The 143315-nt window shown below is 43.2% G+C and overlaps 5 protein-coding genes across 20 annotated transcripts; 2 read left to right on the top strand and 3 right to left on the bottom strand.

Annotated features, from left to right (window-relative positions):
• Window positions 1-8156: 8156 nt before the first annotated feature.
• On the top strand, window positions 8157-13570 carry Rfxap (regulatory factor X associated protein). Of its 2 annotated transcripts, none has more exons than XM_052730688.1 (3): window positions 8157-8896; window positions 11193-11300; window positions 12081-13570. In XM_052730688.1, the coding sequence occupies exons 1-3, from the start codon at window positions 8465-8467 to the stop codon at window positions 12189-12191; spliced, it is 651 nt and encodes a 216-aa protein (XP_052586648.1). In that variant the 5' UTR covers window positions 8157-8464; the 3' UTR covers window positions 12192-13570. The 2 variants fall into 2 exon arrangements, with proteins under 2 accessions (XP_052586648.1, XP_052586649.1); XM_052730689.1 differs by having other exon boundaries at window positions 8164-8866.
• Window positions 13571-15961: 2391 nt separating this feature from the next.
• Window positions 15962-62816, bottom strand: Smad9 (SMAD family member 9). Of its 2 annotated transcripts, none has more exons than XM_052730686.1 (6): window positions 62614-62816; window positions 35088-35705; window positions 30615-30872; window positions 27740-27961; window positions 24695-24951; window positions 15962-19169 (listed from the first exon to the last, which is right to left on the bottom strand). In XM_052730686.1, the coding sequence occupies exons 2-6, from the start codon at window positions 35497-35499 to the stop codon at window positions 19026-19028; spliced, it is 1293 nt and encodes a 430-aa protein (XP_052586646.1). In that variant the 5' UTR covers window positions 35500-35705; window positions 62614-62816; the 3' UTR covers window positions 15962-19025. The 2 variants fall into 2 exon arrangements, with proteins under 2 accessions (XP_052586646.1, XP_052586647.1); XM_052730687.1 differs by lacking the exon at window positions 62614-62816 and adding an exon at window positions 61699-61965.
• Window positions 62817-68131: 5315 nt separating this feature from the next.
• Alg5 (ALG5 dolichyl-phosphate beta-glucosyltransferase) lies at window positions 68132-87343 on the bottom strand. 5 transcript variants are annotated; one of them, XM_052732262.1, is made up of 11 exons: window positions 86775-86885; window positions 86283-86377; window positions 83626-83797; window positions 83270-83316; window positions 81668-81736; window positions 80882-80974; window positions 77987-78100; window positions 77536-77595; window positions 72362-72513; window positions 70151-70236; window positions 68132-68446 (listed from the first exon to the last, which is right to left on the bottom strand). In XM_052732262.1, exons 3-11 carry the CDS (start codon window positions 83762-83764, stop codon window positions 68331-68333), a joined length of 876 nt encoding a protein of 291 aa, XP_052588222.1. In that variant the 5' UTR covers window positions 83765-83797; window positions 86283-86377; window positions 86775-86885; the 3' UTR covers window positions 68132-68330. The 5 variants fall into 5 exon arrangements, with proteins under 5 accessions (XP_052588222.1, XP_052588223.1, XP_052588221.1 ...); XM_052732263.1 differs by lacking the exons at window positions 86283-86377; window positions 86775-86885 and adding an exon at window positions 87228-87343; XM_052732261.1 differs by lacking the exon at window positions 86283-86377 and having other exon boundaries at window positions 86775-86912.
• On the top strand, window positions 87312-94766 carry Exosc8 (exosome component 8). 3 transcript variants are annotated; one of them, XM_052732268.1, is made up of 11 exons: window positions 87312-87455; window positions 88133-88169; window positions 88323-88386; window positions 88752-88825; window positions 90006-90051; window positions 91191-91296; window positions 91384-91429; window positions 92242-92338; window positions 93491-93611; window positions 94135-94241; window positions 94551-94766. In XM_052732268.1, the coding sequence occupies exons 1-11, from the start codon at window positions 87439-87441 to the stop codon at window positions 94664-94666; spliced, it is 831 nt and encodes a 276-aa protein (XP_052588228.1). In that variant the 5' UTR covers window positions 87312-87438; the 3' UTR covers window positions 94667-94766. The 3 variants fall into 3 exon arrangements, with proteins under 3 accessions (XP_052588228.1, XP_052588226.1, XP_052588227.1); XM_052732266.1 differs by lacking the exon at window positions 87312-87455 and adding an exon at window positions 87557-88012; XM_052732267.1 differs by lacking the exon at window positions 87312-87455 and having other exon boundaries at window positions 88019-88169.
• Window positions 94680-129654, bottom strand: Supt20h (SPT20 homolog, SAGA complex component). Of its 8 annotated transcripts, none has more exons than XM_052732255.1 (26): window positions 129363-129654; window positions 127453-127545; window positions 126248-126283; window positions 125818-125876; window positions 125106-125172; window positions 122682-122811; window positions 121101-121204; window positions 118539-118655; window positions 118375-118428; window positions 117006-117145; window positions 116254-116410; window positions 116110-116166; window positions 114754-114825; window positions 111613-111770; window positions 110590-110616; window positions 110055-110087; window positions 108464-108572; window positions 107980-108079; window positions 107562-107717; window positions 105608-105914; window positions 104873-105030; window positions 101968-102023; window positions 99700-99816; window positions 97517-97622; window positions 96002-96129; window positions 94680-95131 (listed from the first exon to the last, which is right to left on the bottom strand). In XM_052732255.1, exons 2-26 carry the CDS (start codon window positions 127453-127455, stop codon window positions 94994-94996), a joined length of 2589 nt encoding a protein of 862 aa, XP_052588215.1. In that variant the 5' UTR covers window positions 127456-127545; window positions 129363-129654; the 3' UTR covers window positions 94680-94993. The 8 variants fall into 8 exon arrangements, with proteins under 8 accessions (XP_052588215.1, XP_052588216.1, XP_052588213.1 ...); XM_052732256.1 differs by having other exon boundaries at window positions 122682-122808; XM_052732253.1 differs by having other exon boundaries at window positions 107980-108082; window positions 129363-129653.
• Between the last annotated feature and the right edge of the window lie 13661 nt (window positions 129655-143315).

The following is a 143315-nucleotide window of genomic DNA, read 5'->3' as shown; positions in this document are numbered from 1 at the left end:
GGAGCTTTTTACCTTTCTTCCTTCTGTATATCTTACTTGCACTGCTTCTCAGGTCTGGCTGGCAGCTTCCTGGCTGGCCCCGAGTGTGCCCCTCTCTTTCTCCTCATTCTCTTCTTCTCCCTCTCTTCTCGGGCCTAGATTCCTCGTCCTATTTATTCTCTCTACCTGCCAGCTCAGTCTCTCTCTCTCTCTCTCTCTCTCTCTCTCTCTCTCTCTCTCTCTCTCTCTCTCTCTCTCTTCTCCCTCTCCCTCTCCCTCTCCCTCTCCCTCTCCCTCTCCCTCTCCCTCTCCCTCTCCCTCTCCCTCTCCCTCTCCCTCTCCCTCTCCCTCTCTCTCTCCCTCTCCCCTCTCTCTCTGCCTAGCTATTGGTCATTCAGCTTTTTTTTTTTTTTTTTTTTTTTTTTTCGAGACAGGGTTTCTCTGTGTAGCTTTGCGCCTTTTCCTGGAACTCACTTGGTAGCCCAGGCTGGCCTCGAACTCACAGAGATCCGCCTGGCTCTGCCTCCCGAGTGCTGGGATTAAAGGCGGGCCATTCAGCTTTTTATTAGACCAATTAGTTGCCTTAGGCAGGCAATGTGAAACAAATGCAACACATCTTCACATAATTAAGCACACATCCTGACATGTTAAACAAATGCAGCACAAACAAATGTAACACATCTTTACACAGTTAAAGTAATATTCCACAACAAAGGGAGTCAATCAATTATATTACAGTAAAAGAAAGTTTCATGGCTTTATCAACAAATGTAATGTTTTAAAAGTAATTTTGTTACCCTATTTAGGCTGCTATAAGAGAATACTACCTTATAGATGGTTTATAAGTAAGTAATAACCATGTGTTCTTCACAGTTCTAGAGGCTGGAAAGTCTCAGATTAAGCTTGTCTAGTGAAAGCCTCTTCACTAGCACATAAAAGGCGAACTTCCTGTTAGATCCACACAAGAGAGAAGGAGCAAGGAATGTATCTGGAATCTCTCTCTCTCTCTCTCTCTCTCTCTCTCTCTCTCTCTCTCTCTCTCTCTCTCTCTGTGTGTGTGTGTGTGTGTGTGTGTGTGTGTGTGTGTCCCTACATGGTGTATGTGTGGGTGCATGGTAGCCAGGAGTCTCTCACTGAACCTGGAATTCATCCATTTAGTGAGGCTAGCTGGCCAATTGAACTCCAGGAATCCATCTGCCTCTCTGCCTCTGTACTCTGAGAACTGAGCTGACAGACACATGTCAAACCCAGCTCTTAACAGAAGTGCTGAGGATATGAGCTCTGCCCCTCATGTGAGTATTGCAAGCCCTTCATCAACTGGACCATCTCCCCAGGCCCTGGAAAATATTTTCTTCAGACATTACTAGTGGTCATGAGAACTCTGCCCTTATTACCTGATCATCACCCATACCTCTTAATACTGTCACTTTGGAGAGGAACACATTAAGACTGGTAACTATAGGGGAAAATGCTTCTTCACCGAGGACCTTCAGATTTTTCAGCTTTGTGACAGAATCTAGCTAGCATTTATAAGGATAGATAGAGCAAAACTGATGCAGAAACATACTGCCCCCATTTGGATGCTATGGTGAATATTTGACACTGACAGACTGAATGGTTTTAAACAAATGTGAGACATGCTTGCTAGCATTTTCAACAGAAGTTAAGGCTAAAAAAGTTAATTAATCTCAGAAAGAATTTTGAGGGTAAAGAAAAAATAATCAGTTCAATTAAGAAGATTTGAGATCCAGCTAAGCTTTTCCCATTCACTTGTTTGGAAAGGAGCTACACACCACCAGCATCTCCTGATACATATAGGTAAGAATGGTTTGGGTGTGTTACTGCCAAAGTCATGAACCTCTCCAATTACCAACATGGCTTTAAACTAACTTTAAAAGTCTTGGTAGCAGAATTTTAAATCACCATCATAAGAAACAGACATCTTACTGAACTTCAAGGAGCATTTATCCCAATTTATGTGTTATAGAAAACATATGTTATAAAATTTCTGTTGTAAAACTGTGTGGTTTTCGTGACTTATTCTTTTTATATTTAAACTATTCACAGTTTGCAGAGGTCTAACTAAATCACCCCATAGCCTCTTACCTATGTATTTCCCCCAAACTATTCATTCACAGTTACTTATCCAAAAGTAGTCTTCATGTGCTTTTAAGTTCTAGAAATACATATGAATCAATGAATTGTGGGATATTTTTAGGAGAATATGTAACTTGAGATATTCTTTTTTTGTTGTTCTTTAGGAGTTTTTTTTTTTTATATTTGTTTTGAGGCAGAGGCTCAGGATGGCCTTGAACTTACAACTAACTTTCTTGCCCCACCCCCATGCTAAGATCATAGGCACATACCACCTGGCCCAGCTCTAAGATCCTTTATCAGAATACTGTGTCATAATTAACCAAAATTTTTATCATTCTTTTAATTTTTTTCTCTTTTGCAAAGTTCATGGCTAGCACCTCTATAACAAAGCACAGAATAACAAATTTTATATACAGTAAGCTGTGCTTGACATAGGAAACATCAGAAATAAAGCTTCGAAGATCCAGGGGATAATATTTTCTTGAATGAAATTTCATTTGTGTCTCATCACAAATTTTAAAAACCTTAAGGCAAACCATGATGAGATTGAGCTAGTCTATTTATATTCAAACTTTAGGAAAAAGCTTAGAGGCAATTTATGCCAACTTCATCATTGCTGAGACACTAAAGCCCAGAATCCTAGTTCCTGCCTACTACATTGATTAAAAATGTCCACAAAAAGGCAACTCTCCAGAGACTGAAAATAGGATAGTGGCTTCCTGTGGATAGGAGTAGGAACAAGGATTGCTTCAGAAGAGGCAAGGAAGCCATACTATGTGGTGACAGAAATCTTTTAGGGTTAGGGACAGAACTCCAGTGGTAGAGCACTTGCTTAGCATTCACAAAGCCTAAACTGGATCTCCAGTATGGGAAACCAATGAACCAAAACGTTTTATAAGGTTTGCTGTGCACTTCTATAAATGTATTGATTCTTTACAATGTAAATTTACAATAAATGAGCTTCATGGCTGTGGAGATGAAACTTTAAAAACAACAGGTTTAAACAAAATTAACAACTAACACCGAGTTTAAAAAAATAGGACTTAAAATCAGAGATGAGAGAATCATTAGAAATGGCATCGCAGAATTATAAGGGATTATTGTAGAATATTATGAACAACTGTCAACAAACTGAAAATCTAAGAGATAACAAACGGACACATTTCTAAACATATACATCTTATAAAGATTGACTCATGAACAAATGGGAAACCTACAGAGCAATAAAAAGTGATGGGATTGATCAGCAACAATAACAACAAATAGTTGAAGAATGATGAATACCAATTATTCTTAAAAATTGAATGACATAAGACTAGAATTATCCTGATATCAAAGCCAGATGAAAATGTTGTGGGATATTCACCAGAGAAGACTGTTCAGACATGGGTAAAAGTTTTATTAACCAGCTGGCAAATACATTGGGTGTTTGGGATCCCAGGGTAGCACTGAGCCTTTCTCAGGGTGGGCTTTTAAGCATAAGAGCCATATTCTGGGTTCACATACTTCAGAAGTGGAACTACAGAAGCTAAAAAGCAAGGTTAGTATATTTAGAGACTTTCCCAGAACTATGTGGACTTGGAGGGATTAGGTTTTTGTTTTAGTTTTGGCAGGTGGAACTCACCCTGTAGCCCAGGCTGGCCTCGAATTCACAAAGATCCACCTGCCTCTGCCTCCCGAGTGCTGGGATTAAAGGCATACACCACCACCACCCGGCAGGTAACATTTTTTAATAATACTAGAATGAGTCTATTACCCAGAATGTAAACTAGGTGCACGGAGGCCAATACGATGGACAAAACATAGTCTTATCTTTGACAAAAGCAAAAATCGTTGACAAGAGGATGGAGAGGTAGTTTAGTTGGTCAAGAGCTTACTCTACAAGCAAGATGACCTGAATTTGATTCCCCAGACCTCACTTTAAAAAAAAAGCTGAGAAATGGGGCAATAATTTAGTGGGTAAAGTGCTGCCTTGCAAGAATGAGGACCATTTGGAAGCCAGGAATGGCCATTCATCCCTGTAACCCTAAGAATGCGGCAGGTTCAATGCTTGGATTTCCATACTTTGCCAAACAGTTTACCTAACTCATCAGTGAGCTCTGAGTCCAGTGAGAGACACTCTCAAAAATAAATAAATAAATAAATAAATAAATAATGAAAGACACCAGACTGACCCCTGGCCTCCACACCACACACACACACACACACACACACACACACACACACACACACACACACACATTTGTGGCTTAACAAAGCACTTGTATCCTAGTGCAGGGAAGGCAAATACAAGTAGACTCCTGGGGCTCATTGGCTATCTAGTCTAGGGTACTTGGCAAGTTCTAGCACAATGAGAAACCCTGTACTAGAACAAAAACAAACAAACAAACAAACAAATAAATAAATAAATAGTAGATGGCACCTGAGGAACACCAGTCCAGGTTGTTCTCTGGCTTCCACATCTTTGTGTACATACATGCATACACACTCGCACTCAGACATACATGCAAATGCACACATACAAACACACAAATAACAAAATATTAACAAACTGAATCTAGTAACACATTAGAAATATTAATTCAAAGTCAAGAGTAGTAGCATATGCCTATAATTCTAGCAGTCTAGAGGGAAAGGTAGGAGGATCAGAAGTTCAAGGCCAGTCCCAATTATATAGTTAATTCAAAGTCAGATTGAATTACATAAGCATCTGTCTAAAAAAAAATACTATGATTCACCTTAGGGATAGAAATATGGCTCAACATATGAAAATCAACAAATATGATACATCACCAGTCCAAATGAAGAATAAGTACAGAATATATCAATAGATGCAGAAGGGGTATTTGATAAAATTCAATATCCCTTCATAATAAAAACTCTAAAGCAATATATAACATGAAGAAACCTCAACATAATAAAGATCATGGCAAATAAGCAGCTAACATATTTAGTAGGGAGAAAGCCAAAGTCTGCTAAGATTTAAAACAAGATAAGGATGCCCACTTTCACAACTTGTGTGCAACACAGTACTGAAAATCCTAAACAGGGTAATCAAGAAAGAGAAAAAAATAAAGGGTATAAAATTGTAAAGAAGGAAGCCAAACAATCACTATTTGCAGATGGTGTGATCTGGTATAATCTTATATGTAGAAAATAGCCCCAAACTTTTAAAGATAATACACAAATTCAGCAAAGTTTCAGAATACAACATTCAAACTCAGTAGGGTTGTTATATACTACTAATAAAATATCTGAAAAATATATCAAGAAAAAAATTATAATAGGTATAAAACAAAATTTATGCAAAGCCATGAGAAATTTCTTCAATGAAAACTGTAAGTACACCTGAAATAAATTTAAGAGGGGACACAAACACACACAAATGGGAAGTCATCCCATATTCATGGATTGCAAACACCAGTATTATTTAAATGTTCACACTGCCCAAAATAAACTGTAGATTCAACACAGTCTTTATCAAAATACTAAAAACATTTGATGAATGAAAAAGAAAATCCTAAAATTAAATAACCTCACAAAAAAATCTAAATAACCAAAGCCATCATGACCTAAAGGAACAAAGCATAAAGCTGTAGCAATCAAAAGAACAAGTTATATCACCAGCTGTGATGGTTCATGCCTTTAATCTCATCACTCTGGAGGCAGAGGCAAGCAGATCTCTGTGAGTTCAAAGCCAGCCTGATCTACATAGAGAGTTCTAGGACAAGACAGGGCAACATAGAGACACCCTGGGAGCAGGAGGGATTAATGAATATATGATATTGGCATAAAAAGAGGCACATAGATGAGTGGAAGAGAATAGAGAACCTAGGAGTAAACCTATGAATTTACAGAGAACTAATCTTTAACAAAGGTGCTAAGAAGATACATTGGCAAAGGACACATTTCAATAAGAAGGCCTGGGAAAATGGATAGCTGCATGCAAAAGGTTTAAGCCAAATGCACATATTTTTATAATATAATCATACTTTTTACATTGTGTTCATTCTTAAGTAAAGTTCATTATTGGCTTGTCAATATTAAAAAGAAAGAAAAGACTTAAACTAAACCCCCCACTATTTACAAAAATCAACGCAAAAGGGATTAAAGGTTGAAATACAAGACCTAAAACTGTGAACCACTTGAAATAAAAATAGGGGTAGATGTTTCCAGCCATTGGAATGAGCAAAGATCTATTTCGTTAAGACACCCCCAAAGCATAAGAAGTGAAAAGAGGAAAAAAAAGACAAATGGATGGATGTCAAACTAAGAAGCTGCAGCTGAGATAAGGCAATCTCTAGAATGGGAGAAAATACTTGCAAACTACATCTGACGGTAATAACATTCAGAATATTTAAGGAATTCAAATAAATATAATGAAGATATAAGTAAAAATAAAAACAAAATACCTAATGATCCAGTTAAAATGGGCAATATAATTAGTTCATAAAGGGAAGCAAACGAAGGATCAATAGATGTGTGTAAAATATACATCACTTGAAAGAATCTTGAAGGAAGTGCAAATCAAAACCACAGTGTTATCTCATCCCATTGGGAACTGAGATTATCATCAGAGACAAGATAACAGGCAGAAGTTGGAAGCAGCATTGCAGCTGGGATGGAAAAAGATTCTGGCAATCAGGAGCCAAGAAATACCACAAGACACAGTAAGCACAGCAGCTTACAGCCCTGCTCCAGGGAAAGGTTTCCTCAAAGTAACAGCTCTGCTTGGGCAGGGGAGGGGTTCCTCCCCCTCCCACCCCCCCACACCCCCCCTACCCCCGGGGCGAAGTTGTTACAGTTCTGCTCCCATTTTCCGGAGTGTAACAACTCCGCCTTCACTGGGGGAAGGGGTTTCCTCAGTGAAAGTGTTACAGCTCTGCTCCATCTCTGCTGGGGGGTGGGGGTGGGGGTGTCACCCAAACCTCTTGAGGCGATTTATTGCGAGGGAAGAATCCAGGAGGGTGGCTGCCTCTGCCAGGGAAAAAGGCAGCAGCAGACTGAGCAGGCTCAGGGATTACATAGGGCTTCTTAGGGGCAGAGTTTTTCCAGTAGAAGATTTTCAGTGTGGGGATTGGTCAGATTTCAGTTCTTGAGCTCATATTGGCTAGATCTCGGGTGTTCAGGGATTGGCTGGTTTTCTGCTCAGGGATTGGTTCGTTTTCCTGCTAAGGGATTGGTTGGTTTTCTGCTTAGTTGGTCAGGGGCAGATTTGCCTCTGGTTTCAGGGTCAATGTGGGCTTCTTTCACTAGCTCTGGTTTCAGGGTCAGGGTGGGTTTCTTTCAACCAGCTCTGGTTTCAGGGCCAGGGTGGGTTTTCTTTGGCTGGCCCTTTTACCCTACCGTGGTGAGGATGTGGAGAAAAGGGACCCCTCGCCCACTGCTAGTGTGAACACCAATCTGTGTGCATCCACAACGGAAGTGAGCGTGGAACTTGTGGGGGGAAAAGAAACAGAACTGTCACATGATCCAGCAATGCCACTACTGGGAATGTGTCACAAAAGCAGGAGGGTCCGGACTAGATAGGAAAGCTGGCTGAACAGGAGCCTGGCAGGAAGCTTTCCTCCATGTTCCTGACTTGCTTCGAGGATGGGGCTGGACTGGGATGTGTGACCCAAATCATCTTCTCCTCCAGTTGTTTCTCAAACTCCTCCTCGGGTCTCTCCGGGACCTTCTTCCAGAGACGCTCTTGGAACCTTGGAGAGAAGTTCTTGGAACCCTTTAGCGAGGGTGGGTCCTGGCAGAAGGGGTCTCCTGGCGCCTCAGTCTCCCGCCTTCGGGAGCCGCACGTGCTCCATCCTGAGGGTCAGCACGGTCCCCCGAGCCCCTGGGGCCAGCTGTCTGCAGCTGCGCAGGCGCAGTCTTCCTAGGAGCCCGCCAGCTACTCAGTCCGCGGGCCGATCACTAGTTTACGATGGCTGCGCAGGCGCACTCGGTGCTTCTGGCATCCGCTCAGCCCCGCCTAGGAGCCTGCGGGTTCTCCTCTGCCAGAGCCTAGCGCCCTCTAGCGGACGGCCATTGCGCAGGCGCAGTCGGTGTCCACCAGGTCGCTTAGTCTAGCCGCTGGCGTCCTACGGCTCTTGAGAGGACGCCACCGCGCAGGCGCAGTCGGTGGGGGTCTTGCAGCTGCTCAGCCCCGCCCACGGAGCCCGGAAGCGCTGGTTTGCAGACCCTCGCCGCGCAGGCGCAGTGGGGTGCCGGCGACTTCGGCACCGGGGGTGTCTAGCAGGTGGGTTGGGAGGTACGTTTGTATTCCTCCGGTGCTGACGGGCCGCGGCGGCGGACCCGGGACTCTGGCGGCAGCACGGAGGCTCAGGCTGTGTCCGAGGGCTCGGGGCCCGGCGCCGCTTGTCCCGGGACGGCCCCTCCGGTGACAGTGCTAGTGATGCGGCAGGACGAGGCCGCAGCGGACCGCGCGCTAAGGCCGGGTCCGGCGGGGAGCGAGGCGGCGGCGGCGGCGGACCCCGAGGACGAGGCGGGGGATGACGACGCCGACCTGCTGGACACGTCGGACCCCGCGGGCGGCGGCGAGAGTGCGGCCAGCCCCGAGGAGCTGGAGGACGAGGGTGCCGAGGGCGGCGGCGCGGCGCGCAGGCGGGGCGCCAAGACCTGCACCTACGAGGGCTGCCGCGAGACCACCAGCCAGGTGGCCAAGCAGCGCAAGCCCTGGATGTGCAAGAAGCACCGCAACAAGATGTACAAGGACAAGTACAAGAAGAAGAAGAGCGACCAGGCCCAGGGCTCCGGAGGCGCCTCGGCGGCCAGCGCAGGCAACGTCAAGCTGGAGGTAGGCGCCTCGGGCCCCGGGCCAGGGCAGGTGGGTGCAGCCCCATTCTACACAAATGCGGGGGCTCCCCAACCTGCTCCCAACGCGGGGTGGGCTCATCTTCCACTGTGGTGGTAAGTGAGCAGACAGCGAGAACCTCCGCTGAGATTGGTACTTTGGAGGCGCCTGCCCCACTTGTCAGTCACCCCTTCCTAGGCTCTCCCCTGTGGCATCCTGCATGTTTACGTAGTCCGTTCTTGGTTGTCTGTAACTTTAGTGCCCGTCCTTTGCCTAGCCACCACGCCCCCCCCCAAAAAAAAGTTGGATTGTTAGTGGAGTGGTGAGTCACAGAGCACTTTGGGGTTGCTTGATCAGAATCTCATGGGAAGGTAAAAGCAAGTGTGCCCTACAAATGAGATTCTGTAGTTACCTCGCTCAAGTCACCTCGTTTAAGTTTTGGCTCCTTCATCTGTTGGCCTTAAAACAATGCCCAATCAGTGTTTCTTCAGATTTATTTTAGTTAGGTGAAAATTATAATTGGAGTGCATTTCAGCTCAAACTCAGCAAAATCCACCTCAATGTTTGAGCTGTTGAAAACAAAAAAAAAGAATCCACAAAAAGTAGGAAGACTCCTTACCATAAAAATTCCTTTTGAAAGGTGAATCCTAACATTTGTGGAAGTTTGGCCTAGATGACTCAAAATTACTTCTACTACAGGAATCTTTGATTTTGTGGTATTAACATCCTAAACCCACAAAATGCAGAGTCTGGGGTCAAGTCAGTTATAGTATTCCATGTTCCATGTACTGTGCACATGAACCAAACAGTCCTATAAATAAGAGTCACTCTGGGGAGAGTTAGAAGAAGAAATTATCTTTGCTTTCTGTAATATTAGAATCCTCTTCTATAGCTTTTAATGCTTGGACACCTAAAGCATGTATGTGTGGAAGATTTTTATAACTGAAGTTTGCTAAGTATCTCATAATGAAGAGGGAAGGGATATTTTAATAGACAACTCAGGAGTCAGTGGACCAAGGCAAAAACCAAAAAAAAAAAAAAAGAAAGATAATATCCAAAATAAAGATAACACTACTAAATTCATGTGATGCCTGGCCTCATGTAAAGCATTTTTGTTTAAGTACAGCAAGTTCTTTGCATGTGCAAGGCCCTAGATTCAACCATTAGTCATTCTCCCAGTTTTCATTGTCATATTGTGGTTTTATAGACAGCAGAACATTTCACTTAACTTCAGAAACATCCTTTTATGTGAGGAAAAGCTGAATATTTAGATCCTTTCATATTTGGGAATAAGCACTGCTAATCTTTTATGGGATTTGATGTCTCAGGGTAAGGTTGCTGTTGCAGAACTTGCCTGCTAGCTCTGCACTGGTGATTTCATACCTGTGATTTCTAGCCCCTTCCAGCCATTCTGCTCAGAAAGCTGCATTGTTTGCTTCTATACGCAGTATTTTACTGCCTCTCCCTTCGTGGGGGTATGAATCAGGTGTGAATCCAGTATCTCATTAGTGATAGATTGCCTCCAAATTCATTTATTTTGTCCAAAAGCAGGCAGACTATTTTTTGTCTTTTTTTTAATTAATTTTTTTTATTCATTTTACATACCAGTCAAAGATCCCCCTCTTTCCTCCTGCCACCCCTCCAGCCTCCCCCTCCCAGTCCACCCCCACATTCCCTCCTATAGGAAGGCAAGGCCTCCCATGGGGAGGTGCATTTAGTAGAGGCAGGTCCAAGCCCCTCCCCCTGCCTCAAGGCTGTTCGAGGTGTCCCATCATAGGTAGTGGGCTCCAAAAAGCCTGCTCATGCACCAGGATGGATTCTGATCCTACTGTCAGGGGGCCCCTTAAGCAGCTCAAGCTACACAACTATCTCGCTATGCAGAGGGCCTAGTCCTTGCAGGCTCCACAACTGTTGATCTAAAGTTCATGAGTTCCCACTAGTTTGGTTTGGTTGTCTCTGTAGGTTTCCCCATCATGATCTTGGTGCAGGCAGACTGTTTTGACTTAGATTGTTCTGTATGAAGAGAATTTGGTTTCACTTCGCATTCTTCTGTAATACTGAAAACAGCTGACAGGTAACTTCCCCTCTGCCCAATATCTTCAATTTAAGACCTTACAGGAGACTAAAGAACCCAGGTTGGAAAGCCTGCAGGGAGGAGTTTTACTTTGAATTAATTGCCAGCACTCTGCCTGTGACTTACCAAGAGGCTTTCCTAAAGTTTCTCAGAAACTGAACAAAAGGAAGAAAATCAAAGACATGTTCATTTTCACTGAAATGCCTGCTGTTGTGGATTACAGTACTATGTTAAATGTTCTTTCATTGATCCCAGGAAAGTACAGACAACATACTCTCCATTGTCAAACAAAGGACGGGATCTTTTGGGGATCGCCCTGCAAGGCCTACTCTTTTAGAACAAGTGTTAAATCAGAAAAGACTGGTAAGTGTTTTTTCGTAAAGTAGCCACTTGTTTGCAGTGGAACTATTTTCCCTTTGGAAGACTTTAAAAGCTGTTCACTGGCCATCAGAACTGAATAGTGCCTCGTCACTGGTCACACTGGAGATGCCCCTACTCCCCCAGGACTGCAACAGAAGGAACACCTTGAGCTCTGTTTCTTCACTGACTAACCTTTGAGCAAGATGAGATTTTAAAACAGACTCTAAATATATGGAATAGTACTGTAATGGTGTTGAGATATAATTACTAATATTTAATAAGAGTCTCTGATATAAAACTGATAGAAAAATGATCAGAAGTCAATCAGGAAAGGAGCGATTGATAAATATTGGAATATTTGTTAATAATTTGAAGGAAAGAAATAATTTAACTCATACTTACTATATATATTTTTGGTAGGCTACTAGAAATTTTTTTTAAAAATTAATTTGGATTTTTATCTCAAGATTTCACAATGAGGTTTTATAATATTGAAGAATCACGAAGAAAAGATTTAAACTTGACAATATAAAAATGTAGACAAAGACAATGCTAAAAATTAAACTACAAAGTGACATAGGAAAAAATAGGAGCAACAGATTATAAAAGACTGGTCAGTGTGTTTGATACTTTGTTATAGCATCCCAACACTTGAAAGACTCAGGCCAGGGTGTTGCCTTGAGTTCACAGCCATTATGGCTATAGTGTGAGACCTGACCTCAAACAAACAAACAAAAATATGATAATTCTATTAATAATCCTTTTCCCTCTTTTCTCTTTAAGTCATTATTAAGAAGTCCAGAAGTTGTCCAGTTTTTACAGAAACAGCAGCAGCTATTAAATCAACAAGTTTTGGAGCAAAGACAGCAGCAGTTTCCAGGAGCACCAGTGTGAGGGGCTCAGGAACTCTGTGTGTGATTTATCTTACCGTAATGGATGAACGGACTTTTATACTAAAGGTGATACCCTGATAGTCAGGCATTGGTGGAATCCCTGCACTTGGGAGACAGAGCCAACCTCCTGAGTTTAAGCCAGCCTGGGCTACACAGCAAGCTCCTTTCTCAAAAAACAAAAAAAAGCAGCAGAGAAAAGCTGTTGGAAAAAACATCTTCCTGTAAATGTGCGTGTGCATTTGGGGTAAATAAGTATTGCATTTTTGCATCTAATCCTTTCAGATCACTATGAGTTTGAAAAAAAAATCACCTTTATAGTTTTTAATGTTTTTCTTCAGTTGTACCAACTGAAGCTCGTGAGGCAGTTACTTTCTGTGGAAGTCATTGTTAATAGTAATCTCAGTTCATCTAGCACCATGACTCATCAGAGGCATGGAAAGGAGCGGTGTTTCGGGTTGTCCTAGAGACATTAAACATAGCTAGGCTGGAGTGAGGGGCCAGGAATACCGAATGTTCTTCAGTGTCTGTGATATTCCACAGCTAAATGTTACCTCGCCATTGATGCGCCTCAGCTGCTGTGAGAGCCTGAGGGCAGAGCACCAAGGCCAGGTTCTTGTAATAACCTTTCTTTAGGGCTAAGACTGGAGCTGTGAGAGCTAAGTATGTTTATACCTGCGGAGGAAGCAGTCGCTGATCTCATATAAACTAGAGAAGAACCCATTAAAGTGGGCACCTCCACTGCAGATCATCTCTACTGAATTTGTGAACAGTTTAGATATACTTAGCCCACCAAGGCCCGGGCAGGATTGTTTTTCTTATATTCATTCTTAATGTTCTTCATAAAGGAGATTCTGAAAATGGAGGAACACTCCACATTTTGTCAGTGGTTTTCAAAACTGAACTACTCTAACACTTATTCCTAACAACTGTTAAAGGAGTCATGGATTATCTGGGTGTTGGTTTTTTGTTGTTGTTGGTTTTTTTTTTTTTTTTTAACTTTCTCCTAAGAAAACTTTAAAAAGGCAAAAATACGTAAGATAAAGAATGAAATGTCAAGAGTATATCCAGGAGGAGGTTAATAAATGTGTCTCAAGATGAACTCTGCTGAAATGTGTTAGTTGCTTGATTCCTAAGTCCTGAAATGTATATGATGTTAAACTTAAAGCTATTCCAATAAGTACTCAAAGGGCTGGGGATGCAGCTTAGCCTTCGAGCACTTGCCTAGCATGTGCAAGGCCCTTGGTTCAATCCCCCGCATCACCACAACAACAAAAAAACATGGGGAAAAGGATGTTTTTCTTCATTCTGTGTTGTGTACTTGTATATCTGAAAAAGACCCTTTTGTCAAAATTATTCATTAAAGTCGAGTTGTTGACCTTTGATTTGTCTGTTGTACTTATTTCTTTAGTTGCTTCACACTGCCTATAGAGGAACTCATTTACTATTTGGTACCGTGCTTACAGTATTGAGAGCTTTATTGTTTCTCTAGACTTGCAGGTCTGTCCATTCTGCAGCCCATGGACCACACACACATCCCAGGAGAGCTATGAATCTGCCCAACACAGTTGTAGTGACAGTGTCATGTTGCCATATCAAAGGGTTGCGTATCCCTGTCAGAACTTGTTAACTTTTGTAGCAAAATAACCCAGCTTATACTTCTTCAATTCTAGAGTAAGTAGGAAAATGTGACATTAATAGAGATAAACGAAGGGATTAGATTCATGTTTTAAGAACTTGGAGATGGTTTAAATACTTGTCATCAAGGGCTCAGAGTCTTTCTCTAGGGAATTAAAAGTAGACTCTCATTCATGAATTTAGATAGGAATTAGGATAGTTTCCAATACAACTTAATTATTACCTGTCATATTGGAAATTTTTATCCAATGTGAGGATAAAGTAAGTTATCCTCAGTAAGGTTTTTGCTTTAGAGTAGATGTATTGCAGCTCATCCACAATCCTGCATTCTATACACCCATGAGTTTTGACATGTGACTATAGCTTCTTCCACCAACAGGTTTTTATTTACCTATTCCTTAATTCAGGATTAACTGGCATGAGACTTGTTTTGGCCAGTATAGAGCAGAAGAAATAATGACATGCTAGCCTCTAGACAACTTCTGAAGGTTTTGAATATTTGCATTTATATTTTTAGACTCCTACCCAGTTCCATGATAACAAGCCCTAGACTGCACAATAAATCTGAGATAAATCAAAGGTCTGATCTCTGTTGTACCATCTGATAGCCTGACATATGTCAGTGAGACAGACATAAGCTCTATCTCTATCCAGCCTAGGCCAGCTAAGCCTTGCTTAGATGTATGAAACCACCCTGTGGATCTGTCAATGGTAAGCAGTTACTGAAGGCTTAGGATTGAAGGCCAAAGCGTTCAGGGTGGTCTAGTCAATATTTATGTTAATGAGTAACTGGTACACTTAGTTGTTATTTTTCACTGGATGACAAATTTTAAAATTAGTGAACTCCAACAGTGAAGACTACATAGTAAGCTCTTACCCCGCAAGAAGTAGATGTGATGATGGATGGGAGCAGGATGCCGGAGGCCTCAAGAAAAGGGAAATGTACCCAGTCCCCATGATCTAGAAAAAGAAAATGTGTTTTCCTCTAGTGCTTCCAGAATCAGCCCTGCCAGCACCTTGACATTGGCACAGAGAGACTGATTTCAGACTTGTGGCTTTCAGAACTCTGAAATCATACTGTCTTGTGGTACTTTTTTTTTTTAACAGCAACAAGGAGGGAGGGCTCAACATATCAGGTGCAACCTGCCTAGAAATGCTTGGTGGTTCTCTGAGAGAACATTAGCTTGTATACCAAACCACTAAACCACGAGCAAAAATACTTTTAACTGTAAAAGTGTGGATTACTCAGTCTAAAAGGCATTCCCCAGTATTCTAAAACAGACAGTACTGAGTGTACACTGTGTAGCCTCTGCCCCTTACCAAGGCTTTCTGAACCCCAACCAGCTCGCAGTTGTAAAGCTTAGAATCAGTGGGACAACTTGGGCTAGGGGAAACAAGCATCTTGCAAGCTCTTCATAGTCAGTTGCAATGTCACAAGCTTCTCTTTGAAAGCATTTTAATTAATTAGGTATATTTCATGGCATATGAAAAATACATGATTTTTAGTGAAAGTTTTCCTTATATATCCAGATGTTTTAAGCATCACCTGTTAATGCTCTTAATATATACGTGTTCCTTGCCTAACATGCATGGTGCTGGGTTGCTCAGGTAGGATGCTCAACTGATGATGTGGGTTAAATTCATTTTTTACTTCGAATACTTCACCATACAAAGGGTTTATTTAGTTGTGGCCTGGCAGTAAGCTGGGGAGAAGTTGTCAACCACCTCTAAAATTTCTGCAAAGTATCCTTAAAAATAATGCTGATTTTTCCAAGATGTTAAAAAGTGCCACCAATGTGGCACTTTTTTTACAGCATGAAGAATTCTTAAAAATCCTATTTTTCAAGTAGGACAGCTTATGATTAAGCATCTTAAGGAGACATAGATTACACCCGTAGAATTGTTACCTAAAGCTTGAAAGAAAAATGAGCCCAAAGGTGTCTCTACAGCATTTTCTATCATAAACCACCAGATGATGGTGTATGGCATTTCAGGACACAAAGCTAGGCTGCTGGATCAAAGGCGTCTCTTGGTGGTCTGTTTAATATTCATTTGAACTTATCTTTAACATATGTGAGGGTTACCTACCCTTGTATAGTTCAGCTGTTGAATCCTAGTAGGTAAGACAATGTGGAATGCATGGTATATTTTGCTTTATTAAATATACACGGAATATCTGGAACACATTCAGAGTTAAGCAGGAGCTTGACATCCAGCAGCCAATGTTTACAAAATGCTTTTGCTATTGTTCTTTCTGTTGTCATTATGGGGGATAATGAAAAGAGGATTCTAAATGCTAGGGAGCTTGCCACTTTCGCTGACTATACAACAGAACACTCAAATGTGTATGCTAAAAGGTGGGGGCTTCTTAGTTCTGAAGCAGCTGTTAACATTAGCAACTAGCTGAAACAAACTAACATGTCTTATTTTCCTTAAGACTCCCTCAAATACCAACTTGAACATGGTGATAAACATCCAGCACCATGTGGGCAGGCCAAACCGGTGCAGTTCTCTATCACATGACCCTGCCTGGGGCAACCAGAGCCACGCTTGCAGTATGTAAAGACTTGGCCTGCCCACTTTCCTCTTCATCCTGTGAAACAACACTACACAGCATATTTTTGCTTGTCTGTTTCATGGAATGCATGCCAAATGGTCAAAGGAGTCTAAAGTCAAGTATTACATTATGATTCTTTTAGACCTTTTAGCAGCCAAAGGAAAAAACTGATTAAAATGAAACTGTGTTACAGGAGCAGAGGGCTAACATCTCTTTAATGCTAAATTCTCTGATACATATGAACCTATGTCAGGATTCCTTTCTCAGAGAAATCAGGCACACTTTGATATTTTGTCTGCTTTCTTAATGTTGCAAGGAAATCCAAGTAGCTTATTTTGTTTTTTAGTTTTGTTTCTAAGCTTCTACTTTGGTCTTGAAACAGAGTCTCTCTGTGTAGCCTTGACTGTTCGGGAACTCACTCTGTAGACCAGGCTGGCCTTAACTTCACAGAGATCCACCTGCCTCTGCCTCCTCAGTGCTGAGATTAAAGGTGGGCACCACCACATCTGGAAGCTTCTACCTCTGAACAATTCGATAAAGTTACATATTGCCAGAGGATGTTTGACCCTTTGTGAAGAGATCAAAAGGACTGTTAGAAATCTGGGACAAATCTGGATACTTTGTGTCCTTGAATGGGTACTCAGAGGAGATCTGCCGTTCGAATGATTTTTCCAAGGAAGAAGCTGGGAGAATTACCAGAGATATGGGGATGCAAGGAGGTGGGATGGCTAGGAATAAAGGTGGCACTTGCACAAAGATAAATTACCTAATTGTTCCGAAGAGACATAAAATTTCAATATAGTAAAAATTGAGAACTTGGTTACATTTTTTTTCAAGCGAAAGAAAATTCACATGTGTGGGTTTTAGAAGTTCTGAGACCTAGTGTCTGCAATGACTTACTGTTAGATTCGCAGCTCCATGGAGGTGGGGACTACCTCTAATGTACATTTGATTCCGCAGCACCTGACAATGTCCCTAGTACACACAAATCTGCAGGACAGGCTTAATGAGTCAACAAGCTTGGGCTTTTCTACACTCTTAAGTGGGCTCCCAGGCTTTAGTGCGAGACATAAACGAGTATCTTTTGATATGTGTATCATGTATATTCATGATAGATACATGATAGGTTTTATAGCTACAGTAGGCATTGTGAGTGTGACTTGTCACATCATATCTATCTTAAATACAATTGAATGGGGAACAACAAATGCATGTGTCTTGATGCTAGGTAGATTGGATTAAACGAAGGAAACTCGGCTTATGGGAGCTCCATCCTTTACAAGCACAAATGCCATCTTAAAGAATGTGCTTCCCAAAGGGCATGAAGTAAACTTATAAGCAATGTGGTGATCATTGAGAGGCACGTACCATGGAATCTGGAGGAAATTTCCCTTTATCATCCAAAGAAGGAAATGACAGGCTCTAATAACACATGCACACTAACATATGCATGTATATACATAAGATATTTCTAAAGATGATTATTATTCACTACCACTGTTTCCTCAAAAATGTAGGGCACATGAAACTTTCACACTTCACTTGGGAAGTTATGTCCAAGTATTTCATAGCTTTAGAAGAGGCTGCCAGATGTAACCAGCTAATAACTTAATCAACACAGGTACCAGGCTAAGTAATACATAAATATGATCCAAAGATGCCTCTAGATTGCCCCCAGGGCTTTGCTGTTGTTTTAATCATTATAACTAATTGATATTTGTCACCAAGAGGAAAGATGTGGTGAAGGGGTGCCCTGCCTTGGAGGCTTCCATATGAGCATGTTGGAAAGTGCAGGTTGCCACATGATGCTCCTCCCAACCTTTAGTAGACAGGTTCGTCTCTGCAAAGGGCTTGCACACAGTGTACACAGGCAGACACAGCCAACCACAAGGTCACCTGACAGGGCGAACTGGAAGGCTGGAACCTGACTTCCAGAGTGGGAGGGGGAGCCCCCTGTGCTCCTGGGACTGAATTCTGGACTAGTCCTGTCACTTAGGACTGTAGCTCATCTCGGGCTGCGTCTCCTTCTTCGCCTCTTTGACTGTTAAGCAGTGGCAACATGACTCTAAGCTTCCCAGTTTCTCCCTTTCCAATCACAGTTTCAATCTGCTCAAATGTACCGTTGACGTCAGCACAGTGCCCAGCTGTGCAAATTCCGACTTCAGGGATGACGTTTCTGAGGTTTACCTAACAGATCACTGAGCAGGTTTGATTTTCTTTCTTGCCATTCACATTGAACGTGAGATCTTTTAAACTATGTGGATTTGATTGGGTTTTACTCTAGTGCTCCTAAACCCTGGGTCTTTTCTTTTTTTCTTTTTCTTAATGTAAGCAGCTTTGTGTTTTCATTAGGGGGCACAACATTCTGCACAGTGACAAGCGGAAGTGGCCTCCGATTCTGCCAATGCCCTTCACATACTGTTTCCCCTCTAACTCTAGCACTGGCCTGGAAAACACTCTTCAACTACACAGTACTAGCCCCAGGTTAACTAGGTAGCACGAAACAAATGGTGATAAAAATGTGAATAATATACATTATATGTGTTTACATCTGCATCCAAAAACTTCCACTAGCTGCAGGTGGTCATGATAGAAGCCACTGCCTGCGTCTATTCTGTGGAAGCGTAGCTGACGACATGACTGTTAAGACACTGAGGAAATGGGGTTATGTGGGGAGCCCATCTGAGTTAGAACCTTGTCCAACCACTGCAGTGGTCCATGAAGATGAATCTCAATCCAGCAGGGGGTGCTTGTCACATCCTGGCGATGATACTCGGCTCCCCAACCCTGAAAAGCAAGAAAAGAGCCCAGACTGAATTGTGCCCCTTTGCCAGAGGCCACCAGGCAGAGCGCAGGGGATGCAGGGCCCACAGGCTTCCTGTGAGAAGTGGATGCCTCCATGGAGCAGATACCTCAGAGGGGCCCAGGTCAGTCAAGGTGTTCTCTGTTAGCTCACTTACAGCTAGACACCTATTTAGTGGTAGTCTGGGATCTACACATCACATGGGAGAGGCTGTCAAGCCATCTCCCCTTTACAAGGAAAGGAACTTAACATCATATTCCACTCTTCACGTGGAAGCCTGGGTCTGCACAAAACTGCTATTCACTGAAGATCAGAGATTGAATCTGAAAGTTGCAAAGATCAGTAACTCTTGATTTGGGGAATGGAATGTCAGAGCTTAGACCTTATTTCTCTTCTATCCCAGGCTCACTCAGAAACTTCCCATTTATCTCCATTAATAGGAGAGACAGTTACGAAAATGACAGATAGAAGATAGATAGATAGATAGATAGATAGAGAGAGAGAGAGAGAGAGAGAGAGAGAGAGAGAGAGAGAGAGAGAGAGAGAGATTATGGATATATAGATGGTAGGTGTTCATATTTATCTCTGCTATTCATCAATAGAAAGTTATTTAAGTATTGAGGGATTTCAGATTATTTTTGTTATTGACAACCATAATTCTCCAGAGTTGTTTAAAAACTTAAGCACAGGCGCTAGAGAGAGGTTCCAGTGGTTAAGAGTACTGGATTCTCTTGCAGAGAACCAGGACTTGGTTCCCAGTACCCACAAAGCAGTTCACAACCACTCATAACTCCAGTTCCAGGGGATCGAGCGCCCTCTTCTGGCTCAGAGGGCCCCGAGGCTCGGAGAACAGATATGCACGCAGGCAAAAAGACCATGCCTTTTTCTTATCAGTATTCAGCTTAACCACACAGCCTGGTCACTCATGATCACCACCCTCTGTGGACTTGTGGGACCACCCGGCAGTTGCCTCTTCCCTACATCTCCTTCCTTTCTGATTCTTCCATTTCTGATTTTCCCAGAAACCCTTTGACTTTCAACATGACCTTGTCACCAGCAAAGTTTACACTTGAGAACTGCACATTTGAACCACGGAAGTTCTCAGTGAAATCTTATAATATTTTAAGTAGCTCATACTCAAAGCTATCCCCAGCCTGCATACAGCCAAGAGGCTGTGGGTTAGACATGCCTGCATCCAACTCCTCTACCACCCACGATTTTTGTGGGGGAAAAAAATGAAACTATCAGAGACATAAAATTTCAACCATACCTGCTGTGGAGACCCACAGAGGTTTCCTAGTGAGCACTTACTCAGGGTCCGAGAATCTGAGCTTGATTTACCCAGCAGGGCTGCATAAAGGGATGATTTGACCATGGGCATGGTTACCAGGTGTTTGGAAGGGTCTACAACGTGGCTGTGTGGCGTGCTTTGATCTTGTAATGGGGAAGTCTTTTGCCCTGCCCCTTAGTATTGTTATAAAAAGCCCTTTTGAATAAATGAAGAGGCCGTTGGGTAGTGACCCAGGCCCTCCTGAAGCTATCCTGTGTTTCTGTCTTTCTTCTCGTTGGCTAGGTCTCTCTATCTGATAGTTTCTTATCCCTCTCTCCCATAAGAACCCTTCAAAAGGTGGGAGCTGGCCTCCCACAACCTGCATGCATTTTCACAGCAATAGATTAATTATCTGTCTTTCTAAATGTGTAGCATGTCCACTGGCACATCCACGGGCCTTTATACTGCCTGGCCTTTCTCAGGCTTGTTTGGTGGCTACTTCTCTCTTCCTTCACTCTAATATTGAGTCTGGGGCTCAGTTCTGGAATCCCAGTCCTCTGTGTTTAAATTCAAACCTGTGGTTCCATCCAAACACATGGAGTTAGATACCATGCAAATAAGGACGTTCCCAATTTACAACTCCAGCTCTGACTGCTCCCTCCAGACTCTGCAGTCTGTCTGTCACCTCAGCATCTTCTTGTGAATGTGACGGGCTGACATCAACAGTTGTGGTAACTGACACTAACACTCAGGCTTATTTGCACACCTTGCTCACCTGCGTCTTCTCCATCCTGGCGGAAGGCAACTCACCGCCTCTCTTCCCTCACCTCCACATCAAACTTGCCTTCTGAGTGGGAGTCCCCCACTTCCCACAACTCTGCTGATGCTCTTCTGGTAGAAGAAGTGACCCTCAACTCCCACCTGGGTTCTGCAATAGCCTCTTTAAAATACTTTTTAAACTTCTCTTGTTTTATTGTATGTATCTGGAGGTAGCTATGCACTATGTGTGTGCAATGCCTCTGGAAGCCAGAAGAGGGCGTCAGATCCCCTGGAACTGGAGCTGCAAAGGGCTGTAACCTGCCATGTGGGTGCTGGGAATTGAACCCAGGTCCTCTACAAGAGCAGCCAGTGCTCTGATCCCTGGTCAATCTCTCCAGGGCCCCACAATGGCCTCTTAGCAGCCCTTCCTCCCCACCTCACTGTGGCACGCCTTTTCTCCACCTAGCAGTCACCATGGCCCTTTAAAGACAGAACGGCTGGGTGCCGTGATTCATGCCTGCAACCCCAGCAGGGGAGGGAATGAATTGGGAAGCTGCAGAGTCCAAGGCCAGCTTGGGTTCCACAGGATGACTGTGTGCCCAAACAGACAAAATGACAAGTCAGACCATGAAGCCCTCTGTCCAAAGACTCAAAGTACCACAAAGGGCTAAACTCTGCTCAGCCCAGCCGGCAGGAAATGCTCCCATCTCATCTGCACCCCCTCACCTCTCTCCTGCGCACGGCTGCAGTCACCCAGCCCTGCTTCCCGCCCCTATCCAGGCTCGTAGTGACCATGGGCTTCTGAACTTGCTTTTCCCTAGGCCTCTATGGCTTTCCTTGCAGGACCTTCTGGCCTCTGCTGGCACACACTGCTTCCGGGATGCCTCCCAGCCTGTAACCTCTCTATCTCCCTTTATCTGATTCATTCCACTCACTTGGTGCTTGCTGCCTGTCTTTCTCTACCAGTACACTGGTCCCACAAGGCAGAGGCCTGTGAATAAGCAACAATGCATCACCCCAAGGCCCGGGGCAGCACCTGGCCCACCACTGGCAGCTGCTCAATGAATAGTTGTTGACTGGCTGCCTAAAGGAGAGCGATGGCCAGTAAAATCAGAGCTGAAAAAAAAAAAAAAACTTTAAAGACGGTCTGCTCCTTCACCTACAATGATCGCCCCCTGTGTCTAGTCACCTGTAAAATTTTAAACTAATCATTGACAGTTTTTATTTCGTTTAAGTCCTTGCAGGGCTAGTGATGAATCTCAGTGCTAAAGTGATTGCCTAGCCTGGGTTTTTTTCCCTCATCATTGCAGGGAGGAGGGAGGAGGAAGGGGGTTCGGGGCCGGGGGTGGGGTGCCCATAACAGCAGTAGCAGTGTGTTTCCTATGAATTAAATTTTGCAGCTCTATAAATTTGTTGCGTACCTAAGAAACGTTTAGTCGATGTTGGGAAATGATCACATTTCTATGCTTGTATTACGGTGATTAACTATGAGGTACCCACAGCTCATCCTCATTAAAAAACAGGGAAAAATAACTGTCCCATTCAAGGGCTAGTTCACTAATGGTGAGTTAATGCCCCCTGCTGGCTCCAAAGTGACAGTGTACTGGAAATTTTCCAGGGGTTTCTTTCCTGCTTTGGTGAATAAAGCTGGTTTGTCCTCATAAGAGGTTCCTTTAAAAAGACTTTTTTTTCCCCCTTTGGGTTTTCAAGACAAGCTTTCTCCGTATAACAGCTCTGGCTGTTCTGGAATTCGCTTTCTAGGCCAAGCTGGCCTCAAACTCACAGTCCAAGTGCTGGGACTAAAGGCATGCACCACCACCACCTGGCTATCAGTAACTAACTTTAAATGGATAATAAAACTCATTTTAAGGCTGGGACTGTAGCTCAGTAGAGTAGCCCTGGGTTCCATCCCCAGGACTGCTTTTAAAAGGCAAATGGGGCCTGGAGAGATGACTTAGTGGTTAAGAGCACTGGCTGCTCTTGCTGAGGACCTGGGTTCAATTCCCAGTGCCCACAAGACAGCTCACAACCACCTATAACTCCAGTTCAGGGGGGCGGGTCTGAGGCCCTCTTCTGGCCTTTTTGGGCACTGCATGCATGTGGTACACAGACGTTCATGCAAGTAAAACACCCAGACACATAAAATAAAAAAAAATTAAAAAGGCAGCCGAGCTTCTTCCTTAGATGGGGTATGTGCCACTGTGAAAACTACTATGTACACCACAGAGTCTGGTGAACAAGTCTAGGTTTTTAAATATCTGAAGGATTTCCTGAATTATTCATGCTGCCTTAATGTTTCTATCCCACTTGGTTCGTACTGACACCGAGCGCTGCTGTCTTAGAGTAGAGACAGTTCTCTTTGTAATTTATCTATAAAATTATCCCCTCCATCTGCCTGGCAGCTTTCCCAGCTGAGAGGAAGACCTTCCTCGTTGACTGGGTGATGGCAGTGCCCCGCAAGGAGGGATGGGAAAATCTCGGCAGCATTCAATCCTGCCCATCATTATCATCCTTGGATCTTCACATCCAAACCGTCACACTGCTACTTAAGTTGAGGTTTCTTCCTAAAGTGCAAATTTTTCAGATAATTGTTAAATAAGTCAGTATACTTCCACCTTCCTATGAACTGTTAATAACATTTCCCCGAAAGGGTCGTTATTGCTGGCTGTAGAATGCAGAGGAGGGTGGGTCTCTGAGTTTCTAGCTAACCTGGTCTATAAAGTGAGTTCCAGGGCAGTCAGAACTACCCTGGAATATTTTGTTTTGCCTGTATGTATGTATGTATGTATACATACCATGTGTGTACAGTGCCCATAGAGGCCAGAAGAGGGCGTCAGATTCTCTGGAACCAGTTCATTGCAGATGGTTGTGAGCTGTCTCTGCAGCCCTCAGAGTTGAATTTTTTAATGGATTTGTAAGAAAAGTCCAAGAAAACAAGTGGGTATTTGGGGCGTGATACAGAACTGCAATATATATATATATATATATATATATATATATATATATATATATATATATATATATATATATAAAATATTATATTATTATATTATATTAATATAAGAGAGAAAGATGAGAGATGAGAGACAGAGAAAAACAGAGACAGAGACGGAGCATGTGTGTCAATATTCTAGTATGGAGCAGGAAGGTTCATGAATCCCTCACTCATAACTGAAGACACTTGATGGCTTTTATGGAGAGTCAGTTATCTTTAAGGCTGAGGCCCCTGGTGGGTTGACCTCAACCACACTATTTCCTTTGGGTGGTTCCATACCCAGGAATATACGGGCAGCAGAAGTTGGACTAGATAATTTAAAAAAAAAAAAAAAAAAAAGAGGGCAAGAATCAATAAATTTTTTTAGAAGAAAAAACAAAGTTGTTATCCACCTAAGCTGGCTGAGCAAATGCCACGTCTGGCCAAGACCATTTTGAGCTTTCTTCCCACTTTCCACTTTATAATCCCAAGGCCGGCATCCTTACCTTCACAAAACTCATCCGAATCGTGCACATCTTCGTTAGCTCGTATACAACTTCGAAGCCGTGGTGCACGGACTGGGCGAGCAGCTGGGCGAAGAGCTGGTTGTTGAAGACCTTGAGGCTGCAGCCGCTGGGGATCTTGCAGACCGTGGCGGGGTGAAAGCCGTGCTGATAGTTGCAGTTCCGGCTCTGAACAAAGATGCTGCTGTCGCTCACACACTCGGCGTACACCTCGCCCCCGACGTAGTACAGATGCACGCCTGTGGACACAGAAACCACACTCTTTCCACTCTGCTCCCTTCCCAGTGACTCCTAGCACCCCCTGCAGTCAGGTGAACTCTTACATCATCACTGGTCATAGAAGAGAAAGTGTGGGCCCCAAACACCCACTTGTTTCCTTTGACTTTTCCTGCAAATCCGTTAGAAAGTTCAACTCTGAGGGCTGCAGAGACAGCTCACAACCATCTGCAATGAACTGGTTCTGGAGAATCTGACGCCCTCTTCTGGCCTCTATGGGCACTGCACACACATGGTATACATACATACATACATACATACATACATACATACATACATACAGGCAAAACACCCATACACATAAAATAAAGAAAAACACTTTTTAATTTACTTTTATTTGATGTTCATTGGTGTTTTGCCTGCATGTATGTCTGTGTGAGGGTGTCAGAGGCCCTGGAACTGGAGTTACAGACAAGTGTGAGCTGCCACGTGGGTGCTGGGAATTGAACTTAGGTCCTCTAGAAGATCAGTGAATGCTGCTATCCACTGAGCCATCTCTCCAGCCCCAAGAAAAAGAAGTTGAAGCCCAACCCACATAAACGGACGTTCTCAAAGATGAGTCCGTCGTCTCTCACTGATTACTGCTCCCACCACTCTTGTTCTCACTTACTTCAAAAAAGTGTCCGTGATCCTAGACACAAAAGAAACAACACATCATGCAAAACACAACCCCACAAAGTCCTTCACACCCACATATAAACAAAAGGCTATAACAGGAAGCCCAGCTAACATCATGCAAATGCTACTGAAATCCACACACTAAACCTACTCCAGAACTTGAATCCTACTAACAGTTATAAGTCTATGTCTTCGAAGCCCAGTGTGGCGGCACACCCCTTCAATCCCAGCAGCCGGGAAGCAGAGGCAGGTGAGTTTGAGACCAGCCTGGCCTACATAGTGTTCAGGCCAGCCAGGGCTGCACAGTGAGACCCTGACTCAAAACTAAATATTTCTGTGAGCAGAGGCTTCAGAGATGTACTTCAGCTCAGAGGCATGTCACTCAACCCTATAAACCACACCACGTGCTCCTGAGAACAGGAACATTCCGACCACACTTCCACACAATCACGTAAAAATACAAGCAACATGCAGCTTATCTCAATTTATCTAACATTCCTGGAGTTACATTTCAAAAGGGACATCCTCGATAAATAGAGTGCGGTACACACGTACAATGGAATTTTATTCAGCTATAAAGAAGCATGAGATTATAAAATGGGGGGAACTGGAGATGATTAGAAATAGGCCAGACTCAAACAAAATCCAACAACACCACCACCACCACCAGGAGCAGCACCACTACCACCAGCACCCATCCTCACCCCGCAACGCCCGTCCCTCGCCTGACACCCACAACGCAGGCACTGGTGACCCTGAGGAAGTGGAAGGGATGGCTCTGACCCGCTGAAACAGAGCCTGCCCCTGGACTTCCACCGAGCAAAGCTAGTGCTGCCTCCCTTGGCCACGCCTGTGCGCAACGGGGGTGGGTGTGGCCGACAGCGAGGGGACATTCCGGTGTACAGTTGAGCTCAAAGCAGTCTGTGCAGCCCTGTCCAGAGCTCCAGACACTCTTGACAATTAGCCAACCTTTAAAAGCTCTGCAGAAGAGAAGGCAATGGAGGCCAGGGGAAAGTCAAGTGCAAGCTCCCGGGGGAAGTGGGGCTGTGGCAATGGGTGAGGATTTACTTCACAGGGCAGTGGAGAGCCAGCAGGGGGCTCTGAGCTTCCGTGTCATCTTAGGCTCTGCCTTGTATGTGGCACTTCCCCGTGTGTCCCCTGTGCAATAGAGCAGTGGGATACACTACCCATCTCCGCCTGTTGACAGTTCCTCTTCAGTGTGTGCTATCTGCCACCGCAGAAGCGGGGTACAGAGGTCCACTTGCACCTTGACCCCACAGACCTGAAAGCTGGTGGTCACAGCCAGGTGTGTGTGTGTGGGGGGGGGACTGGCTACTGCAGGCTTAGTGGGTATTCTAACTAAATGACCTTCAAGCGTATAATCCTTCCGGAACCTATTGCATATGATAGCTAAGATTTTTGTCATCTGAGCCTGCTCTGTTTGTATTTAGGGGGTGGTTCTCATCCACGTAAAAGCCTTATCTGCAAACCCAGCACAAGTCAGCAGAGGAGAGAATGGGAAGGTGAGTCCCTCAAGGAAGAAGCCGAGCCCAAGGTTGAACACGTGAGCCTGCTCTGAATGTCACGTGAGGACAGAATCCTCAGCCAGGAGCAGGCTGGCCTCTGGCTAGAGACCGCAGCGTCTCCAGAAGGAGTCATGAACTCATGGGATTTCATGTGGCCCGTCATGGAGGCCAATATAGTAGCAGGCTTTGAAGCCTATGTCTGTGTCAAGATCACCTCAGGACAGATCTGTTCTCAAGGTTGAGCCTGCATAGGAGTCACTTGGTGGGGCCGAGGGCCTTTCAAACATACCGTTCACTCAGCCACAGCCTAATGAAGGGAGCATTTTATATTTCAGTAGGGATTAACCCCGGCCTACTGCTTCCCCTGGGGAGCCAGTGCTGGCATTACAGGCCTGTGTCAGCACATCTGGCCCTTTACTATGTCTTGTGCTCACAGCACTCTCCCATGCCACCCTGAAGATGGTCTACTGATTTTAGAGAGAACATGTCCCTCTCCCGTGGTGACACCGTGCCTGGGGATCTTCCCGGGCTACAGGGCCAACGCTGATTTCTAACCCAGCACTGGAGCTCAGAAGCAGGGATGGAGACTTGCTGCATTGGCTCTCACCCTTTCCAATGTGCCTCCTGGTGTTTTCTATGGTTGAGTTTCTGTTTACATTTGAAAGTAGCCCGAGACAGAACCTATTCCTGTTGTTGGAAGGGTCGGTGAAGCCATCAATGAGAACGCTCCGGGAGGACGCCTGGAAAGTCTCTCCAACCCGGTTGTTGAGTTCATAATAGGCAACAGAGCACCAGTGCTGGGGTTCCTCGTAGCAAACTGGCCGGAAGTCTGAAAGGAAACAAGAGAGAAGGTGTGGAGGAGCCCCAAAACAGTTTGACAACATAGCTGTCATGACAGGCTTAGGGGCCCAGGAACAGCTTCTGTGACAGGTTTACTGACAGGCAACACCCAGATCCAGGAAAAGCCATAAGCTGACACCATCCAGGGATCTACCCAGGGATGAGGAAGTATCTAACATCCCAAATATTCCAACCATTAGATAAGGTGGCCAGATGTCCCTGAGTCTAACACACACCTGTTTTTGTTTTACAGATACCCCTAAACAAATGTCAGCCAATCAAGGTCCTGAACCCTGGAAATCCCCTCACTCCAACCTCTGCTATGATAAAAATCCCACCCTGCCTGGGCTCAGGGCTCTCTGCTCTCATCACTGCGTTGGACAGACAGAGAAACCAAGCTCGGAACTTGAAAATAAAGGTTCTTTGCTTTTACATGCAGGATTCGGTCTCCATGGTGGTCTTTTGAGGGTCCCTGCAATATGCCTTTGGGCATAACAAAGGCACCATATCACTGTCACCTTTGGGCTCTCAAGCTCATGATTCCAACAGGAAGCAGAGATGAACGCTTTAAACCAGAAAGTTGGCTGTAGGACCAAGTACGCCTTCCTCTGTAATCCTTCAAACACGCATGTTTGACGGAAGCTGCTTGGACCCAGGTCATTAGTTTATTGTACCCAAGAGTCTAAGGCTGAGGTCCTTGTTAATTTTCCCCAAGTGTTTACAGATGTAGTATAATGAGGGGCCAGGGAAAAGACAGCATGGACAGACTGATATAAATTGTTGCCAGTCCCAGAGTAAACACAGCCAGGAGCTAGGTGGCAGGCCACCTCATCTTTGCCAGAGAAGAACAGTATCCTGTTGTTACAGAACTGAACCAAATCCCTATGCCAAAAGGTGTAATTCTACCATAATGATTTAAAAAAAAATGAATAGTTTGGATATGATAACAAACCAAATCAAAAGCACTGAATGAATTCTATTGAAGAAAAAAATCTATATAGACAGGCTCACATTCTCCTCTATGAAACACACAGATACCTATTTACATATGATATAAATATGATATATGTATTTTAAGGAGAGCTGGCTTCTCAGCTCTGCTAGAGTCTGTCCGTGGATGGGAGGAGGTCAAAGAGTAACTGGGCAAAGAAAAGAAAAGAAAAAAAAAAAGAAAAAGAAAAGGAAAAAGAAAAAAAAAAGGGTAACCGGGCAGAATGCAGTCAGTACAGGCAATCTTTTATAGCACGTGTGTGTGTGTGTGTTGGGCAAATATGTATCTTATAATTATCCTGTCCTTTAACCACTGGCCCTAATACTGTTTCAAACACATGCAGGGGAATTCTCTATGCAATAAGTAATGCATGAGCAGGCATTTGAGGCTCTCTGCTGGAGACAGAGGAGAGCAGTGATTTAATACAAGTGATATATGTGAACACAGGTGTGTAAGGATCTTGTTAAGGTAACGACACTTTGAAAGAAGATATCTCTTCTCATCTTACCACATCTTATATGGTCTTTGAGAGTAAAGATAATTTTTGTTAATCTCTTAATTCTTTCTTAACAACCTAGGGCAAGGCTTTATTATTTGTTTACTTAGTGAGACTTAATAAATACACATTAGGTAGGAGGACTTATGAACAAGAGTGAGGCAGATTGTAACTGTGGGTTCCAGCTGTATTTATGCAGATATTATCAGCCTCACACTTAAGAGGGTCCCATATATCTCTCCTTCATGTCTCTTTCTTTGACCAACTTCACAGCCGTCACAGCACACACATCATGGAGACGCACGAGGGTGTCCCCGACTCTTGCATACGCCTTTTCAATCCAGCATGAAGCTCCAGGGGGAGCATTCCCTTCTGTTGCTGTCTTGGCTTCAGAGGAGAATGTACCAGCTGGTGTTGGGGCCTAGTTCTGCATGCCACTGAGGTCACACACATGACGTTTGGAGCAAAAGACACCTGCCTTTTGGTTGTCCAAAGAGGCAAGCAAACAAAAGCCTAACCTTGGTCCCCTTATGCCTGCTCTCTGGCCAAATCTCATTTATTTATGTAGTTAGTTGGTTATTATTGTGTCTGCATGATACATGTTTGGAGGTCAGGGGACAACTTTGTAGAGTCCTTTGTCTCTTTCTCCCTGTCCAGAAGTTCTGGGGATGTGACGCAGGTTGGCAGGCTTATGTAGCAGTACCTTTACCTGCTCAGCTGTCTAGCCCGTCCTTGCTTTTAGTATTTAAATTTTTAATCTGTCATCCATCAATATGTCAGTCTTAAGTCTACATTCAGCAAAGTAGCATATGCCTATAACTCCAGCATTGGGGCAGCTGCAGCAGGAGAATGGTGGGTTTGGGACTAGCCTATGCTAAAAGCAGACCATGTTTCAAAACAAACAATAATCCTACATGATGTAAATTTCCAGGGATGGTGCTAAGTTCTATTTAGCTTCTGAAAGAGGACTGGATTCAAAAATATGTATCTCCAGTTCTACTCCAAAATGGGCCCGATCCTGGTCTTTCTGGACGGTGGTGGGTTAGATGGCCCAGGCCCACAGATGTCCCTGTAAACCTAAAGGCACCATAGACATGCTAGATGCAACAACCACATTATGATCATCCACCGGGGTCCCATTTCCCACAGACTGACCTGAGTGTTGAAATGGACTGTCTGACTCAGAAGGACTTCCTGGGGAGTGTGGGTAAGTGGTTGGGCATGGAGACTGCGAGAATCCGTGGCCTGGAGAAGAGGGTGGTGCAGGACAGAGAGGCTGCTGGAAAGAGTCTGGGTAGGTGGCGTTGTGCGGCATGAGGGGCTCACTGTGCAGGGAGGCACTTCGGAACTTGGCCAGGAGGCTGAGCTGGGGGTTGTACTCGCTGTGTCTTGGTACCAGCACCGGAGGCAGAACTGGGAACAAAGAGAAAGAGACAGGGCACCCTGAGCTTGGCCCATCAGGATGGGGTGGGGCAGCAAATGCTTTCCCTTGGCCATTTGTGATGTTTTCTTCCGCCAGCCATATCTCCACACATGGTGCTCATGGGAAACTCTGCATGGAGGTCCCATCTCTACCCAGGAGCATGTGAGCTGCGCTCAGTCACCAGCTCTCCTTCTTGCCACATGCGTCTGAAGCAGACCATCACAATTGGGGACCAAGTTCAGGAGGCTTCCAGGCATGCCCCCCTTGGTAATGGCCTCATGTTGGCTTTATGGAACCCATCTGCTTGTAGCCTTCTTCAACTCTGCCAATAAAGTCCTCTTTAAAAGAGACAAAGTTAGTTCCAAATGCTTGCAACCAAACCCCAGGTGAAGCCCAGAATATTTTCCATTAGAGACCACACTGAATTATTTAGATGACCAGCCTCAATTTGAGGCTCTGTGCTGCTGATGAAATATTCTATGTCTTTACCACAATGATCTCAAAGCAAATGACCAAAAGCTATCAAGTAAAATACAAGTGATAAGCAAAGAACAAAGTAAAAGATCAGAGGCAGCACGTAAGAAATCTATCAGTTAAATCTGCTTGGGTTAGTGGGTCCCTTCTGGCCTCCCTCCATCTCCCCAGTACTAGAGATGGAGTCCACAGGCAGCACACAGGCTAAGCAAGTACTCTACCACCGAGCCCTCTTTCGACTTTAAGATGGGGTCTCACTAATTTACCGTCTGGCCTTCAACCTAGTGTGTATCCTAGGCGGGCACTGAAGCTGCATCCTCTTGCCTTGGCCTCCAAGTAGGTGGGGTTACAGCCCTGTGCCAGCCTGGGTTCCACTCTTTAAAATGAACACGAGTGGCAGTCGCTTATGGAGTTGCCTGCCCTTCTGAATTCCTCAGAAAGGTGTAGCTTTTCTGTTTCCTTTCTGGACTCCAAGGGCATGGCTTCTCTCGCTTGCTTTTCTACCTCCCCCTCTGGGCAGCTGCCAAAACTGACGGACTACCGACTCTGCTGCTTGTCACTCAAACTTGGTCTAAGACAACTGGCCTTGAGATTTCTTCCAAGTCCCTTCCTAAATTATTTTATTAATTAGATTAGGAACCCCAAAGAAGGAACCTCAGTTTTCCCGGTAACATGTGAGAACCAGACAGGATCCTGAATATGCTGAGGGCGGAGTTCGGACCATAGCAACAACTTGAAGTTCTAGTGGGCTGTCCAAATAGCTTAGATACAAGTACCACCATCGTACCCTTGGAGCTAACATGGCAGCTGCTCATTGTCATGGTTCACAGCTTTGCTGCTGTGTAGAACCACTCTTCTCCCTTAGAAGCTTAATAGCACCTTCAGATACTGAGAACCAGCCCCCAGGAAGAGGCGTCCAGGCCAATTCCAGCTCAATTCCTATAAGGAAAATCACACTTCATTCTATTAAAAAGGTGTTAGGAGTGGAAATGAAAAAAACCCGTAACTTAAATATTATCTAAAATTAATGTTTTTATTAAGAGATTTTCTATTTATTTTTACACATCAACCACAGACCCCCCGTCCTCCCTCCTCCCACCCCCAGCCTTCCCCCCAACCCACCCCCCATTCCCACCTCCTCCAAGTAGACTATTTCAAATTAATATAATCTCGGCCCATCCTTTTAGAAATTTAAACCTAGGGGCTGGAGAGATGGCTCAGAGGTTAAGAGCACTGACTGCTCTTCCAGAGGTCCTGAGTTCAATTCCCAGCAACCACATGGTGGCTCATAACCATCTGTAAACGAGATCTGGTGCCCTCTTCTGGCCTGCAGGCACACATGCTGTATACATAATAAATAAATAAATCTTAAAAAAAAAAAAAGAAATTTAAACCTAAAACTAAGGACATAAAAACTATCTACATACATAAAATATTTAGATTGTCATTTTAAGAGAAACCTTTAGAAATGAAAAATGGGAACTCAAAAAAAAAATCTTAAAAATTGGTCTTTTGAGTATCTAAAAGGAAAACCGTCCCCTAGATCTGGAGTTACACTCAACATTGGTGCTGGGTACCAAGGGGTTCTCTGCAAGAGCAATATGTGCTCTTAACAGCTGAGCATATCTCCAGTCCCAGAAAGAATTTCTTTTTTTGGGGGGGAGGGGGTGGTTTGGAGACAAAGTTTCTCTGTGTAGCCCTGGTTGTCTTGGAACTCTCTCTGTAGACCAGGCTGGCCTCGAACTCACAGAGATCACCCTGCCTCTGCCTTCCAAGTGCTCAGATTAAAGGCGTGCGCCACCACCATGCGACCAAAAAGAATTTCTTAATGAACATTTTTCCATTTAGATATGTGTTTTGGAGGTCTAGCATAATCCAGATTTTCAAGCTACTTTTAAAATAATCTCAGATATTATTAATGGGGTTTTGTTTTGTTCAGAATCACGTTATGTGGCCTCAGCTGTCCTCGAGTGCTGGAATTCAAGCCATGTGACCTTCCAGATTCCCAATATGCAAAAAGAGTCCACTGCGGAAGGAAGAAGGCAAGGTAGCATTCAGAGCTAAGAGTACAGAACCTTCCAATCACCTTCCCAGACAGGCCCCCAATTCTTGTGAGCAAGCCCCACACACAGAGCGGTGATGTTCTTGACGGCAAGATGACAAGTTTGGGGAACTTAATGGGTGGTCTGCCAAGCGACCTCTGATGTGGGCTGGGTGTGAATACAACACCCCAAGAGAATACTTGGGCTTCTATCCAGACAGCACAGTGGGATGGGGTGACCCTTCCATGTTCCTGGAATTGGGCAGATAGCCAACCAAAGAGAGAAGGTGCCCATTAAAAACTATTTCACCCTGGAGGGCCACAGGAACACTCATCCCAAAGAGAACATTAGTAAAACTGCTACAGCCAGTGAGGAGAAAGAGTGACTTCTTCCAAAGTAGGGAGATATATGGAGGGACACACACACACACACACACACACACACACACACACACACACACGCACATACACACACATGCACATGTATTCAAGCTGGTGTGTGAAGAGTTTGGGAAAAGTAATGTTCTGTATTTAAAACATGAAATCTCCAGCATTTTTTAGGCTGGGAGTGGAGGGCAGGCCAGCGGCCGAGTGCTCCCGTGTGATATGCAAAGCCCTGGGTTCACACAGAGGAGGAAGGGGGCCCTGAGGTGGTGGTGAGTGAAAGAGCACTACCTAGCATGTATGAAGCTGTGGATGACATCCCAACAAAACCATATTTAAGAACAATGGCCCACCTTCCTCAACCCCTTATTTCAGTCCCAGGCTCCTTCAGCCATTCCCCCTGGCTGTCTCAGACCCAGATGGGATGCCTTCCATGTACCAGATTAGCAAAATGGAGCCCACACCCACTCTTCAGGTCACTCTAATAGTCACTGCTTTCAGTCTGCCTGGGGTGGGGGAAGGGAGGATGTTTAATATATCTATTTTTTTAAACAATTAACCATCATTAAGGCATTCAATGTCTTAAGAACTAAGAAGGATAGCTGGGCATGATGGCACACACCTTTAATCCAAGCATGTGGGAGGCAGAGGCCAATCTCTGTGAGTTTGAGTTCATGGCCAGCCTGGTCTACAGAGCAAGTTCCAGGACAGCCAGGGCTACACAGAGAAACCCTGTCTTGAAAAACTAAAACGAGGAGGAGGAGGAGGAGGAGGAGGAGGAGGAGGAGGAGGAGGAGGAGGAAGAGGAGGAGGAGGAGGAGGGGGAGGAGGGAGAGGAGGAGGAGGAAGAGAAGGAGGAGGAGAAGAAGAGAAAGAAAGAAAGGAAGGAAGGAAGAAGGAAGGAAAGAAAGAAAGAGAGAGAGAGAGAGAGAGAGAGAGAGAGAGAGAGAGAGAGAAAGAAAGAAAGAAAGAAAGAAAGAAAGAAAGAAAGAAAGAAAGAAAGAAAGAAAGAAAGAAAGAAAGAAAGAACTAGGAAGGGCTTGGATCTCCTAAGTCCACCCAAATAAAACTCCATTTTCCAAAATCCGACCAAGCTTACAAGCCTTTTAGTATAAGACTATCATAATTTTCCAATTGCAGGATTTTGGAGCCAGGATTTCTTCAGTCCCCCCCCCCCCCCCCGCCCCGCGCCACTGCCCACCAGATACAGAGGTCATTTCATTTTGTGTGGATGCTCCACTACCCAGAGAACCTGTCTGTGATGATTTGACCTCCGATGCATGCTGGGACTCACGAAAGCACCCACCTGGTGTCTCCACTCGGCGATAATGGTATGGGTTGATGCAGACCTCCTTCTGCTTGGAGCCGAAGGGGAACTCACAGCACTCCAGGGGCTTCAGCTCATGATGGGACTGCAGGTCTGGCCAGCGCCACACACGGCAGTAGATGACATGGGGCAGCCCCTTGCGGTGGGACACCTGTAGGCGTCCGTCCAGGGACCTGGGGATGGTGACGCACTTGCTAGGCTGGCCTGGGCAGCTCAGCGCCCTCTCCAGTTCGTCCATGGCTCCTTTCTTCTTCTTTAGCTTCTTCACCAAAGAGTCCACGGCCTTCTCTGCCCACTTCTCCTCTTCATCTCCCTGCTTCCAGCCCAGCAGCCGCTTCACTGCAGGGCTGGTGAAGGAGAAGAGGGAGCTGATGGGAGTGCTGGGGTGCATAGGAGGCAGACCTCCGGCTCCTGCACACGGAAAGAGGATGAGGCCTTTCAAGGCTCGCAGAACCCTGGGCAGGTCAGCACCAAGCACTTGTCCACGGGTGTCATAGGAACGAGCTTGCCTTTTCTTCTGGAAGCAGTGGGGACTGGTTTAAGTTGGGAGACCGGCTGACTTCTTCCAAAGCCCTTGGGTGGGTGAGCAGTCCGACTCTGAAAGACAGGACAAGCCTTTGTGAGGAAGGGCAGAAGGGACAAGTCACCCTCCCAACATTTTAATTTGAAAATTCCTCCAAGTTCTTGTTGACCCCCCTCTTCCCCTCCCAGCCAGATCTTGGCCACAGCCTTCCAAATCTCTACTGCAGTTTCTTGCTTCCTTTCCATTTTCCCCAGCACGGAGCACAGCCTGCCCCAGCCCCAGTGGCTGCAACCCCAATATGACTTCTCTCCCTCCCACTCTCTCCCACACTAATTTCTTTTCCTCCCAAACACAATTCCCATCAAGTCACTCTCCTGTGTAAGAAATGGAGTGGCTCCTTCAGCTACCAAATGTAGGCTCTGCCTGGGTTTCCAGGGTTCCCAGCCCCTCCCTCTGCATATGTGACCTTTCTTTATTTCCCAGTTGCACAAATAATCCACCCTCTGTGCAGGAAATGTGTGCAAACCAATGTAATCAAAAAGGAAGACACTGAGATCTCCAACAATCCCTGGTCAGACTTCACTGAACAGCGTTCGAGAACAGCTGTACTCAGAGTGTGTTCCCAGGAACCACTGCAGCTCCCTGAGACCCCTTCCAGGCTGTGAGGTCCTCTCTCTTCCAAATCCACATCTCTGTGAACTACATTCTCTTCGCACACATCAGCCAAAACATCAGATTGTAACAGGTTGTATGGGGAGGTGAAAATGAGAACATGGATACCATCCTTTAAACCAGCATTCAAGAGATTTGTATAGATATACAATGCCCTTTTTTGCCAATCTTTTAAACATAGTCTTTCATTTTAAAATGTTTGCTTTGAGGCTAGAGAGATGGCTCAGCAGTTAAGAGTACTTGCTGAAGACGTGAGCTCACAATCTTTTAACTGTGATCTGCTGCCCTCTTCTGGCCTCCTTGGGCACTACACACATGTGGTACACAGGCATACACACAAGGCAAAACACCCACACACACACAAGTAGAAAATGAAAAAAAGATTGTCTCCATAACAGATGTGCTTATATTAATAAATCAATAACTTTAAAATTACATTTACTTGTTTGTTAGGGGTGTGTGTGTGTGTGTGTGTGTGTGTGTGTGTGTGTGTGTGTGTGACCTACAGAGGTCAGAGAACAATTTTTGAGTCACATCTCTTCTTCCACCATGTGGGACCTGGGTTGAACTCAGGTCTTCAGACTTTGTGGTAAGCGACTTTTCCCACTGCACCACGTTGCTGGCCTGCAAATCAATAACTTTGTCAAAATTGTGTTTACTTTCCAAAATGGGAGAAAATTGACAGATGTAACCCACACAAAAACGCTAAGTTTCTCCATGATTTTTAAGTGGAAAGGCACCATGGACCAAAAAGTTTGAGAGCAGCTTTTCTATCAGTCACAGTGTCTGTCATACAGGTAACTGTGAACATCAAATGACACCAGTGTCACATTTGTTATTCTGTCCCCAAATCAACTACATCTCCCTGATGCTCTCACCCAAAGGATACGTTCATTCTGTGATCCTAAAAAGACATATTCAAATTTCCTACCCAGGCGATGGTGGCGCACGCCTTTAATCCCAGCACTCGGGAGGTAGAGGCAGGCGGATCTCTGTGAGTTCAAGGCCAGCCTGGGCTACAGAGTGAGTTCCAGGACAGGCTCCAAAGCTACATAGAGAAACCCTGTCTCTAAAAAACCAAAAAAAACAAACAAAAAAAAAAAAGAAAGAAAAAGAAAAGAAAAAAAAGAAAAAAAAAATTCCTGAGCTGCAGCTGCATTTGCTCTTAGAAACAGTGGGGGACTAAGCAAAACCTTCCCCCATATTTTAGAAAGCTGCTTCCTCATCCGTGTGTAGTGAAGCTACTGGTCACATCTCTGTGGAACAAACTGACTCATCTGAGTCTCTTACAATCAGCATAGCTCAAAAATCTCCTACAGTTGCTTGTTTAAGTGCCAACAGCACTCACTTTAAGTGCCATTTTCTCCTTGGCATCCCTGGGGGAAGGTACAGCTTTCTAGGTCTCCTTATATAAATGTTTTTATTTTGCAAGTGCAAGGCCGGTGCATGCTAGACCAGTATGCCACTACTGAGTGGCACTCTAAACCTTAAATTTCTTTGGAACAAAGGTGCTCTTTGATCCCCCTGCTCCCGTGGCCAGGATTAGTACCTCCAAAAAGCACAAAGGCAGCCTGGTTAGGCAAAGCTGATGACACCCAATGCATGGAACGCAGTGCTTACATGCTCCATTCCTCATGAGGACCTTATTTAGGATGGTCCCGGGCAAACTGTGCTGAAGAGGCCAGTGGGAGTCTCCAAAGCTGTTCTTTTTCACTCGGTAGTTTGACTTAGACTCCGTTTTCTTTGAAAGGTTGATTTTGTGGCTTAACAATTGTGAATTTATAAAGTATAGTTAAGTCATCATGCAGGAGTTATGTTTACTTGGTCTAGACAGGCTGCCTTGCAGCAAGGGTCGGCGTGGTCAGGGGTTTTCAGGAGGAGATGGAGCATGACGAAGAAGAACATGAGCCCAAGAGCTGTTAGTTTATGTGGGATTTGTTATTAGTAAGTTATGGCATAAATCTCTAAGTTCAGTGGTAAAGAAAAGCCTTTCATAAATATGTTCAGCAGAATTCAACTAAATACACTTAAAAAAGAGAGAGAGAAAAAAACTCTCTGCTTCAAGGAACAAACAGCAGTTCTCTTCAATGGGGTTTGTTTGCCTTTTTGTTTTTAAATTGTGGGTTCCTACCTAATGCAATCAATTTGTTGGAGCAAAGTAACTTGCAGGAAACCAAAAAAGAAAAGAAAACAGACTATTGTAAGGCAGCTAACATAGATAAATTAAGCTCCATAGTGTGAGTGATGATCAAAACCTTTTATTCTTAGGTTATGTGTCTGGGAGCTGGACACATTGACAATATAAACTTTGTATTTTTTATTATGCTTTACAATCAAAGAGCTTGTAAAGTATTACTTCTAAACCATATGTTTCCCCAGACTGTCTGAAGTGTACCTTGAATGACACTTGGGGACTGTCATCCTTCATTGATGAACTACAGGGCCGAAATGCCTTGACTCTTCAAGTCTGGCCTCGCTGTACATTTCTAAAATCCCAGAAGTGGCACAGGGCCCCCAAGGAAGATTTTAAGGCTGTAAGGCAGCTTCTATCCCAATAAGCAGAGACTCTTGTGTGAAGGGAGAGCCTGAAGTGTTAAATTTAGAATCTCACAGTGATAAATACCAGATTCACGACTGTGACCTTCTGAGAAAAAAAGAGGAAAAATGGAAATTGTCTGAAGCTGAAATTGTCAGACTGACTGGATGGTACACAGATGTTCAAACATTATCCTCTCTGCTTGTCTATATGCCTGATGTCTTGTTACTAAGAAATGTGTTAAAAATTAATCAAGCTTAGAATTTCTTGAACACAGATGTTCTTATCTATCAATAATTTGTATTTGCCCAGGAGGAGTCTGTTAAGTGACTCTATCCCCTTTCCTAAGGCATTTCAGACACAGGAGGAACAAAGGGACCCTTGCTTATCAGGAGCATCCACAGTGCATCACACAGGTGCCCCCGTGAGTTCAACAGTGCCAGCCTGACTCCCTATAGCTTTCCAATAATGGAGAATCTAAATGTCCACTGACCACGGCCTCCAACGCACATGACCTTCTGATGGCACCAATGCCCTGCCATACAACTGAACAGAGCATACCCTGGGGTCATGAAGAAACTGCAAAGGTCATTTATACAAATTATAACAGTAAGTAGAAGGGTAAGTAGTATTCTTGTAGTTACACCATCTTTACAAAGTGCAAAGAACACAGCAAACAAATGAAGCACCTTTTAGATTTGTTGCTGAAATCCTTCTAGAGTAAGCACTCCGACACCGATGAGGATGGAAAAGAGGAGATGTCACTGCTGGACCGGAGCCAAGGCAGCTCCTCAAAGGCCTCAGTCCCTGATCTCACTATGTGGTTCTGGCTGTCCTGGAACTTGCTACGTAGACCAGGCTGGCATCGAACTCACAGAGATCCGCCTGCCTCTGCTTCCTAAGTGCTGGGATTAAAGGCATGTGCCACCACACCTGGCCAATTACTGACTTTTATTTCCCCTAATCTGGCCACCTTGGAAGAGTCTGTCTTTTAACTCTGAAGAGATAAGATCTCAAAATCCTGAGACAGATCTGCCAGACTGCTGCTCCAGATCATTCCAAAGTACATTCCAATGTAAGTGGAACCCTTGAGAAACTCTTCCTCAAGGACACAGTCCACACAGACTGTCACTCCAGGGCATCAGTTTCATTTCAAAGGAAGTTTAAACACACCAGTTTTGATTCTCTACTCATGGCCCGGGCTGAGGATGTGCTAAGAACCGCTCTCAGAAACAGTTTACTCGCCACATTTAGAGCTTAAACACATTTGCTGAAAGAACTGTTTCCACAGCATCTCTTACACAGCACAAGTTAATACAGCAAAAAGAAGTACTTTTAGGCTGGCCGTGGTGGTGCATGTGAGTGGACAGGACAAGAACAAAGCAGGTGTGAGAAAGGCATAAGACAGCACGTGCGGAGCACTGTTGTGGGACCCAGGCTTTTGCTAGGCAACAGATTTGCGCTCCCTAAGGTGATGGGGTGGAAAGAACAAAGGGCATATCCAATGGGAAGCTGAGACAGAGGGCAGGAGACGGGCACCCAGGTCTGAGCCAGAGCTAGACTGAAACAGAAGATGAAGGAGAAAGGATCTGGCTGAAGGAAGGAAAAGCAGAAGCCCTCCAAAGGCTCGATGACTCCCTCAGTCACCATAAGCTGTGATTCTAAAGGGCACATGGGGCACAAGAGGGGACTGGGGGGAGTGGAGGGAGGGGAAACTGTGGACAGGATGTAATGCATGAGAGAAGAGAAATAAATAAATAAATAAATAAATAAATAAATAAATAAATAAATAAACAAACAGTGTGAATGAACGAATAAACAAATGAAGCAGTAACAAGCCAGAGATGCTGTTTGTCAACCCCCACTCAGTCCCTCATTTGTCCCAACATACCCTTTATACTCTGAAAGTCTACTGAATGCCCAGAAGACACAGCCCTTGGCCTTCTGGAGCTTAGACATTTGCTTGACTATTGGATGATGTTGTCCGACCATGGAGGACTGTGCAGGAAAGCCCAGTGGTGTTGAGAAAGGAGCCAGGAATCTGTGTGGCCCCGCTGATACACACTGACCGCAACCAAGCCAAAGGGATAAGCCCTGGAGGCTGGAGGGCCAAGGATGTGGCACAGGGGTGTGGGGACTTGGGCCACTTCGTAGATGAAGGAAAGCCTGAAGAGTGGGCAAGGGAGTGGCTGGAGACATCCCAGGCTGGAACGTGAAGGCAACTTGTAGAAAATCGGCTTACTCTAAGCATGAAGAACTGTTGAATGGGCCTAAAAAGCAAAGAAGATAAATGACCGGGCTTCAGTTTGAGTGGTCCCACTGGATGCTGGTGTGAAGACGGACAGGATGTGACAGAAGCAGAGAGTGACCAGCAGAGCTGCAGAGGAAGGCTTGGAGGGCTCAGCAGGGCGGCAGCAGCCAGCAGGATCCGTGCACAGTGCCTTGTTTTTCTTCAAGAAAGGGACTTTAATAGGACACCATCCGGACAGGCAGGAATAACAGCAGAGAGGAGTGCTTCATAAAACTAGCTGTGGTTTTATGTACTATCCGCCTCCAGTAGATGGAGGCAGGAGACTCGGGCATTCAAGGTCATTCTTGGGTCCATAGCAAGTTTGAGGCCAGCCTTAGCTATATGAGACCGTGTTCTCGAAAAACAAATGGAGTGATTCATTTTGCAAACTGCAGAGAGGAGGAGAGGGAGCAGAGGGGAGTTTTATGTAGACTTGAGACAAACCAGAGTCATCAGAGCAGGGAGCCTCAATTGAGAAAATGCCTCCGAAAGATCCAGCTGCAAGGTATTTTCTTAATGAGTGATTGATGGGAGAGGGCCCAGCTCATTGTGGGTGGTGCCTTCCCTGGGCAGGTGGTCCTGGGTTCTCTAAGAAAGCAGGCTGAGCAAGCCATGAGGAGCAAGTCAGTAAGTGGTATCAGCTCCTGCCTCCAGGTTCCTGCCCTGTGTGAGCTCCTGCCCTCACTGCTTTTGGTGATGAACTGTTTATATGGAACTGTGAGTGAAATAAACCCTTCCCTCCCCAAGCTGCTTCGGTCATGGTGCTTCATCCCAGCAGCAGTGACCCTGGCTAAGACAGCAGACTTACCCAGCTGGTCACTGGAAGACTCTAAGGTCTCAATGAGGTGAGTGAAACTGGGAGGGGACGGGTGAGAAATTTGAGAGAAATGGAAAAGGTCAGGGAAAATGGGAATAGTCAGAAGAGCAGAGCATATTCTGAAGGGAGACTCCTGCATGGGCCCCTCATCCATATAGATGAGGACACAAAAAAACACTGTGAGGTATATACTCCCCTACCCCCAGCCAAAAATCTTTACTGTCTGAGAAAAACAAGTTCTCTTAGTTTAGAATGCCTGGTCTCACATCCGGGCCCTGCAGGAGTGGCTCCTCCTCTTTATGGAATGACGTAGGGGGAGGCTGGAGAGGTTAGGGGCTTGGGGGTGGCTGGGGAGTTTGCGGGAACTGGGGGCTCAGAAGGCTGGGGAGGCTGGGGTCTGGGGAGACTGGGGAGTTGGGGCTTGGGGGGCTGGGGAGTTGGGGCTTGGGGAGGCTAGGGGTCTGGGACTATACAGAAGCACTACATTCAGGCTGGTACTCAGCACTTAGGAGTCTCACATCCCTGCAGTTGACTATCAAAATATAAACCAGCCACCTTTCCTCCTAAAGCAGGCAAGGCTCTCAATGGGGAAAGAAAAACACAACACTTGAATATTTTTTTGTGATGAGCCCACCACTCAGCATTTATACATTAAGCCCCCTGAAGAAGTCATAGGGCATCATGTTAATAGAACAGCTGGAGAGCGGGGCTGAGGACATACAGAAACCCAACTGCATCCTTAGCCTTGGGCAGGGGAAGGAAGGCTGGGGAAGAAGGGTGAAGACTTTACAGATGGAAGACTTTACAGCCTGCATTTTCTATTGGCTGGAATGTATCTCCCAGCTTGGAAAAAGGCCCGAAAGAAACTGGGGAAAGGTGGGGAGTGCTTTGCCCTTGGCTCTCAAAGTGCCAATTGAGCTTCCGAAGAAAATCCATCCCTGAACCTCTTCCTGAACAGGCTTTTTATTAATCAATGTTGATTCCTGTCCTGTCCCTCCATGCACTTCCTGAAGTGGTGGCATCTGATTAGACGCTCTGGGGTGCCCACGGATCTTAATCCAACTCTTGTTAAGACTACAGAGGAGAGGGAGGGCACAGCTCGGCAGAACAGGTAGGAGGACACTGGCTGAGCTTGGGGATGGCCCTAGATTTGATCCCCAGCATGGGTCAAGAGGAGTGGGGAGTGGAGACAGAGTTCAGTCAGAAAGTGCTTGCCTAGCAAGCATGAGAGCCTACCTCAGACCAATCCCCACTACCTATATAAAAGCTAGAAGGGTGGATTGACCCTGTGATCCCAATGCTAGGGGAGCAGAAACAGGAGGATACTTGGGGCCCACTGCCCAGTCTAGCCAGTCTGTGATGTCCAGGTTCACTGAGAAATCCTGTCTCTTTTTGTTTTGTTTTTGTTTTTCTAGACAAAGTTTCTCTGTGTAACAGTTCTAGCTGTCCTGGAACTTGCTTTGTAGACCAGGCTAGCTTCAAACTCACAGAAATCAGCCTGCCTCTGCCTTCCAAGTACTGGGATTATAGGCGTTCATCACCACTGCCCAGTGAAAAACCCTATCTCAAAAAAAACAATCAAGGAAGATATCTGATGTCCACCTGTAGCTTCCACAAACACACACACACACACACACACACACACACACACACACACACACACACACACACACTAAATTATTAGTGAAATAGCCCAAACTCAACAGAAGAATAATATAATGCCTTTAATTCATAGCAGAATCCAGACAGGTCCTCTAACTCAGACCCGACTCAAAAGTGCTTCTTGGTTTATAATAGAGTATGTTGATGGAACTTTCACATGCACATGGATTTATAGGTTCACATTCTTGACAATGCAGGTCTTTGTCTCCCCTGGCATATCCATAACTCTTAGCGTGTTTAGAAAACATCCCACATTCTCAAGGGCAGTAAGCAGTCAGGCCAAGTATTTCTACATGAATGATCGATGAATTGCAAATTTGAGGTCCTTAGAAATCTATTTTTACTGCATTGTTTATAAACTTGTGAATAACTATTGCCCTAGAAAAAATTCTGGACCTTAGCAACCCCAAAAAGAATAAACTAGATCTTATGCAACAGAAGGTGTCTTGACTCCAAGTAAATCTAACCCATGAAAATCTGGGCTTACCACAAATATAAACTCAGGAAAGATTATCTTACCAAGTGAGTCATAAGGAGTGTAAAAGTATGATTCCATCTCCCAAAACCTGCTTCACATTCAGCTTTTTGAGAGATAAATAGCCTTCTATTCAACAAATGTTTACCAAGGCCTTTCCAGACTGCCATCTGAGTTAGCAATAGACTTCATACAATTAACTACCAAAGGTGTATTAAATTCTTTGTTTGGTACCAATGCAGGCACGTTAGCAGAATTAAGAGATCTCATTTTACTTCCAAAGTATAATTCTAACCTTAAAAATACACAGTGTCTACCTTATCGCCTGGATATTGTTCTTGGGCCCTGAAGGACCGTTGTCAGCAGGCTGTAGAACAAATCAGTGTGGAGGACACTCTAGATTATAAACTCTTTGCCCATCAAAACACCACCAGCCTTCGACTCTGAGAACTGTACAACTGTTCCAGCTTTTGCGTGAGCAGGCAGTGTTGTTTTACTGCTGAAGTCAATGAGCCCCTTGTAAAGCATGTTGCTAGCATAGCCCTCAGGAACAGGACAAGCTCTATTAGTCTAAATATCAGATGATACCCATGTAGATTATCTTATCTCAGATGTGAAAACGGATATTTATCACTCTCTTTTAGTAGATATTAAGGCTGGTTTTACAGGCAACTCAACTTTCTCCTCACTGCGGGTCTGTCTAGACAGCTTGGATTCTGTTTTGCAACCTTGGTGAGTGTTTAGGAACGGCTGAGCTCCCCTCTAAGGCAAACAAGTCCGTTTATGTGTTTTCTCCCCACCTCCCGACTCCCCTTCTCACTGTGGTTCAGCTCAAACATGGATAGTGGTCCCACAAAAAAATAGAGAAAAGGATACAAAGAACAGAGATTTTAAAAAATAAAATAATAAAATAAAATAAACTTTTTTTAAAAATTCAGGATCTCTTTTTTCTCAAAACAGAAGTTATGTAAACATGTTAAAATTTTACTTTCTTCATTTTTCCCCCCACTTTGGTCTTCTGAGAAAATATAAGTACCTCAAAGAATGAGTGGCTGTTTTGCCTGGTATGGTACCATCAAATATGTTACTGAGATGGCTCAGCAGTTCAGAGCACTTGCTGTTCTTGCAGAGGACACAGTTTTAATTCCCAGCACCCACATGTCAGCTCACAACCATCTGTGATTCCAGTTCTATAGGATCTGATGCCCTCTTCTGGCCTCTGTGGGCACTGCAGCCATATGTTACACATACATGCATGTAGGTAAACACTCATACACATGTTCTTTAAAAGCAATATACGGGGCTGGAGAGATGGCTCAGTGGTTAAGAGCACTGGCTGCTCTTCCAAAGGTCCTGAGTTCAGCTCCCAGCAACCACATGGTGGCTCACACCATCTATATTGGGATCTGGTACCCTGTTCTGGCCTGCAGACATATATGCAGACAGAACACTATATACATAATAAATAAATATTTTTTTAAAAAGGCAATATACATATGCATACATATACTATTATTTATTAAAATCCCTTAAAATAATCTCTGAAGCCTTTTCAAGTAATTCCTAGCACTTCTTTCATTCTTTGATTCAGTCACAGAAACCCCATTGAGCACCAGGTGTCCTGTCTTCATCTCCTATACAGTAGAACTCCAAAGCCATTAACATTACATTAGAATGTAATCCCAGACATCAGGGGTCCACTTCTGGCCTTCTTAAGTGGTTTACTGGGGGAGAAGAGTTATGTTATTTGGCTTAACCTTTATTTTTTATTTGACATACAGGTAACAATGAAGAGAGTCTGAGATGACTAATCTTGATTCTCAACTTGAATGGACTGAGAAGTGCTTGGAATATTAGTATAGTGCATGTCTGGGCATGTCTGGGAGGGTGTTTCCAGAGCAGATTGGCAAAGCCAGAGATGCCCACACTGGGTGGGTGGCACCATTCCATGTTGTGGCACAGATAGAATTAAAGAAAAGAGGTGCTCTCTAGCTGAGGCCCTGTCTCCCTGGTTCCTGAGAGCCACAATGTGAGCAGTTGTGATGCACTACTCTCTTTCTGCCACCATGGACCAGAGCCCCAGCCATCACTAGCTCTTTCTGCCACCATGGACCAGAGCCCCAGCCATCACCAGCTCTTTCTGCCACCATGGACCAGAGCCCCAGCCATCACCAGCTCTTTCTGCCACCATGAACCAGAGCCCCAGCCATCACCAGCCTACTAACCATTCCTTCTCTATAGTTCTGTCAGGTGTTATATCACACTGAGGAGAATCTGACTAACTCCAGGTCTAGACCTCTGTGCCAGCTCAGTAGCAATGGCTTTTCCTCACTGTTCTCAGCCAGTGGAGACCCACGGTCTATCATTGGCACCCAAAGGACAGCTTTCCTGACTCCCCAGACCCGAGCTGGGATCCTGCAGTATGAAGATGAGTACCTCTAGACTGCAGGTTTCTCCAAGCAGATCTCTCTGGACACGGGGTAACAATGTGGCTAAGATGGCACCAACTGTCATCCTAACGCTTCTGCCTGCCAAGTTCATCCTTGCCTGCTCTTCCCTTCGCCCACCACATTCCTGCCACACAAACAACCTCTTCTTGACACTCTCTCCTGTGCTAAAGAATTCCAGAAATTGAAAAGCAAAACAAAACAAAATGAAGCAGAGAGTCTGTGCTGCAATAACTGTGTTCTGCACATCCTCAAGCCGGATGAGCACACCAAGGAGGACAGGGTGCAAGGCAGGCTGAAAATGGTTTTGTTGATGATGATGATGGCGGTATTGGGGTGTGTGTGTGTTTGTGTGTGGTGTGGGGGGGTGTTTTGTGGTGTGCGTGTGTATGTGGTATATATGTGTGTGTGTATATGTGGTATATGTGTGTATATGTGGTATATGTGTGTGTGTGTATGTGGTATATGTGTGTGTGTGTGTGTGTGTATATATGTGGTATATGTTTGTGTGGATGTGTGTGTATATGTGGTATATATATATGTGTGTGTGGATGTATAGATATATATCACATATAGCTAAGCAGACATTTGTGAGATAGGGTCCAACTTCTTCCTTTTGTATATGGCTACCTAGTTATCCCACCACTATTCACTGAGGACACTCTCCTTTCCTCCCTGCATGGTCTTGAAATTCTTATAAAACAACAGTTGAAAATAAAGATTGAGCTTAGAATTTGAACTTTCAATTGCATGTCTTTGATCTCTGTCAGTGCTTAGGCCAACAATGCATTATTTTGATGCCTGTAAATTCCCATGAAGTTTTAGAATTGGAATATTATGAATCTTCTATGTTAGTTTTCAAGATTATGTTATGTTCTTTTTTCTTCTTAAAAATAATTGTTTACTGTTTATTCCCACCGTGATACAAGCTCAGTTAGGACATGGATCTTGGACAGCTTTGCACCTTGGCATCTAGGTGTCTAACACTGGGTGTTTACCCTTTGTTGAATGAATGGGCTCTGGGAACATAATTCATCTACAGCTGAGACAAGGGCGAGGGAGAAACAGTAAGAGACATAGAAGAAAACACCCTGATGGAGCAAGTCCTGGCTGGGCGGGCGCTCTAGTGGCAGGAGGGCCCGGGAGTCAAGCTTTGGGCTCTAGTGCCAAGGAACACTTTCAAAATCACATGATAGAGGGAGAAAGCTACAGCTGCTGTTCCTGCAGGCAGCTAAGTCCTCAGTACCCCAACCTTACAGTTACCATGACGATCGAGTATGGTGCAACAGGGCTGGAAAGATGCTCAGCAATCAGCTTCCAGAGTTTGGCTCCCATCACCCACAATGGCTGGGTCACAACTGCCTGTAACTCCAGCTCCAAGGGATCTGACACATCTGGCCTCTTTGGGCACCTGCACTCACATGCCCATCCCTCCCCACACACATCTACACAAAAATAATAAAATAAAATAATACGGTGAAGCAGAATAAAGAACAGTTCATTGTTTTCTCTAAGCTGAGAAACTCCAGCTTGCTTCTAATCTTTGAGAGTGGTCACAGCTTTTAGTTTATAGAAATGTCCACGCCATCTGCGATCTGCTGGAACACATGAAGGGGCTGGTCCTGCAGACCAAAGCTGCAGGATCTCCACAACACAGGGCAACAGCAGGACAACCCAGAGGAGTTCCAGTGAGGGCCCAGCATCGATAGTGTAGCAGAAACCAGAGGCCTCAAACCAGACCAATGACTTTCTGCAATGAACACTTGCAAGTAAAGACATATGGACAAAAGGGTTCACTGCATGACTCACTGTGTCACACTGCAGCTTCCATGATGAGATTGATTTTTTCCTTCTCTTTTTTTTTTCCTCTTAAATTTTATTTTATTTGGGGGTGTTGCAAGGGCAGAGGGTGGCTACGAAAGGATGGGGAAATGATTGGGATGGAGATGCAAGAATAAATTTTTAAAAAGGAAAAAGAAATCCATTTGACAAGTGAATATGCTTGCACAGTCATATCAGAAAACACACAAGTACTATCATGACCTTTGGGGGAAAATTCTGAACAAAATCTTCAGTAAACACTTTCATCAGTTTTCATCGAATTAAATAACCAGTCAGTGACATCAGCCAGGCTGAACTTGTTGCTCAAAAGAACAGACTCCAGTTAGGAAAGTTGCTTGTGGTGCACTGTAATACATTCATTTGCAATTGTTATGCATGTATTTTTCAGGGCAGAGGATTTCAAATGTAAATAATTTTGGCAGTATGACATGCATCATTATTGTTCATATATTTTATGTAAACTGCCACTGAATAATTGCAGTTTTTTTTATAACAGCAAATATTGCTGCTATGACATTAAGCAATCTACTGCCACCCCACAAATTGAGCCATATGGTCCCATCTGTTTCTAGGTTCCATTACAACACAGCTACTTCAGGTCAATAAAGGAGCTGCTAACCAGAGGATGTAAATGTGCCTCTTACTGCACAACTTTCCAAATCAATAATGTGCTGTCAATATAAACAGACAGCAATCGGATGGTGATGGGAGTTTGCTCTGCACCTCACGACCGTGGTGATGATTTCAAACAATACGTGAAGTATACCAACAGTCTCTAAAATTGCATTGTTCTGAGATTACCAGGCCCTAATCACTCCACTCAAGCCTCAGGGAGATGTATAATTGCCCTATGTAACCACCTCGGCTTTAAGTTCAGCCGGAGACTCTGAGTCCCCTGTGCACAGAGCTTCCCTTCAAGTTTGATCTTCCTTTCAACAACTAAGTGTCAGTGAGTGTCTGCAAAACCCACTGCAAGCGACATCCTTCAAAGCTGACTCAGATATCACAAGCCTTTGTGGCATCCCCAAATGTTGTGTATCTTGTACACATTCTGATGTCACTTCTTTATGGAAAGGCAAAGCTTTTACGGGTGATGAGTCTCTTACTCACCTCTAGAGCATTCAACCAATGTGTATCATCAGGGATATGATGATAGTACCAACTCCGGTTATCAGGACACAACAGACGCTTACAAATATCAACTACTGGTTCCAGCAGATTCCTTACCCAGAAGCCCCCTGTTTTAATTTAACGCCTTTGCTGCCACCTGCTATGAGAAGCCAGCTCCTCTGACCACAAGTACCTGGGTTCCTAAGGAGGGAAGACAACAATTTTGTTTTTTGTTTTTGTTTTGTTTTGCCTCTGAGGGGACAGTAGGCAACATCTGAAGACATCTTAGTTGTCACAACTAGGGATGGAAGATGTCACTGGGACCTACTGGCTAGAAGCCAGGGATACCATTAAGTGTCCTATGACGCAGAGAACGCCCTTCAACAGGAGTGGTCTGGATCTAACAGGCAACAGAGTCGAGTCGAGGAAGTCCTCATGGAGACTTAGAATAAGTCTCAACAGCAGGTGGCTCAACCTTACTCCTACTACTCCCCCCATTTTAACCTATACTTTAAAAATCTTTATCTCTGCTAATGGTCCTATCTAATATGTCTGATATTTATTTTTGACTGTCTTTGGGTTTGGGGTGTTTTCAGTTGGACTTTCAGAAAAATTACCCAGTATATCAATACTTCAAAAGCAGAAACAAAACCAGGTTTTAAAATTTCTTTAAAATTTTAAATTTTAAAATTCTGCTTTAAAATACTTTAAGGTAATTTTAAACAAGAAGGGAAAAGATTTGGGGAAAAAGCAAGGACTCTGGAGAAGACAGTTGTCTGTCCTCACTAATAGAAGTTCCCATAACTATGAAAGCCAAATGGCCATCCCCATTGCCACCTAAAGAGCAGACACTACATTACCAGTGTTGAGCCACAGTGACCACCACCCATTATGTGGGGTACATGCCTTTTAACCTAGCCACAATCTGCCTAAAGACTGATCACAGTTAGAAGCAGGAAAAAATTTTAATAATTGAATTTTTCATTTACATGTCATTTGCTATTAAATTCTATAGAAGTAACACGCTTGAGTGAGGATATATATTAGACATATAATATATGTAATACATGAGTGGGGGAGATATGAAATGTGTTTAGAATGTACCAGATTCTACACAGTTCGTATATCTGTCATAGAATCACCATCAAGAATAAAGTCCTATAATTCAACAACAGCGAAACGATTACAAAGGGGAAAAACATCAGTTGTGTTACCTCCCTCCTATAACTCTGGTTTTGGGAGGATGAGACACACACTGGAGGTATCTGTTTTCCAGCCACAAGCAGAGAAAAGGCATCTTGTGCACAGTGGATGAACCTTAGAAACACTGCTGAGTTATGTAAAACAGACACAGAGGACAGATGATGAGGACTTGTCCTGTGCGGAATCTCTACGGGGCCATAAAGACAGTACATGGAATGGAGGTGACCTGAGGGGACAGAAAGAGGATGGGGACTACTGGTCAGAGGGCATCTAAGTTTAGTTTGAGAAGAAACGTCCTGAAGATGGGCAGTGGCTATGGGCTCACTGTATGAGCATGCACAATGCCATCAAGTTTAAATTCAAAAATGGTTAACGTATATTTTTTATCATGTAGGAGCAAGAGTCCATTACAAGTGTCAAATGATGTGCTCTGTTATCCTTCAAGGGCTTTTTTCTCCCGTTCTCTGCCAGAATTAGAAATGCTTTTAATCAATATTAATTCTTGTAAAATAATGTGTCATGGTTTCGTAGAAATCTGAATAGCTGATGAAGTAAAATGCTGAGGAGTCTTCTAGATAACCAGAAGGCTAATCCCTTTCAAAGCTGCTCTGTGAAGGACACCCCAGCAATGTGAGCCCTGGCTCTCTGCCTGCCCTTCAGATCCCTCCCTCCCACTAAATGCAGAATCATGTAAACATATCAATTTCCTCTGATGGCGGTGGTTTGGGGTTTAGAGCAAAGTACCATTTTAAAAATAACATTTGCTTCAACACCGAGGGAAGGAGGAATTACAGGCTAAACCCCAGAGAGATTAATTTTTTAATGAGATCTGCTTTCTACCTCAGAACCAACTGACAGCAACTTTATACAGCTTTAATCAATACTGCTCAGCTTTATTTTCTCTGGATCAGTTTGCCTTATGATGTAAACTCTAAAAGTTCTTCAACCAGGGTTGGAGAGATGGCTCTGGCAGAGGACTTAGGTTCAATTTCCCATAGGACTTAGGTTCAATTCCCAGCACCCACAAGACAGCTCAAACCATCCATAACTCCAGTTCCAGGGGAGCCAATGCCCTCTTCTGGCCTCCATAGGTACTGCATGCATGTGGTGCACAGACATACATGCAGGCAAATAGTCATGCACACACACAAAATAGATCTTTTAAAAACGTTCTCCAGCTGAAATAACATATTACGAAGATTCCCAAGACAACAACAAACTATAAGTATTTGGTGGGTAGTGGGGAGCAGAAATACACATTTCTTCTCAGGGAGTAACAGTCTGATGTTTACAGCTGCCAATATTTCAGAACCTCCAAGACATCATGGGAAGATCCACTCAGTCTGAACTATAAAACTGACTATGATCCCTCCTGAAATAGGAGTACAACAGGGCTGACCACCTGAAAATATTATGGGTTCAACCATTTTACATTATACAACACAATTAAGCACAAGAATATTTGAAGTTCATTTAAAAACACACTTAAGAGCCGGGCGGTGGTGGTGCATGCCTTTAATCCCAGCACTTGGGAGACAGAGCCAGGCGGATCTCTGTGAGTTCAAGGCCAGCCTGGTCTACAAAGCAAGATCCAGGACAGGCACCAAAACACCACAGAGAAACCTTGTCTCAAAAAAAGCAAAATAGGGGCTGGAGAGATGGCTCAGCGGTTAAGAGCACTGGCTGTTCTTCCAGAGGTCCTGAGTTCTATTCCCAGCAACCACATGGTGGCTCACAACCATCTGTGGTGAGATCTGGCGCCCTCTTCTGGCCTGCAGGCGTACACGCAGACAGAACATTGTATACATAATTAATAAATAAATCTTTTAAAAAAAAAGCTAAATAAATAAATTAAATAAATAAATAAAAAATATTAAAACACACTTAAAAATTTTATTTGTTTTTACTTATACAGAGATTGCGATTATTTTAATGCTCAGTTCTTTAATGACCTCTAAGCTTTCTGACCAGCAGACTAGGAGAGAAAGCGGTGATTCCTTGCAGGTACCAGGGCATGAAGTGTGCTGCTGCTGGAGCTTGGCCACCCTTTGCCAGCTGCTCAACTGGATTGTAGAGCCAGCTCGACTCCTGGTAACTCGTGTGCAAACCACATTGTCTTCTTTTCCTCAACCCCACATTCAGGAGGGCGCCAAATCCCGATGTCCCGTGCAACTGCTCCTGCATCCTCCTATTTGGATCCCTCAGCGGGTTCCACTAGTCCACAGCAGATCCAGCTACAGACCATGGGACACTTTGCTGTGACTTGTAACACAGTGGGATCACCATTGTTCCTGTAGGTTGGTATTAAAAGTACTGCATTGGCACGGATCGCCCCCCCCCCAATTTTTACTCTGAACTATCTAGTTTACATATTTTTTTTTTTTTAACAAACACAGTGAAGTGGAGCGTTCACTGATGTTTTTAGCTTCAAAAGCTCTTCTGGCCTACTAACCTGGATTTCCAGCCTCAAGACTCCCTCTGCTCCTCCTTCAGGAAGCCAACTTCCTGGAAACCCTCCCTAGTGGCCTCCAGGCAGCAGCAGGGAGCTTCTCTCCTGCCCACTGGGCTCCTACAGCATCAAACAGGTATCTTCATCCCTGTGTTTGTTTTAAAAAAAAAGGCTGAGAGTCTCCTCAAAGCCTGCACCATGCCTCCAGATGCAGGGCGCCATCAACAAATGTAGAGTGAGCAAAGGTCCAAGTCCAGCTTTATCAATGACAGAAACCATTGCTTTATTAAATCTCATGTGATCAGTCTAGCCTCCACCCTAAAACTCTTGACTTTGCTAGTGTCATACAATGAATTTCTTTAAAAGGCAGACTACACAATACATACAACTCCTTCTAGGCATTTAATAGTTTATCTGCTTCAAGTGGTGTTATATGGAATACTAACTTGAATGTGAATCCTTGTAAAGGCTTAAATGGCTATCGATAAGATCTTAATGTTTATAAACAGATGTGTATGTGTGTGTATTGAGGGTGCCTGAGTTTCCTGGATGCCCGAGGGGTGGAGGAATCACTAATAACTCATGTGGGATAGCATATGCCTATAACCCTAGCACTTGGAAGGCTGAGACAGGAAGACAGTGATTGCAAGGCCAGCCTGGCACCATAGTGACATGTTGAATCAAACAATTCACTAGGAAGCCATGTGACGGTGGCTATCGGGGGAAGCTCAGAAGTGATGGTGCATCAGTACCACAAGACCCGATCTGCTGGTGTCAATATGGCCATTAGACACCTGACACCCCTTCAAACTGTCTTCCTTGTCTCCCCTTTATGCAGCCCTCCTATTCCAACCCTCTGAAAGTTCTCGTTTGGCCACAGTTTCAAACTAAATAGTTCTTCCTTGTCTAAGGATTAGCCCTGACTCCCTGTACCCTTATCTTCTCTATGGTCCACAACCCCCACAAGCTACTGGGAAGAGGACGATGGGAGATGAAGGCAGAACCTGAACCTGGGCAATCGAGGATGGCCTGGGCCTGTGCTAGGGCTGAGTGGCTCAAGATGAGCAGCAATTCCTAATCTCTACGTCTGTCAGTCCTCCCAAGGAGGCCAACCAGGAGGCATCACTGGGCAGAGGCCAAAGGACTTTATTCAGCTGTCTGCAGGGATGCCTGGCCAGATGACTGGGGTGGTATGCTTTGAATTTCCTTGCAGGAGAGTCAAACTCACTCTGGAGACAGTGGAGGTCACTGGAACAAACAATAGTGACCTCCAGACAGGTACAGTAAACCACACCATCCCCCTGCCTCAGTATCCTGACATTCTCACAGGGATTTCTACAAAAATCTCTCTTCTTCTCAGACTTCTAGTTCACTCAAATTTTGTATCCTTGAACCTCGAGTGGTTGGGAACTCATATATAGAACATTGACGTTCTACCCAAGAACAATAGTCAGAAACCCAAGCAGACTGTAACTGGAGAGGGCAGTGAATAATCTCACTGCCTGGGATCATAAAAAATATTTATTTTTACTTTATGTGTATGAATGTTGGTCTGCTTGTATATCTGTGCACCACATGTATGCAGTGCCCACAGAGGCCACAAGGGGGCACTATATACCCTGGAACTGGAGTTACAGTTGTGAGCTGCCCTGGGGTTGCTGGGAATTGAACCCAGGTCCCCTGCAAGAGCAGCCAGAGCTCTTACCCACTGAGTCATCTCTCCAGCCCTGATACCATCTTTTAAGATTTTTTTCTTTATTCTTGAAAATTTCACACATGTAGACAAAGGAATATGATTAGATACACCCTTCATTTCCCCCTCCAACATGCCCATAACCTCCTCACATATCCCCTTTCAACTTCATGTCTCTTTTTTTCCTTAATAACCCACTAAATCCTACCAGTGCTGCCCACATGTTCAAGGGTGTGGGGCCATCCACCGAGCTTGGGAATCCTAGGAGTGGCCACATTCTCAAAAATGAATGATTCTCCTTCCCCCAGAACTATTCACTGCCCATAGCTCTTTAGTAAAGGATGGGACTCTCAGCTCCTCCACTCCATCTATGTTGGGATTTCAGCGGTCTTGACCTTGTGCACCCCAGAAACTGAACTCATGAGTCCAGTAGCCATGTCATGTCCAGAAAACAGGCTTTTCACAGCACTCTGCCCCATCCTGCTAGTTTACATTGTTTCCATGATGTTCTCTGAGCCTTGGTGGAGTAGGATGGGGGTTAACTACAGATGTACTGCTCAGAGCTGAGCCCTCAGCCTCTTATTCTCAGTGCTTTGATAACTCATGCATCTCTACATTGACGGCTGCCCACTACACACACACACACACACACACACACACACACACACACACACACACACACACACAATAGATAGATAGATAGATAGATAGATAGATAGATAGATAGATAGATAGATGATAGATAGAGATACAAAAATAGATATAGATAGATGGTAGATGATAGATACAAAGATAGATAGATTGATTGATTGATAGAGATAGAGAGATGGATGATGGATGGATGGATAGGTAGGTAGGTAGGTAGATAGATAGATAGATAGATAGATAGATAGATAGATAGATAGATAGATAGATAGATGATAGATAATAAAGCCTCTCTGATCAGGTCCTAGCTCAGGACTGGTCTCCACTCTGGGTCCACAGCTTCGCTGGGATACCATCTTGACATCTAGCTTTCTGTTCTCCTTCACTCGCTGTCAACTTGTCTGTAGAGTCCGGGATTTTATTTTTTATGTTGTTTCTATTTTGTGGCGTGTCCCCGTCCCCAGCCTGGATGGGGGGGGGTCTCATAAGCAATTCAGATATAGTAGTTATAGGGTAAATAAAGGTGAAAAGAATAAATATCATCCCCCATCCCAATACTTACATTCTGAAGCTGCATCTACAATATCCTCACATTTAAAAATCAACACATGAAAAACCAGAAACTGTTTATTTTAAAACAATATATTTTACCCATGGTTTAGATACAATCACAATAGAAAGCAAAGAGAAGGACATGTCTCTGAAACAACATCAATTCACCAGCTGTCACTGTTTACAAACAGCCAGCACCTAATGGCCAACCTGTGTAAACACAGAATTAGTCAATAAGCCATCCGGAAGCACGCATGTGCACAAAGCTTCTGATCCCACTCACACTCCTGAGAATGAAACTCAACTGTTGGCAGAAAACAGAGAAGGACAATTAAAAGGCAAAAAAACAAACAAACAAGCCAAACAAGCAAACACGTCAGGAGAAAGGCTCGTGGGACCTACAATCTTCTGCACACGGCGTATTTTCTCACTGTCTTGTTTACCACCACCGTCTTTGGCTTTGCAGTGTCCTGCCACTGTCAACCATCACTCCTGGAGGTCACCAGTCACTGGGGGTCTCGCTTTACAAGTGTGTTCTGTGACTCATTTCCCCACAGGCAAGATGGTTGCTGAGGTATTTCCTCGGCCAGTCTGCTAAGACCCTCTCGTGATTTGGGGACCTTGTACTCTGCTAATGCCAGGCCAAAAAGATGCTGCCTCCTGGGGACATCTGCCAATCCGCTTTCTGCGAGGCTTACCTCCCTATCATTTTAAGCCTCACTCACACTGTCCCAGCTGTACTAATGTCCTAGCTTTAAAATTACCTGCCCTTTCCCTGCTCCTCCCAAATGCCAACTCTCTCTGAGTCTCAAAAAACAAAAGGATGAGCTCATTAATATATAATGCAGTGTGGATGGGAGAGGTCAAACACCCTACCACAAAGCAGAAAATCCTTTCCTGGGTTGTCATTGTTTTCTGAAAGACAGTATTGCCAAGGCAGACAATATTAGCTCCAGCAGTTTAAAAACTAATACTTCGTGGTGGCGCACGTCTTTAATCCCAGTACTGGGGGGGGGGGGGGGCAGAGCCAGGCGGATCTCTGTGAGTTTGAGGCCAGCCTGGGCTACAGAGAGAGTTCCAGGAAAGGCGCAAAGCTACACAGAGAAACCCTGTCTCAAAAACCAAAAAAACCCAAACAAACAAACAACAACAACAAAAACCTAATACTTCAGTTGAACATTCATCACACACCAAGCATGCCTTAAGAAAGTCCTGCACATTTGCCCTGCACTTTCCATAGCACATGAAACACATACGCACACTCAGCCCCAACAGGCTTCGGAGGGATTGAAGTGAAAAGCACTAAGCCACATAGAAGGAGATAATCTACAGATTAAAGCTGGGTTTGAAGGCAAAAGATCCCCTCTATCTAGAAAGCCCTTTCTGAATCAGGGAGTTTAACCTCTGGTTCCCCAAGTGTTCCTGTGTCCAGCATCTCCAAACCCTCTGTAAGCAGTCACTCGGATTTACAGTCTTGTAAGTGGTCAGATATTAATCACATTTCAGCTGTACTTGGTGGTATATGACTGTAATCCCACACTTGAGAGGTTGAGGCAAGAGGATCACTGTGGTGATATTGTGTCCCCCAATATATTGTTCACCCTAATAAACTTATCTGGGGGTCAGAGAACAGAACAGCCACTAGGTAGACATAGAGGCCAGAAAATGGGGACACACACACCTTTAATCCTATCACTTAGGTGGCAGAGATCCACCTGGATCTCTGAGAATTCAAGGCCACACTGGAAACAGCCAGGCATGGTGACACACACCTTTAATCCCAGAAAGTGATGGCAGGAAGCAGAAAGGTATATAAGGTGTGAGGACCAGGAACTAGAGGCTTTTAAACTTTGAGGCTTTTTAGCAGCAGTACAGCTGAGATCCATTCGGGTGAGGACTCAGGAACTTTCAGTCTGAAGACTCATGTAAACAGGATCCAATGAGGAGTTATCGAGGTGAGGTTAGCTGTGGCTTGTTCTGCTTCTCTGATATTTCAGAATTCACCCCAATACCTAGCTCTCGAGTTTTATTATTATTATTATTATTATTATTACTATTATTATTATTATTATTATTAAGACCATTCAAGATTCGTGTTACAGATCACTGTAAATGTGAGGCCAGCCTGGGATACATAGCAAAACCCTACCTGAAAAAAATATCCAGCATGGAAAGGAGAGGTGAACATGAAATCCCACCCCTAGCTGAGGAGATATTGATTGACCATTGATACACAGCTTCAGGAGAGGGCCAGTTAGTTTTCCTTAAAGGTGTGGCCCTCCATAGGTCAATGCACTCCAGTGGAAGGCCACACATCCGAGAGAATATGGGCAGCACAAACTGATATGATGGGTTCAAAAAACAAAGAGGACAAAGTTGGGTGGCCAGAGAGGTCAGGGTGGACCCGAGGGGAGTTAGAGAAGGGATGAATATGATTAAATCACGTTTATGAAATTCTCGAATAGCTAAGGGAGAGCAGGGGAGGGAAGAACGGATGGGGGGGCACAGGGGGCAGAGAGACATAAACAAAGACAGAGAGACCCAGAAAAGAGAGAAAAGGAAGGCAGAAAGAGTGAGGCAGAGAAACAGGCAAAAAGAAAGAAAGACAGGGAACTGGATAGAGAGGGGAGCGGAGGCCAGCAGTGAGGCAGAGAGGGAGGATTTCACATTTAGCACTTTTGTATGGGCAACTCAAATGTTGATTAGAAAAAACAACAGAGCTATGTAAACCTCCTGGGCATTCATTTCGTGGGCTGTACTTGTTCCCTTTAAATTAAATATGGGCTTCAGAAGAAGAGCAAAGACGCACCCAGCCTCTGAAGGGCTGCAGTTCTTACCCTGTGCACATTTACAATCCACCTCTTAATATTCATGAACTTTGTTTCAAATTTTAAAATGCAGTCTCTTGGATTCTTGTGAAGTCGATGGGGAGTTAATTAGAGCTTTCCAATCAAAAACAGTACAATCAGATGTATCTTCTAGGCCTGACATTTATGACACACTGCCATGCATTAACTCTATTTGAGTTCGGTGAGCAGAACTTGGTGCATATTAAAGCATCTGACAAGAATACAAGGTAAAAGCTCAAATAAGGAGTTTGAACATACACACTAAAACATCATCAATTTTGATACGGCTTCGGAGGGAGGGGCCATCAGTAGATTGTGTTAGGAATTTTTTGTTAAAATCATATCAGAGTTTTAGTGTGGTGGCTGTATTATATTAAAACCTGGACTTTTCTAAAAATCTTCCATTGTATTTTTAGGGGATCTGATATGGAAAACTGATAATGCAAAAAGAGTTATCACAGAACTTTCCTGACTATAACACTCAGCTACAGTAGTCTGGTGTGTGTGTGTGGGGGGGGGAGCCTGTGGGGGTCCACCTGGGATGGGTTGAGCTCAGAATGCTTCCCGCTCTGGGCTGACCCTCACCATTTCTCCACAAGTCCTCAGCTCCCTTCAACACCTGCTTCCTGAAGATGGACTTTAAAGACCCAGTTTATGGGTGAAATGCTTTTATAGATTTTATTTCAAAAGGGGACCACGGGTTCAATAAAGAGAGTTTTTCATTTAATTATTATTTATTGACTGAATGTTGAGCTGAGCGCTGCAGTCAGCAGTGAAGGAATAAGGAGGGTAGATGAAACACAGGCCCCTCCTGAAGGGATCACCTCAGGGGAAGAAATAACTGAGCGCTCGGCCGACTTAATGCGAAGCAACACAAGAGATGCTAAGGGCTGAGAATAAGACATATCTGCCACCAAGGGGATCTGAGAAAATTCCTGAAGGCGGCACACGGGCAGAGTCTACAAAATCAGAAGTTGTGGTGGGATGTGAGGAGGGGGGCGCATCCTGGGCCTGAGCCTAAGTTCAAGAAAGCCTGGGGATGGATGGAAAGCTGAAACCCACCCTTGTATCTGCAGTGAGACACATGGGAAAACAAGTCTGGCAGAGGACAGCCCGTGTGAGGCAGACAAGGGGGCCTGAGGTCCAACTGCTGCCAGGGTGAAGAAGCACCAAGACGAGCACCCAGTTTTCACAGCCCTGATGACATCGGATGCCAGCAATTACCTGTAAATCCTAATGATTTTAGTTGGCACAGACATAATTTAGAGGAATATTTGCTTTAAGGGCTAGTTCACGGCCAGGGAATATTTGCTTATTTTTAACTATATCCCTATTCTTACACAAACATGCATCAGGTTAACACAGCACACCACTGCCTGCTCTAGCCATCAAAATAAGGATGTACTCGTGTGCCACCCTTGATTTAGGACAGTTTTCCAATTCACAACAACAGTGATAAAGGGGGTAAAAACCCAACAGTCCAGAGTTTACAACAACTTGAGGAGATTCATGCTTTCAACATACAGCCAGTTTACTGGTTTATTCTGGATACGCCCCTGTTTCTGAATTCCTAAGCGCTCACAAAAATAAACAGGAGTCTGCGCTAAGCATTGTTAAAAATGTTAGGATTCAATGTCATATGTTTCAAAAAATAAAAACCCAGAGCATTCATTGATCATAACCCTGACCTTCCCACTACTGGAGCACACCCCTGGAGAAGTATGATTTAGGGCATATTAAAGCAGACCATGATAAAATTGTTTTCTTGTAGTCGAGAGGGAAGGTCAGATATCATCAGCTGTCTTAATGATGCAGTGACCATCTCTCTCCAACTTGGCAAAGTGCATTGCACTCTCATTCACCAGAATTCAATTATTGGTAAAAAAACTGATACCGAGTTGTTTTATTTAGGTGAAATTTAGGTGAAAGAATAATTTCTTGGAATTTTTTTCTCCTCCAATTGGACCACATGATCAGAAAGGATACCCAAATTTAATATTCATTCAGTGCTTGTATATCTCTGGTGAAGTTTCCTACAAAATGGAATGGAAATGCCTCTTTTCTTTTCTACATCTTAGGTTATCAGAGACGCAGTAGCTGATACTGGTGAATATCTTCTGATTTGCTCATTAACTGGGGAATATGTAAAATAAGAGGAAAAAACATTTGATAAAGAAAACATCAAGTGTCTCATGCTTAAAAGACTTGACAAGTGCTTAAGGGGTTAACCTTAATTTGTCTTTGATTTTTAGAAAACACTGCTGGTAAGTGAGCTGGCTGGGTCCAGACTCTGTGGGCATTCTCCTAAGCTCAAACCTGGCGGGGGCAGGGAAGCACCCTGACAAAGCCAGCCACTCAACCATAAAAGGGGCTGGGGGTGGGGGGGAGCAGTGCACTCTGGCAGTGTCCGGACAGACCCAGGGCTTGCAGGAAGCTGACTTGCCATCAAGGAGCCTTACCTTCCACTAGAAATATTACTTGACGCTTTCTTTGTTCATCTTATCATACTTTAAATGTTCCTTGTTTATAAACTACCACACCGGTTTCTTATCTGTGATGTCCTTGGATTACCAACCACAGACTTGAAAGTGATCCAAAATCGTGTTCCCGACTTCCTATAAGCATTGAATCCTGGTCATTTGCTGCTGGAGAGTGTGTTTGGGCTGTATTTTTACTTCCCTTTTAAATATAGATGAGTAGTTTCTAAATGTAAACATCCGAGGGCATTCCCTCTCATTGACAGGCATGCTAGCACATTTCACAACCACAAATATTCCCAAGGAACTGCCTAGGAAGGGCCATCATTAGAGGGCCAAAGACCTTACCGTTATTCTCTGCTCTCCCTGCTAGCCACATTTTTACAGGAATCCAGCAAGCCACCGCGCGGTCACTGTAAACTGGATCCACTAAAAGTAATTCCTAGTGCTCCGTGGCCTGCGTTCAACCGAATTACATACAATTTGCTTCCAAAACGAGATCCACATCATTTGTAGGTTATTTCTCAAGATTACCGGTTCTAGCCAAGAAATACCCCAACGGGGGACCTCAAAACTATCATTTTCAATTGCCATGGTCGAGGGAGAGAGGGAGGAAAAGGAGTAAGAAGACGTGTGGCGATTAACCACCCATACGAAGGCTCCCCACGCTCCTCCTCCCCATCCCAAGGCCGGCGTCAGTCAGTCGCCTGCATCTGTCCCCACCTCGCCCCCTCCCGTCTGCGCAGCGCTGGCACCCAATGGTAGGCCTAGGAGAAGACAAACACAACCCAAGCGTTCGCTGCAGACACTTAACATTCCTAACTTTTTTTCTCTCTCTCTCTCTTACTGCGTGTGCCTCAAAGGTAAGCAGAGAAGAAAAGGAGTATGAAATAAGTCTTCGTGTCCAAATGCGTCCTCGAGTTTTAAAATCTCCCCCAAGACTACCTTGCACACACTCACACTCGCTCCTCTACTGTCCCCACTCCCCAGCAAAGGGCTACTTCCCCGAGCTGGGTTCCAGGGCGCCTGTCCCTGGGTGCAGGACAGTGTGCATCCCTCTGCACTCGGCCCACGCGCATCCCGCATCCTTGCCCACGCCCCGGGCTACGAGTCCCCCCGGGATGGGTCCCAGGTGCCAGGCTGCCTGCGGAGCCCTCTGCCCAGTACACACGCCACCCAGGCTCCACCGAGAGCCAAGCCCCCGCGCCCGAGGACCTCAGGGGCCTCCCCGAGTGCCCACGCTCGCGGCATGACAGCGCTTACCTGTCCGTGTGGTGCCACGCGTGCCCCCGCGCACTCGGGCTGCGCGGTAGCTGCAGGGCCCGGGCGGGCGGCGGCGGGACCGAGACAGCGGCTCCAGAGGCGTCAGTCAGGCTGGAGCCTCCTCCTCGGCCGCCCGCGTGAGTGCGCCGCGCTGGAAGGGCGCCAGGCGGCCGTGCGCGCAGCCCCAGCCAGGAGGGGCCGTGCGCCCTGGCCGCGCCGCGCCGAGCCGCGCTCCCCGCCCCGCCGAGCTGCGCGCCCGCCCGCCCGCCCGCCCTGGGCATCGCGCCTGCAGATGGCTTTCAGGACCAGCGGGGTCTCCAGGTCACCCCCAGAAGTGTCCTCCCCACCTGGACCCCAGGCGGCGGAGGGAGGGGGCCGTCCCCCGGAGAGGCAGACTGGACCACCAACCGTGTGTGTCTCCCGAGCGGCTGAGTCCTGGTCCCTGGAGGCTACACTTACTGGCTGGCGGTTCCTTATCTCTGTATCCGAGGCATGACTTGCCTGGCACCGGCCCAAGAAAATCTGACTGAGCTGAGTAGAGAGTGGAGTTTCAAAGTAGTCCTGTAATGGTGTGGGCTGTGATTTCTTACCCAGTGTATAATACATACTATCTAATCTATTTAAGATACATATCATGGGCACAAGGAACCTTCCCGCCCAGCGGCCTGGCTGTTGCCTAGGTTGCCTGCCTCTAAAATGCCACTTGGGAAGCCGCATTGGTGTGCTGCAGGCCTTTGATTCCCCCACCAAACCCTACAGGTTTTCAAATGGCAGAGGGTGGCACAGGGCTACCTCAGTTAGGCCCACTGCACACATCCTCCAAGAGGCCAAGGCGCCTTGGAAATGTAAACGAAAGCCTTTGGTTGAACTTCTTTTCTTAATCATAAAACCACCACTTTCTGGAACATGCTACTTTTGTATCATCATCCAAGGGTAGCCGAAGAGGGCTTTGCTTAAAATATATCTCAGAAGTTTAAATGCTACTTTAACCAGACTGAAAGCTGGCCCATACACCCTGCTGCAGGCCAGGTGTTGGGTTTGAGATTGCCCTGGGAGAGAAAGAAACCCCAGAAGAAATACTGTCCCGTGGTGGGGACCACTGAAAGTCATGGACTGAATGAGGGCTGTGTTTTGTGTGCACTTTGAGGCAAGTAAACTAATTAGGTTCTCTGAATTGATAACTTGTGGCTCAGCACCACCCTCCCCCCTTCCCCAGAAATGATATTAAAGAAAGAAATGATCCAATCAGGTTCCTCCTTCCGTGGGAGCACTGGCTCTTGTTTCTGCCATGGAGGTTGTGAATTCACAGAATTCTCTGGGGGTCGGGGGGTAGGACTGGGGCAGCCCTCTGAGTGTGTGTACTCTGCCTTTTCTGGACTTTACTCTCTAAAGGTTAGGGAGATAAAACAGTAAAATTTGATGGGGTTCAAGAAAGAGTGAACACCGACCCTGGAGAACACACTCATGCTGGCTGATTCTTTTAACTGCCCTAGTTATGAGAATTCTCATCTCTGATCTGTCTTCTGCCATTTTTTGGATCATTTAATAGAAACATAATTCTCTTCCACCAAAGCATTATGCCATGGAAATGCACAGGAGACCAGAATGTCAGCAATTGTGTGGCAATCCCCTTACAATTTTGTTTAGGGACCTGAAAACCACAGCTAAAATATCCCTTCTGTGGGAGAGTACAGCTATTGGGCAGACTGTGAGCTCCCTCAGCCGTCAGGCCCTCTGCCCACATCTGTCACATGCACAGTGCCAGAGCTGGGCTCTGAAGCATCCCCCAAGTCTATGTATGAAAAGCCTGGCCCCCAGTATGTAGCACTGTTGGGAAGCAGAGTGGCTTAGTTAGAGGAATTTATTGGCAGCATAAAACCAAAGAGGATATAGGTACTCTGGCTGTTTTTCCAGATGGTCATGAAGTGAACAGCTCTTCTTTGTCACATGCTCCGATCACAAGCCCAAACAAACGGGGCCAAACCCTCAGAAACCAGGAGCCAAAACAAGGCTATCCACTGCTTCAGTTGTCAGGGGTATTCTGTCACGGTAATGGAAATTACACTCAGCATGATCATCTGCAGATGCCCAGCCTCGGCGTTGTACATCTCTCACACCTTGTATCAGCTTTGGAGTGGTTCTGCTCACATCTGTAACTGTAGCCTGCCCACCCTTCCACCTCTCTGCATTACTTTTATACACTGTGACCAAAAGCCTAAAAGCAGTGACGTCTGGGAGGAAAGATTTATTTCCACTCCTGATCCGAGAGGGTGCTTGCAGTCCGTCGTGGTGGGAGAAGCTTGCAGCTGCTCAGCGGGAGCCGGAGGCGGCTGGTTTCACTGCCTTGGCAGGAAGATGAATGGCTAGAACGCTCAGCCCCTCTATGGTACATTCGACAACTACATCCTATTTTCCCCAAAATTTCAAAGCGTCCTGCTCTAGGTACTTTCTGCTGTTAAGATAAAACACAGACTCAAACCAAACCGGGGATGAAAGTGTTCAGTTCATCTCACAGCTTACAGTCCATCACGAAAGGCAGTCAGGGCAGGAACTAAAGCAGAGGCCTTGGAGGAATGCTGCCTACTGGCTCACCCCATAATTCGTATTGCTTACTTCCTGAGCACCCGATGTGGACACAGAGAGCTCCATCTGATGAGAGAAGCGCATCACCTTCAAGACCAGCACACAAGCACGGATGTCACAGTAGGGCAAGGACATGGGGTGGTGCCTGTGACAGAGATGGAAATTCCAGCCACCTTGAGAAGTGTGAAAGCCTACAACCCGGGCTACTGTCTCCACCCTGTCTCTTTGGGTGCTGCCCCATAGGGGCTGGCCTGGTGACAAAATGTCCCCCTTCCAAGGCATTGTGATACAGGTCATCAAGACAGCTCAGGATGCCTACCATGTGTAGAGCCCTCTGAGGTTTTGAGCAGCCTGCTATGTGTAGAACCTACTGAGGCTTTGAGCATAGAAACCTCAACCGTTAACCTAGCTGCATACATAAGAAAAAGAGTGCCACCCGAGAGCTGACTGCTAACAAAAGGGATGGAGGTGAGGGAAGGGCAGATGGTCTTCATTTAGCAGTGGCGGAGAGATGAGGGTTTACTGTGAAAGTTCCCTGGCACAGAATTTGGTGAGCGTGGCACAGACACTCTACTTCCACCCTCACATCTCACAAGGTGAGGTTATCGTTTCTGTTTTACAGCTGAAGCTCCTGGGACACAAAGTGGCTGGCACAATTCAAATGCCCGTCAGCCTAAGTGCAGAGCCCAGGCACCTCTCATGGCCCTTCCGGAGTTCACGTGGAAACAAAAGGTGGCACCAGAAGATGTTCCCACATCAGGCAGGGAGGCACACGTGTCCTCACTTGCTCATCTGCCACATGGGGGAGGTGTACACTCACATCCCTTCTACAGGGAGCAGGAGGTGACAGCCTCAGCCTGCTGTTGTCCTGGGACAACCGAGATAACATCTAGAAGTTTCTGGAAAGATGGCTCAGCTGGGAAAAGGCCTTGCTGCACAGAATGGATGCTCGAGTTTCATCCCTAGTTTCATCACACTGGAGCGCCGTCCTCCGACCTCTGGATGTGAGTTCTCAAACCCTCCATGTCACATATAGAGAGCCCCAGCCCTAATGGCCAGAGAGAAGGCTGCGGGTGCCACGTGTGACCGCGATGCGGCTGTGATCAGCGAGACACCCCTTCCAGGGCAAGGCCAGAGAAAACTGCTTACAGAACAAGACTTCCTGTTTTCCATCTTTGGAGGGTGGGGTGGGCTCACACGGGCAGTCTCAGGCGTGCCCTCACCTTTCCACCTTGTTTGAGGCAGGGTTATTACAGCCCATTATGTTAGCAGGTTCTGTATATCAAATTGCTCTTTTCTCACAGTACCACAGATGATATTCTATACTCTTAGCTTGGGTGATTCTGCATTTATAGAGGTAAATATGGAGACACACACACACACACACACACACACACACACACACTGCTCTCACTCTCCCCTTTAAGGATACAGCCCCAGTGCCCTAACTTGTTCTAAGTGCCACCTCCTAAACGTTCCATTCTTCCAAACAGTGAGATGCTGGGGACCAAGCCACCAATACACATGCATTCAGCATGCATTTCAAATGCAAACTATCACAGCTTTTATTATTCTTAGTTTCTCTATGATGTTAAAAATGATTTAATTTTGCTTTTTTTAGTGCTGTTGTTGGAGATTCCTTAAAAAAAAAAAAAAAACTGTACTAGCCTCTTCAGTATCTCAAATTCTGGCATTAAGTAAATATATTTATCATTATTTAAAAACTTTTTTGATGTGCCGGGTGGTGGTGGCTCACGCCTTTAATCCCAGCACTCAGGAGGCAGAGCCAGGTGGATCTCTGTGAGTTCGAGGCCAGCCTGGTCTACAAAGTGAGTTCCAGGAAAGGCGCAAAACTACACAGAGAAACCCTGTCTCGAAAACCCCCCAAAAAAAAAAAAAAACAAAAAAAAACAAAAAAAAAAAACTTTTTTGATAAAGGATTTCCAGGGGTTGAGATACAGCTTAGGATTGTCTGAATTGCCCAAGAATGTCTGAAGCCAGCAATGGAAAGCAAAGGACAGAAAGCCAACAGAATGTCCACATTACACAAATCCCAGAGGGGAGGGCTATCGGGGTGAGATGTCACAGCGCAATACAGGCGAGGTGAGGGCGATGAACAGAACAGAAAGGAAGTGGATAGCTTCAGCACGGAGACACAGTCACACCTGTTACAAATTCCTGCCATTCTTAGTGTTAAATAAAGTTACCGTTGAAAGACCCTAGCCCTTCAGGCTTACACCTCCAAGCCTCAGGAAGAGAGAAACTTCAAGCACCAGGAAATGAGAAACTAAAAATCTAGTTCCAAGGGCCACCTGATGCAGCCACTACTCAATCACCTCTGTAACAATATAACAATGTAAAAAGATTTCTGTTAAGAGATGTGCTCAACTGTGACTGGGATAGTTGCAGGTGTTCCAGGAAGGACCACCATGACCTGTGTGTAAACTCCACTCCCACCCTGATACCCCCCCTTGAGGTTTCAGGAAGAATGTGCATGCGGACGTGTCTGTACCCACTCTGTGATCAGGCCATGAAATTGTATGGGAATTGTAATCTTGTGGGTTTTGTGGGGGTTTTCCTTTAAAAGCCCTCATGGGGCTGCAGTAAGATGCGACTCTTGCTCTTGGGAGCAGAGGAGCCCTTCTGTACAGAAGCCAATAAAATCCTCGTGCTGTTGCATCAACTGGACTGGAGTCTGGGTTCTTGGGGCGCCCACTTGAGACCCTAAACTTTGGGGTCCAACACCGTGACACAGGTAAACCCGTATTTTAAACTTACAGCCAACCTCATCTTTCAATGACTGTTGCAGATTGAATCACGATTGTAAAAGCTGTGCAAGCCCCTCTAAGAAACTGCTTTGCTCTTCAGTCTCAAAGTGTCCATCTCAGAACCTTAGTGACAGGTGCCAAAACAAAGACTACTAAATACAAGAAAATCTAATTTATGACACAAATACATAAAAATTTATTTGTCCCAAAAGACATCTCATGGTTTCCTCGTGGCAGGTAATTCTTAAGGACATACAAAGGCAGATAGTGAGAATGGGCCCATCGCAGCTTTATTGAAAAATCCTGATTTCAAGTGAAATTGCATGACACTGGTCGGTAAAAATGTAGTCCAGCCCCGACAGCAAACTAACTCATTTTCCTTGTTCGTTCAAGCCTCCAGGCACCCGTCAGATACCGCAGTCGGATAAAAAGCAGGTCTCTGCCCATTTGTAGCCAGCTCCAAAATGGAACTAACTTAGAACCTGCAATAAAAAATAAATTAAATTAAATTGGGAGAAATATACAGCAATTTAAAATTGTATCCTAAAAGTGGCTGGGGCTGGGAGGTAGAGAGCAGTTTTCTACATGTGTGAATCCCTGGGAATGTATGTACACACACACACACACACACACACACACACACACACACACACACACACACCCCAGAAGTCAATGACCTTTGTGAGCATCTAAGCATCTTAATTTTATTTAAATCTTTTTTTTTTTTTAATTATAAAGCTGAAGTGACTTTCCTCTCAAACCTAAGTCTGTGAGTGCGAGGAAAATTGGGTGACTCTCAACTGTGAAAGTTTCAGATGCTAAGAAGAGAAGGGTCCATGCAGGGAGAGTACTGGGAATTGGGTGGCAACTCACGAAAAGTAATAATTCTGCAGAGTTCTATAAACATGCACACAGAAGGCTACAAATGAGCCTCTCTCTCTCTCTTTTTCCCAACAAAAGCTTAGCCAAAGTGAGCCTTGGACTCACTAGTAGTCCAACCTGGCTCTGAACTTGTGACCCATCCTTGCCTCAACCTCCTGAGGCCTGGGGTCACAGGTGTGCACCACCATACCCAGCAATGACCAGCCTCAACAGTGACAATGATGGCTGTTGTCCATAGCTCTGCCTCGGGCTACAAGGGAACAGCAGTCTAACTGAATGTCTGGTCCCCAGGTCACTGGTGTGGTACCTACCAGTCAGTGAACACCTACCAGTACTCATCACTTCTAACCAAACTCCATCATCAAAGCAGATCCGCCTTACTACCCTGCATACAGCTTTCTTCTGGAAACATGGCCAGTAGAGTATTTTGGAGACATTCTCTAGTGTTAATTGGGGACAAACTAGGAACTACCTTCACAACTACCTCTGAGATAAAAAGGAGCCAACGGCACACACCTGAGAATGAGGTTAGCCCCCAACCCCCTCCACTGTCCTCTTTGATTTAGAATAATGGTGTGGACTTGTGAAGTTTCTATAAACACGCTGCAGTTTGTGTAAGCCAGAGACACCTGATCAGGCATCACACACGCTACTGCATCAGGACTCCCAGAGAGGGGCCGCAGGCCAAGGGCACAGGGGAGGAGACTTTGCAAAGGTCTCCAGCTGGTCATGCAACCGCCCCACACAGTGAACTGTTTGGGTTTGTCCCAAGGTAACTGCAGGAGAAAGCAAGAGCTCACATTGCACATGGACAACGCTGTTGGAAAGGAGCCTGACACAGGTTTATATAGATTTCACAGAGCTGAAGATTTCAGAGGCCTTTACATTCGGGGATCTATGTGCAGATACAGCTAACCCTCTGGAGGCTGAGAAAGGGACTGCTTGAGTCTGTGAGTTCAAGACAAGTCTAGGCCATGCAACGAGACCACATGTCAAAAGCAAGGGCGTGGGGTTCTGGTTGGCGATCACACTGATGGTGTGTCCTTAGCTCTGCACAGCTACTAACACTTGAGCCCCAGGACTTTGTCTACCGGAAACCTGGGCCAGGAGGAAGCCCACCAAAGACTCAAAGAAGAGTCTGGAAAAACAGCAGGAAGAAATATGATGGATCACAGAGGCCTCTGTGGAGAGCTGGGGAGGCCCTGGTGAAGGAGAGAGGGGAATGGGAGCCAGCAGATTCTCTCAGACAACTGCATCGCCCGGCTAAGTACCAGCCGTAAAAAAAAAAAAACCAATACACTCACCCTCAATTTCAGTCCAGTTGACAGCAACTTCTGCTATTGGAATTTTAAGAAATTGTGCTATGTACAGCAGTTCTACGTCAAATGCCCTGAAACAGAAAATATATTGTTTATTTTAAAGAGGACAAGTGGGGTCATCAATCAGATGTCAACCAGGGCAGGTTTTAAAGCTCACAGGGCAGATGTGAAGCTTCTATGTAAAACTGAAGGCCAGACCCACAGAGGTCAAACAAGTGAACACTGAGTGGATCGGAAGTTTCATGGAGAACAAGCTATGTAACATTTAAATGAGAAGTGCTGAACCTCAGTCACTGCTCAGAAACCCTCAGAGGAAATCGGTCTTGTGTGCTCAGAGATACTCTAACCCCAGGAGTGTGCAAGACAGACGCTTTCAGTCTCAGCCTTACCCAGCTCACCACACAGAACTGCCAGGCTCCTGAAAGGGCCACTCCGGTCACCCACAGCCCGCAGCCACTTCTCTACTCTGTCCTCTCAGCCAGGGGCCCTGCCCTTCCCTGTGCTGTCTTGGATAGGGTGGGTCCTGGCAGCCATTGAAGCCTGGCAGCCATTGAAGCCTACCTAGCCTGGAAGGCTCTGGTGGTGACAGGCACATCCACAGGGGTTACTCTGTCTAAACACATGTTTATAGCCATGCTAGCTTGGATCCTTCCTTTCACACAGAACTAGATCTGCAGATACACTGTTTTCATCACGAAAATGAAACCAGGCAGCAAGAGCCCCAGCCAGGGGCAGGGGTTGGGAATGCTGGGTAAACCTTTGGGAACCAAGAATAATTAGCATAGGACGCTGACCACAGAACAAAAACAGACACCTGTACCCGAAGACCACCTACTTTACACTTCACCTGCTTTAATGGAGGAAGTTAAAGACTTTAAAAACCATATATATATATATATATATATATATATATATATATATATATGGTATTTTAAATTTTGATGCTACAGTTTAAGAGAACTTTGGGGAGTTTACCTGAAACCTATTTCTAGGGAAGATGACCAATCTTCAGAAACAGATACACAAAAGTGGTAGAGACATCAGACCTGGGCATATATTAGATAATTATGCAGATACCCATCAGGAACAAGTCACACAGAACTATGACTAACACTCAGCAAGGATCCTTTCAGTGGAATTTCTCCGGGCACTGACAATGTGCCAAGCACTCTTTGTAGTAGAGTAGATTAGTAAGTCAAGTCAGGAGGGATTCCTTCTCTTCCAGAGCTTTCTTCCTCCCCTGGAGCTGGAGATCAAGCCCAGGGCCTCGTGCATGCAAGCACTCTTTCAACTAAGGGACATTCCCAGCCCCTCAAGAGCCTATGCTTGGAGGACAGAAATCAGACTAAAGCAATGACCCCAGGGGAGAGAGAATGACAGGGGTGACGACTGTCACAGTGCATGGTAGGAAGAGGGGACACAGGCAGAGGGGGTGACGACTGTCACAGTGCATGGTAGGAAGAGGGGACACAGGCAGAGGGGGTGACGACTGTCACAGTGCATGGTGGGGAAGAGGGGACACAGGCAGGGGCAGCTTTGCAATAACCTCTAAAGGTCATGGGAAACCACTGCAGATTGGAAGCAGGAGTGTGAGTGTGATTACAAAGCTCCCTGGGGCTGCATGGTGGTGGAGACGCAGAGAAACCAACAGGCTGCAGCCACGGCTGGACACACACAGGGGCCGAGCCAATGTCAGGGCTGGTTCAGCAGGCTGCAATGACAAGCATGTGCCGTAGGAGGGACAGGATGGGGAAAGATGAAGGCAGCCACCACAGGGCTCCCTTTCCATAAAAGGCTGTGGCTGGAGCAAACAGGGCTGGAGCTGCAGGACACAGGCAGGGTCAACGGACAGGGTTGGAAGGAAGGTGAGCTAAGGAGGAAAGGGTGACCACACAAGAGAGAAGAAATGGAAAAGGCCAGCTTTCAAGTTGGCAGGAGAGAGAGCTCAGCGATCCAAGAGCCAGGCTGAGGAGAGACCCACCAACTGCAAAGGAGTGTGAGAGGGGAGGAGGGAGGCCTGAGGAGACAGGGTGCACTCTCGCCACACAGCTGACACTGCCTATGTTTAGGTGAACACAGAACACATGTGTCAATGTGGCTCCCTCTGGATGTGTGTCATGGGACAGCAGAGTCGTGTCCTATTATCTGGATGCCCGGCAGGAAGGCAGGCATGAGACATCCCAGTCAGAAACCTACCATCGTTCAATGTGCAGAGACGAGAAGGTCCGGGCCGCTGCTTCTCGGGTTAGTAATTTGAACCCGCACTGCGTGTCCCTGATTCCTTTGACACAAAGGAACCACACCAGGAAGTGGAACCCGTACATAAGAAGAGTACGGAAGTAGGAACGCTGAAACAAAGGCAAAGGAGAAATGATTTTTCCACTCCGGGAGACACTGAAAGCAGCTACCTGAAGACGGGCACTTAAACACGCTGCTGACGGGGTGCACCTCCAGTTCCGACAGCAGGGCGTGGAGGTATGGTGAGCAGGACGCTGCTTCAAGAGCAGAGCGTCATGGGAGAAGCCAGTGAGTCCTGGGGCCTGAGTCTGACAGCACAAGTTCAGGACCCAAGGGGGCCAGCACTGCACTGAACTGTTTGTTTTTTATTGTAAATCATCATCACACAGTGTGACAACAAATACAAAGGAAAGGTGTGATCTGAACAGACTGGAGTCCTGGCTCCCGCTGATAGCAAGCTGGCCTGGAGAGTTAGTAGGAGAGTAAAAGAGATTGCATCAAGGCTGTAAGCCCTGTGCTTGGCCAGAGGGTGACAGGAACTCGGGAACAGTTTTATGAAGAAGGCTGAGGGTTTTACTCTCACCACAGCTCCACTGTGATTGGGCGGGAAGGGACATCAGAGGCCGGTCCTTGAAGGATGTAAAGTCCTCCTCCTCTGTCACCTGTCACCACCAGTCAAGGTCTGATGCAGAGGGCTCTTACCTCTCTAAGCAGGTGGGGGTGGGGAAATCTCATCTCAAGACACTTTGGGAAGCTCACATCTGCCTGCTCAGTGTCTTCCACATAAAATACTTCCAATAAACACGGGAAGACTGACTAAACTCCCCAAAGAACAATTATGCTAAGGAAAGGGGCAACCAGGAACTGAAAGATACGAAAATGAAAATTAAAAGTGGAAAAGGCACATGAAAACTTCTGTTTGAACAGTTTTCGATGTGATTTGCATGAGCATGGGAAAATATTCACGGCTGCTTAGCTTGGCGGGAACAGAGCTTTGTCTTATTTTAGAATATAACTGTTTACTAAAAAGCAGAAGGTGAGGTATTCACAAGAATATTGCATTTCATTTTGTTTTTTGAGACAGGGTTTCTCTGTGTAGCCCTGGCTGTCCTGGATCTCATTCTGTAGACCAGGCTGGCTTCGAACTCGTAGAGATCTGCCTGGCTCTGCCTCCCGAGTGCTGGGATTAAAGGCATGAGCCAGCACCACCCAGCCTCATTTATCTGATTTCTAACACATATGAAAGCATAATAGGGGATAGAGAGAGGGTTCAGCAACTAAGAGCACGGGCTGCTCTTGCAGAAGACCCGGGTTCAGTTCCCAGCACCGCATGGTGGCTCACAACCATCTCTAACTCCAGTTCCAGGGCATCCTGATACACTCTTCTGGCCTAAAAAGTACTTCACACGTGTAGTGCATATACACACAGGAAAAACACACATACACATTAAATAAAAATAAAGGAAAAAAGTATAATACTCTAGATAAACTACAAAGAAAATCTTGCTTTAATTTTTGAAACTTAACTTAAAAATTAGAAGGTACCTAAAATAAATTTTGAGACAGACTTCAGTGGGTGAAGCTAATGAAGAAATAGAGTCTGTAAGCTTCTGAAATGGGTGTTTAAAATATTAGGAGAGACACTGTCTCAGAATTAGTTACAGTATCCCCATGGTCTATAAAGTGCAGGAAGTCAGGAGAAATATAAAGCTCACTGGTAATTTCATTTTGTTAAAAAACTACAGGCATCAAATAAATGGCAAAGGATTCCACTCCTGAACGCTACTAAATGATAAACTCCACAGCCATCAACAAAGAAACCAAAGTGTTCTACCTGTGCCTTGCCTGCCTTCAGGGAGAGCAGCAACACACAGAATGATGCTGAGGACACAGTAAACACAGAAAAGCTGCGTCCAGACACCATTCTGTAAGGCACTCAACCTGCTATTCGGCATCTTAATTCTTTGATGATCTGTCCACTGTCCTGGGACTGGTCCCCATGGCGTATGCTATGTGTAGTGAAGGAGGGAAACAGAAGGTTGTGCTGTCACTAGATGCCTCCGGTCTCCTGGAGACAGCTTTCTGTAAGGCAGGTGTAGCTCTCTAGTGATCCGGACAGCACTCCCACTGGGTGCCAGTTACAAGCAGCAAGGCAGCAGGCGACTCCTACCCGCCAGCGAAGGAATCAGGCCATCCTCTGCATGATGGGCCAGAAGCCCCGAATCAATCCCTAGGTTGAGAGGTGAAGACATGGATACGGAGCCAGACACATTATAAATATGTAGACCTGGGAGGGTGCTCATTGTGTCTCAGCCTCCAGAGTGCTGGGAGCCCCACCCCCCAGCTTCAAGTGATGGAAGTTCTAAGGAAAGAGAGTTTACATCCTTCAAAACAAAACCCAAGGGCTGAGGATGCAGCTCAGTGGTGAAGCACGGGCCTAGAGCACACGAGCCCCCGGCTTTGAGCCTCAGTACTGCAGGAAGACAAGGGTCAGCCCAAACACACAGCCCAGCAGCATGCAGAGGCCTCCCCTCTCCTTCATAGATGACTCCAGTAGCTCCTGATTCCTCCTGTCTCATTCTCTGTTTGCCTTCACCAAGCAGACTAGCCCTGCTCCACAGTGCTTCATATTTAAAAAAACAAAACAAAAAAACCCCAGATTTAATTGAAAGTGCATGAGTGCTTTGTCTGCATGTATGCCTGTTGTACCACACACATACAGTTCCAGAAAAATCTGCTGGATCCCCGGAACAGGAGTTGTAGATGTTGGATTGGAAACTGATTCCAGGTCCTCTGCAAGAGCAGCCAGTGCTCATAACCACTGAGCCATCTCTCTAGCCCCATGCTTCATAGTTTGAAAAGGGAAACAATTTACTCACAAATTCTTTATATTAATGTCAGCCTGTTCATTTGCAAAGCAAATTTGATAATTATACTGTGTTCAGAGCATCATGCTCATGTCATACAATGCAATACTTCACACACACCCTCATGACAGTCTGCATTATCAGTCTACTGGCTGGGATCAGTTTCCTGATGGGATATAATTAGATTTCCCACTGCTGAATTAAGCACCTGAGCAATGTGCTATCCCTCCTGGACACATACTTTTTCCTTTCTTTCTTCCACGTATAAACATGTCGGTCAAGTTGGACTTACCAATCTCTCAGCTTTCTTTGTTAAATATCTAGGATAGTGACATTCTCCATGCTTAACCGATTAATCTTTTCAAACACTACTGAGAACTGCATTGGACATAGAATACTAAGTAGATATTAAAATTGTTTACTTTGGAGCTGGAGAGATGGCTCAGTGGTTAAGAGCACTGGCTGTTTTAGCAGAGGTCACTGGTTTGGTTCCCAGAACCACACTGTGATGCACAGATATCTGCAACTCCAGCTCCAGGGATCTAGTGCCCTCTTTTGTAAGAGTCAGTCATGCATGCAATACATAGACATACATGCAGGCAGAAAGTTCATATACATAAAATAAAAATAAAAAATCTTATAAAAAGGCTTATTTCTAAAAAACGAGTGTCTAGGGAAACTCATGCTGGAGTCCCTTCCAGCTGCAAGAGCTGTCTCTCTGCTTCCCAGTGAAGTCTGCTGCCTTGCCCTTCAACAAAGGAGTCTGGTTTCCACTCTCATGAGGGTTTGCAACTTTGCTGTCCCTGTCTTGATAGAGTTTAAACTCTCGTCCTACCTCATTTCAGAATCATGGAGGGAGACGTTCAATTTTATTTTAATAATTGGAGAAGAAAAGTGCATAAAAGTGGCCTGTGGCCTGCTGCAAAGGCAGGCCCTTGTCACCCTAGAGTCTGACGCAGTGATGGACTGGCTGCAGTTACACACTATAAATCCCTCCCCAAGGAATTCAGCCACACACTGACCCTGGCTCTTCTCTGCTCTGGGTGAAGAACCACTGTGAACATGACGGTTACTGGACTTCACACTCAAGATCTCCATTTGAAAGAGAAAACCCTGACTGCGACTTCCAACACACACACACACACACACACACACACACACACACACACACACACACACACACACACTTCCTCACCGAAATGTTTTATCCTGTGAGTTGCTCTGGCTTTTTTAGCATGATCTACGGAAGAGCAGCCTCCACCTGCAGTCTTTGGTGACATGTGTCTTTGTAAAAGGAATTGTCATGAGCCTGACAATCTGCAGTTAAGTGGTTTCTTTAGAGACATGAAACGAGAAATATTTAATCTCTGAACAAAACTCAAAATACACTCTGAATAGAGCTTGTCATAAACGCTTGGGACTAGGAATATTTCAGAGTTTGTACTTTTTTCATAATTTAGAATATTTTATACATGCACACACACACACACACACACACACACACACACGAGACAGGGGAAAGGGAAAGACTAACTGTGAGATTCATGTTTCATTTCAACCTTAGGCAAATATACAGAAGGTTATTTTTAAAGTAATCTACATATAGAACACATTTCCCTTCATGGCATCATGTTGGCCTTCAAAATTTTGGATTTTGGATCAGGAGTGCTCAACACAGTGGTAACTGATATGTGCCAGTATAGGAAACCCTGAGGGCAATCAGGCAGGTTAAAAACAGACACAGAGCTAGAGGGATGATTCAGTGCTTAAAACATGCGTTGCTCTTCTGTAGGACCTGAGTTCAGATCCCAGCACCAACTTGGGCAGCTCACAACTGCCTGTAATTTCAGCTCCAGGGCATCTGACATTCTCTTCTAGCCTTTGTGGGTACCTACACACACACACACACACACACACACACACACACACACACACACACACACAGACAGAGAGACAGAGACAGAGACAGAGACAGAGAGAGAAAGAATCTTAAAAAAAAATCAAGTTTTCTTTAGAAAAGTCTGTCTTGATCAAATGATCATCTCTGTATCTTAGAAACAATTCTGAGAAAGCTTACATCGTAAGGTAAGGCCTCACTCGTCCTGTGTACACTTATGCTAATCTTCCATAAATTCAATGAAGTTGAAGGGAAGCTCATTTTTGAGAGAAAACACAGGAACCCGTATCTGACAAGATGTGCATGTGTACATAAAAGGGGTTAAAGGTTAACAAGCTACCGTTCATGACAGCTTGGGAAAGCCTCACCTGAGCAATCGATTCTTTCTCCAAATGAGCTCGAGACCCACAAGCGATGGCCATTTGATCCTGAGGAAAAAGCAACACCATTATTCTTTTTAATATTTAAGTATCACACATCAATACATCCATTTTCAATGTGAATGTCTCACCTTTAGAAACACTTTGAAAATAATAATATTTACAAATGTTACTATAGTATTTATTTGTAAAGTCCATTGAGGGGTTCAGAATACGCATAGCTTGCAGACAGCTAGTCATGCTTATTAAGAGGACACACCTTTAATCCCAGCACTTGGGAGGCAGAGGCAGGTGGATCTCTGTGGGTTCAAGGCCAGCCTGCCCTACATAGTGAGAACCTGTTTCTAAACAAATAGAAAGTTCAACTTTAGGTAAATTCTGACTTCACTTTTGAGCCCTGTGCTCCTGACTGTCCCGTGCAGTGAGTTCTTATACTCACAGGCCATGGCCGGAGATCACTCAGCCCCTTTTCTAGTTTCTCAACATCTGGAAACTTTGTGGCTCCATCAGCATCAGCCATGAGGATCTTCTCTCCTCGGGAACTGAATACACCCTGTATTCACAAATTCCAGGAGAAAGAGAGTTGCTTAGAACTAAGTTCAAACTCGATGGCACTTCAGTCCACTCTGTTCTAAGACACCCAAGAGTGAAGTATTAGGAATAATAGGGCAGAGGAGGCCAAAGTTCACAGCTAAGCAGATAGGAAGTCCCCACAAGAATCTACTGTCCATTCCATTGTTACAAATGTTTCAGACTCCTCCTCCTAATGGCCTGGAAAGTATCAAGTCTGAATACAGTCAACTAGGAGGAAGAAAGGAAGTCCTCAGCACTAACACAGAAAGCAGGACACACGTCACACCATCTAAGTGCCCCATGTTAGTGAGTCACAGTGCTCACGTGACTCAAGGCAACTTGAGCAGTACAGGAAAGAACCTGTCCCCAAACAGAAATAACATATGCTCTGGGTGTGGCTCTGCATCTGTAATCCCCACTTAGGAGACGGAAGCAGGAGGATTTCCAGTCTGAGGCCTCATATTCTTGAGGAGTGCACAGTGAAACATGAGTTTCCTTTATAATGGGGCCTTAAGTGTTTTAAATGAGTTGCTGAACAGGGCAAAGGTGGTGTTACTAACTTCAGGTCCAACACTGTCCATTACTGTCCTTTGGGGCAAATGACACTTGGTAAAATCAGTTTGATCCTTAGTACAACCCATAACTACACATGCATATATTTACCAGGACGTTAATTTCCGTGTGTGCCGGAGTGATCCAGCGGCTCTGTCAGCACTCAACACTGACTGCAGAAATGACTCATCCACGTCTGCACAGACTCTCATCATCGACCCTCAGCTAGGGCATCCTCAGGATGCCTCCATCTCCCTCAGACCCACCCGACTGCCTGTGGCATCTGCCCTGCATGCCCCCTTCTTGGTCTTCTCACCCCCACTGTGCAAACAAACTAAACCCCACACAACACTACCCTGGAGGAGGACTGATACCTTTACTCAAGTCTTACTCTGCGTTAAGTCTAAAGTCACCCAGGGAACAGTGTGAGGAGGACAAGAGGGGACAGTGGGGTGTGAAGGAGAGTGCTCTGCATCATCTCCATGTAAGAAAATGAAACACATTATACTCTACAACATATGCTCTTGATCGTCAAAAAGATTTAATTTTATTTTACCTGTTTGAGTGCTTTGCCTGCATGTACGTACATGTACCATGCATACACAGTACTTGCAGAGGCCAGAGAGGACACTACATCCCCTGGTGCTGGAGGTACAGATGGTTGTAAGTCATCAGGTGAGTGTTTAGGACCAGAGCTAGGTCCTCTGCAAGAAAAGTCAGTGCTCTTACCTGCTGGGTCATTTCTCCAGGTTTAATGCTTTATTTAAACAGCAAAAAGCAAGCAAGCAAGCTCGCTCCCTGGCCATTTCTCCAGGTGTAATATTTTATTTAAATAGAAAAATAAACAAACAAAAAAACAAATAAATACAGCAAGCAGGCATGCTCTCTGGCTCAAAGTTCATGATCTGAACTCCCAGGCCCTCTTAGTCCTCTGTGGCCGACCCTGCTCGTCACCTACAAGAACTTCACATCACACCTCAAGGCCTCCTCCTTTCAAAAAAACCCCCAATTTTAGGGCAAGAGAGATGGCTCAGAGGTTAAGAGCACTGGCTGCTCTTCCAGAGGTTCTGAGTTCAATTCCCAGCAACCACATGGTGGCTGAAAACCATCTGTAATGAGATCTGATGTCTTTTTCTGCTGGGCAGGGATACATGCAGGCGGAACACTGTATACATAATAAAGAAATCTTTAAAATCTTTAAAAAAAAAAAAGAAAGAAAACAAAAATTTTCTCAAGAATGAAAACGATAAAAGAAAAACAAAAATTCCCATCAGGCATGGTGACACAAACTTGTAATCTCAGCACTAGGGAGGCTGAGACAGAAGGATTGCTCTGAGTTCATGGCCAGCTAACAGTAAATCAGGAAAGAAAAAGAAAAACTGAAAATGAAGAAAACAGTCCTCGCTCTCTCTAGGAATTGGGAAGGCCTGTGGCACTTTCCTGGCCCTCAGATGTAACAAGTTATCGGGAAGAGGGTTTTGGAAAGTACTTTATAGGGGACAAAGTGCCAGCAGCACCTTTCCCCTTCTGTATGGGATGTGGAGGTGACAGAAATGCTCCCAGAGTCACTTTGTGTTCCTGAGGAAAAGGAAGTGAAAGGTGAGAGCCAGGGCCTCTGCTGACAACCAGGAGAGCTGAGGAGAGTCCGTACTGCTGGCTCGGGGACTCTTTTATAAACCATTAAGTCATCTTAGGGTGTTGTCTGGATTTCCTTCCACACGCACTGGATCTTTGTCCATTTTTCCGTTTAACTCGTTTTCTGCCTCACAGGCCTTGGCCCTGGGCTCGGGCCTTGTAGGTTCCTCCCAGGAGCCTCTCCTCGTCTGTCTACCCATCTCCACTCCACTGTGCAGAGGCCTGTCTTCCCTGCTGCACAGGGCTCCATGTCAGCAGACCCAGGAGTCACCTGACTTTACCAGGCTCTGCGGTGCCTCCGCAGGGAAAGCACAACACCCGAGAGCGTGCTGTCCTCTGTGAGCTGTCACTCTGGCCTCAGCAAAGCTGACAATGACACTCTACAAAAACACAACGTTCTCTGTGTGATCTAGTGTATTACAGACAGAGGATGAAGCTTACACTTTATCAAATCAAATATGTAATTATTAAAGTTGTTGATAACTTCCAACACTGCTATTGATACGAGGCATTATAGGCTGAAAAGGAGGTGATCAGAACACCTTATATTTTAAACAAAAATGAGAATTATTACCATCCTCACAGCGCCACCTTTCCCGCGATTCTGCTTCAGCGTTATCACTCGCACTTTGTCACTTCCGTATTTCTGGCAGTATTTTAAAGCGACCTGTTGATGACATAAAAGTCAGAATACAGTTAGCTTGGGGAACTGATGTCACGGATATGAGCTATCCCGATGTGATCAGAACATGTTACATGCATGTACTGAAATGCCACATTGTGCCCCATACACATGTACAATTACATCTGTCAGTCAGGATGCACATCATCAATATAAACAGAAAAGTACACATAATCACAATAAACAGAAAGGTGAGCAATAACACAGATTCCACAAGTCAAACAGACATCGGGCACAGATACCACCTCTGCAGCTCACCCTTCTTGTGATAGCTTGGTTTTGGCATTTCAATGGGGGATTGTGTTGAGTGATAACTGACATTGGAAGACACAGCCCACTGAGGGTGGTACCATTCTCTAGGCCTGAACACTGTACGACTGAAGGAAGTTAGCAAGCAGGCAGGCAGTGTGGGTGGACTTGTTTCTCTCTGCCCCCAACTGTGGATGTGATGTGACCAGCTGACTCACGCTCCTGCCTCTTTGACTTCCCTGCAGTGATGAACCCCTTCTCCCTGAAGTTGCTTCTTTGGTCAGGGCATTTTATTAACAACAGACGTGAAAATGGGACAGGAAGTAATGAGCACAGCTTTGGGTTCCTCCAGCAAGTGGAAATAGCCACATGTCCTAAACAACTCCAAGTTTCCTATCGACCAGCCGTTCTAAAAGCACACATATTTACCTTTGAAGTCTGGTCTCCACTGCCATCATCAACTACTATCACCTCGTAAGTGAACCTAGGGTCCTGTTCCTGCAAGAAGCAAAAGTAACAAATCAAAATTTGGAGAAATTATGATAGAGATTAGTAAAGACATAACAGTATTCTTAAATTGTCTTTAACATTTGTGTATGTATGTGTGTGTGGGGATGACTGTGGTGCACATATGCAGGTCAGAGGACAACTTGTGGGGGTCGGCTCTCTCCTACCATGTGACTCACAGGGATCAGACTCAGATGGTCAGGCTTGACAGCAGGGGTCTTTACCCAGTGAGCCACCTTGCCAGCCTGTAAAACTGTAATTTAAAAAACATTTTTCTTTCAAATTAATTTTAATATTGTATATGTGCATGTGTGTGTGCACACTCATACATGTGGGCTTGCACATGCATGGAGGTCAGAGCACAACTTGCAGGAGTTAGTTCTCTCCTTCCACTGTGGGGTCTCAGGAATTGAACACAGGTCACCAGACTTTATAGCAAGCACTTTAGCTGATAAGACATCGTCCCAGCCCTAACAAGGTTCTAATTTAAGCAACAGGTGTTCTAGTGTTGCTAGGGACAAATACAGACAGTAGTAACAAACCACATGAAATACAAAAGGCTCAGAAGGAACAGGACAGATGATGGGTAGACATTTGCCCTGTAACACACGAGTGGAGGCAGCATGTATCTGTGATGCTAAGGCAGACTGGGGAGGAGAGCCATGTATGAGAAAGAAGTTCCTGAGGTCTAGGGCAGAGGGAGATTCAACGTGTGCGCCAATCCTCCGCCTTACAGGAGGAGCCCAGTTCACCTCTGCTTTATCTCACACAAGTTCAAGTCTCTAATAGTCCTTTTCAGTCAAGAAATCTGTCTTAAAACCCAAAGCAAAGCAAAGTAATATAAGGAAAGTTCTAGACAGAGATAGAAAGAGATGAGGTATAAAGCTCACTCCATCTTTAACTGTCCCAAGATGACTCCAAAGAGAGATATGAATTACTGTGCTTCTGAATATAAAAAGTGCAAGCATTAAAAAATAGACAGCTTTTAGGGTTGGATATACAGCCCCTGTAGTATGCCTGCCTAGGATGTTTGAGTGCCTGCATGCATGTTTAGATGCAAATAAGCCCAATATTGGGATTGTTTCTGAGGGAAGGTTGTATTAAAATATTTTATTTTTGTGTGATTAGTTTATAATTAAAAAATTTAAGACTGTACCTTTGTATCACGTAATCAATGTGAATTCATTTGAGAAGCAAAGTTCTACAGACTATGTTATAAAGACTCCAATGGATCTCTGTACATGAATATATGCACACACACATACACCTCTTTTAAAGACATCACCGTAGTGAGCCTGCACACATTCACTGAAACACAATCTATAATATATCACCAGGCAAGAGAGAATTAGGAGGTGGGGGAGGGTACATCAGAGAAATGCCAGCTTCCTGGTTTGTCTGCCTCTGGAGGGAGCATGCTGCATGCTGGGCCTGCCTCCCACAGTGCTCCTAGCTCAGGGTCTACAATTGGTGACCTGCTTTAGTTTTAACTGGAGGTGTGACATTGAAAGGGAAGTGTGATACCTGTCTCTTTTCTAGGTAGTTCAGGGCTTCATCCATCATCACAGGCACTAAAGGGAAAAATATTTTAGAGATTGCTTTTGAATATGATTTAGCTAGTCCAGCATACTCCATTCACATAGGGAAGGTGTGCCTGTCACCTACCAAGACCCTCTGGGATGTCACTCAGGCCATTCTCACCCAGAACGTCTCTTGTTCTCATCCTAGGACTTCTCTAGAAAACCTCAATCCTGCCATCTCACTTTCCCTCTTCCCAACCCCAGCTGCCAACCACACACTCCTCTCAGTGAGTGTGCACACTGCATGATTCCTTTTCTTCCCTAAGGACCCATCAGGGAAGGGACTCAAGTAGAACTTACACCGTTTCTCTTCATTGTAGGAAGGCACCACAACAGACAGCTGTTTGGTGGGTGAGTCCCAGATGCTGGGTAAAGTTTCCTTCTGGCCTTTGGCATTGAGAAAGAATTTCTCTTCTTCATGTTGGTGACATGGTGGCATTTTTGTAGCAGTTATAAATGCAATGACAGAAACCTAAAGGTAGACATGAAAAGCAGGTTACTTTGATCTCTTTGAATATTTGTTGTGTTAAAACATCATTTGCACAATTTTTTTAATTTTGCTGTTTGGGAGAATATGTAGTCTCAGGTTTGACTCTTTAACAGTGTTCTGAAGGTGGTTATACTGTTACATGGCAGCAAGCCCCTAATCAGCCCCTTATGAACTGACGACTGTCCTTGACCCCAATAGTAATGTGTTAAATGTTTTAGGAGGTCTTGTTTCTACCTCTCATTCCTCAGGGCCTCTTCTATGCCAGATCCAAGAGTCAACACAGGACGTCCAGCCCACTCTTACAAACGGACAGAAAGGGGGCTGGAGAGATGGTTCAGCGGTTAAGAGCACTGGCTGTTCTTGCAGAGGACCTGAGTTCAATTCCCAGCACCCACATGGTGGCTCCCAACCATCTGTAATGAGACCTGGCACCCTCTCTGGCCTGCAGGCAGAACACTGTATACATAATAAATAAATCTTAAAAAAAAAAATGGACAGTAAGGTACCATTTCCTGCCTGGAGCATGTATGTGAGAGGACAAATCCATATGGCAGCTGTAACACGAAGGACCCAACTAATTCAGCCTGTGAAGGAAGGTTCCTTGGAGCCCCACAGCAGAGACCGTAACACTTAAGAATGTATTCAGATACTTATCCTTAATTTGAATTGAGAACACAGCATCTTCTGGAGTAAAGTATAAGACTTGTAGGCTCCTGGGGCTGAAGCAGTTAAGAGCACTGGCTGCTCTTGCAAGGAACCCAGGTTTGGTTCCCAGCACCCACACAGGCTGCTCACAACCATCCGTAACCTCAGTTCCAAGGGATCTGGCAGCCTTTTCTAGCATCTGACGACACCAGGCATGCACCCACTGCACATACATATATACCTTCATGCAAAGCACTCATACACGCAAAATAAAAATAAATATTACATACAAACTCATGAGTGCCTTTTACAAGCACTTTGGAGATGAGCCATAATTTGTATCACCGTTTTCATTGGAGAAGTTTGTTTGAAGAGAAGCTACACGTTTGTAATTCTACTTGGACGACTATCTCGAGTATCCCCGTATGTACTGACGAGTATGAGCACAGGTGCAGCAGCCACACTGATAACTAGGAGTCCTCCTCTGAGCCAGTGGTTGAGGGCACTGGCTGCTCTTGCAGGGGACCCGGTTCAGTTCCCAGCACCCATGTGGAGACTCGCAACTAACTGCTTGGAAGTACAGCTCTAGGGACCCACTGTCTCTGACTTCTGCACTCATGTGCAGGTACACACACACACACACACACACACACACACACACACACTTAAAAAAATAAGATCTTAAAAAAAAATGAAGAGTCTGGTTGTGCACACTATTGTCCAGGTTGTGACATCTGAATTCAGTTTTCCCAGAGAGCAATCAATGCTCCTAAGAGACAATTAACTCAGATCCGGGGTGGGAAGGTGTATGTTAACACAGCATGTCATACAGAAAGCAAAATCTATCTGTCATCACGAGGGCTTCAGGGAAAGGGACAGGTGGGTCACTTGAAGTGCTTCTCGGGCCTGTGAGGTAGGGATGGCAGCATCACATGAATAATCACTGCAGTGGCTGGAAACATGTAGGAAACCTGAAGTCTCCAATAATATAAGAATAAAAGCTGGCCACCGTTTTAAGACACCAGGGAAACATCTCAGGATCTTAAAGACTTGACCTTCCGGATATAAAAGGTGCTTCACTGGGAACCTGGGGACACCCCCACAGCCGTCAAAAGGACTCACATGTGCATATAATGAAATCTCCAGATCCTACAAGAAATTTGGAGGGCAGACCAAGTTAAAGATGCTTGGGGAGGCAATCTGTGACATCCACACTGGCAAACCCAGAGTATTTAAATTGACAGGGTTTTTAGAACCTCAGAAATACTAGTTAGGTTTTTAAAGACGGTTGGAATTACCTTATTGCAGTCACAGTTTTAAAAGAGGGTCCTGATAGAAGTGAATGCAGATGAGAGAGGGCTGAAATGTTATTTGGATTTGTTTTTAAATGATTTTAAGACGTGGGACACCGTGGAGAGAAAGGATGACAGCAAGTGGACGGACACTGTGTTTCAGGATGCAGCTCACTGCATGCCAAGTGCAGCATGCATGCAGTGAAATAAAGGGGACCGCTTCCACTCCCAGCCAGTGGCATCCAATACAGTCCACCAACCCCACCGTGCACCCAACCCACCTAAATCTGTGCAGCACATTCAGAGTAAGGCAGCCTCAACTCAGAACTGTGCCAACCAAATCCAGATCTGTTCCAAGCCTTTAAGGCAGGCATTTTAGGAAGAGGGCTCCTGGCTCACCCAGACACACAGCAACAAAGTCATCAGGCTATACCATTCCTAGACTGTGAGTATACATGCATGGCAAGGCGGCAAGGGCCTTCCTGGCCAACTGTCTAACACCAAGGAAGCTTTTCAGAATCTCCGTTTACCGAATGAGTGGCAGGTTATTTCAGTACTGTGTGGCTGCAGAGTTCGGTTGGCAAATCAGCCCTCTTCTACATACCAGCAAGGGTCTGCAACGTTTCTATAAGAATGGCAAAGGCAATGCTAAGGTGCTTGATTCTGGGACAAAACGACCCCTGGCCGAAAGGACAAGAACAAGGTCTGGGCCTGTCTCTTGCTCACCCACTGTCCCTAGTCCATTGGGTCCCCAGCTCTCTTCCTGGCTGCAGCACATGGCACACCAGGAGGGTCAGAACTGCAGTCTGGAGGCCCAGTAGGAAGGCTGGGGAATGAAGGTTAGGCGGGCGAGGGTCCACAGGCAGGGGGCCTGGGAAGCTGGGTGGAGACTGGTCACTTAGACAAGGTTCCGAAGGAGAAACAGGGTCAAGCATTGCAGGGGATCTGGGTGCCAGAGGCCCGAAAACGCGTGGGAAGCGCGGAGGGGAAGCCCGGAGCACGGGAATCCACCACGGTCTCACCAAAATGAGCCCGGCGGCCGCCAGCGCCACGCCGAGCCCCGCCAGCTGCAGCAGCAGCAGCAGCGAAGCCATCCCGCAGCTCCACATTCGCGGAAGCGGCGCGCCACGCCGCGCCCCGTTCCGCCCCGCCCCGCAGGAGAGGCCTTGCTGGCCCAAGGCCGCCGCCCACAGCGCCACCTCGCGGCCGCGCCGCGCCTCGCCACGGCAGGTACCCGACGCCACCCACAGCGCCCTCGCGCGGCTCCACAGAGGAGTGCACGGCCGGTCCCCGAGTGCAACGCGCAGGACATCTGCAAACTGAGGGCGCCACCAGCCTCACACCCATGCCGGGCCGTGCAGCCAGCTAAGGATGCCGGGAGCCGTGGACTGCTACAGTCTCTCCGTTTATTTCGCGCGTGTATGTGTGTGTGTGCACGTGCGCACAGGCCCGTGGGGGTTCTGAGCCGTACCGACCCGGCCGTCCCCAACAGGCCTGGTCCTAAGCAGGTGCTCGTGGGTCGCCGGAGCTGGAGTTCACGCCGCGTACCCCGGGAACACGGCAGCCTCCACGGAAGGAGGTGCTTCTCTCACCCAGGACTCCTCCAAGTCCCCCGGGCTGGAGACACGCCTGCAGAGGGAAGGGCGCAGGCGCGGCGGGCTGCGCAGGCGCGGCGCGGGCGGGAAGATGGCGGCCGGGTTCAAGTGAGTGGCGGCGCGCACAGAGGCGCGGGTGTGGCGCGTGGCGGCGGGCGGGGGACCCCGAGTCCTCGGGGGGGGGGGGGGGCCGCGGGAGGGCTCTGCCCACGGGAGGAGGCGCTGAGGGGACAGTGCGGCCAGGACGGCGCCGATCTCTTAACCGAGCGCCACGCCGGAAAGCAGAGTGCCGCCCTCGGAGGGGACCCTGAAACCTTTGGGGGCGCTCTGAGAACGCCCCGGGCTGCCCACGCGTGTAAACCGCAAACCCGTGTGTCTGCGAGGGCATGCACCCATACCTGCTGTGACTTTTGGCTGCGTGTAGTTGAAGAGGCCAAACGTACCTGCCGTACCTGTGAGAACACAGTCCTCCGTGGTCCTAAGTTACAGGGACTGCCAATGCCTCTCCCTGCGGGACTTCAGATACTGTGTTCCCTACTTCTTCAGAACTAGAGGCACATGACTGACACCCAAGCTCATCCTCTTCTGAGTGTGTCAAGGGCCGTGGACTCCAGTCCTCTTGACTGGGGCACAGTTAAGGTGCCCGATGGAGACTGCTTGCTGCTGTAAGGCCTGTTTATAAACATGGTTGAAACAGTGTGGAGATTGTTGTCTCGGCTCCACACTCTTAGGTTCATGCTCGAGGATGCACTGACTTACTTTAACATACTTTTCACATGTTTCAGAACTGTGGAGCCACTGGAGTATTACAGGAGATTTCTGGTGAGTAAAGGTGATTTTGTACGTTAGGGCTTTTGATAAAAAATGTCATGCATTAAGGCATAGTTTTTGAATTCATTTAATTAATAGAGCTTAATGTGTTTTCCCTTTCATACATGAAATACATGTGTAATCTATTTCCTTATAAACATTTAGAAAGAAAACTGCCGTCCTGATGGAAGAGAACTTGGTGAATTCAGAACCACAACTGTCAACATAGGTGAAGATAACTTTATTTCAGCTGGTGGGACCCTCCCCCCCATCCTGTGTGCCACTTTTTGTTTTAGCCAGTTCTACTATGCCTAAGGCATTTGATGATGTTAAGGTTTTTATCATTACACCACCCATGTAGTTGATCTAAATACGATTAATCAGCTCAAACTGTGAGACAGACGAAAAGAAAAATTAAGACATCAGTCATTCCATTTTCAAATCACTGACTTGAACCTGTCAAGTTACAGAGGCAACTTTAAAAGTCTAGCCAGATAACCATACAAACTAAAGCATTTATAAAATAACTTTGTGGTTATTTATTTTCCTTGCTTTTTTAAGGCTTTTGTATAAAAACCGTGTTTCCCTTTCCAGGTTCCATCAGTACGGCGGACGGTTCTGCTCTCGTGAAGCTGGGGAACACCACAGTCATTTGTGGAGTAAAAGCAGTAGGTTCACTGTATGTCTTTTGATGGCTGAATTCCAAATTAGCTTCATGCTTACAGGGTTGTAATTAATTACGGGTCAGGATTTAGAGTTGTAATCCACCCCCCAATATTTTTTTCAACCCGTGAGTGTAACCCTTTCCAGGGCGAATAACTGAATCTCAGCACTTCATACTTTAATTAAGATGTTGGCAATATCGTTTTGGGGATTAAGATTGTTCCTGGGATATCTTTTAGTCATTGATAGTTTTTAATTGTTACTCACAAAGGAACAGTAGCTATCTGCTGGCCGCTTGCTGTTGGAGCATCTTATTAGGCGCTTTCAGAATTACCAGTCTCCACCCCCTGCTCAGCCCATTGAAATTCAGTAGCTTTCCCAGGTGTGTAGGGCTCATAACAGAGTCTGATGACAAAGCCTGTGCTTTGTGATGCTACACTGAACGACTTTCCTCCTTTAGGTCTATGGGCAAGCTGAAGTGGTAATTATTGGAACACGGACCCCTTGCCAGGTTTATACTGGAAACTTAATGCCACTTTGGAACTTGGGAATAGCCCCTAGGAGTAGGCAGGTACTGTTCATCTGTCCCTGTGACAGAGAAACTTACAAGGTCAAATAACTTGCCCCTAGGAATTGTGGGTCTACAGCTGACCTTGGCCTGTTATTGTTAGTTACTATACATCTGACCAGTACTAGTTACTAAGTCTAGCCATGTTAAGTGTCACGTGATTAAATTCAGATTCTTGGCTTGTCATGTTGATGAACGGCAGTCTGATTACACTGCCCTTGTAAATATCCTGTGAACCATTGGGAAGTGCAGTGCCTGTATCCTTGGGACCCTGCCATAACTCCCCAAGCAGTATAGATGCTAAACATGGGATTATTGGCTAACGTGGTCTTTGGTACTGCCTCTGTAACTAATTGCTAGAATGTGTTCATAGTTTTTTTTTGGTTTTTCAAGACAGGGTTTCTCTGTGTAGCTTTGCGCCTTTCCTGGAACTCACTTGGTAGCCCAGGCTGGCCTCGAACTCACAGAGATCCACTTGGCTCTGCCTCCTGAGTGCTGGGATTAAAGGCGTGTGCCACCCTCACCCGGCTTTTTGTTTGTTTTTGTTTTTGTTTTTTTGGTCTTCATAGTTTTTTAGTGGCTTCAGTAGAACACATTGATTTGATTTGCTCTTGTAGGAATTTGCAGCGCCACCACTAGATGCCCCTGATAAAGGATATATTGGTGAGTTAAATCGTTGTTGGTTGTTTTTCTACTCTTTGGGCTTTTTTGAAGGGCCAGTCACCCAGCTCCTAAATAAATCATACAGGGAGGCTTATAGTTAATTGTAAATGCTCGGCCTTAGCTTGTCTTGTTTCTTGCCAGCTTTTCTTAACTTTTAATTATCTCATCTACGTTTTGCCTCTAGGCTTTTCCAGTTCTCTTACTTCTGTAAATCTTACTCTGTGGCTTGCTGTGCAGCTGGGTGCCTGGCCCCTGGAGTCCTCCTCCTTCTCTGGCTGCTGCTTTTGCCTCCCAAATTTCTCCTATTTCTCCTCTCTGCCTGACAGCCCTGCTTACCTCTCTCTCTCCTGCCTCACTATTGGCCTTTCAGTTCTATATTAGACCATCCGGTGTTTTAGACAAACACAGTAACATAGCTTCAGAGTTAAAAAAATGCAACATAAAAGTAACACACCTTAAAATAATATTCCCCAACATTAAATGCTCTTGTAATTTTAACAAATACTTGAGGGAGTTTAAAGTTAACTGTTGTAGTGAAGTGCTGATAATTGAGGTAGATAGTGATTCCCTATATTCAGAAATAGAACAATGCCTCCCTTATTCCGAAACTTTCTGCTTATTAGAAGATAACCAAGACAAGGTACATCCCATGAACTTAACTTTGCCAACCCCATATGGGTAGGTAATCTTTGTTTACACATTCAGTTGTACACATTCCTTATCCAAGGGTAGTTGTAGGTGAAGGCCATCACTGCAGACTGAAATTGGTCTGCACTCAATTTAGAGTGGGCAATATTTTTGGTCTTCAATTATCTTTTCTTTGAGGTAGGAACCAACATTTAAAACTTTAATAGTTGGGTGTGAGCCAAGGACTGTCCTGCTACAGATAGGTATTTGGGGGGGAAAGGCAGAAAAACTGTAAAGAACTATGATTGAAATGTAATAAACTTTTTAAGCCAAGTATAAATTTTCCTTTCTCTGAGCCTGGCAATCTGAGAAAAATGTAGTTCTAGCACTGCCATCTTTCCACCCGAAGCGTCTGTCCCTGGCTAGTCCCCTATGCTGTGCAGCAGTCCCTGTATTAGTGACCTCAGCTGTCAGGGGTGAAGTTTAGTTCACACCTGCAGTGTTTCTTTCAGTCCCTAACGTGGATCTGCCACCGCTGTGTTCATCGAGGTTTCGGACTGGACCTCCTGGAGAAGAGGCCCAGGTGACCAGCCAGTTCATTGCAGATGTCATTGAAAAGTAAGACTATTATGATAAAACTTTGCCATCATGCATTCTTAAGTGTTTTGCCTTCACATTTATTGTGTTCTTTATCATTAAATCAAGCTCACAGATAATTAAGAAAGAGGACTTATGCATTTCTCCAGGCAAGGTAAGAACAGACTGAGCTTTTATGAACTCTGAAGTGGCTGGGTGGTCTAATGTGGTAGTGGGAATGAATCAACAACCTTAAACCCTGAGATTCTAGAGTTTAGAAGGAATTCTGTAAAAGTTCATTTTATTCCATAATTCTCATAATTATGAACCATCGCTTCATAAATTCCTTCCATGTGGTTTTTTTTTATTTTGATGAGCTAGGCTCACTTTGTGTACCCAGGCTACTCTTTACCTGCTAGTCCTCCTACCCAGTCTCTCAAAAGCTGGGATTACAGGTTCGTGCCATTGTGTCCAGCTAACAAGTAATACATTACCCGTCTGGGAGCTAACTTTCACACTAAGGTTACACACACACCACCTTTCCTCTTAAAACAACAACAAAAACAGGTCTTTTATCCCTGAGATCAGGTTTTACTCGTGCTGATGTTTATGGTGAACCCATGTGTATCGTCCTACAGCGGCTTCCTTTGCTAATCATAGCGCTAACTAGCATGTAAAACCTCCATTGCACATTAGGAGAGCACAGATTATACCTGGCCTTTTATTTGCTAGCCTAGCAGCGAGAATAAAACTGCCTCTTTGCACCTGTAGCTCTGTTTAGGAGAAAGGGCCGTTCTCACTTGTTGGTTTGCTAGTCCAAGCCCAGCTTGTGTGACCTGACCACTTTGACTTCCGACTTTATGTTAGTGAAAAAAATTAGGCCTTCAAGTCTATCTTGTTTGTCTAATCAACACTCTATAATTCTTAGGCCTAAGGATACACAAATTCTGTTATGAGGTCTGATTTCTTTTGTGTGAACTGTTTTAGCTGGCTTGGGTTCTGTACTGTGACCTTATCTGCCTAGACTACGATGGAAATATTTTGGATGCCTGCACATTTGCTTTGTTAGCCGCTTTAAAAAATGGTAAGCAACCTTAATAAAACCATTTTCCTGCTAATATGCTCAGAGTCCAGCTGGCCAAAACCTCTTACAGGGTGTTTTTGAGACTGAGTTATCATTCACATGATTTTTGTTTTGTGAGACAGAGTATCTCTTAGCCCTGTCTGGCTTTGAACTCCTAATTCTTCTACCTCAGCCTCCCAGATGCTGGCAACATCATTTTAAGTATGAACTACCTAGCCCAGCTTGTGCTCCTAAGTTAGTTCACTTTACAGGGTTTTGTAAAAATGTCTGTAGCCTTTAGAATTGCTGTGACTGTCTCCATTTGTAGTCATTAGGGCAGCAGTCCTTCCTAGAATCCACTGGCTTGGATACAGGATTCTCACTGTAGTCCAGATGGTTCATGCAGACTGACCATTAAATACCACCTGATAGTGATGTTCCCTAGTAAGGGCCTGGGTAGCTCCAAGTCTTTCTTTCACTTGTGCATATTCCAGGTCGTTCTGCATTGCTGAATGGATAATAAAACTAAACCAGGCATGGTTGTCCATGCCTGTAATCTCAGAACACAGTGGGTGAGGATGGCAGTTGGAGGCCAGATCAGACTACAAAACAGGATCCTGTCTATAAAAAACATCCAACTTAGAGTGGAAGATAGTTAATAGTGGTGTTAGTGTAGTCCTAGTTAACCTGCATCCAGCCTGCTTGCTTCCTCTGTAATAAAATGGTACTGAAGAGCAGCACTTGCTTCTTTAGGAGGGTAGCTGACCAAATGAGTGTTATAAAATAGGTATTTCTAGTCCAGAGGAGGTAGCGACATTGGCAGAGGCACATGCCTTTAATCTCACCACTTGAGAGGAAAGGCAGGGGCATTTCTGAGTTTGAGGCCTGTCTTGGGGAAAATAAAAAACCAAAACAGCTTGGCTGGAACATAAGATGTTCTGAAAAGCAGTTTTCCTCTACCATATTTACCTCAACTGTTATGAGATATTTAAACAAAACTATACTGATACCAGGTGAGGAGCACACAACTCTTAGTCCCAGAGTGAGTTCCAAGCTAGATGGGCTACATAGTGAGATCTTGTCAAATCAGTAACTCTTCTGGATAAGCTAAACAGGGAAAAGTTAAGAAAGCATTGAAACACTCACTTTATATGTTTACTTGCCTTCTTCTAGTACAGTTGCCTGAAGTTACTATAAACGAAGAAACTGCTTTAGCAGAAGCTAATTTAAAGAAGAAAAGTTATTTGAATGTTAGAACAAACCCAGTTGCAACTTCCTTTGCTGTGTTTGATGAGTAAGTTAAGATAATGGCTTGTTACTTAGCTGTCTTTTTAAGGAATGTCCCCAGTTGACCACCAGCCCTACTCTGCCATGGACATCTTAGTCCTGCCCTGCATTTCCTTCAGTCAGAGCTGCCATCTGCAGGGCATCCTGATGTACAGGACCAATTCTGTGCTCCCTCACTTGCCCCTGCATTTCTTTACCCCTTTTGGTGACAGGGACTGTATGGGGCCTCTTCACACAAGCAAGTGCTTCATTGCTGAGCTATGCTCCAAGCTACTACTCTAGAATCCTCTGAAACTCTTCAGTATTTGCTGCAGAACCTAAGATGTTCCCAAGCTGAAGGGCAAGGAGTTCACAAATACTGGGCTGCAGGGTGCTGCCACTCTGGCTTCCTCCAGTTCTGGATTAGCTCTTCCATAGGCTGAAATCAAAGCAGGTCTTTCAGTACTGTTTGAAATCAGTCTCTTCCTAAAATTGGTACTACCTCCCACAATGCAAATTTTTTTAAACACTTTTTTTTTTTTAAAATGTAGCACTTTGCTGATAGTTGATCCTACTGGAGAGGAGGAACACCTATCAACAGGAACCTTAACGATAGTAATGGATGAGGAAGGCAAGCTGTGTTGTCTTCACAAGCCAGGTATGTTGTTTCCACAGCAGCTCTAAACTGTGGTGGGGAGCAGGTGGGGAGTAGTTGGGGTGTCGAGTAGAGTGTGGGATGTTTGACTGTTTTGCTAATTTAAGTTTATTGGGCATCTTTGCTGTCTCAGTGTTGTATATCATAAACTTCGGACATATTTGTCTTGTGGAGTCTTCCTAAACTACCCTGCAATCTTGAGACCATACCACTTGATTTAGATGATGTTTGACTTAAAGGCGGCAAACATTTGACATGATGTTCAATATTCATAAAATAATGGGAACACTGAAAATTGGCATAATTTTTCAGGTGGGAGTGGACTTACTGGAGCTAAACTTCAGGACTGCATGAGTCGAGCAGTTACGAGACACAAAGAAGTGAACAAGCTACTAGATGAAGTAATTCAGAGTATGAAACACAAATGAACAGCCACCACGATTGCAAAACAGCTGTAAAAACTGTATTTGTTACACTGTGCAGGTTTTTTATACTAAATAAATACCAACTACATTCCTTTGAAAGATATTTCTAGTGGTTCTTAGGTTATTTCTGTAGATGGTATATACAGGAAAACATTTAACCCATGTAAGAATCACAAGGTTGTGCTTTTGTATAAAGTATGCATATCTATCAATGTAAAATACTGACATCTTAGGGGAAAAAAATGAAGTAGAAATACAATTCTTTTTGTTCAATGGCCTTGTGTTTGTAAAAAAAAAAAAAAAAAAAGAGAAAAAAAGAAGAAATTTTGCTCAGAATTTTGGAGTGGTTGGCATGCCTCTCTTCACTTTACTCTTTGACTGACCACCTGTATGCCGGTGACGATGTAGCTGAGCTGTTTGTGCGGCTGCTGCTGCCATAGCCATCTGATGTTGCAAGAATCGCAACTGCTGCAAAAGGGAGGGAAAAAAAAAATCACGTTATGCTAAATGCACAGGTGTGCCAAGGTGCTTCCCCAACCAGGACAGTAGGACAGTGATGAAAACAAGCCGGAGAGGAGAAAGCATAGGGTAACAAAGGGTACTACCCCAGACAGACAGTGCAGGAGCTTGCTGAGGGCTTTAAATACGATTGCTGAAAGCATCACATCTATCTGTTACTTAGCCCTGGCAGTCATACTGCAGTAACGCAGCAACTTCAGTTACCATTTTGTTGTATAATGATAATTCATAGCAAAATAAACCAACTATCAAGAGTCGATCATAGTATGCTGACATCCTTTCCTAAAATAATATGTAACACTTTTCTAAACATGTATGACATTTACTAACAGGAACATCCCCACAGTACAGAATCATAAAGTTAATACTTGGCACTTAAAACTATTTCAAAATACAATGCACATTAAAGAGGTGTGGGGGAATGTATCACCAAGACCTTAAAAAGGATTTAAAGCATGCATTATTTATTTATTTATTTTTTTTGTTTTGTTTTGAGACAGAGTTTATCTGTGTAGCTTTGTGCCTTTCCTGGAACTCACTCTGTAGCCCAGGCTGGCCTCGAACTCACAGAGATCTGCCTGCCTCTGCTTCCGGAGTGCTGGGATTAAAGGCGTGCAACACTACCGCTCGGCTAAAGCATACATTGTTATAAAATACACTCAGTGCTCCAAGCTGCCTGGCATGTCAGACTTCTAAATAAACTAAGTTACTGACCAACTGCTTTAGCCTTAACAGACAGGAAAGTACCCCTCCTGCAAGGCAGTGTACAGTACTTTTGGAACTCAGGTCTTAATTAATCAAGTGAAGCTGCTGGATTACTTGAATCTGCTGCTGCTGCTGCTGCTGCTGCTGCTGCTGCTGCTGCTGCAAGGCAGAGGAGAGCTGGAGTCTCTGCTGAGGAAGGCTTTGCTCAGGTCTGTTCTCAGCAGAGCAGAGCTGAGACAACACTACAGGAGAGGGGAAAGCAGGCCAGTCAAAAAGTTTGAAGGCGACCAGGGTTAGAAAATGAGAACCTTAAGTATCAAATCATACATATTTCAGAATAAATTTAGTCTCCTGCTAATTGAGGGTATCATTGATTCCAGAACATTCTGGCCATACAGAGGGAAAGGAATACACAGACTAAGGTACTGCATTCCCTCCTCCTCGTTTTTCTTTTTTTGAGACAAGAGTCTTATCCCAGACTGGCTTTAGAACTCACTATGTAGATAGAAGGGGTTAACCCGGAACTCCTGATTCTCTTTTCTCCACCTGCAGAACGCTTTGGTTATAGGTTTGTGCCATTGTAAACAATGTTCTGCAGTACTGAAGCACTCTAGCACCTCAGCTACATCCTGCCTCCATGGCATCCTCTTTGCATCCCCATGGAACTTGATACTGGACCTTGGTCTGGAAGCCACCATGTTGTAAAATAGTACGATCTTTTAAAATACAACATCCAGTGAGCACGCAGAGGTGAACTAAGACTTGTAGCTGATGGGGCCATGCCAATCATTCAACATTCTCAAGTACTGGTGAAAAGGCTGATCTGGCCTAAGTGACTGCAGTTTGTTTGAAACTAGACAAATTCTCATGATCTGTCTACAATTCTTTTCACAAATTTACTATGGCTATTTTAGAAAAATTATAACTTGTGTAGTAAAGGTACATTAGTTACAAATCTGCATTTGGAAATTCACTAATTCTGAATTATAGCTCTATGGAAGAATTATTTTCCTCCTACTAAGGGACATCTAAATTTGAAAACTGGCAGTTACAGAAATCTAAAGGCACGGTCAGTGCACAGGGACAATTGACAGAATCCTCAAATTCTATTATTTTGTTAATTTATTTTTAAGAAAAATCTAGCATGTGGCTTATTCAAATGTGAAGTCAGAATTCAATAAATATTACCTTTTGTTTACTATTTCCTACTGAAAGTTGAACATTCAAGTTAGTTTCATTTTTACAAACAAGTAGCTCACAGAAGTTTTGCTAATTATGAAGATTTAATTCATACAACTACAAACTGAGAAAAATTATACTATCTAGGAAAACGTGGTCCCAGATAATTAAGAAAACAACCACTGGCAGTGCAAACACTAAAACTGCTTTGGTAAATGTGTAAAAGTTTGCCAGTTAACCACTGTAAAGAGAACACATTATGTGTATGAGTCAAAGCTTTCACAATCAACTGTCAAAGTAATTTTGAAAGGAAAAACTCTTGGCCAGCTGTTTGTTAATCTAATAGTTCACAGATAAAATGCTTCAGATTTTTCTGATTACTGCTTGCAAGGAAGAAAAGGGAAATAATTTACACAGTGAGGTCTCAATAGGAGTCAGGATGATACCTACCAGCTGCCGGTGACTGTGTAAAGCCACCTAATCCAGTAAGATTAACAACAGCAGCTTGTTGAGCAGTTAAGGCCTGTTCTTGAGCAGTTAAACCTTGTTCAGAACCCTGAATTTAAAAAAGAAAAAAAAATTAGCAAGTGACTTGTGCAAAAAGAGCAAAATAATTTCAGCCAGTGAAAAGACAGCTTTTATTTGATGTCTGAGGAAGAATAAACAGTAGCTTAGGTTTCATATAAATATAAACTATGAACACATAGAAGTAGCAAGAATGGAACCCAATCTTTGGAATGAACAAAAAAAGCAAACCCTAAAATAAAAACCTCCAGAACAGTGCTATTGTAAAACCAAAGAAAAACTCAAAAATGTAAAAAAATCAATTCATTGGATACAATTTGTTTCCTAAAATGACCCACAAATACTAAATATCACAAATAGAATGAGATATTTACCAACAAGCTAGAATAGTGACTAAAAACAATAAATAAAAAAATAATATCAACTAATAAAGCATCCAGGAAAAAATGAAACAGGAAAAGGTATACAATCTTAGTAATAATCAAAGGATGCAAAAAAAGATATACAGGGTCATTTACTAATTATAGAGGTCAACTGGATCATAATGATCCTAAATGTCTCCACCTAAAGATACAGCTTCAAACCTAACCTTCAAAGCTGGCTGTGCTGGTCCAATCAGCCAGGGAGACTCTCAACTCATTCTCACTTTGGATAGCTGCTACTCAAAACAAAACTGGCTTAAACAGGAAGTGCAGTGATAGAGTGCATGCCCAGCCTGCAAGAGGCACTGAGTTTGATCCCTACCACAAGAAACATGAAAATAAACAGAAAACCCAAGAGTAGAAGTTAACAAGCCATCAGCAAGGATTTGGACAGACTGACCCTTGTCCACAGTGCTGACCGGATTGTAAAACAATGCAGCACTACAGTACAAAACTGTGTTGTCTCAGGAAAGTAAGTATTCCTGTAAGACCCAATAAGTTCTTGACACATCCAAGTGAATGATCTGTCTGATGTGACAGTAAGAGACACAAAAGGACACATGGACCATGATTCCATCTCCCTGCATGAGGCACTGTGTTTTTCCATCAAAAACACAGCACAATGGTAGCTGCCAGTATTTGGACTGAGGAAGTTATCATCTGTTAATAAATTTCAATTTTGCAAGATGAAAAATGCTTTGTGCAATAGTGTGGATGTACTTAGTACTACTAAAAATGTACACTTAAATAGCAAACAGCTGGCACAGTTCCCCCTGTAATCCCAGCACTTGGGTGCTGGAGCAAAAGGAATGCTGAGTTCCCAGCTAGGCTGGAGTGAGAGTCTGCCTCAGAAACAGCAACAACAAAGCTCCAACAGTAAACTTCCGGTGAAGGCACTTTTCCCTAAGGTTGACCACAGAACCCAACAGTGGAAGGACAGAACCTACTCTACCAGTCCTCTGGCCTCATGTGCACCATCGCCCACACACAGACATAAGGAAAATAAAATTTGTTTTTAAAAAGTGAAAGAAACAAAATGAGAAATCTTATCAGTGAAGCAAAACTGTAATGTGCTAATATAGAAAAAGTTTTCAATGTGTCCTCTCTGAGAAACCTACTAGAAGATAAGTTTCATCCACTGAAGGCCTGAAGGAGTGATGTCCAAGAGGGCTGATGGGCAGTTTTAACATCAGCTGAGACACTCAAAAGTGGGACGCAGGAATAAGTATGCTGAGTTTCCCAAATGATTCTACAGAACAGCCGAAGTCCAGAAACACTTGTCCCTTTCTCTAAGACTTCAGTTTATCTGATTATACCCTGACTGGCAATGTGTAGTATCTGCTTCTGTCTGTGTTCCCACTGCCCAATACTACCAGACAACACAGACAGATCCACTGCAACAGCAATCAATTTCTACAAACAAGATGATAGGCTGGTCAGAAAAGACATAGTGAGGAGGGGTTACCTGCCACTGCCATTCACTGTCTGGCTATTTGATACTTGGCAAGATGGAGACCTCCATTCAGAGCAGTTATGATTAGAATAAATGGCAGCTACTGGTGTTGATAAAGAGAAACAACACAGGAACTATTTCTTCCAACAAATTAAAAGTGGAAACGTATGATAAACATGTCCTAAGTTCTACAGTGAAAATGCACATACACAAAAAGGCTAAAAATCCAATACCTGCTCCTCTGGCTGCTGGGGACTGGAAGCTGTAGGCTGCTGAGGTTGTACAAACTGAGGGGGCTGTGACTGCTGTTGTTGCTGCTGAGTGTTAAACATGAGTGAACCACCAGGAAGCTATTCAGAATTCAAACAAGAATTAGCTACCTTCCCATTGTTTTCATGTGAAATATTTATACTTCCTTACAAACATTCATGGAGAATTCGCTAGGAGTCAAGCACTCTTCTAGGCTCTGAGGAAACAGATGAAGACAGAGCAAGAGAAGGACTGCAGATGGAACTCAGTGGCTGCTGGGCCAGCTTCTAGCACCTCCACACACAACCACACAGAAGTAAAACTAAACAAGCTGCCTGCCCTTAATCAGGCTATACCCAGAAATTATTTTTAAGTCCTACTGCTTTTTGGTCCCCCCAATATTATTTTCAAATATAAATTTCCCGCTTCAAGTTAATAGTTAGCTATCCAAATTTACAGTTTTTAAACATTTGTCATTCTTATGCCATCAGTACAAAAGATCATTACATATGCTAAGAAACTGAACAAACTAACCGGGCATCATGACACACTGTAGTGCCTATATACCTAACACCTGGCAGGCAGAGACAAGAGAAGGGAGAGTTCAAAGCCAACCTGAGCTTCACAAGCTGTCCTTCTCAAAAATCAAAAGGGTATGATTCAGAAATGTGTGTAAGACAATCCATCCCCCAAATGTGTTCTAGTCTTTTGGCAACAATCCTAAAAGTTACCACTTTAATATAACAGGGTGAGGAATTCTAGGGCTGATAAAGTGCTTTACTGGGAAGACCATAAGTTGGTCTTATTCTGAATCCAAATTAAATTAAAAAGGCAATCCTTTGGTTGAGAAAACTAAACCCACTAAATCTGACATAGTCCAGGCTCAGTATTTCTTCTTCCCTAGTAGACAAGGTGGCTTTGTCCTCATTCCTTTTTATCTGTCATAAGACTTCTCAAGGCATATGTTAACATGAAGGAAAGTGATTCTAATTAAAGCAGTATGATCTCTAGCTGTGCCCACATTTACCAGTGCACAGCTCTGCAACTGGTCTGCATATACTGACAGCATATTTATACCATATACAGAAACAGTTTTAGTTCGATGCAGACTTTAGTTATGACTACATATGAGGTTGGCTGATTTGTCAGGTATTGCTATTTCCCAATAAACCACAGCTCTGCATTATCATCAGATCTCTACCTTTAAGTTCTCTGTAGACAACTATTTTCCAAATTACTAGCTTAACATATGACTGTTAAAGGACACTGGGGAAAAGAGTAAGCCAATTTGAGGGTAACAGCAGAAAAGCACAAAAGAAGTATCAAACATCCAATAGTATATAGAGTCTACATTTTAAAGTCCTGCTCCCACTGAAAGTAGAGGGGACACTATGTGGAGGAAGAAAGGGACCAGTGTGGAAGGAGTAGGGAAGGAAGATGGGTGAATACAAGTAAGGAAAAGAACACGTTAGAATGAAGCCCATTCACTCTTTATGTGCTAACTAAGAGAACTGCACATCAAGAAGGGGAAGTGAAACCAGAGGGAAATGGCATTAAGTAAGCAGGAGCAGACAGAGGGACCAGGAAGTAAAGAAGCGAGCATGGGACCCAGAGTGCTCTAGTCTTTAGTCCTCTCCTCCTCCCTCATGCATCGCTAGTCTTCAACCTAAGGCCTTCCTTGACCATCTGAAGCAGGTGTTCTAACACTCGGGCTCCATTTTCTATCTCTTTAGAGTACAGTGACATTATAATGGAAAAAAGGGAAGGCCTCGTCATTAGGTATATTTTAGACACACCTAACATTTACAGAATGTCTAGTAGTTATCTACCATTATATTAAGAAAGCATAATCTTCCTTGGGGAAAATAATGCATACCTAAGTTTTGAAACCTCCAAGCACAAAAACCCATGGTGAGCTAACAGCACATGTATGTCTGCAAGTGTTCCTACTGCCACTACTGCAGGCTGGTGCTTTTCCAGGACCTCCTCACTGGGGCAGCTAGCTCTTGATTAGACAGGGAGTAAAGCCAATGAAAGCTGCATCTACAGAACACTCATCTTTTTTTTTTTTTTTTTTTTTTTTTTTTTTTTTTTTTTTTTTTACACTTAACTACATACAGGTAGCAACACACATACCCTTAGAAGATTCCAGATAGACCTTAAGTTTTCATATGCTGACATGTACAAATATACATTGTTTTTTAAAAAACAAAATATAAAAATTTAAGTCAAAAATACTGTTTCATGTTTACCTGGAGTAGATTTAAAGGCCTGAAACTTGAAGTATTTTTTAAACCAAATGGGATACCTGTTAAATAAAAGTAATGGTTATAATGGAACTGAAAGTATTACAAATAAAAATTTATACTTCAACATGTGAAAATACATCATTGTCCTTTCTCCAAATGAGTTACACATAATTTAAAAACCTTTTTAACAACAAAAGATCCATTTCATTATTTACATCTTATTCAAAGATGTATAGTACTAGTACTAGATATAAACTATATTCCACATTTCAAAGACTTCTTTACTTCTCTTACTGTTGAAGAAAGTCATCTAGAATTACCTATACATCATGAAGGTAACAAAACTACTACCATTGTGCAAGCACATTTTTAACTGCCACCTGTTTACATTCCTCAGGTACATATAATAAATACTAAATTTTGCATTCCAAATACCAATCACCAAAATGTTAAATGAACACTGACTTTTGTAAAGATAAAAACCAAAGTTAGGATATAATGGCCTATTAATTCCACATTTAAAGAAAAACAAAACAAAATGAACTACTAGCAAGATGGCTCAGTGGGTAATAACACTTGCTGTGAAGCCCTGGTGACCTGAGTTCAACCCCAGGATCCACATGGTGAAAACCAGAACATGTACCTGCAGGTTGTCCTCAGACTCAGAACTTGAGCCACAGTGTGCTCACACATGCAGATAGAAGAAAACATTCTTGGCAGACTGTATAGCTACAGTTTTTTGACCTTGGCCTCAAAGTATGTGCAAATTAGCCAGCATGGTGGTGCATACCTTTCAATTTAGCACTCAGGAAGAAGAGGTAGAGGATCTCTGTGAGTTCAAAGCCAGCCTGAACTACATAGTGAGTTCTAAACCAGCCAGAGCTAGTAAGACCCTATCTCAAAAAACTTCCCCCCCAATAAAAGTATGTGCAAAGTTTGTTCACATCAATCTGAATATAGATTAAAAATTATTTAGTCTAGATACAGCGGTTTGTGCCTCTAATCCTAACATTTGGGAGGAAGAAGTGGGAAGATCTTAAAAATGTCTATAGAGTGAGTTCTAGGACAGGCTCCAAAGCTACAGAGAAAACCTGTCTCAACATCCCCCCCCCCCAAAAAAAAATTAACAAAAGACATATGTTGTCCTCTATCAGATATTATTTGCAGAAAGAGATGTAGAAAATTGGTATGCGATGTCATTGAAGGCTTGTACAAGAAATTGAGAAAGTCTCAGATGTGTCCCATTCAGGAAATAGTCCCTGAGGAGAAATGGCTTGAGCTATCACTGCCTGGCATCCCACTTAGTGCCTCACTGTGGCAGAGCATACAAAGGAACACCCCTGTATGCAGCTCTCCAGCTTATCAAAGGCACTGGTAGACTTCCTCTTTCTCCTAAGTCAAGTCAAGTCAGAATGCAGAGGACACTAAGACTGGAGAAAGAATGAAGCAGTTTCTCTCTAAGGACAGCACTGGAGCAATGTAAACCTAGTACCTTAGGAGTTCCATACACAACTAGAATTAGAAAACAACAACATATATTCTACTTTCTAGGCTTTTTCCATAACTGAAAAATCTTTTGGTCAGTTTATTTTTGAGCTGCCCACACACTCCCACCACTGGTAAGAAAAGGAATTGGTCCCAGGCATCACAACACAGCCATTAAAGGGCATCACAACCAGCACACTTGTTCCCACTGCTTTGGGCCACATGGTAACATAACTATCTAAGACCTGCTACTACTACAACGGATAGCAACGTGAATGTTCCTAATGGCACTGGTACAATGTAAATACTTTCTGACATGTATTTATTCTCTTATGAAACAAATTATTATTATTTCTATCACTACTTTATTTCTGGGTAAAATGATATAAAAAAGCAACTTCCCAAGATTACCCAAATAAGAATCTAGGCTTTCAGCTGTCACGCTGAAAATGGTAGAACACTTATTTTTATTGTTTTCTCTGGACCATTACTACTGACAAGAATAAATTGGTTACTAAAACCAATTTCATTATTTATTATGCAAACAGAAAGTATAATATGCACAGACTTATAGATTTAACAGGTTTCTTCCCAGAAGCTGTTTGCTAAGTGGAGATAATTCAGATATCAGAACTAAAAAAGGCTTTTCAACTATCTGAGAAATAAAACTATGAAAAAACATTTAATGCTTTTAAAATAACAGTTTTTAAGGCTGGGTATGGGAGCACACACCAGTTATCCTAGCTCTGGGAGGTGGAAGCAGGAAAATCAGTTGAAGGCTACCCTTAGCACATACCAAAGGGGAGGCCAGTTTTTGAGACCTTGTGTTTAAGATGTGTTACATTTGTTTAGGCTGTGAAATATTTGTTTAATAATGCAAAGATGTGTTGCATTCTTTTATGTTGTATTTGTTTAACTCTGTGAAGCTGTGCTATTCTACCTATCTAAAACACCTGATTAGTCTAATAAAGAGCTGAACAGTCAATAGCAAGCCAGGTGAAAGAATAGGTGGGGCTGGCAGGCAGAGAGAATAAATAGGAGGAGAAATCTGGGAGGAGGAGATCGATGAACAAAAACAGGAGGAAGATATCAGGGGCCAGCCACCCAGTTACACAGCAAACCACAGAGTAAGAAGTAAAGAAAGATACACAGAAACAGAGAAAGATAAAAGATGAGAGGCAAAAGGTAGACAGGATAATTTATGTTAAGAAAAGCTGGCTAGAAACAAGCCAAGCTAAGGCCAGGCATTTGTAAGTAAGAATAAGACTCTGTATGTTTATTTGGGAGCTGGGTAGCAGGCCCCCCAAAGACCAAAGAGTAAAAAAACCAACAAACACCCTGTCTTTAAAAAAAAAATTAAAAAAACAAAACACAAAAAACCCCCAATATAAATGAAAGACTTTCACATGTACTTTATTCTAACCTGACTGAGAAGTTGCCTGCATTGCACTGGGCAGTGCATTTGTTAAGAGACTTCCTGATGGAAGAAGGCTGCCACACAGGTTTTTTCCTGCAGGAGTTATGGTACCAGTGTCACAGCTCAGCATGGAGTTTGAGCCACTCTTCAGAGCCTGGGCTCCACTGCAGAGTAAGGGACAAAGCATTACACACTATGAAAGCAAAGACAGCACCACAATTCTTTAGATTAAAAGCTATAAAACAAGTTCTGTCTTAAAAGCTAATTAATTCCTGGGGCAAGTGAGATGGCTCAGCAGGCACTTGACACAAGAGCCTGCAGGTGCAGATGGTGGTGGAAAAACAACCAAAACCTGCAAGTCCTCTTCTGAGCTTTACATGGGCACTGTGGCACCCCCCTGCCAAATAAATGTAATACAAATTTTTAATTTTCATTTCTAGGCCCAGTTTCATTTTAGTGCTTAAGTGTGACAAGGCTGGCTTAGGTAATAAGCATATCCTTAGATATTTCAGAGTGAGGAGAAGCAAAGCCCTGCCCAAGTGATTCAAAGACAGCAGCAACAGGAAATGACAAAATCTGGGCAACTGTGAAATACATCTTTGTATAGGTAATAGGTTTGTTACTAAAATGATACCATTCAATTAAGCAGCTCCAAATTATATCAAAATACCATCTTTCAGCGTAATGTGCAACTTGTTCTTAATCTCACAAATAAAAACGTCTTTAACATTGTCAACTTACCCAGCAGAGCTCACTACACTGATGGAGTTAAGCCCAGCAGAGTCTGCCATGACCGGTGAGACCGTGCTTCCTGTTGTTATAGATGTTACCATGGTAGAAAGAGGAATGGTTGTCACAGGCATTGCCTGGCTCAGAGCCCTTTGCTGCTGAGCAAACTGAGTGAACAAAGTGGGCTGAGGGGTGAAGCCTGAATCTTGGGGAGATGGGGTGGCTGAAGGGGTACTAGGAGTTGAGTTCTGAGCATCAGGAGGGTGTGGGGCCGATGAAGGGGTTGGTGTAGGAGTAGATGGCTTAGGAGTTCCAGATCCTGCTCATTGAGAAAAATAAAAATTGCTAGTTTGTTATAAATGGCCGGTCCTTTTAAAATAAGGTTAATGGAATCTTACTTAGCACTGACAAATTTGTTCCAATTTTTTAAAAGCAGTGAACTGCAAGTGTTAACTCTCTACAAGATCCATGAGTGTTGCTACACTCAATTACAATTAAGGATGCAGTATATCACCTAAAAACCCCACTCCAGATGCTATCACAGTAACAGTGGAAATACACTTACACTCTACCACAACACCCACTGAAAAGTTAGTCTCCTACATGCTGTCTTTTGCCTACAAAGTTGAAACTGAATTTAAGTTAATTTTTGTTATTTATGATTTCAATAATTCAAGACTTCTTTTAAGAAATACTGCTTATTTAGTTTAACTGTCTGAGATAAAATGAACATTTTTAGTAAGCTACACAAAGTTATCAATTATATTTAGCACCAAGATATACCTATTTAATTCCCAACATATCAAGTTTACCCTGACAAACAAATTTAAACAATTTAAAGCAAGTACTTTATAGATAATACTGCATCTTTAACAGTAACTGTGTACTTCTGTTTAAATGTAGAATGTATAGAAAATCTGTTGTGAATGAAGTATGCACAGTTTATCAACTTTAAAAAAATAAAAACAAAAAATGAAACCAAAAAAATAAAGCAAAAGCTCTTGAGGTGTTTCCTTTTTAGCTTTCATGTCCTGCAGAAAGAAAGGAGAGAGATGTGAATGTCCAGAAGCTGTCACTCCACCCTGACTTAACACAACTGTGTGCAGCAGATCACCACAATCCATACCCACAACATGAGAAGTAGGAATAAGACTTTCAGAAAATGTATTTATTTTTCTTTGTGCAAAACAAGAAGGCAGAAAAATTACACCTTTTGAGCTATCGGGATGCAGATGTTAATATCTAGGACCATCCTAGCACTGTGCAGTACACTGACAGCACACATTAGCAACCAAGCAAAAACAAAAACAAAAACAAAAAGCTAAAAAACTGGAATCCCCCAAATTAGTACCTAATATATTCAGATAGTCATTTGAAGAAATTCTCCCCAAATTAAACCTAGCATTCCTATACTGCCTCTACTTGCTGTTAAAAAGAGTATCCCAAAATGAGAATTCTATTTTCCTTTGTTCAGATGATCACGTTTTAGTGACAGTTTACAGAAGTGTAGACGTGCATGCTTTCAAATACTACTTTTCACTTTACTGCATGTAACCTTGGAATCAGCTGGTGTCTTACACATACAAAGGTAGTACCTCCAATAACTCACTCTCACATTTTCTTTTTAGTATCAGCCACAGTTTATATACTAAAAAAAAAGATCTTACGGTGCACTGAAAATAATACTCTGCAACCTTACTGCCAAGTAATTTTTAAAGAAGATGTATAGGCAACAAGTCTAAAAGAAAGGTATACACCCAGTGTATACATAGATACAGAAAAGCAAATACAACTACATTAAACACGTAATATATACAGCAAACAAGAACTCTACCTGGAGTTTCATGCAACTTATACATTGTGGGTACACAGTACATTCAGATTTCACCATTCACAGATTGAATAAAAGCTGCCTTCAAGAAACACTAATGTGAAACTTTGTGCAAGAGTTTAAATCATGACTCACTCTGTGAAGAGCTGGCAGGTGATAGGGCGGCAGGAGAAAGCATGCTAACTTGACTGAGCTCCACAGATGATTTCCGAGAGAGACTTGGCTTAGATGATGGAGGAGGAGTTGGAGATTTAAGGAAGCTGCTGGCCTGCTGTGCTGTAAAATAGTTACCTGGAAGAACACAAGGTATTTCCTAGGGCTGGAAAGATGGCTCAGAACACTTGCTGAGCAATCATAAAGACCAAAGTTCAGATCCCACCACCTACCCAAGCCAGCTACCTCCAGGAGCAAAGGTATATACATGGGCACACACTCATATGAGCACACACACACACAAATACATTTAAGTTTTTTCCTATATTCATAATTCAAAATTCTGTGAATTACCACAGTAAAAATTCGTAACATTTTAAGAAAGAGTCAAGGATAATACCTGAGGAATTATTTCCTGAGCTTGAGGGAAGTTTGATGGGTGGGGGCCGATGTTTTACTCCCTTTCCCAAAACTGAAGACTGAACAGACACAGTCTCAGGCTGCTGAGGACAGACATTAAACACAACTGTTAAGATTAAAATTACTATCATTATAATTTCTACATGCAAACAAGTTATAACTGCAGAATATTCAATAGGAGAGCTACTACAAAGTTCCACATGACACCCACAGACTATGACATGATGAGGTGATGTGAGACCCAGGGAAGAACAGAAAGTGAAAGAAGACCTGCCACCCTCGTCTACCCACCTTTAACAGGAGTACCAGCTTAGACCTATCATTGAATACTTTTGAAACTTTCAAACATAAAGCTGAATAGTAAAAAAGTTAAAAGTAAAAGCTAAACTGTAACTCCCTTCCCTTCCTATTTCTCAGACTCCTTGAAAACAACAAGGTACAAGGCACCAACAGTGTGAACGTACTTCTGTCTCCTCCCCTGGATTGAGAGTGGCTGAACCACTAGAGCTATGTGACATCTTTACTGGGCATTTGGCTTCATTCTGGACCAACTCCTGGTACTGATTAACTACCCTGAAATATTAGGAAAAAATAGGTAAGGATTAGTCAAATTTGTCTTAAAAAACAAATCATACAGGAAATAAGTAAGTAATGCTATTACTGCAAAATAAGTCCCACCAGATTGTGGTGGTATTATGTTCCCCAAAATATTGTGCACCCTAATAAACTTATCTGGGGTCAGAGACAGAACAGCCACTAGATACAAAGGCTAGAAAATGTGGCACTCACACCTTTAATCCTAGCACTCCAGAGGTAGAAATCCCTCTGGATCTCTGTGAGTTCAAGGCCGCATTGGAAACAGCCAGGCATGGTGACACACACCTTTAATCCCAGAAAGCGAGCCTTTAATCCCAGGGAGTGGTGGTAGAAAGCAAAAAGATATATAAGGCGTGAGGACCAGAAACTAGAAGCATTTGGCTGGTTAAGCTTTTAGGCTTTTGAGCAGCAGTTCAGCTGAGATCCATTTGGATGAGGACTCAGAAGCTTCCAGTCTAAGGAAACCAGACCAGCTGAGAAGTTGGCCAGGTGAGGTTAGCTATGGCTCAGGTTTGTTTTATTAATAAAGACTCTTTAAGATTCCTGCTTCACCAGATTTAATAGAAAAATCAAATTGAGGCACTCCACTACTGTGTTACAAGTGCTCCCTAACTGCCCAATCACAAGTGTGAGATAAACCTGGGGCCTAAAAGTGAATTCTCATCAGTAAGTACCAGAGATCTACTGTTCCACAGGAGAAAGGCAGAGAGACTAGTCAAGAGTTCAAGGTCAGACTGAGCTATATGAGGAAATCCTGTCCTAAAGTGTATTCTGGGCTATGGAGCTGGATAACGGTGCTTGCCACCAAGCCGGACAACCTGTGTTTCTTCCCCTGAAGCCACACAGTGGAAGGAGAACCAACTCCTATACACACACTGCCCAACTTCAGGGTGAGTACACAGGTTCACACACTAAATAACTGTAATAAAGAGAAGTGTACCCTAATCTTTCCAGTGACAAATGAGTATTTAAATCTTTTCTCCTAATCAGGACAAATGCCTATCAAGGCACATTTTAAGATCTTACTCCAAATATAGAAATTATAGAGGTAATTAGAAGTTTAAAGTCATCCTTGATTACAATATAACTAAACCAATGAACAGACAACAAAATTGTTCATTCCCTTTCCTTAGACTTGGATTATAAACGTTCCCCTTAAAATTGTCTTTCTCAGATGGCTACACTTTCTTACCTAAAACAAACTGTACTTTAAACATGGTCTTTAATTATTTTCTTAATTCTATGAAAAACCATCCTGAGTATTAAAATATCAAGAAAATGGACCTCAGAGATTTTAATATTAAGTTATTTAACACAAGACCTATGAGTAAATGATGTAATGTTCAGTTAAATGTGTAACAAAATCAACATCTGTGACTCAAATACAGAACACTACGCTACAAAGATGCAGATTCATATCCAATATAACCAAAAAATAAAGGAGCAAATGCACTTTACCTCTCTGCATCCGTCTTTGACCCAATAATAAACCTAAAAGGTTACCAAGGAAGAGAAGTATTAGGTGAGAGTATCTTAAAACATCTTAGGTTAACCTTTAAAGTCTTTCATATATTAGTCACAGTAATATATATTATAAATTCATTTTAAATCTAGCAATGTATCATTACATTAAAAAATTAATTAAACTTGAGAAATAATGCTCAAGTTTTTACATTCATCATGAAATAATCAATTTGACTGATTTACCTTAGGAGAAATTTATTTTAATGCTCATTTATTATTATACAAGATGGAATAAATTACCAAGTACCACTATACACGTTGACAAACATTGTTCCTTTAGTAAAATCATTGAACTATGGAAAGGCCTGTGGCTTCCCATTCATTTAATTTGACTCTGTAAGTCATTCTTACAATTATTTTAGACAAGAATGAGAAAGTTGATTACCAACTTCAAAGTCTTTTCTAAGGTTTTTTTTTTTAAGTTTGACATTATAACAACATATTTAAAAAAGTCTTATTTTTTAATTACCAATTTGAATGATCATCTGCAGAGAAGCTGAAATATAAAACATAAAAGAAAAGCACTCAGTTAAGGCAAGCCAAACTTAAGCTTCACAGCTCTTAGGTTCTGAACATGGAAGGATGTGGAAGAGCACAGACCCTGCAGAATAATGGCAGAGACAGCAGGTGTCTCCTGGAAGCAGTTCCCATAGCAATGGGAACTGAATTTTCACAAAGGGGTAGCTACTGTGTCCTCACACTATTGAGATGCTGGCACATTTACATTGGTGAATGTGTCTTTGGGGAAAGAATTTCAGAAATATGCATAATCAAAACAGCTGATAGCTGTTAACTGAGGAATTGCTGCTCTTTATTCTTGTTGACTTTTACCTAGGTATAGGTGAAGTTAAAACCTATCATTCTTCACAAAGTTCAAATCAATTTTGGTAAAAGTTTTAACAATAATCTGACATACAACTGACCTCGCCCGTTTTTCATTTTCCTGAGATCTTTTCCATCTTTCAAAACAGTATGTGATTTAAAAAAAATAAATAAATAAACAAAAAAACAACTAACTAATAATAAAAGTAACTACAGAATCAAAATTACCCCAGCACTCAGGAAGCAGAGGCAAAGGCAGGCTGATCTTACTGAGTTTGAGGCCAGCCTAGTCTCCAGAGCACGTTCCAGGCCAGCCAAGGATACATAGACCCTGCCCACACTCCCCAACCCCCAAATCAAAACTAAACACTAACCCTGTACTAATGATATACCATCTAGAAAATCAACTACATCAATCACAAACATCAAAATCCTAAGAATGTCCTTCAGAGCTACCACAAAAATAATTAGCTACCCTTAAAAAAAAAAAAGAATATAAATAACATGGTAAGTGCACTTTAACTTTATTCACATCCACTGTCAAAATGTATTGGTATATATTAAATACCAAATCCCTGAAGGAAAACTGTATTTACTAGTTGGCAGCTCCTTGGTAGTTCTAAATAAGTTCTGGATGTCTCTGTGTATTACATAACTCAACAGAACTCACTGGGATGGAGACATTTGACTGTCATTTTCTTCATCTGCTTTCCACGGCTGTATTTTACCATAGTAAAGTGGATCACCAAGAGACTGCAGGATGGTCAGCTTTGTTTTCTGATACTGAGTACCACCTTCACATTCAAATACATAATCGTCTTTTATATCCTGAAAAGGACAGAGAATCTCAAACAATATCTTCTCAAGCAGCAAAAATAACAAAAAATAAAAATAAAAAATGACTTATGGTCTGGTATATACATGGCACTAAAGAAATCAAGTTTAGGATAATTATGCATGATATTGAGTCATTCATTAAGAAATTGCTAGCATTTCTACAAGCATAATGAAAATTATAACCAACATTTACTGGATATTGCCACAGTACTTAACAAGCAGTATCTCATCCAACTGTCAAACACAACCAACCCATATTGGTAAAGGAACTGGTCAGGTGTGATGGCACATGTTTTTTAACTCCAGCACTTGGGGAGGCAGAGGCAGCCTGGTCTCTCTGAGTTCGAAATAAGCCTGGTTTACACCGTGTGTTCCAGGCCAGCTAGGACCATACAGTAGGACACTGTCTCATAAATAATCAACAAACAAATGACTGAGTGAAAAGGAATTTCAAACCCAAACCCTCACAGAGACTACTGCATAGGACCCTTCCTTCACACAGTTCTTTATGCTGTGTCCCAATGCTGCATATCATCAAGCCTGAGAGACATGCAGAGCTTCATACACTGCATATACAACTGCAATATTTAACAATCTGAAAATAAGGTTTGAAGGTGGAAATGTTTTTATCATTGGCTATTCATACAAAACATCCTATGACCATAAAATCTTATTATTTTGCCCCTAGAGTCCATCCAATATATTATTCCAATTTCTCCCTCTAAGAACTTACTAATGAAGCCAGGCAATGGGGCACACACCTTTAATCCTAGCACTCAGGGCAGAGGCAGCAGAATGGCAACAAGTGTGAGACCAGCTGGTAAATACAGCAAAATTCCAGGTAAGCCTGGTCACACAGAGATCCATTCCTCACACAAAGACATCTTTAAAAGAATATGCTTACCTCAAGACCCAGTCATATAACTCTTGGGCATATGCCAAAGGAATGCTCAATCATACCACAAAGATACATGCTCAACTATGTTCATAGCAGCATTATTCGTAATAGCTAGAACCTGGAAACAACCTAGATGACTGACAACTGAAGAATGGATAAAGAAAATGTGGTACATATACACAATGGAGTACTACTCAGCAGAGAAAAACAATGACAGCATGAAATTTGCAGGCAAATGGATGGAACTAGAAAGTATCATCCTGAGTGAGGTAACCCAGACTCAGAAGGACAAACATGGTATGTACTCACTCATAAGTGGATACTAGATATAAAGCAAAGGACAATCAGACTGCAAACCACAGAACCAGGGAGGCTACCTAGCAGGGGGGACCCTAGGATGACTATGGCTTATAACAAGTTTTGGTTTTGCCCAATCACTGGGCAAGCTTTAGTGAAACATTTCACTACTAGGATAAGATTGTACTGTACCAAGCTGATGAAAGAAAATGCTGGCTGTACTTTCAGGAGGGGAGGCTAACATCTTTTTAGATTATGAATTAGCCTAAAGAAAAATGTCTGCTGTAAATCAAACAGTGAAGGGGAAGATGAATAGGAATCTCACTTACACAACTTAAGTAAAACAGCTCTCTGAACAGATGAAGATAGGGTTCTTCTGTATCCCAGAATCTAATCAATATTTATATGTATAATTCAGCTATTATTTGGCTTAAAAGGGTTTACTGGGAAATGTTATCATTTTTACTATTTTCTACAGAGAAATTATTTTCCAGTTTCAAATATCCCTGGACTTTTGAATTATAACCTGTTTTTATGTTCAAGCTATCTGTGTATCATTTCTCCTGCAGTTGTCCATAAAATGTTTTTACATTTAAAAAAAGGGACAAATACTATAGAATTGTATTACATGAAATATATAGAATATACAAATTCATAGAGACAGAAAGATTAGACATTATCTCAAGACGGAGAAGAAAGAAATATAGAGCACTGCTTTCCTAAGTACAGAATCTCTGTTTTGTGTGATGGAAAAGCCCCAGAAATGGACAGAAGTATCAGGACATAATATCATGAATGTATAAATCAATACAATTAATGTAATTAATGAATATCATAAATATAATTATTGAATGAACACTGCAAATATAATCAATGAATACCACAAATGTAATTAATATCATGAGTGTAATGAATATTATGTGTAATTAAAAAATAAATTAAAAAAAGGGAAAAAAAGAATATGCTAACTTGAAACATACAAATGAAAACCACTAATATGCAATCAAAACAAAAACAATGTGATTTTGCTTTCTCTAAGACAGTCTTTCTTACTCTGTAGCCCAGGATGATCTCAGACACGTCCTTTTCCAATAGCAGCTTCCCTAGTTCTCGACTTATACTTCTATACCATTAGGTTTGATACTTATTTTGGTTTTTGAGTAGCTCCCTATGTAGCCCAGGCTGGCCTCCAACTTGTAAGCGTCCTGCCTCTACCTCCAAGAGCTGAGAATATAGGCATTGGCTACCATGTACCAACATAAAAATGTAGTGTTACAGCCGGGCGGTGGTGGCGCACGCCTTTAATCCCAGCACTCGGGAGGCAGAGCCAGGTGGATCTCTGTGAGTTCGAGGCCAGCCTGGACTACCAAGTAAGTTCCAGGAAAGGCGCAAAGCTACACAGAGAAACCCTGTCTCGAAAAACCAAAGAAAAAAAAAAAAAAAAAAATGTAGTGTTACATTAAAACTGCTCTGTAAAATGAAAATCATTTAAAAAAAAAATTTTTTTCTTGAAGCCCACAAGAGCTCCAAATGTACTTTTTAAAAAAAGTTATGAAAGTAATTTTCTGTTTAATAAATTCGGAACCCAGTTTATAAACAACATTGTTCGCCAAATATGGTGGGGACACACCTGACAATTGGGCAGTAAAGATCAGTATGTTTGAGGTCAGCCTTGGCTACATTGCAAATTTGAGGCCAGTCTGTGCTACAAGAGACACTGTCCCAAAACACACAAGCAAACTGCATTATTAATGAAAGAGCCGAGCACTGATTACTTACATGGGCCGGCCAGACTGTTGGTTGAGAGTCATCAGATTTGATGGATTTTTCTACTTTAGCATATTTCTCCACCTAAATGATAATACATGGAATAAAATGCAATCAGTATCAGAACAAAGAGAAGAACCTGCAAAATTCAACAAGAATGGTGTGAGCGTAAGTGTTTTAACTACCAGTATTACCAAGCACTTATATTTAGTAAGTTTAAAACTCTTCTGATGTTTAATTAAAAGTCTAGTATGTGGGGGCCGGGTGGTGGTGGCGCACACCTTTAATCCCAGTACTCAGGAGGCAGAGGCAAGTGGATCTCTGTGAGTTAGAGGCCAGCCTGGGCTACAGAGTGAGTTCCAGGAAAGGTGCAAAGCTACACAGAGAAACCCTGTCTCAAAACAAACAAACAAAACAAAAAAAGTCTAGTATGTGGAGCTGCAGATGACTAAGTAGTTAAGAGCAGTAGCTGCCTGAGGGCCACATATTAAACAAGACAATATATAATATGGCTTTCTTTGTTCGTTTGTATACATAGTCTATTAATGTCTTTGGTTTTGTGTTTTAATTGTTATAACAATAATACAAAAAGCATTGCTGAAATAATGAAATAATTTTGAAATAAGAATCATAATGAATTGAGTAAGAGCTGGTGAGATGGCTTAGCAGATAAAGGTGCTTGCCACTGAAAATGAAGACCCGAGTTTGATGCTTAGGAGCAATGTGATAGAAGCAAAGAACCAACTGTGATCTTCTACATGTCATGACATGCAGACACACACACACACACACACAAATACATATGTAAAAGATAACTGAGTAAATAATAAAAATAGACTCTAAAAGACACAGGAAATGAAATATAAAGCTGTCCTTTATTAACATCCCCTATGATCACTTGGAATTCGTGTCTTAGGGATTATTAGTAAAGAATAGTGCTGGGAGTTCCTATTTTGGCCATGGCTCTAATATTACTAATCTTTAAATTTTACCAGTTTGAGTATATAAGCATTATGAATTAATTATGAAGAAACACTACAGAAAGACACAAGGCCATTTCCACTGCATTATGTAAAATATGCCACACTCTTTCCACATTTTAAAACCTTATCATTACTCCTGCTCCTAACATAGAACTCTATCAAATGTTATGCTCTTATGTAGTAACTGAGGCTGGACTGGTGGCCCCTCTCAGAATCTCTTGACTTGGGAAACTGACAGAGAGAGGAGGATACATAGCTTCTTAAAATGAGAACTTAAAAAGTAAGTCTTTGTTGTTGTTTGTTTTTCCCTTTTTTTTCTCATAGCATTAACTTCCTAATGATGAACTCTGGCCCTGTGCTAGAGAGCAGCATTTCATGAACTTACATCTATTTCAGAAGGCACAGCCAGGTTACAGGGGCTCCGTTTCCACATGTCCACACACTGCAAAGTTAAAAGCAGTACAATTACACCAAAACCTTCAAACAAAGCTAGCCTGTCAGAACAGTGAACTCCTGAAAAACTACTTACATTTCCTGCTTTAGAAATTTTGAGGTCATAGTGCTGACCTGCTTTCCTTTCCTTGCGTTTTTGTAAGAAATCAAGTAATCTCAGCTGAGGGGGAGGAGGACAGTGAGACAGGTCCTGCTGCCGGTTTAGGGAGGACCTGGAGTACCTCTTCAAACACCTGACAGATATTGGAATACAACAAAGCAACAACTCATGATCTATATGGGAAAGCAGCAGCATGTATTAACTACGGACTAAATCACAAACATCTAGCCAACACTCAGACCAGTAAGCTTTAAGCATAGGTGAAACGAAAAGAACAAGACAAAATGCTCCTGACCATGTAGTCAAGCTGATTCAAATCCTGAAATGGAGAGACAGTCATTATAAATTAATCTCTAAAACTGGGATTGTATTTTCTCAAAACTTGTAAGTTACATACTGGTTCCTTGTTAAGTGTTTCCAATTAGTGTTGTGAAGTAATGAAACCACTATCCTGTTAATTATCTGGTCTTTTCTCAGCCTCACAAGCTTTGTGGTGAGCGGACCATAAACTTACAGAAGTTCCTTCTTTAAAAGACTGCACAGAATACTACTTTACAATAATGCAGGGAATATTAAAAAAAAAAAAATTCCGACCACACAAAATCACAATACAAGGCCATTAAAAATCCCATTTCCAAATTTAAAAATCCAGCCCTGCCATGCTGAGGGAAAGGGCCCTGTGGCTAGCAACACTTCAGAGGCTGTGTCACACAAGTGCTGGCTATTACCGTTTCATTGGGCGAGTGTTCATCTTTTGCCGGTTATAGAGCAGTCTATTTGCAGTACAAGCTACAGCCACAGACGGGTCAAGACACAGTGGTTCTGCTGTAGCTAGAATCAGTTGGCTCTCAAGCAAAAGTTTGTCTTCCTGAAATACACAGGAGTATATGTCAGCTTCAGATACATTTTTGAAAATGTAAACATACATCATTTAACCCAGAAATATTCTCGGGAAGTTTGCTAAAGACTAAAGTAACTCTAGTAATTCAAGTTTGAACATTAATGTGTAAACCTGACAAGATAAACTTCTAATGGAAATTCAGTTATTTATACTTTATATAAAATAGTCAAATTCAAAGAGTAAATATTTATTTGGCTGCCTCAAATATAGTTTGTTCAGGAATGGTAAAATAATTATATTCTCTCCTTGGTTTACTAGTCCTCAGCTTAAGAAACTGATGCTCTCCAGCTCTCCAGCACTGACTGCAATTTTGTCTCTGACATGAAGAACTTTCAACCTTCTTATAGATGGGAAAATAACAGCCCAGACTAAAGCTCATCACTTACTAATTATGGATAAACTGAATCTTAGTTCACAAGTACATTTCATAGAGGGTTATTTCATTATTAACATTTTCTCTCCACAGTAACAGATAAACAAGAGTCATAACAACTAGAGGATCAATTAGCTGTTGTCATTGCTAAGAAATCCTGTTACACTAGGTGTGGTGATACAGGTCTTTACTTTCAGAATTTAGGAGGCTGATGTCACAGGATCTCCAGTTCCAAGCCAGCATGGGTTAGAGATCTTACCTCAAAAAGAAAAAGAAAAGGAAGAAAGGAAGGGAAGGGAGAGAAAAGATAGGCTTCCTACAAAATTTTAGAATCCTAGATGAAAGAAAAATCACAATCTATCTTGTTTGATAGGAAGAGCAGGACGATGGCGGTGCACACCTTTAATCCCAGTACTTGAGAGGCAGAGGCAGGAGGAGCTCTGTGAGTTTGAGGCCAGCCTGAAATACAGAGGGAGTTCCAGGACAGCTAAGACTGTTACATAGAGACCCTCAGTCTCAAAAAATCAAAACAAAAACAAAAACAAAACAAGAACAAAACCAAAAAAAAACCAATTTTCACATTAGGCTTCACAACTTAACTTTGTAGTTTATCAACAAGGTTGGAAGCAATTTGGGACTGGATTATAACTAGTTCCTTGAGGGATTTCTAAAGGTAGAGATTTTAAAATCCTAGAGTCATAAAGGAATCTTGGTTTTGCCCAAATATCCAACCTAACAAACCAATCAAACATGAGTAAAAGGGAGCCTCTCACTGATGCTTTACAATGTGTGTGGCCTACCTGGGATTAGAGAGCAAACTAACCTGGGTCCATTTATGGTTGTCACTTGTTATAGAATGAACATCACAGACTAAAGTCTAGAAGAAAGAAAACAATTTAAAACATGTATGTTCATACAAATATACGGACATTTAATACAAATCCAACTAAATCAAAAAACAGTAGTTCCTAACTAAACATTCCATACCTGCATTGTTGGACGTAAGAGAATGTGCCTACTCTGGTAACCAGGAGATTTCATATTACTGGACTGCCGATAGTCACGTATTTCTGCTATCACACATCCACAATGAAAAATATTAACCTGTATTAGGTAAAAAAAACATTCAGGTAAATGTCATTTTTCAAAAGCCAAAATAAGCAAGCTTATACTGGATGTTTCAATCTTTAAGCTCTAGACCTTCAATAGCTATCTTCAGTGGAGACACCACTACATAAACTACTAAAGAGGATTATTTACTGTTATGTTATCATATAAAAAGCAATTTCAAACTGTTAATAGTAGACTTGACATTGCATCTACTGGCATCCAGGATGACTTTGGCATTCACATATGAGGGAAGTTACAGCAATTCCTTGAGACTGAGGTTCTTCTGAGGCTCACTGGCTTATTTCACTTTGCTAGCATCATAATCATTATACAGTTTGTCACTGCAATACACGTCAATCAACTATGCCAGAATTTCAGCTTCTAGATATAACTTCTATATTTGCTTTCCTAAAATATCTAGACTTTTTAGACTGTATTAATGAGAAGAAGCTAACCATGAATTCAATTCACAACTATGTTGTATTGAAAGTTTAAGAAACCTTAGCACTCAGTTTGCTACGACTTGCCTACTCCCTCACAGTATGTTTAGGTGCTTTATAACATTACAGTTATTTGTGCTCAAATACAAACTGATAAATACAATCACTATATCTATAAACAAAAACCATAGTAGTCTTTATCTTAAGTCAAACAGGCTAATACTAATAGCTGGTCTGGGAATTATGAATTCTACTTAGCTTCCTTCCTTATGTTCATGCTTTCTTTATGTTTCAGGATCTATTAATCAGTCTTAACAATAAATATTTAAAATATTACATTTGGCCAAAGCTGTACTTTTTATCACTTTGTCGTTAACAATTGGGAGCTCAGTATACGAATACCTATACCTTCCTATTATACTAACTGCTACCACCCTTGTATACATCACACAATTTGCTACCTAAGGACAACAACTAGCTGTTTCTAGTTGGGATTAATGAAAGCAACCCTCATTTAATCAATTCAGTAAAACATTTGGCTATTGGCAGTATCTTCATCCATCCAATAAATATCCCAACAATGAAACCTATGTAACTGCTCTCTCTCTAATCATTTTTGGATTTACTTAGCTATCAAATCAACATGAAGCTGAAGATGGCCTTAAACTCTGACTCTCTCCAGTGCTGGAATGAAAGGCATGTACCACTATGCCTGGCTACACTGACCTTTTCATAGAATAGTTCAGATTCAGATAGAAAAGTGACCAATAATGCCATGCCATGAGATCAGTGACTTGACAAGATCATCTAAGAAATGCTTGTTACAATGCTCAACAGGTGAGTGGAGAGTGTGATAAAGAAGATTACAGACAAGTTTTCGAGTGGTTTTATAGTGATAAGGAGAACTCTAAATCAACAGCTGAAAAAACAGTGCTGTCAGAAGAGGTTTTCAAGTTGAGAACACAGAATGTTTGTATTCTGTATCTAGTGGGGGCATATGGTTGTAAGCTACCGAGAGGGGCAACATCTAGAAGGGAAATGTGGATCAGGCCTTAGGAATGGGATTCATCCACTTGAAGAGGAAAGCAAAGAAAAAGTGTGGCGAAAGATGCAGGAATGCTGGTCAACTGGTTCAACCAACACTACTCAAGGAATGGGAGTCAGGGCAAGGCAGTAAGAAGAGCAAGGCAAGGGAGTCACTTACAGGTTACTCATTAAAGTACCTTGTTTCTGATCTGGAAGTAAGCTTAATAAACAGTGAAAATAGATTCTTTCGTAATTCCCTAATTTTAACCTTGGAACATTTCCAGGATAATTTATTACAGTAATTTTAGAAGCACTCAATCAGCACATGGCAGTGCAGCAACCAAGTAAGCCACAATAAACCATTTTTAACCAGCACTGCTGCTGCAATGTCTCACTCTATGCTCTAAACACTCTGCTAACACTTGTTATGTAACAGCAGCTCATGTCTACAACTGCGGCACTCAAGAGCTGAGGCAAGGACAGCACCAGTTCTAACTAAGCCTGCTGGGCTATAAATAAGCTCATGTCTCAAAGAAACAAAACCAAACCACAACACAAAGGATATGTACACACTAAAATGTAACACACACACACACACACACACACACACACACACACACACACGACACACGACACAAAACATGTTTTCTGGGGATTGGGTGTAGTAGTTTAGTTGTAGGCTGGTAGCCTAACGTATATGAGGCCTTGAGTTCACTACCCAGTGCCACAAAGAAGCGGGGGGGGGGGGGGGGGGGGGGGACATTTCATTTGTGTGTGTACATGTGAAATATATACACACACACACACACAGATGCATGCACACACATATGTTTTAGAAATAGTTTTGCTATGTTCCCAGGCAGGCCTCAAACTTCCTTGAGATGTTTGTGTTTAAGCCTTCTAAGTGCCTGGAATGGCACATTATTATATACATGTTATTTTTTCAAACAGATATTTTGTCTTGTCTCTTTACCTGTGATTTTTCAAGGAGATCAACCAAAATAGGAGGTAATTCTTCTGCATCTAAGTATTCAAGCAATTCCCCTTCTTCATAAGGCAATCTGATGGTCTCAGAATCTTAATTTTAAAACAAAGTTTATGAAAACAGGCTCACAAAAAAGTTAGGATTGTAATTTAAATGACTTTAAAAATAGAATACATAGGGCTTGAGAAATGGCTCAGTGGTTAAGAGCACTTGCCATTCTTGCAGAGGACTTGGGTTCTGTACCTAGAACCCACATGGCAGCTTACAGCTGACTGGAACTGTCAGCTGTGGGCACCTGCATTCATATGTACATACCCCACCACACACACATATATACACATACACGTAATTAAGAATAATAAAATAAATCTTAAAAATACAGCTCAATGGCTAAGTCTTATAAGTCAATTCCACTGTAGCACTGAAAATCTTGTTTACTATATAAAATACTATATATTTTAAACAAGAACAGGAAAATCCTCCTGCCTCGACATGCTGAGTGCCAAGATTACAGACCTTTGACATCACATCTATGTGGTGCTATGGACTGAACTCTGAGCTATGTGCATGGCTAGGCAAGTATTCCACCAACTAAACTATATTCTTATCCCATAAATAAAATTCTTCACAAGCTAAGTTCCTTGTAGCGCTCATATTTTTAAATTCTGAGATGCCTCTTTAAATGAAATCTAAGAATATTTATGTTTTAATGCTCTTCACATCCACAGTATTAGAAATCTTTTTAGAAATATTTTCAATGTTTACTCTTTTTTGACATCTCAATAAATTATTCAGAAGGCAATGAATGCTTAATTTTCAAGCTTTTATACTCACTATGTAAAATGCAGTCAAAGTTCCTTATGTTATCTTAAAATACAGATAGCAATAAAAAAAAAGCAATTGTTAAAAATCACCTGTTTTATTAACTACAAAGAAATAATCAGGCTGGCAAGATAGCTCAGTGGATAAAGGCACTTGGGGCCAAGCCTGAAAACCTGAGTTCTATCCCTGAGACCCACACGCTAGAAGAAGACAACTGACTTCCTTAAGTTGTCCTGGAACTACAAAAGTGCCATGATCCTCCCTCCCTCTCCCCCGCCCCCCTAAATAAAATAAAATATAAAAGAAGCGACAGGGACTGGAGAGATGGCTCAGCAGTTAAGAGCTCAGGCTGATCTTTTAGGGGATCTGGGTTCAATTCCCAGCACCCACATGGTGACTCAAAAACATCTTTAACTCACTCATGGGATCCAACCTCTTCTTTTGGCCTCTGAAGGTACCGGGCACACATGTGGTGCAGACATACATAAAAGCAAAACATCCATACACTAAAACAAAAATAAATTAATCTAAAAAATGTAAAGATATAATCAATTATAATACTTTTTAAATCCAAGTTCAGGAAGGATAATTTAGACCCTACAATGTCAACCATTCTAGCAAAAGTCAAGAGGAGAAAAAACAGAGTAAGAATTTGTCTTTTAATCAGGAAAATCTCTGACTAAAAGTTAAACAGCTAACTTTAAAAGCAGAGGTATTTTGTGTCAGGCATACTTGAGAAGGTCTTACCTGATCCATTTTTCCCCCTGAGCATCAGAGAATATCCTTCATTTCCTGGATACAGATTGACCACCAAACATGACAAAGTCTCTTGCATAACAAGCTTCTCTAACAAGTTCACATTTCTTCTTAATTTCTGCTTTAAAAAGAGGCAAACTTTGTGAAAACAGTATACTATAGCCTTGATAAACATTTCACTCACTATTGGTGTTCCTTCTATACTACAATCCCAAATACTTGGGAACTGTCACAATCCATAGGTCAGTAAGGTCAACTAAATTTTTATCCACTAGTATGCTTTATGTGAATTAACTCACAACATAAACTGGCTATGCATGGATATGTACCTGTAATATCAGCATTTAGAAGAGGCCAAGGCAGAAAGATTTGAGTCCCAGGCCAGCCTGAACCATAATACATAGCAATACCATCTTTTAAACTAGTGGTTCTCAACCTGTGAGTCGCAACCCTAGGGGAGAGGAGGTGCAGAGCGACCCTTTCACTGGGGTCGCCTAAGAGCATCGGAAAACACGGATATTTACATTTCCTAAGAGTAGCAAAATTACAGTATGAAGTAGCAATGGAAATAATTTTACAGTTGGGGATCATAACATAAGGGGGTATCAACCATCAAGAAGGTTGAGAAACACTTTTAAACAAACAACAAAATAGGCATGGTAGCTATTGTCTATAAGCCCAGCACATGGCAAGCTGAGGCAAAAGAATCATCATCACACTTGAAGGCCAGCTGGGGCTACACAGTGACACTCTACTTCAAAGACAGAAACAAACAGAAGAAAGAAAGAAAAAATAAGAGAAAAAAATGAAACCTCTATAATAAAAACACTTAATACAGATATGAATGAAGAGTTGGGAACCTCTTTAACTGCACAGTGATAAGGCCTAAATTCTCCAACAACTTATCCACTTAGACATAAAGAAGTTCAGCAAGTCTAATTAGCTGAACTGTTGAGCCTAAAAGAGAGCTAACTGGTGAAAAGAAGTCACTCAGACAGTTTTCTATAAATTCAATGCAACAGTTCCTTAAGAACTATCTGAGCTGTTTTTTTAACATGTATCTGGAAACAAAATCCACAATTTTATAGATGTATGCCTTTACATGAAACCAACTTAAAGATTAACACATTTCATTCTATCTTAGGAAAGATGAGTTAATATATTTTTTTCAGTAATTAAAAAACCAAATGTTTTAAGTACCTTATATTAAATGTCTAGCTTTATAATTACAATTGTGTATAAGGTGGGGCATACACATGTCACAGGCTTCATGAAGAGGTCAGAGAACAATTTGTGGAAGTCAGTTCTCTCCTTCTACTATATAGATCTTGGGAATCCTCCCTCAGGCTTCATGACAAGTACCTTTACCTGCTGAACTATCTCACTGGCACCAGGAACCATAAATTTTTGATCTATCATCAACATAGAATGAAAACACTGTGCAATCTGAAAATAAAGGGGGAGGAGGCTAATGTATTTAAAAACAAAACAAAAAACCCAGAAAACAATTAGCAGAAACAAACAAACAAACAAAAAACACTGCCTAGGATTCTTAAATGCACAGATAGCATCTTAGGCTACAGGGCACAGCAGCTACTCAGTTCTGCCTCTGTTATATTAAAAACAGGCAGACAATATATACGTCAAGCTGGGCTTGCTGATTCTCATTATTGTCTTTATATGTGTCTCTCTTATCTTGGGTCTAGCTTCTAAGATGATGGATATAGAAATTATGCAACTTGTTATGATGAGTTCATAGGTATATACAAATTTTATACTTCATTTCTGGGTAAATTGTGAACTGTTCAATGCTTATTTTTAAATCGACATTAAAATGTTTTTGTAAAGCTGAGTGTGGTAGTACACACATTAATCCCATCACTCTAGAGGAAGAGGGATCTCAGTGAGTTCCATGCCAGCATAGTAAAACCTGCATCTTAAACAAGCCACATACAACAAAACTTCTTAAAAAATTCCAACTTTGCTTAAAAAATGTCAACTTCTATTGGTTACAATTATAGACACCTTTATGCTGAATTAAACCAGTCCCGAGTTTAATCTTTGACCAAATTCATTTTTTACTAACACACTTGAATCCTTCCCATATGTGCATTCAAAATCTCAAGAAGTGGGTTATTGAGGTACTAGCTCAAGTCTGCAAAACCAGTTCTCAGAGGAAGATAACAGAAGACACACTGTGGCTTTGTTTATGTTGCCCACTACCCAGACCACCACTAACTCAAGCAGATTAACCAGAGAATTGAATTGGGTCAGCCAAAAAACTGAGTGGAGTCTAGTTGACAAAGATGTTTAACCACGAAGATATAAATCACTAGCTGCTTCAAACATAATGTTCTAAACTTCCCCCTTCTACCACAACTCCAAAGCCCAGTAATATAAAGAATTTATATTTACCTTAACCTCAGGTTCTTTTTCACATTCTTCAACATACAAGTCATAAAGTTTTTGGAATATAGACTTTCTAGGGAAAAAAAATAAATATACAAGGTAAATAATCATCAAGAAGTGATTTTGTTTATTTTTCATTAATGTAAATATTTCAGTTCTGTAACAAAACCTTGTAGATAAGACTTTAATTTAGTACATTACCCCCTCCCCCGTATATATGACAAGTCATTGATTTCAATGTTTCCACATCGATATGGCTGTTAATTCCTGTACAACACCAATTCAATATGGTAAAGGCATGTATGTTACATTGCTTGGCTCAATTTAAGAATTCCTAATGCAATCTGAGCATCTCAGCACTATCTAAAATGCTCGAGATCTGCACTGTTTTGGACTTCTTCAGTTTCTAAAAGATGAGGTTATAGTGTAGGCTCATACACATTTATAGAAAGACATGGAAGACAATTTTATATACTACTTTTTACTATGACAACACACTAACTATAATCTGTCACCTAAGTTAGATGTGAAAACGTCCATTTGTGACATTCCATCATGATTCCTAAGTTCTAGATTTTGGAGTATCTCATTTCCAGGTCAGGGATGCCCAACCTGTCCAAAGTACTGACAGCGCTTGAAATGCCTAATAAGAACACATAAGTGACAGTTATCTCATTTCAAAGAGATTCAAAGACGTTTACCAATTAAACAGTCATACCTTCCACTAGATAGGTATTTCCTTTTAGGAGGTCTCTGCCGAGCACTTTCAACAATATACTGAAATAGAGAAATCAGTCAAACACTGTGTATTCAGCTTTTATATGAGCAACTATAAGTATACTGTACATCTGCAACAGGTTAGACTGAAAAGCCCATTTAGTCTCCTAGGCTCTGTCATGCATGAACTTATACCTTGTATACAGGTCAGAAACAAAATTTAAATCCCAGTAGGACTCAACCTAGTATTTCAGTACAGGAAATTGCAATTCCACAGGATGAATATATTCTAAACGTTTTATAGCTAAATTTATTTTTAAATTGGACATCAGACTGCAATGACCCATATTTTAAGATAGTTTAGAGAAACTTATCAGGATAGAAAAACAACTTTAGAAATTCTATGGTCACTTATATTAGTCATGTCTCACCTCTGCACGATCCAAAGCTTGTTCTAGAGCTTGCTGCTGTAAAAATCAAATAGTATATTTGGCAATATTAGTTATTTTCAGAAAAAAATTAATAAATATTTAACACTCTTCACTAAGTGCTTGTTTCATTTTCTGAAACAAGGACAATGCTTTATTCCTCTTCTTTATTTCTCTCCTCTATCCTCCAATGCATTCCTGGTTTTTTTGTTTTGTTTTTTATGACCGTTTTGGGCACTTGATCATTAAGTATCTAAAAAATGCTAAAATGGCATCAGCAGTATCCAGGAGCTTGACATGCTTATACCATGCATTCATTACTCCCTGCAAATCCTAAGGTATATCATTAATATGTATGAATAAAAAGTAAGAATCCCACGTGACAATTTCCACTTTTTTCTAACAGGGTAGATATAAACAGGAAAGCCCTCCAGAGCAGGAAGATGATGCACATCACCATCTTTATTCACTGAGGTGGGTTAGAGATGGGGCTACATCCTTAGCTCACTTTGTAGCCCAGGCTGTAGGGATCCTTTGACCTGAGTATCCCACATACTGGGATTACAGGTGTGACAAACTAAACCTGCCTACATTTATTCATTTTAAAGTATGCAAGTGAAGGAGTTTGGAAAATAGTTAAGTGCTTGCCAACACTCATGAAAAACAGAGTTCAATGTCCAGAATCTGCAGAAGCAAGCTAGACTGGCTGGCACCCAGCAGGGATCCCAGTGATGGGAAGTAGACCTCAAGGGCCAGCCTGGACTACTCAGCCAGTTCTAGATCTAAGGGACTGTCTGAAAATAAAAGGTGGACAGAGCTTGAGGAGGAACACTGATGTTATTCTCATTTCCTTACCAAACATACATACCCACACGTGCAGAACATGCACACACAAAAAAGATGTAAGAGGAAATATAAAACACAAGAAATCCAACCCTTCCCAAATAATTTGCATTTATATCAACCTCCTTACCAAAGATTCAGAAAAATGGAAAAGCACAATTAACTTTTAACACATGATTATCTGTGTGATTCAGATGTGATAATCCTACCACTGAATTGACAAGACATCAGCCAGATATTTTATAGAGAAAATTTTAACATGACTGCCAAGTCATTTGAGTGTTTCTATACACTATTATTTTTATGGAGCTAAAGGAAGAGAATACTGTAAAATATAAATTTTAACATGCTATGTTACAGCTTACCATTGTGTAAGCTGCATAAGATACAGATCCAAAAAGAAGATAAAACTCAGATGTGTTGTAGAAGTGGGGTGGAAGTCATGTCTTTCTTACATACTGCAGAAAACAAAAATGTAAGACTGTTAGCATAAAAAGAAAGACTACCATTATCAGGAAAATTACTCAAGGCACACACATTTCTAACATGCTTTGAAAACAAACAAGAAAATGCACTAAACCCACCCACATGCTGATGCAAAGCAGCTCTCACTAAGTAGGGCAAACAGTCTCAAAGTTCAAATCACTAACCCCACCACCCAAATGTAGCACACTGAGAAAACACTGTCTTCGAAAATGTGTTTTCCAGCATCCCTCCAGCCCTCTTTTCCTGCAGATTCTATGACCTGCCCACTGGCTTTGACTGCTATACAGGTCACTTTACAAATCAGTTTTTAATCCCACCTGATGGCAAAACCAAAACCAAAACACCTCTTATTCCCCCAAATGCCCAGGCTGCATTTCCCAGCTGCTCTGACCCTTTTCCTTAAGAAAAGGAGACACACTCCTGAAGAACCTTTCCTCTAGCGCAGGAGTTCTCATCCAGCTTTAAGATGGATGTCCATGCCCCAGTCTCTGGACTCTGGTGAAAGTTTGGAATGGGGTAAGGGCCCAGAAAGGAGAAGAAGCCACAGGGGAAGCCTACTACTCTAACTCTGTAAACCAGAAGTGACACACTGTGCTCTGAAAATAACAAAGGCTGTTATACTACTGTTCTTCACCTGTCAGTTTGCACTTGCTGCCACAGATCGACATGACTCTGATAAAGTGCAAATTCCAGTGATGAAAAACAAGATTTCCTATGCCAAACTCTTTTTTGGAGAGAAGGACCCCAAAGCTTAAGCTAGTACAGGCTAAAGAAATATTATCTGGCAATATTAATTTTCAAAAGCCTAAATGTATAGATTCCAGGAATAATCTTTTTAAGAATGGCATTAATTCTGTCTTTGAATTGCTAGAGGAAGTATAAGCTGAATTTACATGAAATCTTTGATCACTAAATCAATATTCAACTATAGTATGTACTTACAAGTACAATTTGGTAACTCTAATTACAGTTTCTTTTTTACTAAGGGAAGTGTATTTTAAAACTTTTATTGCACAGAAGAACGAACATATACTTCGGGTTATCCGTGGATTCTGCTTGTAAATATAATCAACAAGAACCCGTGTGAAAACTATTCTAAACATTATCGACATTTCTATTTTACAGAGAACTCAATGCAAGCGACTCTCCCAAGTATTACAGACCTACGAAGAAGACATTCTGTCCCTTCTCAATGTGTAACCTTGGGTTCTACTATTCCAACCTTCAGGCCACTCACACCTGCACCCATGGGGTTTTTGTTTTCTTCGAGACAGGGTTTCTCTGTGAAACAGTCCTGGCTATCCTGGAACTCACACAGTAGGCCAGGCTGGCCTCGAACTCACAGATCTCCGCTTGCTTCTGCCTCCCAATTGCTGGGATTAAGGGCGTGCACCACCACTGCCCAGAGAACCCATGGTTTTTATGCACAGCGTACGAATTGAGTTGATGAGAACACTCACGTATTTCTTTTCCTAATTTTATGTTAAGTTTATACCAATCACAGTCCCCGTACTCAATCTAACTGAAGTCTGTACTCATCACCGTTTTTGCACTTGGCGTCCTAACTAGGGACTCTGATGGCGATAAAAGATGGCTTCCAGGGTAGCCATCAGCTACACTGATTTCCCCGGTGTACTTGGGTCTCAACTGCAGATTTTTTTTCCGAACCCAGGCTTTACTCTCAGAACGCCAACTCCACAGAGAAGCAACCGGCCTTCATTCAATAGCCACCCAGGACCCCGGCCCCGAAGAAGCGCTCTGCCAACCCCGCAGCAGTCCCCAGAAATACCTGTGGCGGAGGCCAAAGGACAAGCTATTACTAAAGCGCAGGCGGACCGGGCCGAGGAGTGCTGAGGGGCGTTCACGCAGGATGGCCGCCGCGGTGCCCGCCCAAGCCGGGGACTCTCCGAGATGCAGATCCACCTCCGCTCCGTCACCTCTGATCCAGGCCGCTCCCGGACACCTGACCTACACCCCCAGCCCGGGCGACCCGCCCACCGAAGCCGCCCGCCGCGGCCTCCAGCCGCAGACTTTCCTCAGGCCAGTTGTAACGCCCACCCAAACCTCCAACCGCCACTTCCGGCGGCAGCGCTTCCGATTGGCGAGTTGAGAGTGGATGGGGCGGGGCTTGAGGCGGTGCAAGGCTCGACACAACACTCACCTACACCTCCAACAGCGAGTTCCGGCGGCCGCTCTTGTGATTGGCGGACTCAGCGGGGTGGGCGGAGTTGGAGGCGGGGCGGTGGCCGGAAGTTTTGGAAGGGGCTGGTAGCAGAGCGGAGAGCCGGGGGCTTTCACTGGCTTTAGAGCTTCAGGTGTGGGCGGGACCGGGAGAGCATAGGTGTTACCTTTGGGGGTGCCGGCGAATTCCTTAGTCTTTTTTACACCTATTTGGTGTGTGTGTGTATGCATGCAGCGCATGTGGAGGTCACCGAACAACTTGCAGGAGCCAGTTTTCTCCTTCACTGGTTTACACCCATATGTGTCTGTGTTCGCATGTGTGCGTGTGCAAGAAGCTACATGTGGAGGTCACCGAACAACTTGCAGGAGCCGGTTTTCTTCACCACCAGTTGGCAGCAACCGCCTTTATCAGCTCATCATCTCCTAACACCAGCTTTATTTTAACCACCCCAGAGTTGAGATCTGAAAATCTAGAAAGGGCACAGTTGGAGCACATTGAAATACTCAGTGGTAATTCTACACCTTGAAGCACGTTGGTTCATTGAGGATTCTTTTTTTTTTTTTTTTTTTTTTAAACTGAGGTAGCATGCCCAGGGTGTGAGACCAAAATGAGCCAAAATGGTCTTAGAAATAAGACCAAAATGCTTTCACCCTAAAATTAAGGCCTAAGATTTCTCTTTTTGGGAGTAGGCCATTAGTTACTGAAACCAGTCAGTTCAGATTCCAGAAACCCTGAAGTGTAAAAGTACAGAGTCACAAGATAGTCACGAGGTAATGCCTGCCTGACTATGGAATGTCCTCTCCCTGGTTTCCAGCGTAACTGACCACAGAAATGTCCCCACCTGAGGGCAGCCAATGAGAAATGGTGGCGGGCAACCACTCCCTTAGAAGTAAGATTAAGCCATGATTTCTAGAAAGCCCCTAGAAGCGAGCCAATCAGAATTGTACCTGTACTAGCACCCCTAAATGATGTAACCTTGTGATTTTTCCCTTTAAAAACTGAGCTTGCGGACAGGCGGGCACTTCCTCCAGCCTCCACCGTGTTGGATGTATTGGACGAAGTCCCTGCCTAGGCTTGTATTGGATATCCAGAATTAAACCTTGCTTTTGCATTCCGGCATGCTCGCCTTTGGTGGTCTCTCTGAGGGTTACGATCTGGGCACAACACAGGGCAGTAAATGAATTGTTTTAAGATGTTCAATTCACAGGCACTTTAAATATTTCAATATTCCACCACATCTAATTTCAAAACATTTTTGTTGACTTCACCTTGCAGTGTAACAAGGAATCAGAAGTTCTTTGGGGGGACTAGCGAGATGGCTCAGTGGGTAATGGTGCTTGCTGTGTGGTTTGGTGATCTGATTTGATCCTGGAATGCATACAGTGTTAATAGAGAACCCACCCTCTCAAGTTGTCCTCTGACCTACTCACACACAAACACAAATAAATGTAATTTCAAAAAAGCAGAAGTGGTGTTTACTAAAAGCAGTGATAGTTACTTGGACCTGCATATGTTAAGTGGGTCGTGATAAAGTTTGGCCGCTGCCTCAATTGCCTACCTTTTCACCATTATTGTGGGGATTTCCCCCCTCCTCCTCCCGCCAGTATTGGGCCTCTGCCCTAAGACTCTACTACCAGTAACATGTGCCCATACTTAATTTAGATTTGTGGCTAAGATTCCATTGTATATACAGATAGCATGATTTTATCTGCTATCTATTAGTGGGCATTTGGGTTGTCTTCTGCCTTCATGCTACTGTGTTAATGCTGCTGGAAACACTTATGTACAAATGTTTGAGTCTCTGCACTACTGGAGTCAAACGTTTGGCTCAGCTAGAACTCCGGAGACAGACTTGGTAGAAGAGTTTTATTCAAAGCTAGCCCTTGGCTGGCATGGTGACTCAGGCCTGTAATCCCAGCATTCTGGAGGCTGAGGCAGGAGAACAGCTACAAACCTAAGGCCTGTGTGTTATGTAATGTCTTAACTGGGCTGAATTACAGAGCAAGACACTGCCTCCAAAACAAACCACCAGCAAAAAGCCACACCGAAGACAGGTATGTGTCTCCAGGGGATTTTGTCCCTGACTCTAGGTGAGCATTGTCCTTGTGTCAGAGATCAAACAGCCTAGTTCTAAAGCAGAAGGAGGAGCAGAACAGCACAAAAGACGACTACATCACAGACAGAGTAGCTAGAAATGGAGACGTTGGCAGCCTATTGTACTGGTAATCACAACAAACATGCCTATTTTATTCTGTGAAGATTTCAGTCATGCTTTTTCTGGAAAGTGAGGGGACCAACCCTTAGTGTCCTTGTACCACTTTGCTCACGTTTCACAGTGTACCTGTGCTCCCCCTGGACTGAGCTAGTGTGGCAGTAGAGAGACACCAAGGCTCCAGCATTATCATTACTATTATACATGTAGCTTTGGCTGACCTAGAACTTGCTGTAGAGACCAGACTGACCTCGAACCCACAGAAATCTATCTGCCTCTGCCTCCTGAGTGCCGGATTAAAGGTGTGGACTACACATTGAGTTTTTAAAGAGCAGTATCTAACAGTATCAGAAAGTAGTTCTAACAGAGACCCACGTCTCTGGCCCTGAGGGTGCTTGTGATGGAAGTTCCTCTTCAGGGGCCTTGCTGCCTTGAGTGCCCACACGTTAGTGGGTTCTTAGTTTTGGAGTTGAAGGCTTGGTTTCCCAGCTCTAGCCTGGGTAAATGCTGCTTTCTTGAGTTTCATTTTCTTCCTTGTTCCTTAAGTCTTATCTCTCTATTGCCCTCCTTATTACTGAGTTCAAGCCATTCTTCTCAGTGCACATGGGAAAGAAAGACTGGAAGAGGTAGTTACAGTATTACGTTGATGTGTTGGGACCCAGACTGACTTGAAGATTGTCTGGATGCCTCGATGATGGGATATGGACATTTTGCCTTTCACCAAGCCAGGGTCATGCCAGGAAAAGCCTATGCACTGGCACCAGGGCTTGAGGGGCTGTAGTCCAGAAACTGGCACTTGGCATTCCCCCATATGTATGTGCTCAAATGTTCCAGACACTGAGATGTGAGGTGCTTTGTTTGCTGTCCCAGAACGTACCTTGCCAAGGGAGAACTTGAGATATTCTGAGCGCCCTGCAATTCTACCATCTGATGCTCTTTACTGGTTGATTTTCTGCTTCTCCATTTGAGGGGTGTAAAAAGAGCTGTGCAGTTAATAAACTTGGTGCCTTGGGTCATCACCCCTTGCAGCCCTCCTAACACCAGCTTTTGATTCTTTCCATTTGTTATCTCTTCATTTCTCTTTCATACTTGATCTTTTTCTTGGGACCCTGTCTGGATTCCTGATAAGGCTGGTCTAGGTCATGTGTGGCTACCAGGTGGTAACAGAAAGGGTAGAGGGACAAGACCTTCTTTCCCGCCTGTTTCCCCCTTGTGAGATTGCCCTCCACACTTCCTGGACCTAGATCATCTTGGATCCTCTCTCTTAAGTACTTTTGCTGAGCCCCTGATGTCTGCAAAATAACCTCTTCATCATTGATATTGTTGAAGAGTATCCACCAAAGAAAACTTCTCAGACACAGGGTTAAGCTGATAGAAAGCCTTTATTAGCTGGCCAGGGACTACACTGGGTGTTCAGGATCCCAGGGTAGCCCCAGCTTTTCTCAAGGTGAACTTTTAAGCTCAGAAACCATATCCTGGGTTGATATACTTCAGTTAACAAGAACAGTTGGCCAGAAGTGAAACTGCAGAAGTCGAAAGCAAGGTTAGTACAGTTAGAGACTTTCCCAGAGCTACGAACTTTGGTGGATTAGGTCTCTGTCCTCGCTTTTGGCAGGTGGTGGTGTCTACATGCTGAGTTTTATGGCCTGAAGGGTACTTCTACCATTGTGTCAGTTGTGCTAAAGTGGTGGGTGCCTGCTGAGGTCTGGGGCCCTGTTGCAATAGGATGTGGAGGCCCCGTCTACTCTGTTCCACCCATGGTTCCTGACAGTCTTCCACAGTTGCTTCTTTCATACACCGGCCCTTCGTTTGCTGTCACCTTACCTTGTCATAAACTTACTTTTTCATTGTGACTTTCTAGACAGGATCTCCCAGGGTGTCCTCCAACTTGCTATGTAGCTGAAGACACCCTTGAACTCCCGATCCTCCTGCCTCCAACTCCCAAGTTGCTGTCATTTCAGATATTTGCCATCACACCTGGCCTCAGAGTTGATATATTTTTTTAAATCAACAAGTTCAAATGGTTTCATGGGTATTTCATAAATAAAACTGAAGTTTACTGATTGCTTTGCATTAGGAAAGTTACAATGTCATTTTCAATGCGGTGGTTTGAAAGAAAATGGCCCCCAAAGAAGGTGGCACTATTAGGAGGTATGGCCTTGTTGGAGGAAGTGTGTCACTGTGGGGTGGGCTTTGAGGTCTCCTTTGCTCAAGCTATGCTCAGTGTGGTAAACAGTTTACTTCCTGTTGCCTGTAGATCAAGAACTCTCAGCTTCTTCTGCAGCACTGTCTGCCTGCATGCCCACCATGCTTCTTGCCATGAAAATAATGGACTAAAATTCTGAAACTGTAAATTAGCTGAATTAAATGTTTTCCTTCATAAGAGTTGCCATGGTCATGGTGTCTCTTCACAGCAATAGAAACCCTAAGACAGTGAATTTAAAATTATTTACTAGATTCGGGTATTAATTCTGTTTAGCCACTAGAGGTCAGAATTTCACTTAAAAATAAGTATTACACTAGTTTTCATAACAGATTTAACTTTTGGCTTATGAAGAGTTGGCACAAAAATTGTTTTTTGATAGTTCCATGTATTTGTCAGAGTTCTCTAGAACATAACTTAATGAATGAATCTCTCTCTCTCTCTCTCTCTCTCTCTCTCTCTCTCTCTCTCTATATATATATATATATATATATATATATATATAATTTATTAGAATGACTTACAGGCTGTAGTCCAGCTAATTCAACAATGGCTGCTTATGAATGGAAGGTCTAAGAATCCAGAAGTTGTTCACGAAGCTGGGTGTCTCAGTTGGTCTTCCGTATCCGATGGAATCTTGAAGAAGTAGGCTCTAATGCCAGTTAAGGGATGGACTTGCTAGCAAGGCAAATGCAATCAGGCAAAGCAAAAGCCTCCAGCAGGTATGGCCCAGGTTAGAGGTGGGCTTTCCCAGGTCAAAAGATCCGAATTAAAGGATCTTCCTACCTCAAAGATCCAGATTTGAAGTGGATCTTCCTCCTTTCGATTAAGCAAAAATCTTTCACAAGCATGTCCTCCATTTGGGGGTTTTAGTTAATTTCAGATGTTGTTGTGGAATATTAGTTTAAGATGTGTTACATTCATTCATGCTTTGGAATATTTGTTTAATGATGCAAAGATGTGTTGCATTCTTTTATGTTGTACTTGTTTAACTCTGTGAAGCTGTGCTACTTTGCCTGCCCAGAGCACCTGATTGGTCTCAGCAGTAAAAGAGCTGAATGGCCAAAAGCTTGGCAGGAGAGAAAAATAGGCGGGGCTAGCAGGCAGGGAGAATAAATAGGAACAATCTAGGGAAGGGGGAGGAGTGAGAAAAAAGAGGAGAAGAGGACACCAGAGGACACCAGGTGCCAGCCACACAGCCACACAGCCAGCCACGGAGTAAGAAGGAAAGATATATAGCATGAAGAAAGATAAAAAGCCCAGAGGCAAAATATAGCTAGAGAGAAACAGGATAATTTAAGTTAGAAAAGCTGGCTAGAAACAAGCCAACCCAAGGCTGGGCATTCATAAGTAAGAATAAGTCTCTGTGTATTTATTTGAGAGTTGGGTGGCAGGCCCCCAAAGAGGAAAAAAAAAATCCAACTACAGGATGTAGTCAAGTTGACATCCAAGAATAGCTATTGTATTCTGAGGATTGCGAATTCTGAGGCCTCACACATGCTGGGCAAGTGCCCTGCCATGGATTGTTTGCCCAGCCCTGTTTAGATTGTTTTGAGGTGGGGTCTTACCCAGTTAACCAGGATGACCCTGAACTTATTTTGTAATGCAGGCAGACCGTCAAAGTTTGCTCCTCCTGCTTCAGCCTCCCAATAACTATGACTGCAGGTCTGTACCACACTGGCCTTGAACTTCTGGTTATGCTTCCTCAACCTCCAGAATATTTGGTGTAACACGACCTGCTAAATGGTCTTTTTATAAAAAACCCGGAACCTGATATTGGGGTGAATGCTGAAAGACCAGAGAGGCAAAGGAACAAGCCACCTCTTACCTCTAGGACTCCTTAGCCTAAGAAGCTCTCCTCAGCTGAAAGACTTCTAGCCGAATAAGCTTCCTCAGGTGAAAAGGCTTTAGTTCCTGTCTCCTCACACCTTATATACCATTCTCTGCCCGCCATATCACTTCCTTCTTAGTGCTGGGATTAAAGGCGTGTAACTTCCCAAGCAAAGGCATGAGATCTCAAGTGCTGGGATTAAAGGTGTGTGCCACCACTGCCTGGCTCTGATTTTTCTCCTAGACTGAGTCAATCTCATGTAGTCCAGGGTGGCTTTGAACTCACAGAGATCCAGATGGATCTCTGCTTCCCGAGTGCTAGGATTAAAGGTGTGTGCCATCACTGTTTGGCCTTTGTGCTTAATCTAGTGGCTTGTTCTGTTCTCTGATCTTCAGGTAAATTTTATTAGGGTACACACAATATATCACCACATTTGGGGCTGCCAATGTGTGTGCCATCTTTCCTGGCCCCAGGGGCACTTTTATAGATTAATCAGTTTTGGCCAGGGTATAGTGGCACACACTTGTAAACCCCAGCACTTAGGAGTTGAAGTTAGGAGGATCAGGAGTTCAAGGTTGTCTTGGCTATATAGCAAGTTCCAGGCTATCCTGCACAGCACGAGAGATCCTGCCCAACTTAAAAAAAAACCTTATAGGACATATTTTTTCTAGTATTGGAGATTGAACCTAGGACCTACTATCTATAAGCAGATCTACCACTGAGCTATATTCATAGTCTTTTTTTTAAGTAATTAATTTTTGTGACAGAATCTCTTTGTAGTCAGGCTAACCCAGAATTCATAAGCCTGCAGTCCCAGCCTCCTAAGTGCTAGGATTAGACATGCACACCCACTTATCTACCTCCTTTGGTATATTTGATTACTGACAAATGATCCAACATCACAAATCATTTTGTTTAAACATAAAAACAGCTATTGGAATAGTTAGTTGAATTAGCAAATATTTCCTCCCTCTTTTGCTAGGTTCTCTTGTCTTCCAAAATAAAAATTAATATTTTCTACTTTGATCACCTTTCAGAAAAAGCTCAAAATTCTACAGTGAGGTGTTATATATACATATGAAATTTACAGAACATTAGGGGTTTTGTTTATTTTGCCTTTTGAGACAGCCTTACTATATATTATAGGATGGTCTCAGACTCAGGATCTTCTATCCTCAGTCTCTTAGAGCTGCTGTTACAAGCACACAGCACTACACTAGGTGCTTACACAGTGTTAAGCACTCCAACAGGAATCTGTTAATTTTGCTTCTATAATTTATTCAGTAAGCATCCACATAGCACTGGAAATCGTATTGCAGAGCTGAGGATGAGCGGCAGGTTTCAGCACTCAGCACTCAGGAGGCAGAGGCAGCGAGATCTCTGTGAGTTTGAGGACAGTCTGGTCTGCATAGTGAATTCCAGACCAGCCAGGTCTTCATGGTAAGACCCTGTCTCAAAATAAAAATAAAAATGAAAAAGAAAGAACGAGGTCAAGAGGGTTTATATTTTGCCGATGGTGAGGGAACATCCCAAAGAAAATCTTTGCTCTCGTTTAATAGGGTATCAGAGGGTGACTGCTAAGAGTAAACTACAGTGGGGAGCAGAAGAGCCTGTCAGGAGCACTTGGAGTGATGGATGAAGAAACACTTTGGCATGTTTGTATTTGGGCTGGGGAATATTTTAAGCACCTGGACTTTAGTTAATCCTGTTTCCCAAAGCAGTAATGTTCTCCATATTAGCATAGCTACCCAAGGAAGCCAAACAGAGATGGACTGCCAATGATGGAGGCTGAGTCAGATGTTTTCTGTGTCAGAGCTTCAGATTAAACAACTGTGTTGGGATTTAAACAGCGTACATTTCCTCTTCAAATTTTCCCACACAGAAAGAATTGATATGAACATGGGAAATGGACTGGAAGTTACAAAATATACCATGGTGAGCTCTGTAAGTAAAAGGATCTTTATGAGGTGAATAAGGCTATATTGAATGCTAAAATTGGCTCTCAGAAGGCTCTTGTAAAACTTTGGAACTTGTAACACAGGCCTGTTTAAGATAGCCTCTGGATTTCTTAAGAAGTGGACAATCAGTATCAGATCAACCTTATGGCTCTTCAGTTCTAGTTAAATTGTTCCCTACATCATGCTAGGAAATTGCTATTAATATTCCCATGTCTTGGGTTCACACATTCCTCTTAGGTTGGAAGTCACTCTCCTGTTCTCTGTATAACTTCACTATGGTTACAGGTCCAGTTTTCCTTCACAGAGTGCCCAAGTAGATTAAAGGCTTGTGGGACACTCTTTTCCTTGGACATATATTTACCGAGTTTGGTACATTTTAAAAGCATGATTCTCCATGCCTATTGGACTAATTGGTAAACATCTAAAAGTAGAGCCCAAGACTGACCTTCCTTCTCTGCCTGTTTTACAGACATCTGAAACTCTGACACAAGGAGTATCCTTCATCTAGAGTTCTTGGAGCTAGATATTGACTGGCTCTCTCTGTATAGCCCTGGCTAACCTAGAACTCACTATGCAGGCCAGGCTGGCTTCAACCTCACAGAGATCTGCTTGTCTTTGCTTCCAAAGTGCTAAAGTTAAAAGGCACTTACCACCATACTTGGCCCTCAGATAAGTTTGACTCACTTCTTAGTTTCCATGATACCTAAGGTTAGCACTTTATGCTATTCTTACATAACCACATAAAGACAAGAATTACTAAATGATTGGTGATGACTTATAAATTGCCATCAAAATTTAACCTTCTCCATAGTTTAGTTAGTTTTCATAGAGAGATGCTGTGTTGATAGAATTATCACAAGAAGACAGAATCCTAGTTCTTTGCATGTGGCTGAATCAAACATAGTAGGATGCATAATTTCAGGGATATTTTGAGCAAGAATCTGGAAAATGTTTTCTAGGTTCCCTGTCCAACATAAATCACCTATTCAGTGAACTTGAAGGATGATGCACTTGCCATTGTAGAATGGATCTTTTAGTTAATCAGCTCATCACTTATTGCTGCTTTTCTGTTTTTTAAGTCTTTAAAGGGGATTTAGAAATTCACTGCATTCTATCTGACCTTTCTGTTGGTGGCTTCTACTCTTCCTGCCTACACTTCAATTACTTTTTTATCCAGTGGTCACAGATTCAGCTGAGTAATCTCTCTTGGCATGTGTTTAAGTCACTTTATTTGTTCACAGAAATGAAGTCACTGTCAGATGGAAACATTTAGTGTGTTAACTAATAAATTGGAACAATGAATCCTAGAAAGCATTTTTATGAAAAAATATCGAGTCACATAGCTTTCTCTTCTCCTTTATCATAAAAATCTCTCACAGGAATTACACTCTAACGATGTGGTTTCTTTATTTAATTCATTTATTTGTGAGGCATGGTCTCACTATGTCAGCCAAGCTGTTCCGGAACTCCAGATCCTCCTGAGAGCCGGGGTTACAGGAAAGGCACTACCATAACAGCTAAGTCTTGCTTCTTACTAGTGCCAAATTGAGGACTGGGTGGAGGGGACTAACCAGGGCTCACCAACAGTCAGATGATAGCATGAGGTGAGCAAGTGGACAGTCCTAGATAGAGGACCGAGGACAGTGGAGTCCAGCACATTTTAGCATATTGTGAGGAAGCACACAGTGAAGAGCAGCTAAGCACACGGCGTGACTCTGTGAACGGACTCAAGATGGTGAGCAAAGAGTAGAGAGACACACGACAAGCAAAGATAGATGGAGACCCCATCTTGTGGATATTTTGATGAAATATAAAGAATGAGAAGAGCCCGATGATGGGATCCAGAGGGAAACAAAAAAATTAAAGGAACCAGAGGAGAAAGAAAAGCCAGCAGAAGGAGGAAAGATGGCCAGAAAGACAGTAGAAGAGACAGGTTGCTCCTTAGAAACTTCGAGTCAAGTACATTTCCATTGGAAAGACATTAAATGGGAGGACTCTGGATCATCAATACCACAGACTCTGAAATCCCTTAATGAAGACTGTGTGTTGAGCTGGGCTTGGGAGCTATAGCTTATAATCCCAGTATTCAAGAGGTGAAGACAGAAAGGTCAGGTGTTCAAGACCAGCCTGGGCTACATAATGAGACTCTATTTCAGGAAAGAAGAAAAAATATACATATTATGAGCTCTACCTTAATGAACAACATAATCTACAAGAGAACCATGTCTTCCTGTTTCTCAGGTACTCACTGCTCACAATTGGAAACCAACACTTCTACCCTAGTAGAGTATCAGAAGTATCCACGTGGGAGCAACCTTTTACTCTCTTTATCAGTCTTGGTTTCTTTTCCAAGATATGTTGCTGTGATAAAAATACCATGACAAAACGACTTTTTTCTTTGTTTGAGAGAAAGGGTTTATTATGGGTCACAGTTCAAGAGTACAGTGTGTTGTGGTGGGGAAGCTAAGGCAATAGGAACTTGAAACAGTTTGTTATATCACAATCAGAAACAAGAAACAGCAGTGAACGCACACTGCTGCTCAGCTCTGTCTTCATTTATAGTCTGCAGTCCTTGTAGGGAATGGTGCCACCAACAGTGGGTTAGTCCTTCCCCATCAGTTAACAAAATCAAGATAATTTTAATAATCCCTCACTCATGCCCAGAGACAATTCTAGAGTCTTTCCAGTTGACAATGACAACCAGCACACACAGTTCTGACCCAGCGTCCCCCAGAACAGCATGTCTTAACTCGTCTGCGATAACTGGCACTAACCTTTGGGGAGGTTGAGTGTATAGTTCAGCCTTTGATATTTGATATTCTCTCCCTTGTCCCTCTTCTTTCTCCTCTCCCTAACCACTCTCTCTCCTTTCCTTTCTCTCCCCCCTTCCTCCCACCCTCTTCCTGCCTCTTCTGTATTGATTAGCCACCCGTTTTGTTTGACTAGAATAATAACTTCAACCTTGTTTAACATTAAATCAATACTAAGTTAGAATGAACATTGACACAGTGCTTTAAGAATTCCAAGTGTTAAGAATGGTATTTACCATCTCATTCCAGATGAGAGAAATTAAAGAAATGTAACTTTATCTATAATCCTCTAGTGTTATAACCTATAGCAAGACTTTGTAACCTCAAGGCTTATTCAAATGTTTGTTGTAGGAAATTGTCTTAGCTCACTAAAGTTATCTATTTTATTTGCCATAGGAAATTGGATTTGCTCACCAGCTTTTTGATAATTAACCACTGACCATGTCCTCATTGATTTTTCTCTAAACTTAACCTTATCTACAGTTAAGCTTTGTAAATTCTCTAGATAGGAAATTATCTTGGATTCTTAGTCTAGAGTTTTCTCTTCGTTGCGAGTATAGCAAAGATAGATGGAGACACCATCTTGTGGTGATATTTTATTTGTGCACCCCAATAAAGCTTATCTGAGGATCAGAGGAAAAAGCCAGCCATGATATTAAACATAGAAGTCAGACAATGGTAGCATATGTCTTTAATCCTAGCATTCGAGAGGCAGAGATTTATTTAGATCTCTGTGAGCTCAAGGCCACACTGGGAACAGAGCCAGGCATGGTGGCACACACCTTTAATTCCCAGCAGTAGTTAACCATAGAGGTCTGGAGGTCTGTACAGATAGACAGGAAGTGATAGAGCTGGGCAGAAAGAGGAAGTGATAATAGAACACGTGTCTCTATGTAATTACTGCAATGTGATTAAAACACGCAAAAAGTGGTTCTGCTTTCGTTTAGTAGATGATGAGTTCCTTGGTGTAAAAGAAATGGCCTGTGTGCCTGCCTGCCTCCCTCCCTCCCTCCCTCCCTCCCTTTCTTTTGACAAGATCTTGCTAAATTTTCCAGGCGGACCTTGAACAGAGGATCTACTTACATACTCCTCCTGAAATCCTGAGGTTAAAAAATGGGGACTCCATTTGGCTTCATTTTCGGTTGTCATTTTAGGGATTGGTATACTCTCAGTGAATGTTAACTGAAAGTAAAGTGAGCAAGCAGGTAAGAACAGTGCTGAACTCTTCCGGCTGTGGACCAGGCCCAATTTTTATCTTTCTCCTTGTCTGGTTGTTAATAATCCCCCTTTACAAAACTGTGCTAGTGTGGATGGTAAATTCTAGATTACCCTATGCAAAAGGATGCACATCTAAGAGGATAGTTTTGTTCGACAGACTCTATGGGAGGACAGAAGTAATGATTATTTTAAATGGTAACAGCAACACTATGATGATTCCTTGGTTATAAAACGAAACTAGTGAACTCTGATTCCTCCTCTTTCTTCTCATCTTCTTCGACAGAGTCTCACATAGCCAAAGGGGCCTCAAACACCCTGTGTAGCCAAAGATGGCTGACCCTTATCTTCCTGCCTCCACTTCCCAAGTGTTAGGATCACAGGGATGCTCCCACACCCAGCCCTCTTTCTCTGATTTCTGTAGGTGTGCATGCTAGATCGCTAGGACTGTGACAGTGAAACAGCGCTGGGTGAGTCACTTAACAGCTGACCTTTCATCGTCCTGGGTCCTGGAAGCTCCAGATAAAGAGGGATGTAGGCTTTGTTTCTGTTTCTCTTCCTGGCTGGCACACATGGACCTTCCTGCTGTGTTCTCACGTGATGTTTTCTCGGAAGGTGCATATCCCTGGTGCCACTTCTGCTTGCAAGGATCTCAGCGACACTGTGTTAGACCTCCACCCTTACGACCTCACTTAACCCGATTAACTCCACCAACTCCTTAAAAGCCCTGGCTCTAGCCGGCTTTATGGTGTTACCTGCAATCTCAGCCTAGGAAGGGCAACGGCAGGAGGATCAGGAGTTTGAGCCCAGGTTTAGATAAATACAGAGTTTGAGACCAATTTGGGCTAAAAGTGAGATCTTGTCTCTAAATAGAAGCCCCATTGGTGTTTAGGGATTCCACATGAATTTAGGGAGGACATTCTTTAGTCCATAATGTATCTATATGTAAATACACACTTTAATTTCTATGTCTATATACTTCGACATACACATATAATCATTTGAAAATAATATGATTATTAGCTTTCCAGTTTTGGACAGCATAGTATAAACGGGTAGTCAGACACATTTTAATCAATCTTTTACTTTCTGATTTTTTTTTAACCTTTAAAAGGACTTTCTTACTCTATAACAAACAAAATTTACTCACTCAAAATAATACCTAAAACTTCTAGACATTGCCTCAAGAGGTTCTTCTGGGGACCATGCTTTAGAGGTCTCCTCAAGCCCCCTTTTCCTATGAGTGAGGTCTCTTTAGAGACGAGAACACTTGGGAGTCACCGGGAGCCTGGGAATGTAGGACCAAATATCTTTAAGCCTGACTATAGGGC

The sequence above is a fragment of the Peromyscus californicus genome, unplaced genomic scaffold (genome assembly GCF_007827085.1).
Source record: "Peromyscus californicus insignis strain IS unplaced genomic scaffold, ASM782708v3 Scaffold_9__1_contigs__length_137607984, whole genome shotgun sequence".
NCBI classification, from domain to species: Eukaryota; Metazoa; Chordata; class Mammalia; order Rodentia; family Cricetidae; genus Peromyscus; species Peromyscus californicus.
Note: the sequence above shows the minus strand (reverse complement) of the source record. Positions and strands in the feature narration are given on the sequence as shown.

Excerpts from the sequence above, each read along its gene's own strand:
- Rfxap (XM_052730688.1), top strand. The coding sequence starts at position 8,465 with ATGCGGCAGGACGAGGCCGCAGCGGACCGCGCGCTAAGGCCGGGTCCG. Across the intron at positions 8,897-11,192 it reads CGGGCCCCGGGCCAGGGCAG|GAAAGTACAGACAACATACT; the intron begins GTGGGTGCAGCC and ends CATTGATCCCAG. Across the intron at positions 11,301-12,080 it reads TGTTAAATCAGAAAAGACTG|TCATTATTAAGAAGTCCAGA; the intron begins GTAAGTGTTTTT and ends TTTCTCTTTAAG.
- Alg5 (XM_052732261.1), bottom strand. The coding sequence starts at position 86,861 with ATGTGGAGCTGCGGGATGGCTTCGCTGCTGCTGCTGCTGCAGCTGGCG. Across the intron at positions 83,798-86,774 it reads CGGCCGCCGGGCTCATTTTG|GTTTCTGTCATTGCATTTAT; the intron begins GTGAGACCGTGG and ends GTCTACCTTTAG. Across the intron at positions 81,737-83,269 it reads ACTACCTAGAAAAGAGACAG|GAACAGGACCCTAGGTTCAC; the intron begins GTATCACACTTC and ends TGCTTCTTGCAG.
- Smad9 (XM_052730686.1), bottom strand. The coding sequence starts at position 35,499 with ATGCACCCCAGCACTCCCATCAGCTCCCTCTTCTCCTTCACCAGCCCT. Across the intron at positions 27,962-30,614 it reads CAGTCCATTTCAACACTCAG|ACTTCCGGCCAGTTTGCTAC; the intron begins GTCAGTCTGTGG and ends GTTTCCTTTCAG. Across the intron at positions 24,952-27,739 it reads CAGGAGGCACATTGGAAAGG|GCGTGCATCTGTACTACGTC; the intron begins GTGAGAGCCAAT and ends CTGTGTCCACAG.
- Supt20h (XM_052732253.1), bottom strand. Across the intron at positions 116,411-117,005 it reads AACACTCGCCCAATGAAACG|GTGTTTGAAGAGGTACTCCA; the intron begins GTAATAGCCAGC and ends AATATCTGTCAG. Across the intron at positions 114,826-116,109 it reads CTGTGCCTTCTGAAATAGAT|GTGGAGAAATATGCTAAAGT; the intron begins GTAAGTTCATGA and ends ATTATCATTTAG.
- Exosc8 (XM_052732266.1), top strand. The coding sequence starts at position 87,906 with ATGACTGACACCCAAGCTCATCCTCTTCTGAGTGTGTCAAGGGCCGTG. Across the intron at positions 88,170-88,322 it reads AGTATTACAGGAGATTTCTG|AAAGAAAACTGCCGTCCTGA; the intron begins GTGAGTAAAGGT and ends ATAAACATTTAG. Across the intron at positions 91,430-92,241 it reads TATGCATTTCTCCAGGCAAG|CTGGCTTGGGTTCTGTACTG; the intron begins GTAAGAACAGAC and ends GAACTGTTTTAG.